Raw genomic sequence first — 144,179 nt, forward strand, 5'->3', positions numbered from 1 at the left:
TCAGGTTGGCAAAGGCTTTGTTTCAATCTGCTGTTCTTAATACAATGTGATCTCCTAGCTTCTGTTAGGAATTGTGGTGTTTGGTTTCTTTTCCTTCTTGATAGCTTTTAGATTGGTTGGGGTTTCTGTTTTAGTGGTTTTGGTTTGGTGGGGGTTTTTTTGGATAGTGGCTTAGCTGCTTCACCTGCCAGCTTCCTCAGGACTTGCTGATATCTTTCTTCAGATCCAATGGACTTGTGCACCTTCAGGTTCTTTAGATCTGAACCTGATCTTCTCGTACAGTAGGTGGTTCTTTATTCTCCCAGTCCCCGTCATTGTCTTCTGTGACTTGGGCACTGTTGCTGGAGCACTTGCTGGTGAAGAATGAGGCAAATAAGTTGTTGAGTGCCTCAGTCATCTCCATATCTCAGGTAACATTTTTGTCCGTCTGGAGAGGGCCTAAGTTTTCTCTGTTTTTTCTTGTATCTCAGCATAGCTGTAGAAACTTTTTTTGTTGCCCTTGACATCCCTGCCCAGATTATTCTATCAGGGTGTTAGTTTTCCTAACCTGATCGCTGGCTGCTCACACAGTAGTCCTGCCAGGCTACTTGTCCTCGCTTCAACCCTCTGTAAGCTTCCTTTTTGTATTTGAATTTTTCCAGGAACTTCTTTTTCATCCACAGGCCTCCTGGCATTTTTGCCTGACTTCTCTTTGTTGGGATGCATCACTTCTGAGCTTGGAGGAGGTGATCCTTGAATACTAATGAGCTTTCTTAGGCCTGTCTTCTCTTTGGGGCTGTATCCTATGGTAATCTAAGGAATAGATTCCTGAAGAGGCTACAGTCTGCTCTCCTAAAGTCCAGGATAGTGAGTTTGCTGTCCACCCTTCTTGCTGCCCTAAGGATCTCAAACTCCTCCATGGAGTCCCTGAAGCCAAGACTGTCCTTGAGCTTTACATTTTCCACCAGCTCCTCCTTGTTGGTGAGAACAAAATCCACCGTACGACCTCTTCTTCTTGGCTCCTCTGTCAATTGGAGATGGAAGTTATCATCAGTGCATTCTAGGAACCTCTTGGATTGCTTATGCCCTGCTGTGTTATCCCTCGAACAGATACCAGGGTGAGGACCAGGACTTCTGAATGTGAGGACGCTCCTGTCTGTCTGTAGAAGCCCCATCTCCACAGTCTTCCTGGTCTACCTGTAGCCGATCCCCACTAAAATGTCACCTAACCCTGCCCTCCGTTTAATCCTGTCCCATAAGCTCTTAGTCAGCTCCTCATCCATCCCCAGGTGGAGCTCTGTTCTGGTCATTGAGACTCCTTGTCTGCCTGGCCTGTTGTTCCTAAAGAGCCTATATTCTTCCATTCCAACACTGCAGTCAGAGTAGCCATCTCTCACCACGTCTCTGTGATGCCTTCCTGGAAACTGTAGTTCAAAGGCTTCTTCACCTTCTTGGCAAACCTATGCCCAAAGATGTTCTTCTCCTTTTCTAACAGATGGACCCCAGCAGACCAGGTTTCTCAAAGGGAGTCCCATGGTCTTAAGCAGCCAAACCTCTGGCTGTGGCACCAGTTATTGATTTTCCAGATTCAGCTGGCCCTTTCAAACCCTTCCCTTTAACTGGGAAGATTGATGTAAAAACTGCCTGTGCTTGAGTGCCTTACCACTGCTCCCAGGGCTTGGTGATCCTTCTTGATACTCCTCAGGCTGTTCCTGGCTGTATCACTGGAGCCCTCTTGAAATAACAGCAGCAGATAATAGTCAGTGGACTGTATCTTTTTGCATACTGTGGCGCTGAAATGATTGATAGCCATCAAGTAAGCCTTATTTTTTGTACCTTTCTTTGCATTATTTGTATGTCAATATTTATATAATAGCAAAGGACAAGATCTCAGGCTTTTTTTTTTTAGTCATTATTACATCAAAAACAGAGTAGGATAAGGTTTCTTAAGTCATTGTCCCTAAAAATCAGAACCCCAAAGCAACTTTCAGTGCAGCTGCACTGTTGGCAGAAAAAGGGAGTCTATTTCAGTGGCTGTTCTGACAGCTATTCCTGTGTGTCACAGCAATAAAATAGACATGGATCTAATTCTGACCTGGACCAGAGGGAGAGGATGCTTGTGCAGCTCCAGAGCTGCAGCACCATTACAGGACAGATTTGCTGCATGACGGAGGGCAACTGCCTCCTGAGCTGCTCTCTTGTCATTCCATCAGATGTATGGGGTGACCTGTAGGGCAAGAAGAGTATCTGGGTCCCTTCTGTAGAGATTTTAATTTCCTTAAATGCAGGAGGAAAATATCTCTCTATCCTTAGTAGCGTTCACATCTAGAAGGATTTTATTTTAATTACATTATTATTATTTATTTAATTACAATTTTATTGTAATTAAAATATAAGGAATAAATGATTCTTCCCTCAAATGATGCTGAGGAGTCTGCTGTGATAATCTGATCCTAGGGCTAGATGGACAGACTGTACCCTCCAGTTGCACCACTGTAAAGCAGAAGGTGTGGCTGTATGTCTCTCTCCTGCCTTTTTTTTAGTTTGGGTTTTTGAGGGTTTTTTCCACTCACGCTTTTTCTCCTAGCCACAGACTGCCTGAGAAATACACTGCTGTAGCTTTATTGATTTGGTACAACTCTACAACTCTTGTTGTTTTAGTTAGTCTTTTATGGTAGTCAGTATAGATAATGTGCTTATCTACCTATGTAGGATGTGTACTAAAAGAAGCAAGGGGCATGACTTAGCTTGATCTCCTGATGCTTTATAAAGGCAATTTTTTACTCTGTTTTTTGTTTCTCATCTGTTGAATAATATCTATTTTTTTCTTCTTCTCAAGCTTGAAATAGCTTTTAAAAAAATCCTATTATAATACTGGATTTAGCAGACATTGCAAGTGAGCAGTTTTCCCTCTCTGTAAACAAAAGGTGATTTTTCAGACTAAGATTCAAGGAAATTTACATATTCTTATTTTGCCTTTTCTCCTCCTCCATCTCTAGGTACAACAACAACAACAAAAAGACTAAAAGCATGGAGTGGCAAAGAAGGTAGAAGAGAATGGTTTTGCAGAGTTAAGTGCAAGAGTAGTTTATAAGAAGGTTTCTTTGCTCTTAGTGGTTCCCTTTTTCTGTAGACTTTAGTCATGGCTACATCTTTCAGTGTACACTGAAAATGACACTTTAAACGCCGTATAAGGCTTCAGTATGATTTTCTTATCTGTTTTTCAAGAAATGGTGGGTAAATTTGGATATTTCAACTGAGGTGGAACAGGTCAAATACTTCAGGAGCAGAATGAATACCTAAGGCTGTCATTCAGTTGCCCTGTCAGCTAAACTGTAGTAAGTTTAGAAGAGAAGCCAACAGATTAAGGGCAACTGAGATTTTTGTAAGATGTTTTGGTTTAGTGATAAGGACAGTCATCCTGATTGTACTCTTCTTCCCTATTTGAGCAAGGAAGTTAAATTGAATTTTCTTTCACTTGGGTTACCTGTTTTCTTCCACTTTACCCATTTGCATGCTGGCCATTCAGTTCTACTCTGTTGTGTCAGTGTAGCTCTCAAATAATTGCATAAAATTTTAATGAAGTTTATAACTAATATCAGTATTTCTTTATATCAGTGTAAATGGAAACAACTCCTTGTTCAGACCTGTATATAGCATTTGAATGTTTCTAGAGAGATGTGATCGAGTGAATTTTCCAGTCAGTGAAATATTTGAAAATAACAATTCTGGCTTGTTGTACAATTGCTGAAAATCTAGAATCGTATTTGTCATTTTTCCTAAGTACGTGAGATCATCTTCTCATATTGATGAAGAGTTTTAATGGTTTTAAGCATAATTTACCTTACTTATGCTTCCTTTAACTTTTTTTTTTAAACAACCTTTTAAAGGAATATGTTGATTTACCTTTGTGGATGTTGTTATGACACTAACCATGTTGTGACATTAACCAAGCCTCAAAGAGAAAAGTATTGTCCCTTGACAACTTGATACAACTTCACTCAACCAAAACATTACTTCAGGAAGTGTCTTTTCACTGTGCTATACTTTTATAGCTGTATCCCATGTCGCTTGGCAAGCATTGGCCAACACTGTAGTTTTTCTTGTTTCAGCTTGTGAAGTACATTGTGAGTGTGTACAAAAGGTCTATAAATTCTTCCAGAAATATTTTTATTGATCATTAACCTAAACAATTTAAATTTAGATGGGTGTTTTCTTATGTAAGGGTTTTGGGGAGCAACATTGCACACTACTGTGGCATGAAGTATGGCTTATGTAGATTGAATTCCAACTCCCAATGAAAGGTTTTTCAGCCCTGCACATTTTTTTGGGAGGGGGTGGGGGTGGTTTTTTACCCTGCACAAGATATTCTCTTTATTAATGAATTCACTTGATGTACTAGCCATAGGAATTGGAGAGAATTCCTCCACTGTTGTCTGTGGAGACCCCTGTCTCCATTTCAGGGCTGAAAGCGATGTGATCAGTGAAAGGATCAGAGAATTGTGAAAGCACCAAGGATAGTTTAATGGCTAAACATTTAGAAGCTATACTAGATCATGACTTATTTTCTTGTATTTATAGTCATATGATGGCAGAGGAGCCATCTACCCTTACACTGGAAAAGTGGTTTTAATTTTCTAGCCACTCTACATGTGTCTTTAACCTTACTTGCAAAAGAATTAGGTGTTCAGAGTTGTACCAGAAATAAATGAGACCATTTGAACACCGATAGTGTTGTGTAAAACTAGGTACTTTAAGATGAAATGCTGATGGTTTGGGAACTTAAATATTCAAGACTAGGATACTTTAGTGTTAAAATGTGCTCTCTACAGTTCCCCATTTATATAAAACCCTCTGTACAGCTACTTGTGGAGATTTTACCATAAATGTTAATGAAATTCTCATGTGGTGGTGATGAGCATGGCAGATGAAGTCAGTAGGAAGTTAATAATTCACAAAAGGTTTTTAGTGATGTGCAGTAAACAAGACACAGGCTAATCAATTGATGAAGAGAGGAAAAAAACCCCACACTGATTAACTGACTGTTAAGGTCTTTGTTTTAACCTGAGTACGATAGAGTCCTGATTAAAATATGTGGTGATGTAGTTAAAGGTTATTTTCTAATGCATGTAAGTAGGTTAGTTATGATTGCACATGGAACACTTTGTGATACTACCCCACTTCAGAATGTTTTCTAGAGTAGACAATATTGTGCTGTGTTCCACTTAGAATTTCCTAGGTTGAAATCAATTATATTTATAAATTACTTTTTAATATCAATTATATGGATACAGTAATCTTCTCAGGGTTGAAGTTACTTTCAGATTGGTCTTTTCTTCCTTTGGCAAGGATTTCTCTATTTCAGTCAAAATTAGAACTGCTGGCATGGGTATATTTTATTACATTCAATAATCAGTAAAGTAGTCATGGTAGGCACTTTTCCAGGGGGTGGTGTTTGCTGACAGCATTTCTTTGATTACCTGTTTCAACTTCAGGTCTCCTCCAGTCATTACTGGCTCCATTAATGCTGTTGATTCTGATTTCTCCCTTGTCATGGCTTACCTCTGACATTTACCTTTCTTGATTCCTCATTCCAGAGTCTGCCTAACTCCGACTCAAGTGTCTTGTCAGATGTGGTGCTGTTTTCTTCTTCTGGGTCTTCTATTCTCATGTTTGTGTTCAACAGCAGATGAATTGGGAGTGGTGGGGAAAGATGCCCTATTTTTGGGTCTGACTGGCACTATAACTTTAAAAACAGCATGCTGCAAAATTTTGTTCAACTACATCTATGTAGGCAGATATATTGAGAGAATTTACATCTGTCCTTATTGAAGTGATACACACATGGAAAGCTTTCCAAAGCCTGTTGTTTGTCTGCATTTCGATAGATTTGTGCAAGAGCAATAGTACAAGGTACACATTGATACTAAGGCCTCCTGCCACATTTCAATTACCAATTTACATACATGAGGTACTGCTAATATTTTTTAAAGGTAGCAACATAGAATATTTTACTCTAACCTTGTTATAGAAATGTTTCGGTCATTTCTTCAGAAATTTCCCCAAATATACTAGGCAATTGTATGAGAAGATAAACTAAATTTTAGCAAATATTGTAGCGGCTGGAAACAGGAACTTACAAGGGCAAATAATTGGAAACATAGGACTTCCAACTTTGTCACTGTTGTGTGTCAGCTTGATGCAGGGCTTTTTTAATGTTATTAATATTTGTTGTACAGTAATAGGATAATTGTGTACCATTAAAATAAAACTATTTTCAGCCTTTATTTGGAGGACTGCAGTGCTTAAAAGTTGGAATTTCAGACATATATTACGTTTAATTTAAATTTTAAGCGTAGGTTTTTGTTTCTCTCTAGGCCTGGATCCTCAGTATTTGCTAATAGTTTAGTTGGAACTATTTTCAGTTACAGGCAAATAAAAAAACATAAACTGTAGATTACTCAAATGTGAGATCATTAAGGACTTGTATTTACAATAACATGACTGTATCAAAACTATAATCTTGACAGTGTTTCTCTGAACATTTGAAATTGGTTACACCCATCTTTTGGCCACATAATGCAGGGCCTCAGTTCTTAGGCGTGAATTATATTTACAGGGATGATGCAGCCAATTTTCCTCTTGCTGCATCATCTGCTTCAAATGACTTATTACCCACATTCTTACACACTGGTTACTGCCTTTTGAAATCCTTAGTCCTTCACTATAAAATGCTGTTTTTTCTACAGAAAAGGAAATACTTTGCAGCTGCAATAAATGTCTCAGCAAATAAGTTCCAGGTATCTAGAATGGAGTATTGCTTTGAATGATTGAGTCTTGATGAAATATTTTCTAGTTTGCTTGAAGATTACCAGACAATACTGACATTTTAGGAAAGACTAGTAAAACAAAATGCTTCAATAAAACATTTAAAATTCGCTTTTTCCAGGGTAGAAATATTTTCGGTAAATACTTCCTCTGAAAGCTGTAGTCTGTCCTGGAGTAAGACAAGTCCATCTGGGACAGTATCCGCAGTATCCCGTTATGCGTAAACAAAGGGTAGGTAAGGAAGAGAGGTTATTTAGTGGGATGATAGTGAAACCTCACTAGAGCATATTCCCAGCCTCTCAAAATACACAGCACATGCTCTTCCTGAGCTATTAGTGGGGTCAGTGCATTTACCAGGCATAATAATAAACACTCATGGAAGAAAAAAATTGCTTTTTGAACCCTGTGTAACCTTTTAGTATCCGTAACATTTCACTGGGAGAATTATCATGACATAAATTAGCACTGTGGAAAGAGCCACTTCTTCTGATGATTTTGCATCTGTCATATAGTAATTTCATTTTGTATCTCCTAATGAGTGAAGCATCTTTCATCTTTGTGTTGTTCAGACTACTACAGCTGGAGTACTTAACACAGTAGTGTATTCAAAATGCTGTAAGCTTCCATTAAGTTTTTGGGGTGCAATGTACTTCTCCGTATACTGTCTATATTACTCATAAGTGTGCACTTTCATATCCAATTTTTAATGCACTTTTTTTGTTCTGATATTAAGCAACTGTTGCTACTGTATCCTGTTTTCAGCCAGTTTTGCTATGCAGATTTCAGCATAGCTTTGATCAAAGGCATTGGTTTATTCTAAAGTATACTTTAAAATAAAATATGTATCTGGGTTGATGGTTCATCGCAGTTGAGACAGCACTGTTTGAAAAGAACAACATTATTAAGTTCGATAGAAATGGTGATGGGCTTTTAACTACAAATGTGCTGCCAAGCTATGTGGCAATGATTGCTCTGTATAATACATTTTTTAAAATTATTTCGGATAGCTTAATTTACTCTGTTTGTTGTCAGGCTTTATCATTTGTGGGAAGTTTGGGTTTGGGGTTTTTTTCCCTAGCTCTAGTTATTGACCTACTTGTCTGTTTTATAAATAAAAATAGTTTTTCTCCTTTATAGACAGTCTACCTGTGTAAACTAAAACATAGTCTTTGACCAAGAAATTTTTCTAGTTTTCTAATTTATTTATATCTTCTTGGAGGTTTTCATATGAAATTCCAATTAGAGCAGGAAGGCTAAATGGTGCAAATGTTGTTACGATAAACAGATGGGAGATTTTAAAAGGTAGTCAAATATAAACACAGTGAGGAGCTTTGATATTGAACAGCATGCTTGCTGTCAAACATCCGTTTAATTTACTTGTTAAAAGCTGGAACCTAGGCTGGCCATTTTTGATACTTCCTTTTCCTTTCTTAAAGGAAATGGAAAAATGTCATTTGATTGACCCAGTTTATCTTCTTGTTTTAAACTAGATAAAATTAAAAATACAAATATTAATTCCTTTAAAGGTGCCGAATAAACTTTTAATTATTAAAACACTTATTTGATAACTAGATCTCTTTAAATTTTATTTCAGCAAGTTCTTATTGTAGATGTAATTTTTAATCTTTATAGTTTCAAGGAATAAAGTATTTTAGAGATGCTATATCACTTCCTTAGTTGAGTTGGATAACAATAAGTAGACATAAGTTTCACTTGAAGAATGTGTTGTGATACAGTTGTGGAAAGATAATCCTATCATAGGTATCATTATAGAAGGGAACACTATTGCAATGCGTATTTACTTTTTTATTAAGTAACTCTTTAGCACATTAAATCATTCTAAATTCTTCTATGTGAATTGCAATATTTTTTTTTAATTCTGTTGACAGCTCTGCTGGTACATTTTAGCACCTGCCATGGTGTGCTTTTGACTCACTCTTTTGTAAATATCCGCTTTGTCATTTCACATGCAGTTTTGACTTAGTCCTTTTTATAAGTTTTAGTAACTTGTGTCTCTTCTTGATTGTAGTTGGTCTAACACAACAGTGTTATCTTAGTCACTGCTTCCATGTTAGTCTCGATTTTGGGGACCTCGCTGAATTCTTGTTATTATACACATTGTGTTCAAGTCCACTACAGGCTTATGTCTACTTATGGTACATTTGTTAACCTTGCATAAATTCACTAAATGACATATAAATAAAAGAGAAGAGAAATGCCAGCTCTTTGGTACTGCAAGAAATCTAGGCTGGTTGCTTTTGATTTTCTTTAACCTCTCTTTTAATGAGTACAGAGTGGTTATGAATGAATGAAATAATTGCTTTGACTTGCATTTCCTTTAAGAGACATTTGGAATACTTCTTAAAAGTTTTTCCAACTATCAGCCATTGAAATACTCTGAAGAGAGCTTTTAATCATATTTTTGTCCAGTTTCAAGTAGGTCATACTGTGTGAAGAAGTTTTCCATGAAAGATTTTATCTGGTTTTCAATTTTTGTTTTGTTATGCATTTTATTTTACGTGTAAGTATATAGTGTGTTGAGTTTTTTAATGGAAAATTAAGGTGAAGTTCTATAGGAGTGCTTTTTTCAGATTTGTCACTTCAAGATAACTTCTGATTTCTTAATTTTCCTCTGCTTTGTTTGCAATACTAGATGTGCACTGTTAAATTTCCAAGAGTTTTATTGAGAAAATCTGAGGTTAATAAGAAGCAAAAGTTCCTTTAATTTAAACTTTCATTTGGTGCTGTACAGAGGACTTGAGTTTAAAACCAGATGAGGTTGTTCTTTTTTACAGGAAAATGTAATGACACAGATGCAAGTTAGTTGCTGTATTTTGTGAATGTTTGCCACGTTGTTTATTGATTGTGGTAGTAAAGCATTAATGTAGCAATTATCTTGATAATAAGCAGTCAAATGCTAAAAGCTTTCTGACAACTTGACATATGACTTTGGCATTAGCTAGCTGCTTGTTCCTTTTGCAGAAGGTTACCAATTAAATTTGCCTACTTGCATGAAGCAGCCTGAGAGTATGTAAATCTGAAGCCTGCCACTTCCTGTGATTGCTGGATTTGGTACATGTTACTGAGAATGCTGTATTTTCAGAGGCTTTTTGTATTCTGCTCACAGTGTTTGCTGAGCAGAATCTGTAGCTAAAAATAACTAAAATGAATTTCTCTGTCTCTCTTTCTTTCTCACTGCAGGATGACGTAACTGTGCCAGGGATTTATCAGCTAAGCAGAAAATGAGCTTAACATCCTGGTTTTTGGTGAGCAGTGGAGGCACCCGGCATAGGCTGCCACGAGAAATGATTTTTGTTGGAAGAGATGACTGTGAGCTGATGTTACAGGTAATTGCATCAGCCTTCCACGTGCAACTGCTCAAATTGTGAACTTAATGCACCAATTTCATGTATTCCTTTTGATAAATAATTTCCCCAGATGTTGTGGGAGCAGTTGTTTCTGTGATTTTTTTTCTGTCCATAGAATAAAATTTAGTTTAAATATATTGCCATCGACCACACAGTTACTGTTGAAGTGCAGAGAATCACATTTTCTTCAAGTCATCTACTCAGAATGGAAGATGAAATAAATTTCACAATATGATCAGTTCAGAAAGTACAGTGTTCCATAAAAAGTAACAATGTTAAGTGTTCTGGATGCTTTTGAAAAGAGCCCTATTTTTCTGCAACTTGTAATCTAATTTAGTCACTTGATCTGATGTAACTCTATCCCTGTGCCCTGATTGTGTTATACAAAGGAAAATGAAATTAGTGGAGACGGGTATTTCTCTATCCTAAGGAAGTTGAATGACTCAGTTTCAGTGGAATTGTAAATATACAAGTTAAAACAGCTTTATACTTTAGTAGCTTCCTCAACTTTGAGGATCACTATGCAGAACTTTAGATGTGTATAACTGTGTTGTTATGTACTGTGTTGCATGCACTTTGCCCTATCAAAGCTGTCCTCTGAGCTGCCTTTTTCTAAAATATGTTTTTAAAATGGTTAATGGTAACATTTTGGGAGTTTCTTCTTAAATTCTTTTCTTTGTTTTCTGTAGAACCCTTAAGAAGATTGAACTTCAAAACTAATATTCTCAACCCTTCCAGCCCTTCAATAAAATACTTTCTTTTGAATTTTTTGTTCCCAAAAGTTACGTATGCAGCCATTAATGGCCAAATTAGAATCTTACTTGCAAATGAAGTGCCTGGAGACCTAATTTTATGTGTATTACTCAGAATGTAATATCTCTAGTAAACTGCATTTGACACTCAGCCTCAGAAGGCATCCAGAGGTTTTATTGATGATGTTAGAAAGCAGTTGAAAATACTCTTGATTTCTCTTTAAAGACAGGCAGGATGATGTCTTGGTGATTTATGTGGGAAATATTAAAAAAACCCAAACAAATGACGAACACAAAGGGAAACCCACCAACATCCAAAATAACAACACAAGAAAAGCAACCAAAAAACCTCACCCCACTGGTTCTTGCTGAGTAGGGTATAATAAAAAAATACTTGTATTTTACTAGTAACTTGTTTTAAAGGGTTGTTGTCTCTGAATAAGGAACTGTTTTCTTTCTTCTCTCTCTGCTATGCCATCTGTAGTTGATTAGTCCTTAGAGTGAAGCATTTATTCTTTTGTGTTACAGAGCTTTACCTTCAAAGGTAGCTGCCTGTTTGATTAATATTATGAATAGATTTAAGTTATTTACAAATGTTATTTGTTGTGTATTGACTTCAGAGTTAGTAAAAAGAATCAAGGGCCTGGTGATTTCCAAGAATATTCTCTTTAGCCTGCTATTATGTTAGGTCTACATGCCAGCATGACTGTAACACCACACAGTGCTTCAGGGGGAGGAACCCACCAAAAGAGAAGCTAATAATGTGTTCTTGTTCTGTATGTATAGCTCTTTGTGTAGGACCTTCCTTTCCACTCTTGACAACTTAGTTGTTCTCATACTGCAAAACATGTGGACAATGCATGATAAAGAAAGCAAAATTTAATGCTTTTATTCATAATTGCTTTAGAGAAAACATGTTATAAAAGCCTTAATAAAAAGCATTTCAACTCCATTGCATGCTTGATAGACCTCAGATCTGTACCTAACACTGTTGTTCAAAGAGGTTTTGTTCACATCTGGGAATACAGATTTGCTTTAAATGTGTTATTTTGTAAATATGTTCAAACATAGTGAGAAGTCTTTGTGTTTAACTAACTGCTCCAGTACAGCTAGCTTGTGGATAAATAACGCATTTTCTTTCACCATTATGTTTAGAAATTTTGTATCTTGATGGGGAAATCACCTCCAAGAAATAAAAATATCTACATTATTCACAATATCGTAATTATTTGCAAAGAAGACTACATTTATTTTCTGTTTTCTGAATATTTTATTACTAGTCTGGATTGAATTGAAGAGTGTCTTAACACAGTTATTCTGTGATTTTTATCATTCTGCAGTCATATATAAATCTTTGTACTGTATCTGGCTGGGCTGTTTCTTATAGAAGCCCTTAGGCAGTACTGTGTTTTGTATTTGTGACTGTTGATAACACACCAATAGTTTAGCTATTGCTGAACAGTGTGTGCACAGTTTCAAGGCATTCTCTCTTGCTCTGTTCCTCCTAATCAGAGAATGGTTTGAGTTGGAAGGGACTTTAAAGATCATCTCATTCCAACCCCTGTACCATGGGCAGGGACACCTTCCATTAGACCAGGTTGCTCAGAGCCCCATCCAACCTGGCCTTGAGCACTTTCAGAGATCAGGTATCCACAGCTTCCCTGGGCAACCTGTTCCAGCGTCTCAGGTGTGGGGTGATGCACGAGAAGTGGAGAGGGAACACAGTGAGGACAGCTGACCTAAACTGACCCAAGGGATGTTCCGTGCCATATAATGTCGTGCTTCTCAATAAAAACTGAGGGAGAGGGGCTCTGAGGAAGGTACCCACTACTCAAATACTGTCTGGACATTGGGCTGCCTGTGGGAGGTGGTGAGTGATTGCCTTTGCATCACTTGGTTTGTTTTATTTCCTTCCTCTTCCTGTTTCTTTCGCTGCTTAAACTTGACCCATGAGCTTTTTTGCTTTTGCTGCAGGAACAAATCCAAAGGAAAAATGGCATTTAAAAGATTTGCACAGTCTTTGCACCTGTAAAGATCAGCTGCAATTAATAAAAATGTGTCCAATTATGTGCAAGTAATCTCAGCCCGAGAAGTTCTACAGAATTTCAAGTGTTTCTCTAAAAGCCACAGACTTGAGTAATTATTCTTAACATTTCAGATGATGTGACAAAGTATCATGAAGCTTTGGGGATCTTTTTTTGTCATTTCCATTTTGAAGTATTTTTAAGAGGACATAGCACATAAGGTTAAGAAAATAAATTACTATTAATGCAGTCTGTATTTGAAGAACGACACTGAAAGAAGTTCAGATTTTTTTTCAAGAGCCCAGGTAGCAACAGGGTAATTCTTGATGTATTGCTGCATCACTTTAGTGTGGAAAAGTGTAATCTTTGCTTGACATTGTAGGCTCAGGAGAACACCCACACCAGTGAATTTGGTTGTATTGAGCTAACTTGTTTTCACTTGAAAGGTTACTAAGTTAGTAGAAAATGAACTATACTGCCATATCTTCATATGCCATTAAAAACACTCAACTGATGTAGTATATTAGTGCAGCTCATATTGGCAGGGAACTTGTTCATTTGTCTGTCTCTTTCTTGATTCTCCCCTCTCCCTTGATATCCTGCTTCCCCCCCCATTGCCCCATCATACCGCTCAAGAATGCAGAGCAAATTGGCTCAAATGAAAAGTCTAAAATAGTAAGTGTAAGCAGAAGAGGACTGATTTTGTTTCTTTGAGGAGAAAGCAGAGCAGTCATAAGATGGCATGGAAAGGAAGAATGAGGAAGTAAATTGAAAACAAATAAGGAAAGTAATAGGAGGTCTGAAGATGTGGAGAAGGAATGAGGTGATAAACATGGAATTATGAGAAGGTGAAAACATTTCCTTGTGAGTACTAATTGTGTGTTCTGATGCCTTGAACTGGCTCATGCCCTGGCAACCTGGGACTCCTAGAACTGACACACCACAGGTGCTGGTACAGAAACAATTACAGAAGTCTTAGACAGAAATGTACCATTCTCTGTGCAATATTATAGAACAATGAGTTGAGTAGCAAGGATAGAAGATGCAAACCTGAAACTAGAAAGAATGCTGTTGGAAGCTATGCCATCATGTCGGGACACTGCACTAGCAGAATTACTGGCAAACAGACTGAGATCAAGTGTGTACAGCTGTAGATGATGAGCTGTGGGCTCCATTCACTTGGGAACTGTTGTAGATGTCAAGGTGCCAACAAATGCATGCGTGAAGGAAGCATACATCCAGCCCCACCTCTTCCTTGCTTGCCATCAGCAGCTGAGGCTGCCAACACTTGGCCACGAGCAAGTGCTGAATGAGGGACTTAACTGTTTCTTAGAGGAAATGGTAACAAGGATTGTTCCTCATCTGTGAGTTGATGTTTGGATGCAAAATAAAGAATTCATTAAATAAATAGATACTGAAGTGCTTAAGAAGGGATGGAGAGTCAGAACTGATGGGAATAGTAATTCAGGAACTGCTCCGATGTTTAGTGAAGAGGCTATCACTGATTGGCTCAGGAAACTGAGATCAAGGAGAAGCAATTTGAATGCTTGTACATTATAGTAATTATCCCAGATGTGTGACAGGAAATGGTGTGTTTCAGAGAGAACAGCAACACCCTAGAATCATAGTCATGTTTTGAAAGATGCATGTAGTTGAGAGAGAGAAATAAAGGTGATGATGATGATGTTAGATTAAACACTTGATGGTACTATGGTGAACTGGGAAAAAAAAATCTTTGGATAAGATATAGCTGGATCTGACTTGTATTTGGAGAACACTGAGAAAATAATTATTCTGAAATAATTTTAGGATTCTGCTGTGGGTACCCAGAGTTGGGTTGGAGAGTGACTTTTTTCATATGTGCAACTAACTTTTTATATAATTTCAATAAATGTACTATGTACAAAGAAAATAATCACACTGCTCTAAGAAATAGCCATTAATGCTATTTGCTTCATACCTTATTTTTTTATATATATATTTAGTCACGGAGTGTGGACAAGCAACATGCTGTACTTAACTATGATGCCTCTACGGATGAACACTTGGTGAAGGATTTGGGCAGCTTGAATGGGGTAAGTTAACATCAGAAATTGGTAGCTCCCTGGGTCTCCTGTATGTTTTATTTGAAATTTCTTCAAGCAATTATTAATTGTACATTAATATCTTTTTAATGCAAGATTGGAAATGGGGGAACATTCAGAAGGAAAATGTAGTCTTTGCAGGGTTTTTCCACTGCATGTTTTTTAAAGGACTGCAGTTAAGTCCATTAATAAGGGGGTCTTGGCAGTAGGAAAAAAAATGGGAACAGTAACAAAGAATATGTTATACTTATGTATTTCAGAATTGTAGAAAAAAAAATCTTGAACATATTTAAAATCTTGGATATGCTTAAAAAAACCATTTAAACAAATGGGTTTAAAAAAAAATTTAATCTCTAAAATGTCTCATTAGTATATGGGTTTTATTTCATATACTACTCCTTTTTCTTCTGTTATAATACAGAAAAGAGTATTAAACTGTACTTCATGTAGGAAAAAAATTACATATGCAATAACCATTGTATGTGTTGTATGTAAACCTATTTAACTAATTCTCTATTTAGTTTTTCAGTAATTTAGTAATTTTGGTTAAAAATATCTATGATTAATTTCTGTCAAGTGATTACAAACTAATACAGGAAAAAAAAAACTTTATGAGCAAAGTAAAGTTTCATATGGCATTTTACATTTTAAAGATTTTCTAGGAATTGTGTATACCACAGTCTAGGTAAGCATCACTTTTTATAAAAGTTTTTGATATTACAATAGATAATTAAAATATAGTAACTTTGTCATATTTTTGTAGCCTTTTAGATACTTCTTTATGAGCTGTTCATTTGCACTAGTTGTGGTTGTTAACTTTAAATGTTTTGCTGTGTCATGAATGTGTACAGAATAAAATCATGAGTTCATCTGTGATTGTTTATTCGAATGAATATTTAGAAAGTTAATGATAGCGAATAGCTTTTTCAAATACTTAAAAAAAATAGATGAAGAAATCTCAAGTTACTGCGCTTTCATCTTGAAGTGCATTTCAAAATAAAATTCCTGTCAGTCTGTCTCTATTAGCTTTTCTGTACTTTAAGGTAACTAACGCAGCCTTCCAAGGAGTCAGAGTCTCAGCTCCATGTGAAACCACTGTAATCTGAAGGGCTATATCCTTTGAACAGTTGTAGACATACAAAGGCTTCGGTCCTTAAATATTTAATATACCTCTGTGTTTTCAAAGTTGGTGCACTGTATCAAGGCAATGATGAAAAATAAATTCAGCACATAGAGATTTTTTGCTGAACCATTTGATTTTATTCCCTAATTCTCTAACTCCTGTAGTCAATAGGCATAACTTCAGATTTTTGTTGCCTTGTCACAAAACTGGAATTTAATAAATATATTTTAAAAGACCTTCATACATATTTTTTGTGATTTGCTTCGCTTGATCTGATTCATTCTCAAGTTTGAGGTGAAACTTCAGTTACTCTTTAACTGTTTACTCAGAGACATCAAAGGAACTCTTTCTTCCCACAGTTTTAGGACAAAGAATATTAAGTCTTAAGAGTTCAGTCCTTGCTCTTTGTCTTCACAGTGCTTTCCTTACTATCGCTTTCCCTCTATGCTTTTCTTACATACCTCTGCCTACCCGGTTTCAGGTTAAAAGAGAAAACACAGTAATTATTTCTGTAACTCCATAATTAACTGTGTGACAGAACAGCGTATGCAATGCCTCAATACCATGCAGTGAACTGCTAACTAGGCAGTAATTCTTTTAGTCTGTCTACTGTTTCCACTGAGGACACCACAGCCAAATGCCTCGTCTAGTGCTTCGGCAACTTCTACCTTTTCTTATTTTGTATACTTCATCAAAAGATAAGATTTTCTTAGTATACAGGACTAGTCCATTCCTGGTGTAATGCACTTTAGGCACTCAAGATAATTCAGAGTTTAAGGGGAGATGGCTGCTACCAATGCGTTTGTTTTGAGTGTTATGAGTCTTAACCAACTTCACTAGCTGGACTGTAATTGCACCTGATGCCCTAATACCTGAATATTTTTGTATGCATGGTTGATTCACAGTCAGTTCAGTGAAAAGGCTACAGCAGTCTTTATCCTGGGCTTCTAGATCTAGATATTTTTGTCCTAGACATCTAGATTTGAAAATAAAGCAAAACTAAAATTTTAATCAGATTTACTTGAAATAAAATGTTATTTCTGATAGTCTATCATGACTTATTCTAGATAATCTTATTTTTCTTCTATTGTATACAAAAACGATGAAGGAATTCCTCTTTTCTGGAGAAAATGTGTACAGTTGCTAAGATGTAATCTGCTATTTCATTAGTATCAACAGAAATCAACTGTATTTTCTCCTTTGACTTATGAACTCAAAAATTTATCAGAAGAAATAATTAACATCCATGGCCCTGTTGAATAACATTCTTTCCAGGAGTATTTACAGGATAGCAAAGTCATTTCACACTGATGTTTCAGGACTGCACTGTGAAAAGCTTGGCAAACTTTAGAAGGCCTAAAGACATTTGACTCTCATTATTTGAAGAATAAAGCTTTAGAAATCATGTGAATATATAAAGATGTGTATGGAGTGATTTAACAGGGGAAAAAGGGGGAAACAGATTCCTTATTTACATTGTAACTAGCTTTCTCAAGCTGGCTTCTGTTTTGCATCCCAAAGCATGTGGTGAGATCTTAAAGCTCCAGTGGCAAAGGAAATGAGACTTGGTTGTTGTATACCATCGACTCAGTCATGGGGGTGTCAGTGGACTGCACACACTGTCTTCAGAGTTCTCTGAGTTGAGTATACTGCATGTGCAATTTCAGAACTCTGACCAGGGAGGAAAAGTGCATACATACATATATACATGTGTGTCTGCAAGATGACCTAAGTTTTGTTGGTTCGCTAAAATTCAGGTTGCCTTGAAGATAGTCTTCACATGGGTATTTGCCCTGGGCTCTCAAAGTGTTAAAGTGAAATAAATATGCATTAAACACTACTCATGCTTGCAAACCAGTAGATAGTTGTACTTTTTCTTCTTATTCCTGTGGAAAATATTTTATATGAAGTAGGTAATTTCTTAGTAATGAAATGGGCATTATTTTCCTTTAGCAAAAGGAAATAAAATTTCCTTTTACTGTTTTGGGGAAGGACATTGTTTCTGTTTTTCCAGACTTCATTTAATACTAGATTTGCATGAGAAAGACAACCATTCAAAGATTCAGATTCTTGGCTTGTTTAATTATTTAAGCTTTTCTTGTGTGTGTGTGCATCCCTAATTTCAAAGTGCTTATAAAATGGCATATTTCAGTTGCTTCATTCTTTAGAAACATGTACATGTTGTTTTAGAATTCTTAAGTTGGGTGATCCCGTGGAGTTGCATTATTTTGAGTCCCCAAAACTGGCACAAATCAGTAGTAGACATGCCTTAGAAAGGCACTCTGGATATTTAATGTCCTATCTGTAGTATTAACATGTAGTTGTTATGAAAAGTAAAAATGAGCTGTACATTTTTTGTCAGTTATGGGAAAATATAAAACTGATAAATAATTCATAAAATAACACACAGTCTCATATCAGCCAATCCACAATTATATTTGCCTTAAATCTGCCCTAAATTAAAGCTTCATTTTATATATTAAAATAAGATGAAGGAAGTCACACCGAGGAAAAAGAAACTTTTGACATATACCTAATTATTCACATTTCTTACCAGGAAGATACTGTGTTCTTATAAGTCCAGTTGTTGCATTCTTTTCAGGTAAAAGAAGGGGGAAGATTTCAAGAAAACCAGGGGAGAATGTTGGGGAGAGTAGCTTAGAGTGTAAATTATAGCTTCTTAATGCAGATTTGAATTGAACCTTGAGGAGTAGTTTAACGAAAGTGCTGTGCAGAAGTTTTTTGTCATCTCCCACTCTATAAAGATTCTTCAAGGATCTGTATCTCCAAAAATGACTTAAATATTATACAGAGTTACATTTACTGTTTTGATTGTGGGTTTTTTTGTAGCTTGATCTCTAATTTGTTTAATTGAGAGCTTAATATTCTATTCTGCTATACAAAACTTGTCTTTACCCTTTTATATTTCTCTCTCACTGAGTGAACCCATAAGATATTGACACAATTCAGTTTTCTCTGAAGGTAACAAATTCAGTTTAAGAAACAATTCGCTTTCATAGTAGTGAATCAGCCTCATTTGGAGAGTAGTAGAAGCAGTGATATGACCTGGGATAAGCAGAAGGGTCGTTTTGAGATCTGCCTTTATGAGGTGGCAAGTTCTTGTAGAAGTCTCTAACTAAAGATTTAAGGATCCCCTCCAATGGCAAAAGCGCAAGTTGTGAGAAGAGCACACTCAGGTCCTGATGCCCACTCCTACCTTAGTGTGTCATCATCCTTAATTTCTGGTATCTGAAGTGACCACAAGCAGTTTCGAGTGTTGCTGATGTTCTCAACCTGGGTAGTTGGCCTGGTGCTGACAGCCTGCCTTCCTAAGCTGGTAAATCAGTCCTTAAAGACACGGGACAGTTCTGATGAAGGAATAAACCATTTTTCCCCCTGGTCCTTTACAAAGGCTTGTGCCTGATTCAGACTTTTATGTAGGTGACTTTCTGCAATTTTCTTTAGGGTTTGAATAATCTAATTTTAAGCCCTACTTATGTTCAGTTAATTTTTTTCCCACAGAGATGAAATTGTTTTCCGACTCTTCCGAATTGTATCTGAGATCCATTTTGACTTGAATGTGTATTATTTGTCCTTGCTGCCTCTGTAATTAGTCATTCTATATCTCAGGTGTTCTCTTGAAATCTATACCACCATAATTTTTTCAAATTCCTTGTTGTTTTTCACTGTTCTGTTTAATCTGGACCTTGAAATCACAGTGATGGATAATCTGTAGTGCCTGTAACAACCAACTGATATGACTGGTGAAATTGGGCAAACCTTCAGGTACATAAGTCCTTCTCCAAATCACTGAAAGCTTGTTTGATTTCTCCAACTATGTGATTTCAAGGAGGGGAGGATTATTTATTGTACAGTACCTGAATTTTCACTAGGTATTGTCAAGGCTATGAAATTTGCTCTGCTTTACTGCTAGCTGTTATAGTAATGTTATTTTTGCTTACAAATATTATTATATCTACTCTTTTAAGAGTTGCAATATATTGAATTCTTGTAGCTGATTTTTGGAGTTACTCAGATGCACTAACTGGGTCCATGTTTTCTTTAAGTCCTTTGACAGTGATTAGAAATAAGCTACCTCAGAACTCTCATATCCAATGCAAAATGCCATACAAATATAGTGATCAATCAATTCTGACAGCTAATTGGGGTTGGAAAAAGAGACTGCAAGAAAAATTATAAGTAGAGATGCTAATTTGAGGGAACATTAATCAACAATTTACTAAATATTGTTAACAAGATTAAACTTGGAAGAAACTTTTCAAGGGTGGTGTAGTGTCAGCAACCTGGTTAGCAGTTGGTGTTTAACCTTTCTTTTGTCATATTTTGTAAGACAGATGGCAATTTAACCTTATAATTCCCTGCCAAATCACCAGTAGAAAATTTGTGGTGCTGAAAACTTTCTTATAAAATTATTTAACTGATGTTATTTTATTATTTTGGAATTTAACAGTATTTTTTTCTCTCCTCATTTTTTTTCTGTAGACATTTGTGAATGATGTAAGGATTCCAGAACAGACATACATCACTCTGAAGTTAGAAGATAAATTGAGATTTGGATATGATATCCTTGCCATGAAATGCAGTGTCAGGACATACTTTTCTTGTTAAAACTATGGTTGTGTTAAGTGAAGGGTTCTCATGCTACTTGAGAAGGAACTTTGAAATATTTATCTCTCATAACTACAAAAATGCCTATATTAGAAAAAATCTCAGAGTCTAGAAAACTGTATCTTGGTCTGAACTGTTGATAAAGTACATTTCATTGTCTCTCACTGCAAGAAACCTCAACTTCCAATTACAGTTTAAAGTCTAATGCGTATCTTCTGTGTTGCTAAGAAATATTAATTTTCTTTGAGGCAAATAGACAAATATTTATATCATATGCAGTTGTGTATGAGCAGAGAAGGTTACTAGTAATTATTCAACAAAGTACAGAATGAAAAAATTATTTACATTATTACAACATTAAGGTATCCAGTCAGTGTTCTGTTTACAAGTAGTAAATAATTTCATCGTGCATTTACTTTGATGAGTATGATAGTGCATGATAGTCCTAACAGTGACATATTTGTAAAAGCTGTCACCATTCCAGTGGCAGAATAGTCTGCACAACTTTCTTTTCGGTAAAATCCTCTTGTGAATTCATAAATTTTTCAGTATTTTCCTTATCATTTCCTACATACTAATCTTTTTACTGTTGTCAGGGGAGAGATGAGAGTCCCTGAAGAAGCACTTAAGGTAACAATGTGCAGTTCCTGGATGTTCTTCTGTCATTGTGTAGTTATTAGTAATATAGGTGTTGTTTTCCCACTTCTTGAGGATTTGTGGGTTTTTTTCTCTATTTAACATCATGTAGCATGAAAAATTCACAAGCCAACTCCAGTTATCCCAAAAGTCTTCAGAGGCAGAAGGATCGAAGCAAAGCAGCTCCAAAAGCCCGGAGTCCAAGGTAACAGACTCCACAGCTGAAGTGCACCACAAAACTACAGAAGCACTGAAATCTGAAGAAAAATCAATGGGTAAGGTTCATTTCTTAGCTGCAGAAGCACAAAAACTTGGAAAGGATGTTAATTTGCTTTGGTAGGATGCTTGTGAAAATCTGTAGATAGTAAAATTTACACATGTGAAATTTTAAACAGACTTAAAATAAGAAGTTTTGGAATTGAATTTCTGCCTTTTTTACAGTAACATCCACATAAACTTTTAAAGAGAGATTTAATCAGCATTTATAAGATTTTTACATGTCTCTTTCCCAAAATCACAAACTTACAGGATTTGTGGCAGAAAATTGCTAATTTTTACAGTTTAACTGAAAGTATTTGTTCAGAAACAGTTTGTACTTTCTACCACCTACCATTTTGTTCAGTTGGTTGGTTTGGTTTCTTTTGTTTTTCTTTTTAAATGGATGGGAGTTTTGTGTGTTTGTTTTATAGTTAGTAGCATGCATCAGGATAGAACCTAAGCGGTCTGTTGTGGTTTAAAAATTTGTAACTGCTGTAGCTTCAGTCTTGTTTCTACTTCATCTTTCATATTTGTGTAATGTGTCATGGTGACTCTTCTGCAGGCGTCTTAATTCTGTGTGGGTTGTACTGTGTCCAGCTCAGGGGCCCCCAATATAAGAAGGACATGGACCTGTTGGAGCAAGTGCAGAGAAGAGCCACAGAAATGATCAGAGCAGACAGGTTGAGAAAGATGGAGTTGTTCAGCCTAGAGAAAAAAAGGCTTTGAAGAGACCTTATAGCAGCCTTCCATTACCTAAAGGGGACTTATAAAAAAGAGGGAGAGCAAATTTTACACAGGCAGATAGTGATAAGACAAGGGGGAATGATTTTAAACTTAGAGAGGGGAAATTTTGATTAGATGTTTGGAAGAAATATTTTACTGGGAGAGTGTTGAGCCACTGGAACAGGTTGCACAGAGAGTTTGTGGATGCCCCATCCATCTCAGTTTTCAAGGCCAGGTTGGATGAGGCTGTGAGCAACCTATCCCTGCCCATGGCAGGTCCCTTCCAACCCAAACCATTCTCTCATTCTGTGATGAACTTCAGTGTGAGGCTGGTTGAAATGTAGTGGAGATAACCACAAGAATAAGAAAGGAATCAAGTGCTGTTGTTTCTTTATTATGGAACTGTCTAGGTCTCATTTCTTATGTCAAGGCTGTGCAGTTTTTTTAGGTTTAATCTACTCTTCTAGAAGATACACTTGAAAAAATTCTCTTCCCCACACATAAGATTCTGTGGTATAACTAATTAACCTGTTTGTTTTGTTGGCTGATCTAGCATCATATTAAGGCTACATAAAGTAGCACAGTGGGTTTTTTCTCATCTTCTGTTTTTCTTTTCACTCTTCCAAAAATAACAGTCAAACTTAATGATAGTGATTTATATTTGAGTGCAATTCTCACAAGTTTTTTGGGGGTTGATTCTCTCACTGTTGCTATATATATGCATAGCTGTCTACTATTGCTAATTCAGTGCACAGGTGTAGAATCATAGAATGGTTTGGGTTGGAGGGCATCTTCAAGATCATTTAGTTGCACTCCCCTGCCATGGGTGCAGACACCTTTCACCAGATCAGGTTGCTCAAAGCCCCATCCAAACTGTCCTTGAACACTTCCAGGGATGGGTCATCCACAAAGTCTCTGGACAACCATTAAGTTCTTAAAAACAACTGAGTATTGACTAAAGTATAATGTTGTTCAAAAGCAGAAGTACCTAATGTCAATCATATTGAAACTTTTGGCATGGCTATGAAAGCATCTTTGGAATGCAAGTGTATAAAACATTGAAAAAAACCCCGAAATTCATAATAGCTAAATTAACAGACAAACTCCTAAGCAAGATTTGAAAAGATCATGGTTTTTTATATAAAGACTCTCTGAAGTATATTCAGAACATCTGTGCAATGCTAGAATAGCTAAATCTCTATAGAGTTAAATGTTCTTCCAAGAGATCAGATCAAACCTAATCCAGTCAATTTATCATCAGAGTAGAAATCTTCATTATATCAGGTTTTTTTCTTATTTAATCTTTGCATTTAAATATATTTAATCATGTGTATACATTCTATATCAGAAACAGCACTTTTAATTGTACTATAATTAACTAATACCTTTAAAAAACCCCCAACCTTTAAACCTGGTTGTGCTCAGTAATGTTTTACACACAAGGTAACTTTCAGCACTGTGTAGTAGCTGTCAGCAATTTGGAACCTTGGCAACATTGCAAAATTTGATCAGTTTTTCATGCAGTGCGTTCAGATTTCATTGAAAGGTCAGTGTGGGTAAGAATGAGAATCTTCTCACAGAAATAGTAGCAAACAGCTTTTAGGAATGTACTGCTATCCTTATGACTTCAAACTGAAAGAAGAAATAATGTTTACAGATATATCAGGGTGACAATAAGAGATGTCAGCTGCCTTTGCTGAAACATTTGTGCCAGAAGTTTTGATCAGGTCGTTAGTAAGCTTTTATATTTAGAACCCAGATCAGTTATCCAGCCTCCAAGTTTGTTTTGTATTTAGGCAAATGCATGCAACCATTTCACTTCAACTTGCAGGAGAAATGATCCAAGCAAATTACTTTCTCTTCATGTTACTTTAACCTAAATATCTCAAGTAAACAGAAGAGTAATTTCCTCTGCTTTGGGCTAATTTTATAGATCTTTCTGCCATGCCTCGTGGGACACCGTTGTATGGACAGCCAGCCTGGTGGGGTGACGATGAAGCTGATGATAAAAGTGTCTGTAAACCAGATAGCAAGCATGAAGAAAAAACGCATGAGGCAGGGGCTTCAGGTAAGTGTTGTCTTATTTTTGTGTGGATTTTTTGTCTTTATTATTTATATATACTGCATATATTCCTAAGTAGGGACCTAAACAGGTATTAATGTTCGGAAGTTTCATAGTGTGGAAGATGAAAACCTTAAAAATTTTAAGTTAGTTTTTAAGTAAATTTTAAGTTAGTTTAAAAACATTTTGTGAGAAACTGGATTTCCAGAGACCAATTTCACATATAGCGTGTCAGTTTTCTAGTATATAATAAAATTTTCTATCAGTATGTATAGCAAATAACATTGCCTGATCTAATGTCTTCTTTTTCAGTTTAATCCGTATCTGTCATTTTATATGCATAGGAATATTTTATCAAAATAGTTTCTGAGAATAAATGGTGCTGGTTTATATTTATGTTTGACTTTTAGCTATATAAGGTGATCTGTGCTAACATTATCTTCTGTAATTCAACAATGCTGTATTAGTGGGAATTGCATTTCATAATTCTTGCAGTGAAGATTTGTATAGTCTGAAGTTAAACTAGTGATGTTTATTTCCCCATAATACAGACCCCTTAATTCGTTAGCTTGTCTAGACACAGTTTGTATTGCCAAAACTTCAATCTCTGTGTCTATAATTAGGCTTTTATCTATCGTCAGGCATATAAATAAAGTGGCTGCTATTCTAATAAAGAGATCAACCTTAAAACTTACTCAAGTTAGGACAAAATTCAACTATGTTTGTGTAGCTCTTTAGACATGCATTCAGGGTCCAACAGTTTTTAAGTTTGCAGTTTTTTAAAGTACTTTAACTGAGGAGAGAATTTTTCTCTTCCTGTCATAGTAATTGCCATGGTTATCATCAATCATGTTTTGCAGAAATTGAAGCAAAGTCTAAAATCTAAAATCAAACTAAATGAATATTTCAATGTAGTGAAGTCAAGGTCTTTGGAATTAACTTTTTGTCATGACCTTTAGTGACCTTTTTCATAATATTCCAAAGCTGTCATGACTCAGACAGTAAAGTAAGTCCTTTAACATTACGACTGGTAGAAGGAAACCAGAGGAAATAATTTACATTAGTGACCATTTTTGCACAACTTAAACAATTTTTTTCACATATAAAAGAACTGCATCATAATGCAGTATAGTTATAGAACATTTTCTTATTTGGTTGTTTTTTTGAGGATAAACATCTACTGTACTCACCTTGAGTAGAGTATGCTATTGTGTGCTCCTGTGGGGGCTTTTTAACTACAGGTTTAATATCCTACATTAATAATTTATAGCTTTACAGTTCAAATCTGTCTAGAAAGTGCTCTTCAAACACTTCTGAGCATTCCTAAGGAATAGAAATTTTGTTCCTAATGGCAGTAATAATGAGAGACAATGACTGCTGGATGTTTTTCCACTTCCATTTTTGGCAACAAAAAGGAAAAGTGTGTATGCCATCATTTACAAAGAAAAAGAATTAAGTTTTTGCCTTTGAGTCATGTCATTGATACACTTGCTAGCCATGTGATTTTCCTTGCTTTCCGGAGTGCAGGGAAGCATTAACTTTTGGCTATGAAACCTTTGACTAAGTATCTTGCTGTACATGCCAAAACAGGGATGGTAAAATCTGTAGTATCTGTGGTTTTATTGCTTAGATGTCTGTAGCAAACTAATATAACAAAAGTAAGAATTCATCAAGTTTTTCTTACTCACGTGTATCTATCTACAAAAACAGGCATATTGTTTGCCCTCATTAAATATGGGATTATTAAAAAGTATTATCCCAAAGTCTGTGGTTTTGATGCAATGCCATGCCATTAAGAAGGTATGACACAAGATTCCAGCTTCTATATAGTAATGTATCTATTATTTTTATAATTTTAAATTGCTTTTTCGGAAGCAATATTTCAAATGGTTTGCATGCTCTTGTATTTATGTTATCAAGAGATTTTTCAGTAAGTGATCAGTGCTTCTGTCTTAGTTCTTGAGGTCCAAGAAAAATAAGATTCCAGCTTCCTCTCAAACTAATCACAAAGATACCATCTGTTTCAATAGTAGACAAAAATAAGTTTGTTCTAGACAGACCCTTGGGGGTATTTTTGACATGATTTGCCTTAGCTAAGTCAGCATAAGTTAAATGATGAACAGAGAAAATGGATTAATGTTTTCTAAATTATTTCAATTTGTTTATTTTCCATATATATATATGTGTATATGCTATAAAAATTAAATTTGGGCCCAAAGCCTTCTTGGTAAATACAATTTTTTTTTTAATATTGCAAATCCCTTTTATGTTTGTTTTTGTTTCATCATGAATTTATCTCCTCTGAATAGTATTGGTCTAAGTGGAGTGTAGGAATAGCTTTTGTTTTCTGAAACTGAAAGACTCATAAATCTGTAAGAATGAAATTCAGCTTGAGTAAGCACATACTAAACAAAAGCATTATGTGGAATGGTATAGGAAGACACTGCTGGGAAAAATCCAAAACCTGGTATTTTTGTAAAGCCATTTAATTTGCCAGGATGTAGAACTAAAGTCACTTGTATAGACTTAATCTCTGAGTAGACATTAGTTGTATGTTCCACTAGTCTGGTTGTTGCTGGTATAGGTATTTTTTAACAGTGTTGGCAGAGAGTCTGAGAAGGCAAACCTGATAAGAGTTGACATTTGCTTCTATGGACACACTTCCTCAATCTCAGAACAAAACGTCTGTGTAGAAGCAGGCAAAAGATTTTTTGAATGTTTTCATGCAATTTTGGAATAAAGTCATAAGCTTTTTGGGCCCCTTTGGCCTACAATTACATGCCATGAAAACTAACTTATTGTCAACAAGTTAGTATGTTTTTTCTTCATGTACTTAGGTTTTATAATGTAGATCATTGTAATGATAGGAAATCATTATAAAGAAACACTTGTACAAAAGAAAATTAGAAACTTCAGAAGACTGTCATGTTTAGTTATTTTTAAAATATAAACAAATATATATGGGCATGAATTCTAAGAGATGGGGCAAGGTTTAATGAGGAGATAGAAGTGGGAGATTTGTTTCTGCTAAGCCAACTATACGATTAATCTTTACAGTCTCAAGTTAATAAGATTATTTCAATGTTACTGTATTTCTATCCCAACAGAAACTCACTAATGAAAATTATTTGCAAACAGAACAGAATAGCCTGAAAAACTTTAAAAAGAAAAAAGTTTTTTGACATGCATGTTACTATAATTTAATGATCCATAGATCTACTAGTCCATATTAAAATGAAGTCACACCTCTACTGTGACTTTATGCTGCAGCTGTTAAATGTTCATGTTATTGGCAAGTTTGTTGGGTGAGTAATTATTATTATTGCCATGTGTTATACTCTCACTTCTTGGAAAAGCAAAAACTACATTCTGTGCTGATCTCAGTAGTAGCTGATTTCTTTATCAGAAATCTAAGAAGAGAAAAGTAAGTTTTTAAGCAGACTCCTAATAATCTGCAGTAATTTTTTCCATTTTGACATGAAGTATTCTTTTAATTTCAGTGTTACATAACAATATGTCAGATTAAACATTCCTTACATTTAAGAAATAGTGTCATTTTCAGGTAAAGCAGGCTGAGAGTTATTTTAGAAATACCAGTGTAATCAGTGTGTGTAGGAGATTACACACACTGTAATGTGTGATGTTTAATCACTAGTTTTAACAGTAAAGTTTCTAGAAGTTTGCTCTAGAATTTTGCTGAGTTTTGACATGGAGTACTTGCAAATGCTGCATATGTGCTGCATATGTAAGGCTTGCTTTGCAAAGCTCTAGCAGCAAATCTGTGTGGTATGTCATGGGGAGCTTATAGAACCTTTTAGAGCTGTCACACCAGTATATTTAAGTAAAATTAGTTCTACCTTTTTTTCACTTCAACTGCTTTAAAGCAGGTAGTTAAGTGATTTATAATGAGAGGTGGGAATTAATATACAATGCTGTTTTATATTTTTATTTTGAGAGACCGATTTTAATATTTTTTCATAAGACTGGTTATGACAACATTAAAAGACAAAGATCTTATTTAATACCATGTGAATCATTAAATGCATTTGTTTCAATCTTGTCTTTAACTAAAAAGTGAAAAATGTGATTCAACCTTAAAGCAAAAAAAAAAGAACCTGAATGGTAAGTGGGAAATAGAAAGAAAAATATGAAGAGAAAGAGAAAGGGGAAAAAAAGCAATTCTGTTAAGCACTTGAAAGCACTAACTTCAACTTCTTTTCGTTACACATATCATTGCACAGTGCCAAATAAAAAACTAACATTAAAAATATTTTGGGATTTTGTGTACATATGGTATCTTGGCTGCTTCTTATACCTATTGCAAATAAATATATTGCTCCAGGTTTACAGACATTTTTTCAATAAATGCTCTGTGAATTCCAGATCATTTTCTTTTACAAGTTTTATTCTTAAAATTGTATTTTTAAGGCAGAAAGAGCACTACTAAAAATCTGAAGACTGTGAAAAATATTTTCTGAGGTTTCCTTTTTTTGCAGATGATAATATATTCATATACACAGGCAGTTTTTTGCATATCTGATAGTTTATGTTGAATGGCACAGACACCTATGATATTTCTTGTCCAGGTTGGCAAGTAAAATTTTCAGACTCTGACTACTTGTGTGTGTAACTTGAGAAATAAGACTTAAAAAACCCCAAAAGTCCTACAGATTGTAATCAACTCTGCTAATGTCACAAAGTGACCATTGCTGATGATCATCTCTGATTAGGATAGAGTAGAATAGAATCAAATCAAATTATCAAGATTGGAGGAGACCTTCAAGATCATCCAATCCCATCATCCACCCAGCACTACCACTGTAACCCCTAAACCACTAAACCAAATCACCCAGCTCCAGATGTTTCTTGAACACCTTCAGGGGTGGTGACTCCACCATCTCCCTAGGAAACCTATTCCAATGCCTGCCCACACTGTGAAATTTTTTTTTTCTAATATCTAATATGGATCTCCCCAGTCTCAGCGTACAGCCATTTCCTCTGGTCCTCTCACTGCAGGAACAGTAGAGGAGACCAGTCCCCACCTCACTACAACCTTCCTTTTAGCTGTCTGTAGAGAGCGATGAGGTCCCCTCTGAGCCTCCTCTTCTTGAGATTAAATAAACTCAGCTCTCTCAACCTTTCCTCATAAAACATGTTCTCTAGTAAAGGATCTCCCTGAATCTCCCTTTGGTTAAGCCTATGATTTCTCAAATATTACACAGTTTCCCTCCTAGTCTCACACAAACTCATTGTTTCAATAATAGTCTGACTACACCTTTGTAGCAGCTACCAGTATTGCTTCCTTACTTGCCTTGTAGAAAGAGTTGCACAGTTGTCTTTTTAGAATGAGAGATCTCTATGAACAGATATCCTGCTACTTTTTTCTGTCTCTTTTCTTTCACTCTTACCAGTTCAGAAATCTCTTCAGTCCCTGAAGAGATTGCAGTTCACAACCTAGCTGTCCCCTCATTTTCCCAAAACACACTTCCAGTTCCATGCAATTGCTTTTTTTGCTATACGGATACTCTACTTATTCTGTTTAAAATATTATAGAGCTGTGATTACTGCTATCTTCAGTATTTGCTTAAGGGTTTTCTCTTAAAGTTGTCTGTATTTATTTAATATATAATTTCCTTCATCTTGGCAGATGACATTTTATGATAGGATTTCAAAGGTAAGGCTATTTTATAGATCACTCTCTAATATTTAGAAAGCTGTAAGGACTTGCATTTAGAATTTGGGTGAAAAATACTGAAGGGTGGTTCAGATTAGGATCTGTATTAGTTTTTTGTTTTCCTCATTGTTTTCAGTTCCTTATTCCTAATCAATTCTGATGTATTTAACTCTTCTAAAAATGCAAGTACTTCAGACTGAAAATAGGATTTTTAAGTACTTAAAATTAACTTTGCGTATTTTTCTTTAAATAATTTCTAAAAACTTTTCTGGTTTAGTAAAATTTACAATTTAGTTGTAGTTCACTTTCTCACTTCTTTTGATTAAACTGTCGTAATTTAGATTCAAACTGTATTCTAGCATCTGTTTAATTAAAAATATTGGAATCAAATGCGGTGCATGTCATCGTATAAACTGATTTCAGGTGTTAAATTTGGTGCAGGCATGTTTCACATGGAAAATTTTTTCATTAAGTTCTTCATTAATGCTGATAAACCAGTGTTAGAGATCCCCTCATTGCCATACATCCGATGCAGATGGCTAAAATCTTGTGATTTTCAAAAGATGTTTATGAACCGCTGTTTAATATTTACTGAAAAATAATGTTTTTTGTGTGGCCAGTAGGTTGCTGCTGCCTTACCCAAAAGTAGAAATATTTCTCAAAACACGCTATATTAGCAGTTATCTTTTGAAGGAGCATTGAACACTTGCTTAATTTGGAGTTGGAATTAAATTGGAGTTGTATGAAATTGTAGACTCAAAGTCTGAGTAGAACCATGGCAGGGGAAAAAATAAGATATCTATGAATCGGCTCTGTGGTGGATTAGATTACTCTCCTGTTCATTGACAGTGTTTCATATTGTAAGGATCCGGGCTCTAGATTTGATCCTGCTAGAGCTTGATCCATTCCAGCTTGTTAGCTAAATAAAACAAATGGAGAGGGATGGTACTTTACCTAAAATCTAGGAACTGCAAGGTGTGATTTTTGTTCATTTCTGTACATTTTCTGTATAAACACAGAAGCTTTTTTAATGGACTTTCCATCAATAAAATCGATTCATTCTATATTGTGTGTCTGGCAGCATAATTGTATTCAGGAAGGGTACTTAAAAGACATTCTGTTTCCCAGGGAGAGGAGTAGTGAGGTACTGTCAGTGTCTGAAAACTGCCCCACAGACATAAGGTAGCTGATAGTGCAGTGAAAAGCGTTAGCTAGGAAGTTCTAAGAATGCAACAGCACAATAGAAAAACCTGTCTGAATTATGAATATCTTTTGTGTTTCCAACAGCTGTTATTAGAAAAAATTAATTAAAAAAGCTATGTTACCTGCATCAGAGTTATTTTATCCAGTTGGTATCCAAACATGGCAATAATAAAGAATGTGTACTATTTTTGTTTCCTCTCCATAACATCATTATTTTTTTAACTTTTCCAGCTATTATTCTTTCACTTAAAAAGTATATTTCTCTACATCAAATTGCCATCCTTGTTATTTTTTTTATTTTTAACCTTTTTCTAAATCCTCACAAAATGCCTGTGTTTGTGAGGAACAGCATAAGTGCATTACAACATCCTACATCCTTTACCACTTAAACTCCTGACTTCAGTATAAAGGTTTGTGTTGCTCCCTTATTGCACAATAGTTTCATAGAAAAATATTAACTGTCTCAGCTGATATAGTGTGGCTATTTTTAGCGCCAGAAATCTATTAATTGCAGTCTTATTTCTTTACTTGGCAACCTGAAATGATTTCTTATACGTCTTAATGTGGTCCATGATAAATCACATAGGAGCTATTCAGAATTCTTTCATTGCAATCTAACCTGGATTGCTACTGACATCTCCAGCTTGTGTTGCTTTTATCACATCTCTATACTAGATATTTTGACTGGCTTACTCGTTCATGAAATGCAACCAGAAGGCGTGCTTTCTTAAAGGAACATTGGTAACTTTACTGCAACTACAGGAAGCGTTAACCTTTGTTCAGTTCAGCTATACAGTGGAACTTGGAATTACTACCCTGTGCTTTTTCCACATTCTGCTTTCTTTAGCCATTGAGAGCATGGCTTGGTAACATTATGCATGTTTCCAGCTATTGTTTCTTTTTCTGTTCATGTACAAATTTAGGAAACAAGTAAAATAAGAGCAGATGACAGCAGGATTTAGCTCTATTCTTTGGTTTTGTCCCTTGTAGAAACATAAGTGTTTGAATTCCAAAACACTTTCCCGTGCTTATCAGTGTTAAACTTTTCAAACCAAAATTAATATTTATTTTTCATCAATGAGTGAATTGTTTTTCTGAAGAATTTTACCAAACAAAATTATACTAACTATCCACTGCAGGAGATGGAAGCCAGACCAGTAGCACTTGTTTTAGGGCACCTTGATTTGATTTTTTTCTCCAGTAGTTTGGAATTGCGATAATGATAAACTCAACTATTTATCTGATGTGATTTATCTGTTTACCGTGTTCAAATAACTCATCTGACCTTTGCATCTTTTATAAATATTTGGAGTGCACTCTGACAAATTCTAGGTGAGATTTTTACCACTTTATATGCCTTACCGGTAAAGTTTGAACTGTCTTTTCCTTGAAACTTTTTATTTATAATTCTGGAATTGTTTTTCCAGAACTACCTTGCTCAGTCTTCTACACAATCTTACTGTTTATTCCAGAAATTACCCAAGTGGCCTTTACAGGAATTCAGAAAATTCTTGAAGAACCTGGAGTTCCCAAGTATTGTGAAATCTATTTTCTTATTTTTCTTAATAGGAGGCAGCACAGATGCCAAGCAAGCTGAGGAGCAGTCTGCATCTGCAAGTGAAGAACTTTATCCTTTCTGTAGGGAGCCAAGTTATTTTGAAATCCCTACCAAAGAATTCCAGCAAGCTTCACAGGTAGCAGAGAGCACTATTCATGAAATTCCAACAAAAGACACCCAAAGCTCCCATGCAGCAGCCACAGGGCATGCTTCCTTTACCATTGAATTTGACGACAACACTCCTGGAAAAGTGAAGATCAAAGATCACGTGACAAAATTCACATCGGAACAGCGTCACAAGTCAAAAAAACCTTCTTCCTCCAGTGGTCAGGACCTGCCTGGGCTTCAAACAGTGATGATGGCTGCAGAGAGCAAAGTAGCAGATTGGCTAGCGCAGAACAATCCTCCCAGAATGATATGGGAACCAACAGAGGAGGACTCCAAAAGTATTAAGAGTGACGTTCCAGTGTACTTGAAGAGGCTGAAAGGTAAAGTGAATGATTCCAGCTATGCTTGCTTCTGAAAGCAACGATTCCTCACCAGCAGCCAGTGAGAGGATCCCTGAGCCCTTGCGGAGTTCAGTTGAAATGACGAGTACTCCACATGTGCACAAGGATCTGGGCTGGGAAATTTTATTGCAGTATTAAGTCTTAAAAATAGGATAAGAAACCAAACACTAAATCCTCTTACAGTGAGTATAATAGTTGGAGATGTTCTAGTACAGCTGAAAGCATCAGCTATTTAAAACATTGATCTTGAAAATTAAAAGGAAAAAATCCAAACCTTAGTTAAATTTTATTTCAGTTTTTCCCATGCATTACTTTAAAAAGCTGAATTGCTTTTTAGAATCAAAGCTCTGAAGTTCAATTTATGCTTTTAGCAACTCTTTCAATAGCGTATGTTCTGTGAATATTCATATGCTCTAAAAAAATCATTTATGGCAAAGAATACATCATGAAGTTACTCTGCTTAAATGGATCGTATTTGATGAAGTCAAGTTTGAGTCAGAAATCTGAAATAAACCGAGAGCTTCAATTTTTATACTAAGCTTGTGGAATATTGTATTTATAAGAGTACTACTCTTGAATGCAGTTCCAAGTGATTATAAATGTTCATTTACTGCAGACAGTGACATTTCAAATAAAATTAAATCAAATGTTAAATATGATAAGTGTACTTTCTTTTGAATGCCACTTAGCGGAATAGAGAATAAAGTAGTTTCAGTGTTCAGATGAAGACTGCAGTGCCATTTGAACTTTCAAAATTAAAACTTCTGAAGAATTTTTTCAAGTCTCTTATTTTCTGTTTTCGATTTCAGTGGGTTAACCCTTCAATTCTCATTTTCCTGATTTTACAACATTATCATGTCTAGCTCTTAAACTAGCTAGGACTTGGTACAACATGCTTTCTTTTACTCATCAAAAGTCTGCTTTTTTAAGACTGACTCTTCCAAATTAACCTAAAAAAATTTCTGTAAACAGAATTATATTAATGTGCTAGCGTTAAAATAATAGTTTATTATTTCTTCCAGAGTATGTCACAGAACAGAATTCTTTGGTCTTCATGGTACTGTATTGTATTCATGAACATTCTTTAAATATTAGCCATGACACTTGGATAAATAGGAAGGAGGCTTTGTTTATAATCCTTTTCCTGGCAGAAGCTTCTCAAAGTCTGATTAATTTTCATCTGAAAGAGGTGTAAGTTATGGGGTGCATATGGCCATAGTAAATATGTGAATTTCGTAATCTTTTATGAGCTGCTTGTATTCTCACTCATTGCTTGTATTTTTCAGTAAAGAATATACCTAACTGCTCTGAAAGTTCGATTTAAAAAACAAAACAAAACAAAACTTACTGGTTTTTTGTCCTCAGCTTTTTCTTACAATATTCTGTAATAAAGTCCCAGTAGTAAAATTATGTTATATGGCTTTCACTGTGGTATTAATTTTGTTTACTATTATTATTTGGAAGTATATGAAGCATCCCATAATTTTTGTAGGCACTGTTCCAAAAAGTAGAAAACAGGAATGTAAGTTGGGATTTCAGCTGTGTTTTCAGTGCTATTATTCTCATAAGTAAGATTAGCCAATATATAATTACTATTTAACTGAATAATAACTGTGTATCTTAACTGTTTTAAGTGAGAAAACATAAAAAAGCTATCCTCTTGAGAATAAAAAAAATTTACAAATTGTACATTCTATATATGCATGAGCAAGATTTGATCCAGAAGAGTTCAAAGAACGTGAAACTGTTCCTTTCCAGGAACTAAGCTAAAGACTTAGGAGCGTAGACACTGTCATTGTACATGAAGTTGCTGTGTGTTAAATGTGACTTACAACGTTCCAGCCTTCCATGCTTACCTTTTCAGGTATCATTGCAAAGTGTATTCATAGGAGTATACATGTTTTATTAAATAATCCTTATTCATAAATCTCACAGTAGTTTGTGAAATGAATAAGTAATAACCATTTTACATGCATATGTCAGGTACTGAGTGGGGTGAATGATGGAAAAACTTATTCTTCTTGGGAAGTGTAATAAGGAATTCAGTTTTGAGTAGACATTTCTCATGATAAACTATGGTAAATGTGGGAGGAATCCAACAATATGAACTGTGGCTCTCAATGTTTTATTTCCGCTACCAGAAGGGCTATTTTAAGGTTTTCTTTTTCCTCTTGACCCTGCCTAGAATGTGTCAGTAGTCATTTGTAATCAACACACTGTGTAACAAAGTTAATATGATTTGAAAACATGCTGTTCTACAGCTGGTAAAATACTGACTTTTGTGTATCAATGATAAGCGTTCACAGATGAGAATATTGGTGAAAACGGTAATTCAAATGCGCTCCTGTTACTGGTCAGCTTCTAATGTGTTTCATTGTTAGACTTGCAGCAAACTGACTGCCTTTCCAGGAACTGTACAAAATTTGCTGAGAAATTTGTACTGAAAGCTGTTGGAGTTGAAAGAGAAGTCCAGTTTGAAATCGTTTCCTTTCTAGTTTTCTGCTTGAGTTTTTTTGTATATGTTGGGTTGGGTCTTTCTTTGTTTCATTGTGCTATATATTCTTTTGCTTTACTTGTAGGGAATAAGCATGATGATGGTACACAAAGTGATTCAGAAAATATTGGTGCACACCGGCATTACAGTAAACGGGCAGCACTTGAAGAGCACTTAAGACATCATCATACAGAGCTGAAAAAGTCACACCAGAAAGTCCATTCCACAGAAAAGCAGCAAGAGCAAGGCAGTTTGAGTCAGACTGCCTTTATGATTGAGTTTTTTGATGAAGACCATCCTCGAAAGAGACGTTCTTACTCTTTTTCTCAGAATGTAGGAGCTCTGTGCCCAGAATCTCCATCTCCAACACCTCACACACGAGCTGAAAAAGTGAAACCTACATCAGGAGAGAAAGCAGTCCCTTCATCTGTGCAAACCAGCTCATCACATCACAGAGCAGTACATGGTGTTCATGCCAAACTTCTAAAACAAAAATCAGAAGAACCCTCTGCTGCATTACCTGCCTTACAAGCTGTGTTGTTAAGGAGTTCGGGAAGTCTTGGCCATAGGCCTAATCAGAACCAGGAGATGGACAAAAAGTTGAAAAGCCAGCATATTTCTGTCGCTACTGAAAAGGACAATGAGGATGACCAGAGTGACAAAGGTACTTACACTATTGAGTTGGAAAATCCCAATTCTGAAGAAATGGAAGCCCGTAAAATGATTGACAAGGTGAGAAACCTAAAATGTATAGTGATGGTAAAGGGTTATGTGATAAGTGGGCAGCAGTCTACTACTTATTAAAGCTACTGCAATAACACAAGTTTTTAAACCAGTCGATAATGATGAAATAAAGAATGTCATAAGAGCAGCAGCATGCATTTGCTAAAAATTTTTCTTGTCTGATAGTGCTCTTCTCTTAGTTTGGTAGTTTTACTGTGTTTTTAGAAGATTTAAATACTGTAAGAATACTAGGCAACAAAATCATTTAACTGGTATTTTTATGAGGGTTATTAGGTATGAATTTGTATGTCCCTGTGGAAATACTCACTTGTTCTTAAAAGTTTATGACCTCTATATTTTTCAGTATATAAACTGGTTCTATTCAAATTATTGTATAGACATATGTTGTAAATGTTTTTTATACTTATGAAAAAGTATATTCAATAATTTAAGGAACTTAAATTTTGGTGTCCGTTATAAAGAGTAAGTATAAAAATACTCTCATTTTCCAGAAGTGTTTATATGACAGCAATGTAAATCTCCTAGTTTGGTTATTGGTAACAATAGAAATATAAGTAACAATACAAATAGTATGTGTCATTAAAATATCTGTGTTATATAACTGCGAGTAGCTCTTTCTTCAGATTCTACAGGAAGATATGCATAGGAGAAACTATCTTTGATCGTTTGCCTTCAAATGACTCTTGAGATGGATTTTTTTCAGGTTTTGTTGTGTTTTCTTAAATAATCCATTGTTGTAGAATGTCTGCATCCAATTCTAGGCTAGTTTTTTGCTAATTTAATAGGAAATTCTTCACTTACTTGTCTTAGAATTAGCTAAGGATTTGTTTTGCGTGTCTAAACTTTTTCATAGCTTAACAAATACATTAATACATTTAGAATTAACTTTGGCTAATGTTGAAAATTATTTTCTGCAAAATTTCACTGGTTTGATTTTGTAGAAAAATTGTGATGTAGTGGGGAAATGAGAAATTTTATTATAGGTGGTTTTATTTTATAATGGGTGTGTATGCAGCGTTTGGGAGGGGGTTTAAAGTAAAGGGTATTGCTTTCAATAAATTGCTAATGATTTTACCTTTTATGGATTCTGAAAAGGAAACTTTTGACTTCTTTGAGTCAGTATTCAAGAAACAACTGATAATTACAAGCATTCCAGATGAAGCAAGTGAATATTAAAGAACATCATTGCTTTGACTTAGCGACTACAAATTTCTACATATAATTCTTAAGTTATAAATCTTCAATTAAATTGCATCAGAAAATTTGTAAGTCAGGTTTTAGCTAAGCATAGTTGTTCAAAAAGTTTATTTGGAAACCAGAAAAAAATTTCCAAACCATTTGGAAATAGACAATTTATTTACTTTATAAAAGTGTTAATACTGTTTAACATTTAGTAAGATTTCAAATTATTGATGACCTTCAGTATGCATTCAGGATACCAGCAGTTTTTTGTTTGAAACAAATCTCTCCTGTTAGAGGAGAGGTTCAGGAACAGGAGGTGAATTTAAGGGTTAGGGATGGTAGTAAAGTATTGGTTAATATTCTGAGTGTTGTATAAAAAGCTTTTGGATATCATAAATGCCCCTTACTGCTAACTTAAAAAGTGTCACCACTAGGAATTAAAGATTTATTATGAAGTAAAGCAGAGATGTTTTTTCTTCGAGGTCTTCCATATCTTTTCATTTCATGTCTGTACTGAAGAATTATGAACAGTGTATTTTACACCCAGTTCAAAGAGGCTTGCTATGCAATTCATATTTGATTTGGTAATATGAAAGAAGTATGGTATTATTTTTATGAAGTGCAGAAGAACAACCAATGAAGAAAATCAAAACCAAATGGAAGCCAAAATTTCTTCCTCTTGTTGAGCTCAGCTTTATTTCCCTCCTGTTTTAAATTGCTAATGCCTTGGGTACTCTTACTTTGCCAAAGGGACATAAGTGAGTTATAAAAGAGAGACTTTTGTTAGCCTGTTGACTCCTGTGCTTCTTTATTGAGGTTTTACAAGAATTATTGATATACATTTTAAAAATAATTCCATTATAACTGCTCTTTCATTGTTGGCAAATCAGTCCTTTTTCTGAACTGTTACCATGCCTGCTCAGTTGAGTCTCATTTAAGAGTGTCTGTTTGGTTAAAAGTTCAGTTGAAATTCAAGAGTTTAGTTTGCTAGGACTGGGGTGAAAATGCAGTACAAATAACAAGGATGACTTTCCTTCATTTGCACAAATAGTGCAGTCTTGTCAGTAGCAATTTACATTAGAATTGTGCTAAGATCTGTGTCCGATTCACCTAAAGAATTTCCAATGGAATAAAGTACTTCTGGGTTTGAGTATTTTTTCCCTTTTATTGGAGGATAGGATGAGAGTGACCAAAATATCCAAAGATTACTTCCAAGTATGACTCATTCACTTGGGAAACCCTAGTCTTAGCCTTACTTCTGTAGGCAGAGTCTACTCTTTTCTCTAGAAAGGAACGTAAGAGAGAACCACTAATGCATGAGTAGTGTTAACTTGTCAAAAATGAAGGTGGGATTATTAATGCTTCTTTGAGTTAAAAATCCAAGAGAGGCATGCAGGAAATTAAAGCTAAAATTCTCTGAAAATAAATGGAAAAAACCCATATATCTATGTAATTCTAAACAAAGGGGGGAAAAACCTTCATGTTGAGCTATACCATTTCCTTCAAAAGTACTATTTTCACTTAATTAAAATAACCTTTTATTAAAGATTCTAGGAAATAGTCTCAAGAAAAATAGATGTTTGTGGGAACTGATTTTGAAAAATCAAAAACTATGCTGTCCTGCTTATTCAGCATCTTGATTTCATTTAGATTGCTATGGATCCATTTCTTCCTCTTCTATTCTTTCAGTCTCTAAGAAAAAAAGTATTGTCACTACAGCAGAAATGTAGGATAGCAAATGATACCATCTTTACTTCTCAACCACTTTAAAGCCTGACTTTTGAGAAGAGAATGTGAGAAAGAGGAATTATCAGAAAGAAAGAGGAAGACATTTCATAAGTAACAGACAAAAGCTTTTCAATTTTGTTACTCTTCCTTAACAGAGAGGAGTAATCGTATATTTGCAGTGATGACTGTCTTGGGGTGAGTGTCTGTCACTTACCTAAAATGTAAGATTCAAAAAATATTACGCTTGTGTCTTACACAACTTTCAAATTTGCAAGAATTTAAAAAAAAATTATTTTAATTAAAAAAAATAGAGTATGTATACAGGTAGTTTTCAGTTGTAAACATTAAAACAAGATGCAAGTAGACATGTATGGTTGTGTCTTAATGTTCTTTATAGATAGAGAACACTTAAAAAATAGCAATAAGCCTTGCTTCCTAAAAGTCCTTTCATTAGCCAGTGATATTTCTGCATCCAGGTCACTTAAATTCATGGAGAAGTATGAATTGGTTAGTAGGCTACGGTTTAGAAAATAAATATGTTAATAATGAGAAAAAAATAATAGATTATGTCTCTCTTTTTATACGTGCAGAGCTCTTTTTAAAATTACAGCTGAGAGCAATTTCATCAATGTGTAGAGAAGACAAGCTGCTCTTACATACCACAAAGACCACCTTGAACATACCAGGCATACAATATCCTCTACTGTATAGCTTCAGAAAGCCACAACTCTTTCTAGCAGAATAAGGGTCTTATTGTTGCAGCTAAGTGCAAAATAAAACAAATTCAGCATCTTGACTTGGTTTAGAACATGTTTTCAGTGTTACTGTTACCACATAAAATACATGAGTAAATGGGGCACAGTCAAAGGATTTATTTTTCCCCTACATCCAGCCATTTTGCTCTTTAGACAGGTGCAGTGCTTTCTTTTGTTAACACTTAGCAATTGCTCTCTATTTAGCTCTGAGCTGTAAATTTTCTATCCATTTTATGTTTTTGAAATAAATTTATTAGAAGAAAGTTGTTCTCAGCTGTCATATCATGTTAAAAAAATCTTTATGGCCCACAGAAAAGGTAAGTCTGTCAGTGGATGAAAGAATTAAGAATGGTTCTTCTGTGGTTCATCTTCCTTTTTTGTTGATATAAAGAGACCAAATTATCATGCTAATGACTTTTCTTTTTCAATAAAGCGAAGTACTTCCAGTAATAAATATTAATAAATGAATGTGCAAATAATTCTGGATGTGTTTGGAATATTAAATACTTTGAGGCTATTGAAATAAATAAAAGCCACTCAATGATTTTTTTACAAGTTCCCTGAGGATTTTCATGAAGGGGTCTTTTTTTGTTTGTTTTGTGTAAGGTTTTTTGTTGTCTTTCTTCTTCAACCAGTTTCATTTTAGGGTATTTAAAAATGAAAGTATTTTGTACAACTTACTGTAGCAGAGTTAAACTCTTCTATGCATGTGGAGGAAGGGAAGGAATTGAGGCTATATCTATGTTTCAAGTCCCATCAGCCTAGCTAACCAGGGAATCTAGAATGTTATAGCAGCTCATATGCATATGGAAACATTTGGCTTAGATGAAGTTTTCTTTGGTCCCCAAATTTTTTGCTTCAATTATATTATATTCATTTAGATTTCCTGATAGATAATTTTTTTATCAGCAAAGTAATTTTAGATCACAAATTCAACATACTGATTCCCAAGCAGAAGTAAGACTTGAAAAAATGTATCAAAATGAAACCTCAATCCATCCTTCTGCCATCTTCAAAAAGACTTACTGTGGCCATTTAATCACTTTCTTTTCAATCCAGAGTCCATATTTTAGATGTTTAAAGTCTTTGTTTATATAGATAGACCATAATAGTAATGACCTTGTTTTTAGTGTGCAGGCTATCATCTTGAATTCTATTTGATTATGTACTATGCAATGAGTATACATAAGATCTTACTTTATTGACTCAATCTGGAGAGAAATTCTTTTTTCCCCTTTAAAAATTTGGAATAATACTTTTGGAGGGAAAACTGTTGGTGTTCACTGTAGACAGCAGGTTTTCCAATTTTATTTACTCTGCCTTTCTGTTCATAATGATACTTATTTCAGTTTGATTTGACTTTTTTTTTAATTGGAGTATGAATGGAGATTATTCTGAAAGATGAATATAATAAAATGGATTCTCCTTATTCTTTTTGCTCCCATGATATATCTCTTCATACTGTATTATAGTGCTGGCTGATGTGTTTTTCAAGGAGTGTGTACTTTTGAATGATTTTTGTTGTTGTTTTAAGTGTTCATAAAGCTTCTATGCCAGATCTTGTCTCCTCTGTTAAAATTTTATCAATAATCCTGGAGATTGTTATTTTATTATAACTCCTCTTGTTATGGAGTTAACATACATGTTATGTACTCCTCTTGGCAATTTTTTTTCAGTATTGTAAATGGAAAAACTACTGAAAATAATCAATGGGCAAGGAGTAAGTTAGGAGAAAAAAAAATCTCAGCATGTTTCAATGACTGTTTAAGGAACTAAGATAGATATATCAATTTTCAGAAAATGACTTGCAAGTCTCCTGTCTTTTTACACCCTCTGGGCTTAATTGATGTTAGCATTGCTTTAGCAGTTTCATCTAGAAAGAAATGCCTTTTAGCCCCACAGAATGTCTTGTCTGCAGAGTCGGTGTGTTTTATGAATATAATGCTGAAAAGCCATAGAACAGTTGAAGTCTGTCAAATCATCTGAGCATATACATTTTGTCAAGAGTTCAGAGGATATTTATAATTTTTTTTCTTATGAGGAGTTTTGTAGTCTCTAAACTTATTGTCTCCTTTTGAATTTGGAATCGAAAAGAAAATTAATTCTTCACTGTAGCAAACAGGGACAAAATATATATGCATGTAAATATGTAACTAGTGTCTGTTAAGAGGAAGTTCTTAGACTTGGCACACTGATCCTTTTCATTTGCTTATGTAGCTTTTTTTATACCAGAGCATCTTGCATCTGATTCTATAACTTCAATATGTAGTTAAAATGGCATAAACAGCTTCTGTGAAAATCCATGGCTATTCATGAGATATGCCCTGCACAGAACACAGTCTTTTTGCCTAGGATGGCCAGGATAACTGCCAAGAACAAGTGAAAACTATTAAAATCAGACTCCTCAGAAGCAGCTTGGTTAAACACAGTTCATGCAGTAGCTAAACACAAAGTGAGCTGAGGTGCTGTACTCTTATCGCACTTTCTGAAAGATGGGAAAAAATGTTTGCCTTTTTTCTGTGTGATCAATAACTCTACTTATAACAACCAATTTGCTGTATATTATGAATGTCTGAACTACCTTCTTTGGAAGAATTATCAGGAACTCAGTCTCAACACTAAGTGCAAGATTGCCAAGATGATCTGCGATATGGATCTGAAGCCTCTTCAATTTCCTTGCTCTCTGGAATCCTCTTTTCCCGTCAATCAATCAATAATCCTCTGAGTGTGGCATATTTACAATTTCTTCTTCTTTCTTAGTACACCCAAACTGTGCTCAAAATCCTGCTTGTATTTCCAAACCCATGCTTTTAGCCCTTTTTTTTTTAAGTTTGTTTCTTACTTGTCTGACTGTATCAGTTCACACCTCAGTTTCTGAAATCTACTTTTGACTTCTCTGACAATCAAATGTACTCATCATCTTCCTTTCACCTAAAAAGTTATGAATCATAACTGCTATCATAATTCACATTTTCATTACTTTGCAATGACAAATACCTTATTTCAAATCTAGTCACTTGTTCCTTGTTTTATTTTGCCATGATCCTTTCATTAATGCACTGTGCAGTGTAGCCCCTTGTCCATTACCTGTGCTCAGCTTTGATTTATTTTTCTTTTTTAACTGTTCATCTTTGAATTCCCTTTTGTACACTTTTTGTCCTTAGGTTTTATTCTGTTCCTTTTATACAGATTGCCTGCACTGAAATTGATAGCATTAATATAATGTAAATCATATCTGTTTCAAATATATGTTTCCAGATTGTGTCTGTCCTTAGGATCTGAAAGAATAGAAAAAGAATTATTGAAATAATTTTAGTTTTCAAATAACATCATTAATAAATAGGTTCCTAGTTAAAACTCTCTGAATTGCATCTAGAATCTCATTTATTTGTTGGGTTTCTGTGATTTTATTAATATTATTAGAAATTACTGCATATCCTTCACATTAAGGCTACAGCAGTAAGACTATTGGGGAAACTTTAGTAACTCAAAATTTTAAAACTAAATAGGATTCTTCAGATACGTATTTTGAATAAAATTGGTGCTACTAGTTTGTGTTTATGCTCTTAGAAATGCTTTCTAATGTTTTGTTTAGTCAGTATGTGTGGAGAACAGTAGAATCCCCATTCTAATATACATAATTTGCTATAAAACCGAGTGAACATATCTGTTAGAAGTCTCAAAGAAGACTGTTTTTTTCCCATTGATATCAGTATCTTCAGTAATGATTTGGATGAGGAACTAGGTCTGTTTTCGTTAAGTACTGAATAATTATAAGCCATGAAATAGTTTAAACTTAAAGTAAGTATAAAGTCTAGGCATTATGAACTTTGAAAGGCATGTGAATGAGATGCAACTGGAAAAAGTTTTCTTAGTCAAGAACTTTTTAAAAGCATATAAGGAAAACATCAAGTGGGAGTTTGGGCGTGGGTTTTTTTAGCTAACCCATTGTCTTTTTGATTCAGAAAAATGGTTGCCATTATTTTTTTCTGACCAGTTTTTTTTTTAGTTTCTAGAAGGTATTCCATATATTGAGAGAGAAAAAAGCTCTCTGTAGTTTTAAAGAATCATCACTTTTGATAGCTCTAAAATCATTATATTCACCTCAAGTATAGTTCATCTATGCTACAAAAAGTATTAATTCACTGGGGGCCAGGGGAGTGAGGGAAGGGAGAGACAATCCCTATCACTAAAGCTAGCTTGTGTGAGAGCTGTGTTTCATCTATGGTGACAAGCAGGTGAGTTCTGAGTCATGATCTGTTTTCGCAGGGGAGGTGTGTATGGCCTGCCAAAACAGATTACTCTGCTTTCTACAAAACTAGCCCTTGCCAAACAGGGCAAGCCATGTGCTCAGACTTGGTCCTGTAGCTCAAGCTGTCTCCAAAAATATGCCAGTACTTTTTGCAATGATTGCATCTTGTTTGTGTTGATTTACATAGGTTTTGTTAATTCTTGTTTGCGGTTCGATAAATAATTTTTAAAATTACTGGCCTATAGAGATAAAGTTTTATTCTCAGACTATTGAAAAAACTATTGCTGACATAAAGTGATGGAATTTATGTATATCTTCATTAAGATGCAGTTATTTTGCCATCAGTTATTTTTACTTTGCCTCTGTATTTTTCAGGCCAACTTTGCATTCCAGTAACAGGATGGTGCTATAGTTTTACCACCAGGGAGTTGCTATAGTTTTAGCCTAGTGTTTTGTTCCTTTGTTTTACTGGTTGAACCACAGAATGTAAAAGGGGATCTTTGGAGGGTTTACTGTTCCCTGTTTTGAAATTGAAAAGTATCTGTTAGGAACTCCCCTTTTCCCTGCTGATTTATGATATTTGGGGCTCTCTCAGTACTGGCTCTCTGCACTAAAAGACCTGAGATGCTAAGTTATTATGTAAGATCACTGTTATTAAGGATCATAGAATCACATAAGCTGGAAAAGACTTTAGGAGATCTCTAGTTCAAACCCCTGCTCAAAGTAAAGTCACCTTTGAGTGACAGGTTGCCCAGGATTTATCCATTTGGGGCTTCACAGCCTACAGTGGCAAAGACTAGGCAACCTTGCTTGGCTGTCCTGTCTGAACCTTGCTTGTTTCAACTTATTCGAGTTATCCCATGTCTTCCTGCCATGCACCACTGTGAAGAGCCTGGCTGCCATCTTGATACACTCCTCATGGGTACGGGGGGCTGCTATTAGGGAACCCCAAAACCTTCCCTTCTCCAAACTGATTAAAGCCCAGCTTCCCCAGACTCTTCCCCACGGGTAAAGGGCTCTAGTCTTGACAATCTTGGTGGTCCCTGCTGAGCTCTTCTGGTTAGACAGTGTCTCTCAGACAGTGTCTCTCTTGTACTGAAGGAACCAAACCAATGCAGTCTGTCACCTGTTTAATCCATTTACTTAAGAGGTCAACTGGATTGCAGGTTAAACAAAATTATTTTGACTACATTTCCTAGATGGGGCTTGACTTTTTACAGCAAGTGTTGTTGTCATTCCCTTGCCATTCAAAATGTCCTGATTTGCAATGGAAATTGTTCCATGCTTCATAACAATAAAATAGTCATTTTTAAATACCACCACCACAATTTATACCATATTTCTGACTATTCTACCATTATAAATGTGGCAGGACCCTGCAGGAACCCCGTGTAATGGTGCAACTTGGTGCTGTGTCTAGATTTTTCCATCAGTCAGCTTACAGAGATTCTGTGAAAATTGTCATCCTGGTTTTTTTTGTTTTGTAACTTCATGAAACTTGAAGTATTCAGGATGAAGTAATGTAATCTTCCTGCTAAAATATAATTTCATAAAAATAAATGATTGGGCAAAGCAGGGCAGAAAACTTTTAACTTTCCAGAATGATACACATTTATCGAGTGTTTTCCCTGTCTAATAATACTGTCCTCAAATATTTTGTTTACCTTTTCTGATTAGTGGTACTATTAGGAGGTAAATCTATTATATGGGCCTTATTGCTACCCATATTATCTTTCACAGAAAAAAAAATAGGCAACATTCAGATTTGGTTTTGCTGTAATTTCAGTAATATCAGAAGAATAACCCAATTTGCTTAAACAGGAGTTCAGTATCAGAAAAAGTAAGATTGAAAGAAAGAAGCATTAGATGCTGTTACTTGTGATACAAGAAATTTGCATTAGATGCTGTTACTTGTGATACAAGTAAAGAAATTTGCAATGGTAAATCAATGTGCTGTCAGATAATAAGAAGCAATTTACAGGCAGCAATTTGCTCCTGTAGCCCTGATTAGATATGGAAGTGTGGAATTAATATTTTCCTTCAGGTGCTTATGCAATAAAAACAGAATTTCCTTTCATTTAAAAGAACATGTAAAACTTGTAATCAGTGGAACTGTGCTACACAAAGAAAGTGTCTGCAGAATAGTGATATAGTAAAAGAAAAGAGTCAGTGGATGATAATTGGTTTGCATCTTCAAAAATTGCTACAACTGTGCAAATCATATCATTAAATAAAAAAATTTTCATATCATTCTTTTTTTAAAAAAAAGTAAATAAACATTTTTTTAAGTACTCTTAAGCATTTTCTAATTAAGTGTATCCAGACATAATTTTTGTATAAATTGAAAATTGGAGAGCATGCCTGCAGTGTAAAATGGCAGAAAAGCAGGCTTTTTTTTGTGAGAGCGAAATACAAATGCATTTGAGAAAGCTTCTTCAGGTATAAATGTATAAATGCTATAGCAGAGTCTTTCTGGACAATTAAACATTTGAATGACAGGGTGCTTAATTATTATTTTTTCCTTTGTCTGCTTCTCAGAAACTAACATTATAGTTTGTGGCCATCTAGTGGTGAATCCATTTTTAAACACACTAACCTTGTAGTAGACCAGTGCTCAAACTTTCCTGTGCAAACATGAATTACAGAACACTTTTGGGGAAAAAATAATTCTGAACTTCTTTTTCTCTTTTGCCCTAGTAGTATTTTTTACAGGAGGATAACATCTGTGAAGATCATTTCCTTCTTTCCCTCTCTTTGTCTTTCTATAAGACAAAGCAATTTTCTGTGTTAACAGTTTCTTTTTAGTTTCCAGTTTTAATGTGTGTGGGAGGTTCATTTTATTCTGTAAATTTTTTTTAATGTCTAAGTCCTTGGTAGTAGAGTAGTGAATTTGTTAGGCAGAAATTTAAAAATTTTATAAATTACATGTTTCCAAGATACAAAATTCTCTGAAATATCTCTGAAGTATACATCAATTCTGAAATCATGTTCCTTAGTATCTGTGACTCACAAGAAATTTGACAGATAGTATTCTGGCTCTCCTGTTTAAGTCCTTATTACTAAATTGCCGTTGTAATAACATTTTTCTACAATATTTTTTTCCTGAACAACGGTTTTAAAATGTCATGGGAAAATTATTTTTGTCATAAGTGGAAGGGATTAATATAAGCATCATTAGGAAACAGTGTAGTAAAAGAACTGTGGCAAGTCATATATTGAATGAGATGAGTCTACATGGTTCATGAGGCCTGGTGGACTTCTAACATCTGCTAAGTCCCTAACAAATGAAAACCTGAAATTTTGTTTGTATTAGAGAAATAATTCAATAAGTATATTAGTAGCAGATGTAAGCATTTGTATTTCTTGTTTTCACTAGGTAGTAGCAAAAATTGGAAATTTTGTGGTTCCAGTATTGTTTTTTTCCTTAATTGGTAAAATGGGTTTTTTTAATGATTTTGCTTTTACCCTTTGTTTCTTTCATTAAAGTGTCATTTTTTCATATCTGACCATTCCAACTAGCAGTTCCTTGAATTTTCATGGTGTTAATATAGATTTCCACTCTTTTTTTTAATTACTGTAGATATTTCTGATATTTAATTTTTAGAATTCACCAAGATGACAGATAAGCATAATACAACAAAACCTACTTAAGTTCACTCTTCAGCATGCCACCATCCATCCATTAACATTGAACATTGTATCAGGATGGTATTGGGTTAATGAATGTAATGTTGTTTCATTTTCAGGTATTTGGAGTGGATGACAGCCAGGATTATAATAGGCCTGTTATCAACGAGAACCAGAAAGATTTAGTAAAAGATTGGGCTATAAATTCTGCTACAGTAGTGCTGGAAGAAAAAAGACCACTGAGTACAACTGGATTTCTTGACACAGAGGTAGAATTTAATTTTTGACGGTCTTCTTTTTTCTTCCAATAAGAGAGAGCACTAAGAACTGACCAGTAAGTGTTAAACAGCAAACAAAATCTTGCCTGGAAAACATTGGCTCAGATCTATAAGTATTTTATTTTTCTTTGGCCTTTATTGCATTATCAAAACTTCTCCATCAGAGAAGGCACGTTACATTGTGAAGGTGTTTTAAACTTTGCTACCTTTCCATGTGTACTAACACCAGTGTTGCAGGAGTTTCCTTGCAACATACATTGGCACAGTATATGCTACTTGTAAATTATGCAACAGAACTGAGGAAAGCTTATTATGTTTTATAGCCCAAAAAAAAGTAATTATACTAAAATTCAGAAATAAGATGTATGCATTTAATGTGTGATACAAAGTCAGCTAGGAAAAAATGGTGGATAATACTTTTCAGATTCTTTTTCTGAAGCCAGAGGGCTTCAGGTTTTTATATTCACAGTTTTTCTTCAGTGAGATGCCACTCATAACAAGTCACTTATATTAGTTGCTTTAGAAGCAGTATAATTTAATCAGTTAGTGAAAGATTAAGCAGAGAAAAATGCCTGGCTTTATATATGGCTCAGAATATGCACACAGGCTAGATATTAATGATATTTCATATTGAAATCTTGGGAGACATTCTGATATCATTGTGATGGCTAAACTGTAACTTGAAATCTGTGTGGAACAGAACAGGATCACACTGGAGCAGAATTAATCTGATAACAGTAATGAAGCACATCACACTAACTTCTGCTTCCCTTGAGAGACTGTTTCTGAAGTATGATCCTATAAATTAGCAAACTTTATAATTAAGCATTTTTTTAAAATGTATCAAGAGCTGAAAGTATGACGTAGTGTGCCTGCTGTGCAAATACACTGATTTTAGTATCTACAAATCTACTTCTCCTAGAGAAGGTGTGGTTTATCGTGGTTGTATTCTAGTTACTGTGAAGTCTTGAGACACGAAGTCTAGAGGAGTGTCTTTGACTAGTTTCCCTAAGATTATTGCTTTGTCAATTATTGTCATATAGCATCGCATATCAAGTGGAAAAATTGCCAAACTTTACCTTTCACCTTGCTACTTTACACAAATCTGCAATCACATTCTTTCTCTCCTTTTTTTATGCCTTTTGCAGCATTCAGCTCTTTTCTGCCATATCAGTTTTCAAGAGTATTGATATTTTTCGACTTTTATAATTTCATAAGCAGAAGAATATGTGATATATTTTATAAACGTAATAGGGATCTCCAGGTGTCATATTTTGCAAATAACAGGCTTTGATTTTAGAGGACTGAGACTTCTTCTGCAATCACAGGGCAGGTTGGCAACAACATACTAAAACTCACTTTAATTTAGGTTGAAATTACAAGAATTATGCCATTTTATTACTGTGGCTGCATTAAAAGGTCTTTGTATATTACAATAGAATAGGTTATTAGCATAATTTAAAATACTATTACAAGTTATGATGATGTGGGGAAAAACGAAAATTATTTAGTAAGTCAAGGAGGAAAACCAACATAAGCAATGTGGATATAGCAAGGATTAGCGTAAGAAGAGTCAAGGACAGATGAAGGTGGAAGAAAGGCTTGTGAGAGAAAGTTAAAAATAGAAGTTGGTTGATAGATAGGTAGAAGTAAAAGAAGCTAGTTCAAAAAATTAGAGTTGTGTTTTGTAGGGAAATAATGGAAAAACAATCATGAGGATAACTACTGAGAGAAGATTGTTGTATCTAAAGTCTTACTGCCAAAACTTGCTCTCAGTTTGTTTTGTCATTAGGAAAGGGAGAAGCAAATGTGTTTGATTTGTAAAGTATGTGGGTGTCATGTTCTCATATACAAACTTTTCTGCTTGTGGGTTTTGGAAGACTTATTGCATTACTGAGCTGCAGATCATAAGTTAATAAACCTAATTGAAGATCTTGACTAAACAGTCAGGTACGGTCAGGGTAGCTCAGTGTTCCAGTCTTGCGTCCACTCAGATTGTGGGTGGACCTTATTCCAGCTGCCCATCACAGTTATGCTTGTAGATTGTTTAGCAGAATGAGGTGAAGCCAGAACGTGATTGACATAGAAAAAACAAAGAATAGAAATTTAAGAAATTTCAATTAAGGAAGATGGAAAAGATGGCCAAGGTAGGGCAGGTTCACCTAGAGTCACTTTGGGGGTTGAAAATTTATTCTGAACTTAAATATCTTAACTTTACAGAGCTTGTGAAGTATCATGAATAACATGCTTGGAAAAGACCTAGAAACTGCTTTTCTTATTAAAGAAATTCTCAGCTTTTCCTTTGGTGTGACAATCTTTAGTACTTTGGAGTAGTGTTTGTCATAAGACTAAATAAAATGCAGACTGAATGTCATGACACAATTGGATTGAGACTGAATACTCTGGTTCTTGCCTTTTCGATGATTAGATATAGGCAATAAAAGTACTAAATCCATCTATTTAAAATATTTAAATGTTTTTATTTTCTATATTATAAGCTGCCACTTGCCAACCAAGGTAAGTGTGATTTAACAACAAAAATTAAATAAGGTAGAGAACAAAGAGAGTATTACTGTTGTTGTTGTTGTTATTATTATTTATTCTTACTATGTGAGCTTGATAAATTAAAATACTGTAGGCATTTGGGCTATCATTTATCCATCCAGCTTCCTTTAATTTTCAGTGGTCAGTTGTCTAACCACAGCTCTTAAATAATGGTTTATCAACATTGTCTTTGATGTGCTTCTGTTTTTTGTTTGGTTTGTGGTTTTTTTGTTTGTTTGTTTTTTTATTATTTTGTAAGACCAAAGCACAGTTAGAAATCTGGTTCTTCATCCCCAGGATCGTCAGTGCCACTGACTACAATGTTTCTGTTGCAGTTTCAAATGCCCATTTCATGTCTTTCCCACTGAAGATAAACTAAATAGTACTGCTGACATTCTGAATATTGAATAAGTTCATTCATGTAAATGTTTGCTATATTACTTCTTAGAAGTGGGATATTTAGAGACTGTATTTCCTTTTCATTTGTTGTGTCTAATTACACTAATTTCCTGTCCTTCTGTAGAGCAAACCATTCAGTTTGAAGTTTGATACTTTTTTGTTTGAACTTAGATGCTATACTGAGATGTAGGATGATGTGTCATCAATACCATATGGCTGTGAAAAGGCAAATAGGACCTTTGGATGCTTGGGAAATGTATTGTTAATACAAAAGAGCAGTATTATTGCCATGGTGAAGCTTCTTCTGTAATAATAGCACTGGAATTGTTACTATTCTTGGTTAAGAACAGTGAATACAAGTCTAGAGAAGGAACAAAGAAGTCTACTCAGATTATTAAGGGAATGGAGCTTTACCTTACAAGAACAGATGAATGCTGTTCATTTAGTCTAGCAAAGCAGAGATGGGTACAGTTGCTGGGGTTTGATATATAAATGGAGTAAATGTAACAGAAGGAAATAGAACTGTTTGAGATAGGTGTCAGTGTTGTTCCAGGAACAAATTGAAGACACTGGCTTTAAATAAAGCATGTATGGAAATTTGTAAAAAGATCATCACCCCTGGAGGAATATAGTTCTGGAGCAGGTGGAGTAGGGAGGGACTAAAAGAACTGCTTTCAAGACAGCACTTCAGTTTTTGAAAAGGTGACATAATACAATTCTTACAACTTCAACTGACTGGAGTTATGTATCTGAAAAGACATCTTTACATTTTTTTTTTTAAATTTAATTAATTTCAGCTAGTTGAAATTTATTTTTAAAAGAATATTATTCTACTTTGAAATGCCAAATATTAGAGATGCTTCCAGGTATAATGTGTGTGCTGTGGATTTTTTTCAGATGTGGAGCCTGAAACCCTAAGTCTTCAGGCTGAATAATCAGTCCACAGAAATCCGTCAGTACATTTTCTAAAGATTTATTACTCCTGTTGATTTTATGTGTGCAATAAGCATAAGGGAAAGCAGATTTAACCTGAAGTTAAAAGGATGGTGGCTGATATGTAAACTCAGCTTTTCTGAAAGCCAAGGAAATTCTTTTTGTTACTCAAGAGAAGATTTCAAGGAATGCTTACTTGAGAGCCTGTAAGGTGCAAATTAATATGGATTATAGGAAGAGCATTAGGATAACTATATGTGACTTTTTAGATGTGTGTTTTATAAACCACACTTTTTCGATGTGCTTAAACTACTATCAGAAGAAACTGATTTTCATAGCTATGTTGTTCATAGCTTTGTTGTATATGTGGGGAGTTAGCAAAGCACACATTTACATTCACTGCAATGTAGAAACCATTTTGGGCAGTGTAATTACATTCAGAGAAAACTAATTTATCATGTTGCTTTACTATAGTTAGTCTGTGAAGTCTTTAATATTTTTCCCCATTTTGAAGTAGAATTCAGATTTCTGACACATCTATCTCTGAAATTGGTTAGGTGGTACAGAAGGAACTAGTTGGAGTTTTCTATACCAAAGACAATTGGGATGTCTATCATGTTTGGATTTGGCTGTAGTTAATTGTTTTATTAAAGATGGAAGTTCACTAGTACCGACAGGAAATAGAGAAAAGAAAGTTTAGAGATAAGAAAGAAAAATCAGGTTTCAGCAGTAGTTGTCAGTGCATAAATGCTGCATGCACAGGGTTTTTCTAGTGTTCTTCCTGACACCCTTTTCCTTGCATTGTGTTCAGGAATGCCCATAAATAACAAACATTGAATTGCCTTCCTTTGCTTTTATTAGACTTGAATTTTGTAACATTTTGATTCTAAAAAATTAATTCAAAACGTGGAAATTTGTATAATAGTTCAAACAAATAACTTGGTCCATCTCTGATTTACTACATTCATAATATTGTGGAAGAGATTCATGATGTTGCACTTGTTTGCATTAATCAGGAGTAATTCAAGATCCTAAATTCAAGTTTTTCAAAAGTCTAAGTAACTTTTAATTTGAAAGAAGTTATTATACACTAGGTGACATTGTTCACCATTCCATTTTTGCTAAATAAATTTTATAAAATATATAGAGTTTGTTCCTGGTCAAAGACCCAGAGCAACCAAGGCATTAGGCAAAAATCAGCATTTTGAATAGAAGTGTGAAGATTTGAAGAGGCAGCAGAGCTCCAGCTGACCTTTGGAACAGCTCCTACAAGTGTCTTTATTAAGCAAGTTACTTGTATCTCCACAGCTTTCCCATCTCTTTTATTGCTCATTTGGCCTGCTTATGGTTATGTAACTCCTTTGGAACTATAGGCAGTGATTTCTGTCATTTGCAGTACTTTGTCTTTTGAGTACAATAAATTAGACTATGTAAATTTCTGTAAAGCCTTTGATAGTGCACAGCCCGTGTGTGTGTGTGTGTGTGTGCGTGCATGTGCAGATATATATGCATTGGCAGTTGCCAGATGTCTTTATTTGGAGATATAAGCAAGACAGACTAATATATTTGATAACACAGTAATGTTACATTATATTTAGAAAATCAGTTTTTGAAAAAAAATTATATAAGAACACAAGAAGATGGTTTAATTTTATACTTTTTTACATTTAAAAAATTTTCAAGGTTTCAAAAGGCTTACCAGCAAGAAAGTAAATTAATTTTCTTTCTAGTTTAGCTGCAAAAAAAATTATCAGATACTAATGACAGTGACTTCACTGTTAGCCAGAAGGATGGTTTAAATCTAGTCTTTGCTTCTTTTTTTTGTTTAGACCAAACAAATAATCTGAGCTTCCTTTCCTTTCCTTCATAAGTTACCTTACTCTTTCAGTCCTTAAGGCAGTCTTTCTATAATGAAGTAAATACAATATTTCATCTGGACAGAAGGGTCTTCTAAACTGGTAAAATGTCACTTTCTTGTCTTCCTGAAGCACATTTTTAATTTTTTAATGCACCCCCACACCCCATGTTTTTTTCCTGCACTTCTGAGCTGAGGACTGAAATAACCTGATCTTAGAACTAGCGAATGTTCTGATATATTTTGTATAGGTTCTGATGTTTAAAAGTTCACTGCACTAGGAACTGTTGTTTATTTGGTACTGATTCTGCAACTATATAGATTTTGTTTGTTTGTTTGCCATTCTAGAGCTGGGAACTCTAAAATTTATGGAGGTAAACTATTTTTTCAGCTTCCTCCAGGAAAATAGTGTCTGAATATTTATTCAGGAAAAACCTGGAAAGAATGGCATGCTTTTTATCAAACTGTTGTAATTTTCTTCTGGTTTTTTTTCTTCCTTAGGAATGTTCTACTAATCCTGGAGGTAAACGATGGGTATCACAGTGGGCCAGTTTGGCTGCTAATCACACACGTCATGATGAAGATGACATGAGATTGGAGTCATCTGTGCCTGCTCCATTAGAAAATGGTATTAAAAACTGTTCTTGTCATATTTCTGCTGAAGAAACCTAAGAAAGGGAGAAAAAAGTGATTATGTACACTACTTGAGCAGCTTTCTTACTCTTAATACCACATCTTCACCTGAAGTTCTTAGCAGAAACAGTGTAAAAACAAGCTCAGCGGTAGTGTTGTCTGGCATCGCAGATGAGTGCCAGGATTACACTGAATGTTACTGAAAAAGGAAAGTTAAAAACTCTTTAATATTAGAGAAACTTTCACTTGACTACAGTTGGGGTTGGTCTGCATAGTATGTTTCTTTCCTTGCATCTTTCTTGGTACTGGCCCCAAATTATACTTTAGTATAATGACTATTAAACAATTCAACATGAGAGACCAGTGTTCAGCTGAAGCGTAGTATCCTTCCTTGGAAGTAAGAAAACCTTCTGTGTTTTTTGAAAATGCCAGAAACCTTAGCAATGAACAACTTTATCTCCCTTTCTTGTAGCACCAGATGTTCAGGCTATGTATCTCCATAGTTTACCTATTCACATTTCTGATTTTTAAGCAGTTTGGTTTTTAACATCTACACTCTTGACTACAAAGGAGTTGCTTACCTTACGTTACTTCTCTGCTTTTTTTCTTCCTCCCAGTTTCACTTTAGAGGTTATGATCATCTTTGGGAGAAGTTTTGCAAAGAAGTTCTGCTTTGGATGTTGCATAATGCAAGCCTCTGTGTCAGTGCATGAAAGAATTCTCACCAGTAACTGCTGCTTGTATCGTAGCTTTTCCTCCCCTCATAACCGTTGAATTTTGCCTAGGATAGTGAAAGTCAAAGGAGATGGAAAGGAGAAAAATTAAATTATCTGATATACATAGAATAATGGAAATCAAAAGCAAATTTTGCACTGTTTGGGAGGATTGGATGTACATACAGGGCACTTAAAATCATAGCTACTGAGACTGATCCTTTGGGTGGAATAATTGGGGGCTTTGGTGGTCTTTTGTTTTCCATATTGTTTTAAACTGTCACTTTCAGATGGGACACTAACTAGGATCTTCTTTGGAGAGATGAGGGTTTCTTTTACCATTATAAGAACTTTATGACATAAAGTGAAGCAACTACTGTGTAGCACATACACATACTGCAAAAATTCTAAAATACTTAAGGAGAGATAAAGAAAGCATTCAAGCACCAAAGGTGTAACAAAAGTAAAATTTGATATGTATGTCAGAAGACCACTTCACAAAATGTCTTGTTGACTTAGATGGATGCCTGTATCTTCTTTAGAAACCTTAGTAGCCAAATAGAATGCTGAACAGCTCCACACATTTTTTTTACTAAAGGCTGTTTGAAGTTCACCAAGAGGCAAGTTACATACCTATATGTATATATAAAATATTTGATCAGATGGGTATGTCTGAGAGAAGTCAGTCTTCACAGATAGCAATCATATTGATTTTCATTGAACTTTCACTTTTTCATAATTTTCAAGAAAAAAACAGTCCAGGCATTAGAAAACCTTGCTTAGATTTCAGAAATACCTCCTTCTTCTCAAAACCAATATCCTAACATGGATTATAGAAAAAAATGTGTGAGTAATTTTGCATTTTTCATCAAAGATGTGACACTGTGCAAAGAGAAAAGATAGATTGAAGAACACAGATAGAAAGTAGCAGCTATACATACAGTGTGATTTTTGATATTCAGTTAATTGCTTGGAGAATTCTTCCAGAGAGGGAAGCCCTGTACTCCAGTTTATATTCCTTGAACATCCAATGTTGGTGGCAAGCCATGATAGGAAGATCCCAACAGGATATGCAGGGCAGTTGTTCATAGATCTCTCCTGGCAAAAAGTGAATTGACAGATGTGTGTTTATAAGTGTGTGACATTATATTGCTACAGCTGGCAAATTAACTGCAAAAAGAATTTTTTCCATCCAAGTATTCAAAGTAAGAGCAATTCATAGAGAAATTCATATTGTCTCTGATTGTTTCTGACAGCACAACTGCTGTGTTTGTTAAATGAGCAAGGAGGGCACAGTCATCTGCAGAAAAATAAAGTTTGGTTACTAAAACAGGGTTATTCAGCATCAGTGAAAGTTCTTTAGAGGTAGTATTACATTCTTTTGATACTTTTTATACATTTTCTATATATTTCTATACTAAAGTGTCTTGTTTGGGTTAAAAGCATTTTTTTTCTCTCTCAACCAGAGTAAGTTCTTTGTTCATGAGTAGGGCTTTTCAGTATTGCTGAGTATCTCCCAGCACTGTAACCTCTTGCCTGAGGGGAGGTCTCACAGGGAGAGGATGTAGTCTCTCCATGAGACAAGGCTGTGAGCTGTAGAACAGGCAAGTAGGGAGGAAGAAGATTTGAAGGTGTTTGCTAGATTTGGTCCTGAAGGTGTTTAGGAATGTAAGACTTGCTTTCTACTTCCTCTTGTAATGGTATGCTAATGTAACAGTGATTTCTTATGTACCTATTTTAACCTACTGTGAGATCATAAAAACTTAGTTTACACAGGTGGGTAAAAGAGTTTGTTAAATGTTTTTAAACCTGTGTTTGTCTAATTGATCCTGTCGTAGAACAGCAGGATAGACTGGTGACTTTTTTCAGTTCTGTTTTATGTTGGTGCATTAGTCTTACACAGTCTTAAAAATTTAATCTATTTACCTTGCTATTGAATGTCCTATCAGATTTTTTTTCTCTTTCATTTTTAGACACAGACATCAGTGAGTCTGGTATTTCTGTTAGAAGCGCTGGTTCAGCTGCTTCTATGACCAGCCAAGGTGAGCGAAAGAGGAGGACACTTCCTCAGCTTCCCAAAGAGGAGAAAGTGAATGAAAACTCAAAATCAAAAGCTACATCTCATCAGAGGTCAGAAATAGGTGAAAAGCAAGACACTGAACTTCAGGAGAAAGAAACTCCAGGTCATACCTCAGATGCAAAGTCAACCAGAACAATGAATGGTCTTTCACCCAGAGCTAATGGAGACAAAGTTTTTTCTTTTCCCAGCTCTTCCAGTAAAGAGAGAGTTGAAACTGGCAGAGAAACTTCTGTGGTGAAACAAGCTTTAGCAAAAATTCAACAACAAGAAAGAAAGGAACAAGGACACTGGACACCCACAAAATTATCCTCTACAAAATCTGCTGTAAATCAGGTTGAGAAAGGTAGGGAGGAGACTGTTACGTCACCTAAAACTTTGGATAATCAAGACAATCCTCCTGGACATGTTACAGATAAAGCAGAAATTAAGTTGGCACAGATTGAGGGCAGAAGAAGAAAAAATGAGGAAATTATTAGAGGACACAGCCCTAAAACACCTGGAGGAGAAAAAAAGGAATCTTCAAAACCGTTAGTGAGACAAGGGAGCTTTACAATAGATAAGCCTAGCACAAATATACCTATAGAACTTATTCCTCACATTAATAAGCAAAGTGGATCTGCTGCCCCTTTAGTATCTGCAAACAGGATACGTGACAGAAGTGATTCAATGGACACTGATTCCAGTCTAGATACAACACTCATTTTAAAAGACACAGAAGCTGTGATGGCTTTCCTTGAAGCTAAATTGCGTGAAGAAAATAAAACTGATGAAGGTCCTGACACTCCTAGTTATAACAGAGATAATTCCATATCACCAGAATCAGATGTCGATACAGCCAGCACAATCAGTCTCGTTACTGGTGACACTGAAAGAAAATCCACGCAGAAGCGGAAGAGCTTTACAACCTTATATAAAGATAGATGTTCCACTGGTTCCCCTTCAAAGGATGTTTTAAAATCTTCTACAGCAAGTGCCAGGGAAAAGATGGAAAAGAAAACTAAAAGTCGATCTTCAGATGGTGGGTCTAGAGCTGATGCTCGCAAAACTGTGCAGTCCAGTGGAAGAATGAGACAACCATCAGTAGATTTAACAGATGATGACCAAACATCTAGTGTACCTCATTCTGCTATTTCTGATATCTTATCATCTGACCAGGAAACCTACTCTGGCAAATCACATGGAAGAGTTCCTTTTGCCTCAGCAGATGAACTTTTACATTCCAAGATGGAAGGAAAGTCAACTAAGTCAAAAAGCTCTCCTGTTGCACTTGGTCAATCTAGTAAATCTACCACTCTTCCAAGACCTCGTCCCACAAGGACTTCTCTCTTGCGCAGAGCACGGCTTGGTGAAGTCTCAGATAGCGAGCTTGCTGATGCCGATAAGGCTTCAGTGGCTTCCGAAGTGTCCACTACAAGTTCTACGTCAAAACCTCCATCAGGGAGGAGAAATATTTCCAGAATAGACTTACTTGCTCAACCTCGCAGAAATCGACTTGGCTCTTTATCAGCACGTAGTGATTCTGAAGCAACAATAACTAGAAGCACTGCCTCATCTCGTACCCCAGAAGCTATTATCAGAAGTGGTTCAAGGTTGCTAGCAGGAGGAGATGGCGGTAAAGTTTCTGCTAGAACTCGAGCCAATAGCATTTCTCGACTTTCGGATTCAAAATCCAAATCCTTGGCTTCAGCACATAATTCTCCCTCAGGTACGTGAGATTATTTGAAATAATTTTATACAATACTAGATGCTTTTAGTATGTGGATTTAAAAAAAAAAAGATTTAAGAAAGAGTTCTTATGAAACATTTGTTGAGTTTCAGTTGATGCCCTCTTTGGAGTAAGAGGCTTCTTTTTCATGGCTTGGGGAGGTTTCTCACTGAAAATCGTAAAGACAAGAAATTGTAATCTTTTAAGTCTTTGGATATTTTTCATCTTGAAACCAGTTAATGCATTGGGGCAGTCAGATGTGTCGGTACTAATTTGCTTTACTGCAAAAACAGAGCAGAGATCTCTTTGCTCAAGTCTTAGTAGTAGATTTTCAAAAGGTCAGAAGCACTATTTACTACCTAGAAGATATAGTACTTATTTGTAAGGTAGGCTTGTAAGTATGCAGTCAGAACTACAAAAGTGAGATTTTTTTATAAGAATAATAACAATGAAGGAACTAGTTGAAAAAATTATGCACTACCTAACTAAATATCATAAAACTAAGTAATTTCTTTTGAAATGTTTGCCTTGCCTTGGATTATTTCCCATTCTGTGTTCCGAATCATGGCAGTTTATGATTTTATCATGATTTCCAAATCGTATTGGTCTTCTTTGGTGTGGTGGTTCCTTTACTATAATGTTACCTTATGTGTGGAAGGAAAAAATCTGTACAATCAATGAATTTTAACCTACTGTTCTGTTAGAAGTCAACACTCTTAAGTGGAAGCAGTGTAAAAAGCTGGTAGGTTTTTTCAGCAGCAATATTAAATCAACCAAAATTGAAATGTGTTAATTATAAATAAGTGAACTTTAACATGGAATGAATATCTAAAATAGTTGTCTACTTGCTTTTAGAATTGTCATACTACCAACTTTACTGTATTTGCAGCCAATCCACAGTCTAAGAAAGAACAGAATAAATGGAGTAGCTTCCAGTGCTGTGTGTTGATACTGAGATTTTATAGTCTCTCTTACTGCATCCCACTCAGAGTTGATATAAACAACTGTAATACTAAATTCCCACACTTCTGCTGTCCTTTTGTTGCTGGTATATCACAAATGGACCTTGTTAGGATTATTAGCAGTGTGTATTCCCCAGGCAGGTATCTTTTGGCTGTGTCATTTATTAGCTGAATAGAAATTTCTACTGAGATACAAATGAGGTGTTTGCTGAACTGTAAAGTTGAATCTGTTTGCTACGATGACAGGTGTCTAGAAAGGTACAAAAAAGAAAGGTTAAACTTCAAAGAAAAACTTGGTCTTTCCTTGTAAGATATAATTGGAAAAGTAGCGTATTTTCAATTTTAATTGAGGTTTTGAATTTATATGTGCTGCCTGAAAGGTGGCAATGTTAGGTCAGGGAAGAGTGTCAGTTAAGACTTCTGTATGTTTACTTTAATACTTAATACTTGTTCACATTGTGATTTTGCTGATTTTTGAAAAGGTAAAACCTGGATGTTGTCAATTCACTGCTTCTTTTGTTTTTCACAAAACTGTATATAGATTTTGAGTTTTGTGTCCATGTGAAGTCTTGCCAGCTTCCTAAACTTTTTAAAGGTTGCTGCATTGAAGTGGTTTACTGCTTCTTTTAAGGGGAGTGGGTGTATCTTCCTCTTCCCAGTCTACTAGTCTATCACAGTCATCTTTGCTTAATGTTCATTTCATTTACTTGCATTACACACTCAAAGTTTACTGCAGCTTGTACACAATACTCTGTTTTCAAGAAAGAAAAGATGCCATCTTCTCATGAGCTACCCCAACATAATAAGCTAGGTATTTTAAAAAAACTGTGCTTAGAAAATCTACAGTAGGAATAACTTCTATCGTAAAAAAATTTTTCAGTTAATATATATTAAGATCAGGGAGAAGCTTATCAATGTAAAGGCCAAAATCAGAAAGCCATTAATAAAGCAGTCAGATACTTTCGAAAGAAAATCATAGCTTAACAAATCAATCAAGTCTTGTTACTATGTAAGTAAAAACTATTATTACTACTGTTTAGGATTAAGAGTTTTGGATTTTGTCTGTATCAGTAACCTTACTGTGTAATTTTTTTTACTGGTTTATTTAGATTATACTTTAGGAAAATCTGAATTGCTTTGAATGTGGTGTAATCTTCTAGTGTATAGAGGAGTGTATATATATACGTCACCTATGATATATTGACCACTACTTAGTATGTCTGCATTTTCCCCTTAGCTATATGATGCTAATAACTACCAACGCATCAAGTTATTGATGATATTATTTATAATTTTATCCTTAGATTAATGTATTCAAATCATCTTTGGGTAGAATGTGTTACTTTTGTGCAATATGTAAAAGTAGAACGCAGCAGAACCTTTTTGATCCAAATTATTTAATTCCTGAATTTAATTTTATTTTTAGAAAAGTCAAGAATTCACTTAATTTTAGCAGTTTTGGAAAGTACCAATGAAGTGCTTGACAAAAGTAACTCAACTGTTTAAATGTGTTTTACTTGAGGCACATTTAATCAAGGCATAACAGAGATATATTTTCTTCTCTCCCTGGACATAGAAAGACTGGAAAATGAATGATTGTTACTAATATAAGCTTTAGAGTTTTGTTTCTTTTACCAGAAGCCTGGTTGCTATCAAGGTGTTAAGTATATTTCTTCTGGGTTATCTCATCAGAGGTCAGCTAACATTATTACCACATTGCAGATCACTGAACACTGATGCCTTCTTAAATCCAGCCTAAAAAGAGAAAGTTATTTCTGCACTTCCCAAGTCAATGTTCAGACATACATGCCTGTAAATAGAGGGCAAGAAAAACATATATTCACTGGGCGTTTTTTTATTGTCTTGTACTTCATATGGATGAATTGCAACATAATAGCATTAAAATTGTCAGAACTGTCAGCAAGTCTGTAATTTCAAAAATCTGATTTGATGCAGTGAAGTATTGATTACTTTTATATGAAAGGACAAACAAGTAAATGGAACATCTTGGATGAGAATTGCCAGCATTAAAGTAATTACCAGGGTGTTTCTGTGGTGGGAGGCTTGATAACTAACAATACTGGGAAGACACGTGAAGCAGAATTAGTAATTTTATACCACAAGCAATGAAAGGTCTGATCAAACAGTAGAGTTTGATCAATAAAACCAGAGAAGACCAAAGACCTATTTTCACAACTAAGGAAAATTGAAGATGGTGTTACAGAAGGAGCTAAGTACTAGGATAACAAACAGCAGGATCAGACCTAGTGCAAAAGTGATAAGCTGCACTGTCAAATTAAACATCAAGTAAGAGCAGAGACACCTTGAGCAACTAGTTGTGTTTAGCAGCTCTGCTGGCTTACTGACCTGACTGTGATTGCAGATGGCTGGCAGATAGGTTGATCAAAGCTATTGAGATAACTGGGGGGGGGGGGGGGGTTGGTAATGGAGAGAAAACAACACTTATTAAGCACATTTTAGTATTATTGCACTTCTGAGCACCAAATTTCAGGATCTTTGAAACGGATAAACCTTGAGAAGGCAGTGTGCCAATGAGAGTAGAATATTTTTTTAAGGAACATATTCAATCAAGTTTATCCTCAGATCTTAAAAGTGAGAGTATGGTGTCCAAATCACCAAACTTGCCAGCTTAATGTGTTGTCAGGACATTATGCCCCTCACAGAGTAGTCATTAAATTATGTTTGTATGCTGATTATTTTAGCCAGGGTTTTGAAGGATTTTCTAGTTAGTGATACTGATATTCACTGTCTTTGGTGTCTGAGATATGCAATTGCACAATAGCTTTCAGAATCTGCATAAACTACAATGACCTTTCAGGGCTGCATAATTTATAGATAGTGTTAAAAGCTGCATAATTTATAGATAGTGTTAAAAGCATATATTTGCAAATGTATAGCTACCTTACTGGGAAAAGTGCTTGGATATTGCTTGTTATGAATTATAAAACCTTGAAATTCTTACTGCTAGGCCTACAATAACGTTTTCTTCATAATAAGGAGAAACCCGTTGATAATACCCATTGATGATTTGAAAACCAACATTTTAAGGCCTTAAAATTTATTGGTCTTAAAAAATGGAGAGGGTTTTTATGATACTATGTACACAATTGTTATGGATGCCATTTCAGTTAGTATCTCTGAAATGTTTAAGCCTTTACAAAATTCTTTATTTTTTATTGAATGTATAATCTTTTCCTAAAAAAGTGTGGGTGGAAAAGAGGACCTAAGACTAATCTCATCAATATATTTTATTTAAGCAAATGCTTCTAAACTGAATGTTTTAAAACTAATTAACATGATAAAACACTATTTTGTACACAGAGAAATCCAAGCTTCTCCCAGACCCAGATCCTGATGTTGAAACTTACAGTGGTAGAGTACTAGAAATCAAATCTGTTTCTGATATTTCACTTCTCATTCAATTTTTTAGTTTTTAAATATATTATTACATATGCTCATTGTACAGTGCTGAGTTGCTGGACTAGCTCACTTGAGAGATTTTAAGATAAATTTTATATTTATTTTGATATATATAATTTGAACCAGGACAAAAAATTTAAACAAAAATGGATGATAAAATGTGGGCCCAACTCATAGAGTTCTTTGGACTTTGGTCACACATTGCTTGCATGCTATTGGTGGGGAAATGTGCTTTTTCTGCTTATATTTACTTCCCTAAGATCAAACAACTTTGAAACCTCTAAAAAGAGATCAGTAAATGATTGGAGAGACATTTTTACTTGCTTCAATAAAATTAGAATATTTTTTTAAAAAGTACAACTGGACATGATTTGAAGCCCACATTTAAACCTAAAAAAAAATTACACAAGCACATTTTTATTTCCAGCAATTAAAAATGCATTCTTTATATGAGGGAAGGGATGTAAGCTTATACACCGATGTTATATTCTACATACTGTAATCTGCATTACACAGATCTTTTCTCAAGTAAAAATTACTTTCATTATTTGTTACTTAAATTCATATTCATGTATACTTCCTTTATAATATTTTTTTTAGATGTTTCAGGAGAAATCAGTATTATTTCTTGTATTTTGTAATAGTAAAAACAATATATGTCATTTGCATGTATTATTTTTAAATTACCAAGAGGTGATCAGGCATTTTTTTAATTTTCTACAGTATTTCTAGAGCCTCATGAATGTCAATGAGTTTGGGGGACTAAATCCTCTGCAATAATTTAGAAGATTGTGATGATGAGGATTCCTTTGCACTTAATGGTATCTCATCCTGCAGGGAATGTTTGAGGACAGCATATCTGAAATGCATTTTCTTAGCTTCAGTAATTCATAGGGGGACGAAAGCTTCCAACTTAATTTCAGTTCTCCTGTACTTCAGGCTGTCTTCAGCAGCACAACTGTATAATGCTTTTATGTGCTACATGTAGAAGTCTTTAAGCTGTTGCTTAAAAAGGGAATAATTGTCAGATTGGAAAAGAAAAAAAAAAACCAAACACAAAAACTCTTGAAAAATAATTATAGGATGTGACTTGCAGAATAGGTATTTTCATACCTATGAACTTTTCAATAAAGGAAGCTTTTTGCTCTGAGTCTTCCTTTTTTATAGATGTGCAGCTGATTTTTTTAACACAATATTAATTTTACATATTTTATTTTCATACTAAAGACATAATCATAGAATCATTAAGGTTGGAAAAGACCTTATCACCATCTATGAGTTTTATGCTTTCCTTATGTAAGCATACATCCCAGTCTTGGTGCCAGCTCCATCCTTCCTTCATGTCTCTTCATTTTTTTTTTTTGTGTATCACATACACCTGGAATGAAATTTGGGAAAAAATCTGCAGAAAAAGTGCAATTTGACTATATACTTTAATGTTAATGAATTGGGCCCTTGTTTTGTAATAGTTTGCTTGAGCTCATATACAGTTACTGACTTTTACATCTTACTTTACTCATCATTATACAAAGAGCATCAGTTTTGTGTTTTTATTAATCAGTATTTATTATTTAACACAAATTTTGTAGCTTTCTTTTTAAGATGTAGTAAATAAACCTTTTGTGAGGTATTTGGGGATTGATAACGAATAGTTGTATATTTTTGTGATGTTACTGAAATAATCTTGTTTTTTCTTATTTAAGATGCAATAATATTTCTTTTTTAACAATTAAACTAATTTAGTAAGTGCAAGATGGAGGCGCTTTCCTACAGATTATGCTTCCACCTCAGAAGATGAATTCGGATCAAACCGTAATTCCCCTAAACATACCCGTCTACGTACCTCTCCAGCCCTGAAAACCACACGACTGCAGAGCTCTGGGACAGCAGCTCAAAGTAGCAATACATTCAAGCACAGAATAAAGGAACAGGAAGACTACATTCGTGACTGGACAGCTCACCGAGAAGAGATAGCAAGGTTGGTTTTAAAGGCATGCCTCTAAAATAACGAAGAATTGTGCCCAACCAGTTATGCAGATGCATATAAAGGAGAGCTGAGCTAATGAATTTTCTATTCTATATCACTCTACTTACTGCTTTCACTCACTAACCGAATGAGTAATTTAAAATTCTTCTTATGAGAGACTGGCAGACAGAACACTCATGTTACCAGCACATTTCTTTTTAATGGAAAATTATAGTAATTTCTGACTTAGGATAGCCCAGTCCCAGAAGATGAACTTTCAGTTGCATTAGTTGGACTTGCAGAGGTACTTAGTGTGTTTCCTGAAGCTGAAGTATATGTGATTTTGTACTACCTTTACATTCATATTGAGGTAAAATTTTAGATCAATGCACAAGTGACAGAGAGAGAAAAAAAGTGATTTTGGCAATGTAAAAGACCATTTTCTCATTTTAATTTTTGATTTATCTAAATATTATTTCATGTTAGATACTCTCTGATACAAGTCGTGGATTCATCAAAAAGTAATTTTTTTTTGTTGCCAGCATCTGAGATTAGTATATTAATTCCTCTGTTATTGCTAATATCAACTCTGCTTCAATTGAACCAAGGAACAGGTAGTTCTGCATTCTTGTAACCAGTTATTCCCATATCATGCAACACTCATGCAGTGAAAACTTCTGATGACTTGCACAAAATAAATAAAACTAAATAAGTATGTAAATATTATTTAATACTTCGATGTCAGTGTTCAGGTTACGAAACTTTTCAAAAAACTTAATTTGGAAACCTAAACAGGAAAAGTGTTTTCCTTTTAAGATTATTCTTAATACTGTGGAGTATTTGCTTAATGCCATGGAGGTGTTTTACTTGGTGTGATTAATTATTTTTTGTTTCCTCTTCTTGGTATATTTTTCAACATTTGTTTTTCTAGTGTGATCTGTGCAAAGGGAAGACATAGAGGCCCAGAGAGGCACACAAAAGATACCTAAGGAAGTTTCATAGTATCTAGATAAATCATGAAATAAACATCTTCAAAATCATCTTCCTAAAACATCTCTTTCTTTTTAGTAATCTAAAGTTAGATGTGTGTATGTGGGGAAAAACAACTGATAGCCATAGCGTATTACTTCCTCCTTATAAGAAGTACTGATGAACCTCTACTTCAGTGAAACTTCTTGGTACGTTTTGCTTATCTGGGAGAGATTGACACTGGAAGTAGTTGATGATTCGGTCTAAACTCACTTGATGGTTAGGTTTGCAGGGCTTTTTTTTCCCTTGGGATTCTTACCATTTTCTGCATTGATATACTGGTTTTAAATTTGTTTTGAAGGCTGTGTACCTTTTGTTACCCTACCTCTTCAGCTTTATTTTCAGTGGAAGTAGTGAGAGACTCGAATGAGTATTGCCAAGTTTATATAGAAATTTCACACAAACTGCTTTAAATAAGCTTATTTAATGTTAAGAAAACTAGCAATCAGCATTTGAGAAATTCCAGATTACTGTCAGCTATCATCACTGATTCCAATACCAGTTTTCTTGGTTAGCCTCTGCTGAGCCCCACTGCTGTAGGTCACTAGTTGATCTTTTCTGTGCCTCCATATATCTTTGTAATGATTCATGTTATTGCTCCTCTGACTTTAATTTTAACTTCTGTCCTTTATAAGATTTTTTGTCTCCGCTCCTTTTGCCTTGCTAACCATATTCTCTGTTGTTGTCTACCGTGGAGATTTTTTCCATCCCAGCCCTCAGATCAGCCTCTGTGATCAGAATCCCTTCAACTCTATTTAAAGTTTTCAAAAAATGAATAGATGATTACATGCTCTCATTTAAGTTGTTTGATTTATTTTTTTGTTGTTGAATAACTGATTCTATTAGGCAGGTGTAAGGGTAAGCATTTCATAAAATACATGTGCAGCAGAAAGTACTGTAGAGACTGTATGACAAACATTTCATTGCATCCATGTTACCATCATATTGTGTTTTAACTGGTCTTCTTTGACTGACCAATTTGCACTTTTCACAGACTTCCAAATTTACAGATGTTAATAAAATTGAAAAATTGAGAGAGATGTTTAGAAAAACTTAATGGAATAAGTAAATTTGATTTAAAGCCACTTTGACATGGAGGGAGTATACACCTTCGGAATAACAGGAGCTTCACATATATTTTATTTAAGGATGTTAAAGTATTGTTACAAAATCAACTGACTCAGTATAGGAAGTGTAACATAGTAGACTAAGCATAAAAATGTTCTTGGTAATCCAGCAGTTCAGCACTATTACAGATATCTTAGAAGTATTCCTGTTTCTTTTTTCTGATATTGGGTATTCTTTCCCTACAGTTAAATAAGAACTAGAGTTCCAGGCTTTTGAAAAGGTAGTCATGCTCTCCCCATCCCAAGCTCCATGTTCTCACCTTTTCCAGTGCGTTGAAAACTGAGTCTGTTCCCTATGTAGCTGTGTAGCTGCGTGAGTCTGCTGACTGAGTGAATCTAATAGCAATATTTAGTGGAGCACGTTGAGAGGGTTAGGGAATTTGAGGTTTATTTTAGTTTTGCCTCTGCGAATAAATTGATTTGCCTTTTGTGATTGCTAGGTGTGATGCAGGAAGCAGTAAAAATCTGCAAGGCAACCTACAGTTGCAGCAGAGTAAAAGCATGTACCTAAAGCCTAAATCTCTTGTCCCTGATTACACAAAGCATACTCCTTAACCAATACTTTCTGTTTCTAAAAGTTAATGTAGAATTACTTGAACACTTCATTTTTGAAAAGTCAGACTATTCACAACTGGTTTCTAGTTTTCTTTTTCACAGTGGTTTTTGTTTAGTGCCCTGTATTGTTTCTATGCAGACACTTAATTGAGTACTGACTATAGTTTACTGTCACATTGAAAATAATTCCAGATTTTGTTCACTGCACTGATGTTTGACTATGATAATTGTCTACCAAGTTACTTGCCATCCATGTTAGAGTTGTTTATTCTGATACTCTCAGGATTCATTTTAAATTCATTTTTATATAAATATCTGACATTTTATGTAATATTCATTGCTTGGGAAGAACTCAAATGAAGTGGTTGTGGCATGTTGAAGCATTGCTGATTTCTGTGAAGAGTTAAGTCTTGATTGATACTACTTTTTATTATGGTGTTTAATAACATTTCTCTTCAGGAGGATTTGGTAATAATTGAAATCTCCTGGGTTTTATTTTCTTTACAACTATTCATTAAATACCAGAATTTGTCCCAGAAATTCAAATGTGATTATTAGCAATTTCTGTCTTTAAGGAGATAGTTAGATGATTGTGTGAAACAAAGGAATTAGGTGTTTTAGTATCTCTGCTACTTAGAATATTGGATTTTTAATGGCATGTATATCTAAGAACATGAAATATAAATTAAAATTGACCCAAAAGATGTAGTAATTAGGTTAAATTAATTAGTAATAGGTTCTTATCATATTTTAATTTATTTAAATGAACAATTGACTTGTTTTATGCTTTACTGTTTCAGTCTTTGATAGTTTAAAATCAGAAATACTATCTTGAGTTGTCATGGGTAATTGCCAGATAATCTTCTACAGCCGTATCTCAACTATATATGTACCTAAGCTACACAAAGTTTCACTTCATTGCATATTGCTGATGTTTAGCCACAAAATACAGTGTAGGAATTTGACTGGAAATTTCTCTAGTTATGTTTGCCTTTGAAGTTGAAATTCTGCTCACTTAGTCTTAAACTATCTCTAGGTCAGTGGTGTCCGTTCTTTTTGACTTGAAGACAAAGTGAAAATAAAGAGCAGAAGGAAGCTCCCCTTGAACAATCCATCTCTGTCCAGCCTGATGTGTGTCACTGTTACATGGCTGTGCTGCTCCTTCTGCTTGAGTGGTGGGTGGTGCAATTCACCTCGTGGCGATGCAGAAGTAGCACTGTCGACTCCTGTGCCTTCAGTCCTCTCAGCCAGAAGTGTCAAAGGGGATCACTTGGCAGTCTGCTCTGAATTCTAGGTCTTCTGAACTGTGTGATCCAAGCTGGAGATTCAGGGTGCCATAGTTAGTAAGGGTTTTTAGCTTTTGCTTTGTGAGAGTTTTTTTCTTGTTCCCTCCTCCTTTTGGGGTGTCCTGTGGAGGAGTAGCACAAGTTGAGCTAGCCAAGCTTCTTCCCTGTGCTGAGCAGAATACTCAGCAAAGCTATTTTTTTTAAAGTGGTGAATCAGAAGAAAGGAAAAGGAATCTTTGACTGAGAATTCAGATGTATTTTTGTAGTGCCAAGGTTTTTACGAATATGTTCTGTTTTTCCCACTGGAAAACTTGTCTTGATAAAATTTGAGGACTTAGGGTGTTGGTCTGGAATTTCAGACACATGAGCAAGCTGCAGGGCTGCTAGATAATCAGCGGTCTTGAAAATATGTTTTTGCAAGCAGGTAAACTAAGGTATAAACTAAACACTGTCTGAATGTTTCAGATTTACTGCATGTATGCAGGTCTGTGCAATATTTACAGTGCATCCACTGCCTTAGATATACTGTGTACACGTCTGCCTGTGAATCCTAGAAAGAAAACAAAGATGATCTGTCTTTTGAGATTGCCTTCTACCTTCTTCCTCTAGAGAGGCATGCTGTTACAAGCTTCAGTTAAAATTTTCTTGTGTGGTTCTACAAATAAACTTTCACATTTTCATAGCACAGTTGTAAGGAACTGGAACTCAAAACCTAAAAGGCTACCAAGGTTGGGCTCTACTGGCCCAAAAGTATTTGTAGGGGAGAATGTAACACTCTCTTTATTACTAGGATCAGTCAAGATCTGGCTCTCATCGCACGGGAAATCAACGATGTAGCAGGAGAGATAGATTCAGTGACTTCATCAGGCACTGCCCCCAGTACCACAGTAAGCACTGCTGCCACCACCCCTGGCTCTGCCATAGACACTAGAGAAGAGGTAGGAGATCTTCATGGAGAAATGCATAAGGTTCTTCCTTTTCTTTATTTCTTTTGCTTTTAGCATTTTTGCATAGCTTTTTAGTTATTTCCACTCAACCCGTGTGCATGATCTCTACATTTTTTTTTTATTTAAAGTTCCTTTGTTTCAACAAACAACCCAGAAGGTATTCTATGAACACAACTTGTCAAAAGGATGCATACTATCTGTCTGTCTCTTTTTTTCCACAAAACATAGGAACAAGGTAGTTATGCTTCTTACTTGTCTGTAGCCTTAGATACCATTGTATAGTATCTAAGTGCATTTAAAGATACTAGTGTATATGTTCAAATATATATAAATGTCTATATTTAATTCTTTGCATAGCTATTAAAAACAAAAAAGTCACTCTTTTCACAGGTGACATAAAACTTTCATCTTCTGAACACTGAAATACTTAGGTATCATCTTCTTTCTTAATAACATTGTCAAAAACTACCCTGAAGTAAGTTTGCATTATGCTTCTAATAAGTCTTATATTCTTTGACTATCTCTGCTGTGCTGTTCTATGAATATATTGACTAACTTGTTCTAGTAACCATCACAGGTCTAATGCTGGTACACATGTTAATCTGAATTTAAATCATCACTTTCTACTATGTTACAATTCACCATAGTAATGTGTTGTAAATGTTTACTGCATTTTTTCTTCATAGTATTCCTTTCAAAATGTGTTTTATTCATTTTCGTGTGCATAAAGTTTGGTTAATACATTAGTTTACTGTAGTTAGTTTAATACTGTCTTTTTCTGTGGAAAAAAAGATATAAACAGTAATGAGAAATCCGTGAGTCAGGTGGTCAGAAAAATCATAAATATACTCACATAGATTTTGGTTTTAATTCTCGTGGACTATGGCTAAACTTTGAGGAAACAAAGTGCTCATTTTATCAGAACCAGTTAGATCACTTCCATTTTTATATTACTAAATAACTATTCTCCTCTTTAATAAATATGGTACATTGTGTACATACTGCAGATGGCAGTATCTCCTTCAGGTAGTATAGGTCTTTCTGTAACACTAGGACTAATCTGCAGAAAAACCCTACATTTCAGAGAACTCTACTTAATTCCACAGATATATCCATTGATCAAAGGAATAAATTATTTAGTAGCAGTTTATAGGCAACTATTATGTTACCTACCTATAAGCAAAGTCTCTGTGAGTAGTCTAAATGTGCCTTGTATGTCTCATATTTAAAAAAAACAAACTAAAAATTCATTTTTACGAGATATTCTTACATAAGAGATGCGTCATTTTGTACTGTACCAGACAACAGTATGATTTTTATTTGATAGGCAGCTTGTAAACTGTTGCAGGAGGAGAAAATAGTAATCTGATTTTTGCAGGTACCCAGCAGATTTCATAAAATGCGTTTTTCTTTTATCCCCCAGTTGGTGGACCGCGTATTTGATGAAAGTCTCAATTTCAGAAAAATCCCTCCAGTAGTGCATTCGAAACCACCAGAGGGGAATGGTCGGCCTAGTGATGCTAGACCTCAGCTAACAGATGCCCTCGATCCCCCGACAATTACCCGGAGAAGGACTTGGAGCAGAGATGAAGTGAGTACACAACAGGATTCTCTCCAGTAATGTGTCTATTTTAAGCTTTGACAATTATCCCCCTACTTAATATTCTAGACACTATTCTTTCTTTCCTACCAGTAGCAGGTGGCATTAATATTGGAAAATACTGTATATTATTTTATTTGCAAAATGTTCAAATATGATTGTATATGATACTAATTAAAACACAAGTATGGGTTTTTAATGTTAAAGATACCAAAATATATGGAATTGTTTGTATTTAATTCCCATTAAACTAATAATATCCTTTTTTATTAAAATCTTATTGCAGGTTATGGGGGACAGTTTGCTGTTGTCCTCAGTCTTCCAGTTTTCTCGCAAGATAAGACAATCCATAGACAAAACAGCTGGCAAAATCAGGTGGGTTTTTAAAAATTATTGTTATTGCTGAAAATATCTACTCTCTTTAATATTCCCACTAGTAAAAGAGTAATGTATAATAGAGCAAATACACTTAGTAGCAACTTGTCTTTTAAAAAAGCAATGTTACCTGTGGCTTTTTTAGCATTCAGAAAGATTTGGAATTAATTCTTTTTCCATTATTCCTTTTGTTTATTTCACATTATATGATGAGAAATATCAGCAAAGTTTGCATGGACAGAACAACATCCATCATACTTCCAGCAGAGGAGCTGTTCCAGTATATGCAGATGCCATGCAAAAATTACATGGCCTCTATGCAAGTCTTGTAAAACTTCCTTCCTTAAAAGATACGGTTAAAATGTTGCTGAACTGTAAAATTGATCCCTGTGTGTTTGCCAAGTTCTTGTAGGGACTCCGCATTTTAGGAAGAAAGAACAAATGGGGCAGTTTCAGTAAATCGTTCTGAAAAACAACTTGAAATCGTTCTTGAAAACCAACGATGTAGTCACTATCGACTTCTAAATCTAAAGCAACAGATGTAGCCACCTGTCATTTTTAATTGAAAATTCCTGCTTAGATAGTTAGATTCCTTCATATGATTTCATAGTAGCTAAGAGAAAGTGTAGACATGTCAAAAACGGTAACATATTGCTCTATCAACAGTTCAATTTAACTTAAATGTGTGAGCGTACAACAACTTGGTGACCACTTTGGTTGGCAAGAATAAAAGAAAATTCTAAATACAAAGTCATTTGGCTGATCTTCATGCATAATTTTCTGAATGTGGGAAAATGCTAGGTCTGTAATTAATCAGTTTTTCAAGGAAGTGTCAGATATTGAAATATTACATGAGTGACAGATTAAACATCAAATCACAAGCTTATTTCAGCATAGGGCAATGCTAATAGTAAAAGCAGCAAAATAACAACATATCTGAAGATTGTATTCTCATGTGAATACTAAAGAAGACCTGACCATAGAAATCAAGAAGAAAAAAATTTATTATATAAATTGGTAAAAACTGTAGCTTATCTGCCATTTCTAGTCCTACTATTTCTAGTAGGAAGAATATCACTGAGTGAAGAATCAATTCTTTAAAAACCTGTAACCCATTCTTATTATTTCTGTTCTATATTTATTATTTCTGTTCTATAAATAATATTTCTGTGTGTTGTTTTTTACTGATGGCTAACTGGTAACATTAAATTCAAGTCTAACACATTTCTGATGTAATTTTCTGAGCTTAAAAGATAAGTCAGCCACATTGTAATGAATGTAATAATGGTGTGGTCATGTATGATGTTATAAATATAAGCATACCTACAAATATTTTATGTATATTTGAAAACAGTGGAATGGTTTATTTCTATAAAAATGCAGTAAACTTTCATTAATAAGGAATTATTTAGTATATTCCTCAGGGCTGTGTTCAAAACTTCCTTTTTCTGATACTCAGAATGATTTTGAATAACATCATGTTATTCATAATTTCATTAGTATTTTGAATTAGATAAACAGTATTAGTTTTAGAATTGTTTTTTAGGGAGCATATAAGGCAGCTGGTACCTATTACAGATTTTCACCTTAGTTTTGTTTTGGTGTTCATGAGTTCAGCCAACTGGTGTGCTTCTTTTGTTTTTACTGGAGTTAAGCCAGTTAACATATCTGCTCAGAATAGTTACAATGAGAATCATCAGGATTTACCAGGCTAGCAGTTGTGGCTTTTTCCAGAATATTTGAACCTGAAAGGAGAGGAGAAAGTTTTAGAGGCACCAGTAAGAGTAAGCCAGCAAGCCTGACTGTGTTTTACAAGTCCTTTCTCAAATTTTCTTGTTACCAATGTAAACCTATCAGCGGAGAGCACAGATAATATAAAGCAATTGTAGTCCTTACAGATTGCATCACATATATTGAAAAATTGCATCCTTTCTGTCTGGGCCAAATGGAGAAAGACATGCATCCTGTGAGAGTGAACACTCTTCTTTCTGTCATATTTTAGTTGCAAAAGTTAGCTCTGTTGAAAGACCAATTTCACTTTGGCTAAAGTATTAAGAACATAAATATTGTCAGTGATTCTTGACAAGCAGATCTATCAGAAATTAAAATGAGCTAAAGTCAGTCATGAAAATAAATGAGTAGGAGGACAAAATGAAATATATCTTTTTGCTTGACTAGTTTCTTCCCTGCTTCCCCACTGCCATTGCTGTTTCTAATTTATAGGTAATGCTCTAAGTTCCACTGAGTTCTGTCATCGTTCCTACCTTGTATTAAGAAATGAGTTTGAGAGAAACTTTGGACACTGTATTCCTCAGCTAGATCCTCCCATTGCTGGCCAAACTGTTTTTTTTTTCCCAAGTACTAGCATGGGGTACAGACTGAACCAGATTCAAGTGCCCGGTTCTTTCCTTTCACCAATTTCTCTGCATATTTGTAATTTTCTTCAGGATAAGGTCATAGGTTGGATATTGCTAAGTTACCTTTCTGTAATTTTTTTTCAACCTGTATAATCAGGTTCTTACTTCCTAGTATACCCAAAACTGCATTATATTTTAAAATTCTGCAGCATTCTTGCCATGTATCCTATAACCCCTTCTTTGCTAACAGATTACTGTGGAGGATTCTCAGGAAGCAGATAAGCAGTTTGTTTGCTTTTCTGCCTTTTCATACGATCACAGAATGGTTTGGGTTGGAAGGGACCTTGAAGGTCATTTAGGTCAAACCCCTCTGCTGTGGTCAAGGACACTTGCCATCAGATGAGGTTGCTCAAAGGCCCATCTAACCTGGCCTTGAACACTTCCAGGGATGAGGCATCCACAAGTTCTCTGGGCAAACCTGTTCCAGTACCTCACCACCCTCATAGTAAAGAATTTCTTCCTAATATCTAGTCTAATCCAGTCCTACTCGCTTTCAGTTTGAAACCATTCTCCATTGTCGTATCACTACATGAACTTATAAAAAGTCCCTACCCAGCTCTCTAGCAGGCTCCCCTTAGGTACTAGGAGGCTGCTCCAAGGTCTCCCCGGAGTCTTCTCCAGGCTGAACAATCCCAACTCTCTCAGGCTGTCTTTCATAAGAGAGGTGCTCCAGCTCTCTGAGCATCTTGGTGGCTCTGCTCTGGGCTTGCTCCAAAAGGTCAATGTCCTTCCTGTGATGGGGACCCCAGAGCTGGATGCAGCACTGCAGGTGGGTTCTCACCAGAGCGGAGTAGGAGGGGGAATCCCCTTCCTCGACCTGCTGGCCATGCTGCTTTTGATTCAGCCAAGGACACATTTGGCCTTCTGGGCTGAGAGTGCACATTGCTGGGTCATGTCCAGCATCTCATCCACCAGCACCCGAAGCCCTTCTCCTTAGGGCTACTATCAATCCATTCTCTACCTAGCCTGTATTTGTGCTTTTATATGTTACAATGAGTTTGCAGAAAATTTGCAAAGATTATGAAGGGAAGAGGTAAGTAGGTTTCTCAGTGAGAAGACCTGCATGGTTTTATCAGTGCTCTGCAATGTGAATGCAGCATTACTGGCGTGTAGCAGGCAAGTGCCTCTTTAGTCAGGCAAAATCTAGGCAAAGCATTCAGGTCAGTGAAGGTACTACTTGGTCTCTGCAGTTTGCTGTGCATCCTGCGAAGTGCTGTGAAAGAAAAATGAGGATTGAGCACAGTCAAGTAAGACTTGCCTCAGAAGGTAGGGGAAAGCAAGAGCAGAAGGCAGCAGGCATTTATAAATATGTTCTTTTAACTTGAAGAATACTGTTAGAAAGAGAGCGGTCAAAGCAGACAAGAGATTAAGATCCCCCAGGAAGTTAAAATGAACTAAATGAAGAATTCAGAAAGATGAAGTAAAAAGCAAATAGGCTTCCTAAATTTATAGTAAAAACAAATTGGCCTTCCCACTTTGTAGTCAAAGTAATAACAGTTTCAGAATTTTTAATTACTGCTTTCATTTTTTTCCTCTTTTTTTTAATAAAGTGACCTATGAAATGAAAGGTTTTCAAATTGTAAAAGAGGAGTAAGAACATTATCTCTAAAAGAGTAAGACTGAGAACACCACATACACAAGCAAAGGCACTAATCACAATGAATCAAGACAGAATTATTTTAAAATAACATGGCAAGAAGGTAAATGAAAAATCAGACAATGTCACAATAGCTTATATTGGTTTTTTTCTAGTGTTGTTTACTGCTAAATAAAGCCTTATTTTCTATGTTCCTGCTAATTTCCAGTGTGTGTTGATGCCTTTTTTTTCTTTAACGTGTTTATTTGAACTTCTCAGTGACAGGAAAATCCTAAATTTTCCCTTGTAATTGGACTTTCTGGTATCCAGGTTTGCAGTTGTACATCTTTGCAAGGTTTTGCACTCCCTTCAGGAACATAAGAAAATTTTGCCAGACCTCTGATGATGAACTTTTATAAAAGATGATGACTCTATTTGAGACCGTAAAGGGTTTCATGTTTTCTTCACTGCAGTTTTGATTACTTATAATTTTATTTTTTTCCTTCCCCCTAAAAAAGCACGTATTAATGTTTACCCTTGAATGAACTGACTTACTTGAATACACCCAAGTCACTTGGCAGAAGTGGTCATTTGCCTTAATCCCATGACACTGTGTCATCAAAGTAGCACTTCCTCTCAGCGAAACCTCCGACATAAACCCGTTCTGAAGCAGCAGTGAGCGAAGACCTCAGAGAGAGAAGAAGAGTTAAAGCACCTTCTGGATAGGCTGTCTCTGGACATCTGTGTACTGATAAAATAAGGCAGGGTAGTAAATATTTTGCAAAATTAGACTTTCTTGACAGGATAATAATAGAGAGTAGAATTTTCCATAGGGTATGAATAACTGAAGAAAGGTGAACAGAAATGCAGTACCAAGTCTTCCAGCTTTCTTTCAAAGTCTTTATGAGATTCAATATTTCATGAACTTCCACCTTAAAAATTTTTTCTTCAGAGACATACTTACACAGATAATTTCTTTAAAATGTACTACTTTTTGGTCATGATTTGAAATTGGTTGTTTTGTTTGCTTAGCAGTTTTACTGCAGCTATTTGTTTGAAATACCAATTTGAGAAGATGTGGATTTGGACTCCTCTATGTCATCATGGTGTCACTTACCAGACCTTAAATATCTGTTTTATTTTGGTTTTTTTTTTCCAATTGCACCAGTGTAGACAGTTTAAATTATATTTGTGATATGACAATGCAAACAAAAACTATTTATCAAGCAGGGAAGCAAAACATTAAAGAAGGAAATCTCACAGTATGCTTTGAGGTTTTACAAATATAAAATACTTCTTTAAACATGTAATACAAGTGATACTCATACTACTAAAAAAAATATATATATGTATATATATATATATATATATAAAATTTATGTATTGAGACTTTTCAATAAAAACTTCTTCTGTGAAATGTATTTTTTTTAATTTCCTGAAGTGGTTTTATTTTGTATTAAATTATTATAAAATAGAAATGTAAAAGATGCATTTATTTACCTTATGTTTTGCAGTTGTTATAAAATGCAGTATTAAAGGGGAATTATCTGACTACAGTAATATAGTTGCATTTTTTAAGAAATGTCTCCGTGCTGGAGGAAAGAAACATCTATGTCTTTTCAACTCCATAAGCAAGTGTTTAGCTACAGAACTGCCATTTTAATGTCAATAAGAATGATTTTGCTGAAACCCTATATGCTTCCCTGAAAATTTAAACTGTATGATTGGATTCTGTCAGGTTTCAATATTTCAGATTTTACTTTTATTCAGTGCTCCCTATGCCACTTTCTCGTATTGTATTATCTAATCTTTCAGTTTTAATTTGTGGGTGTGTTTTGGTTTTTTTAAACAGTGTTCTTAAATTTCTTTCTTCTAGAATATTATTTAAAGACAAAGATAGAAATTGGGAAGAAATTGAAAACAAGTTGCGAGCTGAAAGTGAAGTTCCTATTGTGAAAACATCAAGCATGGTATGAATAGTTCTTTTCTAGGACTGATTATGCTGCTTATCTAACATCTAAATAATCAGTAGAGGAATGTGTTGTTTTCAGTGACATAAGGACAAAAATTTTAAAAGGTTTTATTTAGACACCACATATATTTCAAGAATAAACCTAATCTGCTTTAATAATTACTAAGATTTACTGTCTTATAAAGAAACAAGGAATTGTTCAGGGGAAATTCTCAGATAAAGAATGCAGTCAAAGGGATTCAGACTGTATAGACCATCAGTACATTTGTTTAACAAAAGGTAACAACCATTAGTTTTAATGTTAGATTGCTTTCAAATTAACTTGTTTTACAGTCTAAAAACTACTTTACCTACTTATCATTAATACTTAATACTATTAACACTGATTGTTAATATTTAGAGAAATTGTTGTGTTTTGCTACATGTGATGAAAATAATCCATAGACGCATGGCAATAAAAGGACTCCTCAATGAAAAATAATCCTCTTGATTTTGTCTGGAAGCGATAACCATAGGGCACCCACTACAGCTCCAGCTGATTCATATACTCTTCCACCCTGCCTAATTCAGGCCATTTCATGACCAGACTGTGTGACAGTGTGAGGGGATGGAGCACGTGTTATTTCTTAGTATACTTCTCCTTTACTTCTGAACACAGAGTGTAGCATTTGAAAAACATCCTTGAATGTGAGAGCAGGCAGCGAGTCTAGTTACATTATCCATCTGCAGTACCATGCTGTTAAGAATGTCAGCTTACAGAAGCAGGTTTTTTTTCTGAGGGAAAGGTGGGAGAGGAAACTACTCACATACTTTGTACTGGACTGCGCAGAAGTGAAATGCTTATACATTTCCTCTGGCATTGAACAGGCTAGCGCTTTTCTGTTAGCTCATCGTGAGTTATTAAACTCCTCCAGATTGATTTTTCCTGGAAGTATGGAAAGCTTGGCCTGTAATTCTGCAGAATGGTACATTTATTAAGAGCAATCATTAGTAATGCAGTGTTATAATTTAATAGATTCACTGATAGGGTTTTTTAAATTTTTTTAAAGTTTAATTAAGCAGGTTCCTCATGGAAGTTTCTAATTCTAGAAATATTATAATATAAGGAGTTTCTCTTATCCTTGTCCAGCATAAGATCCGAATTTAGTCTTTTGTCCTGAATATGGGGGTTCAGTTGATTCTTTAAAAAAGAAAAAATGTTTGTTGTATATTTATTCCTAAGTTCATCATTCTACAAATTTTTTTCAATTTATTAAAGCATCTCACATTGTTTGAAAGTGAATGGGTTCTTCGGGGTGTTTTTTTGTTTATGATTTTCAAGTTTCTACTCAGTTTTCAGAGCAATATATTGTTCAAATGCAGTGCTTATTTCTACCACAGATGATTATTAAATTTTAAGGGAGGACAGTTATAACTGATGTTTGTTTTATCCTTGGAACATTGATGTCCAGCCCAGATGTGGAATCTTCTTAAACATAATGACTGTGTAAAATTCAAGATAATCAATCTCTTTGCCACACACAAAAATCACAGTACTTAGTACAAAATGGCTTCCTGAGATGGGTTAAATGGTTTTCTGAAATCAGTGCCTTTGAAAATTCTCAGCTTTAGAATACCACTGACAGCTCTCCTCAGTAGTTGGATTAACACTATTCTTCAGTGTAGGATCCTTCAGTTGTAGGATTTACATGGCACAGGGAAGTGGTCATGGCACCAAACCTGTCAGATTTCAAGTGTTCAGACAATACTCTCAGGCACAGGGTATGATTCTTGGGGTGCTCTGTGCAGGGCCAGGAGTTGGACTCGATGATCCTGATGGGTCCCTTCCAACTCAGGATATTCTGTGATTCTGTAGTTTAAGGTACAGTACATTTGCTTTGTTTCTGAGTTCATTGCTGTGGCTACATCTGTGTTAACAAGTAGTGCAGCACAGTGGAGAAAAGTCTCTAAGGCAAATGAGTGCTGAGGCCCCAACACTGATGTGCTGTACAGGGTCTTGTGGGCAAAGGGGACAGATAGAATGTTGCAGACAGAATCCTGATGCAGTCATCTCACTTTCTGACTCTCATCTGAGCAAGGTTATAAGTCACTCGATTCCATTTAATACTGGGTTTATCCTGTGACTTTCCTTTAAAAGTTTGCTGTTGCTGTGCCCAATTGCTACAGAACCATGGTATCTGTAAGTCTGTGCTTGAGCAGAGGTGGCACAGCCAGATGAGCAAGGGACAGGGTGGGGTTTTATGGACCATAGCAGGCATCCAGGGTGGAGGAGCTCTAGATTCTGAGTGAGACATGGCTCTCCAGCTTCAAGGGCTGCCACCCAGGACCTGTGGGGGACTTGACTGGGTCACCACCAGTAAGGGTGTTCTTGATGCCAGGAGGGTCAACCCAAATAGCGTATTGCAATTGCAAAGCTTGAGGAGTGGCATTGTTCACTACTGATAGTCTCTTTTTCCATAATGAAACATGATCGTTTCTCCTCTAGGAAATATCATCAATCTTACAGGAACTGAAACGAGTCGAGAAACAGCTGCAAGGTACAAATCTTTTTTCTCTTCTGTGGTTCCTTGGTTCAAATTTGTTTAATATATATGTGTATATCTATACCATGAAATAAAGTTACTGCGATATATTAAAATATGTTCACAGTATCAGTTACATACATTAATATCATATAATTGCTGGCACATTTGGTAAACAAACATCACTGGTTTTTTTATCGTATCTTTTTATATGATGAGAAAAGGCTCGACTAAGAATTGCGTAGTCTTAAGAATCCCAAAGTAATTATTTGTGAAACATTCTTAATAGAAATATTTCTGTAAATATTGAAGAGTAGGTGATAGAGAATCCTGAGATTAGGCTTCATGAAATAGACTCTGCACATCGGTAATACCCCCATGTGTAGCACAATTCAGTATAAGGCATGCACTGAGACCGTAATCTGTAGGAAATCTCAAAAAACCCCACAACTGTCTCCATTATGATGAAATGAAAATTTAGAATTGGCTCTTGGCATCTTCCCTTCACACTGCAAAATCCAATTGTTGTAACTATGGAACCCGCAGACTACAAAATCGAAAAGTTATTTCGCTTTTCACATATAAGGTCTTATCTATATGTAAAGTAGAAAGAAGTATGTTTTGCTTAAAAGGTCTGCTAATTAGACATATATTCCATTTATCAAAATCAACTTAAAAACTGAGTATTTTTTAAAAAGAGGTTGCAGTCTTGTTTATATTTAGAGGTTGTGTATTGTTTATACTTAGTTTATTTTTTAGTAACAGTGGTGGACAAATGGATTAGTGGTCCATGCTTATCATTATTATGTTAGTTGTAAATTTCCTATATTTGTTTTTTGTAGTATTCAGATTTAATCTTTTGTAAAACATGTTTTAAAAAAGAATGTTTCAGGAGGAATCATTAACCACCTTTAGAAACAAATTAGTTTTTGTTTCATGCTCAACTATAATTAAAAAATGTCAGTTCATTAGAAATTATATTGTGTTTAGAGAACATAAATAAATGAGGCCAGATTGTTTCCTTGTGTATGCAGTGGTGTTCAAATAGATGTTAGTACAATTTTGGAAACAAAAAAGAGAAGTTCTGTTAAATGTGACAAATATGTTAGTAGTATAATAAAATTAAATGGTACTAGATTGTTTCAGTTTGCTCCCACTATGGATAGATGACTGCTCTTTTATACAAATTTCATCCATTCATGGAATTAACAACTATGGCTATTTCCAGGGGGTGGCTTGGAACAAAGAATAATATAATGGTAACATCAGGAGAAAAAGCCATATAAACTGACTAAATAGATACTAACTGACTGCTTAGTTTATATCTATGTTGGATATGCCCCTGCTTTGTCCTGGACAGCACACATAAAAACTAATGTCTGCCATCATAAAAAGAAAAGTGTGAGAAAAGGATTTCGGTATTTGTATAGTAACAGAAAATCATATTTTTTATGGTTTCTTCCCTATCCTTTTCATTTTTTCTTGTTGCTTAGCAATTAATGCTATGATTGACCCTGATGGTACCCTGGATGCTTTGAGCAACTTGGGATTCAGCAGCCCCATCTTACCAGCTCAGCCGAAGCCGAAGTCCAGTCCTGTTTCCCAAGGTACCCGCGCTCAAGCGCAGCCAAACTGCCAGCCCGAAGCTCGGGCTGTTCGACCTGCCACCGTCCCTGTTGCACCTGAATTTGAAAATGCTGAATCTGAGGCAGATTTCAGCATACATTTCAATAGGTTTAACCCAGACGGGGAAGAGGAAGATGCCACCCTGCGTGAGTGACATCTCGGTGTTTGATACAAAAACCTTTCATGTGGAATGTTTAGAAATCAAGGAAAAATTATAATATTGGTTTTTATAATTAAAAAAAAAGGCTTGGTCAAACAGCAGTTGTTTTATTAAACCAGTTTTCTTTAATTGTGATGCTTTGATTGTCACACAAATCCTTTTCAAATCATAAAGTTATGCATAGATACCAGTGTAGGAAAGCAGATTGTGGCAGGTTTGCCCTTTGTGGTTGTGTGCTTTGCAAAAGAATTACTATATCAGCAGTTTTCCCTTAATAGATTTATTTCTTTTTAAAAGCCATGCAAGTGGTCTAACATTTAATGTTATGGAAACCCCAAATCTCTTTGCCAAGCTGCTCTAATGAATGGACTTCCTCCATTAAAACTTATACAGAACTGTTGAACAGTTACATTTGATTCTGAATTGGATGATTTATATAGGAAACATTATCTTTGACTACAGTGACACATTACTGCAAAAGTAAGACAGACTTCAGAAAGCATTCATTCTCATATACTGGAAAATCTCAAACAGTTCTGTGATTTATATAACCTTGTTGCTGCGTAAATTGTCTTGGGGTTTACAAATGAGTTCACATATTATGTTTGCACTAAGATTTGCTGGGAGTGGTAGGTGAACATATCAATATCATTAAACAGCAAGCAGTGTTTTGGTGTACATAGAAAACTGATAATACTGTCCTTGTATTATCATTACAGTGTTTTAATCCACTTTCTGAAAGGACTATTTGGCACTTTTTGATCTTCAAATGTCTTTTTGATGTTAATGACAGTAGAAGTATTTCGTATCTCATTTCTGTCCAAATATTTGTTGAAACTAGGAAATAAATTTAAACACTCAGCAATGTGGGACACGTTAAAGTATGTTGAGGCAAATGGGCTCTCACCAATCCAAATGCAGCGTAAGCTTACAGAAGAAATTACTGTTTATTTGGAATGATCATGAGGTGTAAAATTTTCTTTAGGGGACTTGGAAATAAGAGTTGTCATGATTTGCTTAATCAATAGATACACTCCCAAGCAAATGATTTTATTTGCTTCTGTATATTTTCCTGTAGTTTTGCTAGTAAAGCTGTCCCTGTCTTACATATTTAAAAGGATTCTGGAAGACGACTGCTAACATGGACATTTTGCTTATACCGCTGAAAAGCAAGTCTATTTAAAGTTTCCTATATAAGCCTATTTTCCTTATCAGTTGTCCCAGTAACTTAACATTCGGAAATAATAGTAAGAATAAAAGTAAATTACTTTGTATTTCCAGAACACTGTAATTTGGAGGAATGTTTTTTCTGTTAAATGTAACTAATAGACTGGAATTTTCTTATGTTTGCATCAGTCTCTATATATTAAGGTTAAAGATACAGTTTTGCAGCTTTTATGAAATGGTCTTTAATATTTCAGCAATAATCCTATATGACATTTGTTTTTAAAAAAACCTACTTTCTGTACACTTTTAAATTGTACAGGCTTTCGGAAATCAGTAAAAGTTGGACCAGTTAATAAAAATGCAAAAACTTTTTTTGTAGAGTTGTAAAAACAAAACCACTAATCTGTTGTATAATGGATTTCGTATTTTCTTTAAAAAAAAAATAAAAGCAAACAGTCTTCATGTATGACTCAATATGCTCTACTCCAGCTAACTGGGAGCCTGAATGACACTGGTTTACAGAGGCTACGGGAAAACTTTTTGAAGGTGCTGAAGGGCAAAAATAAATGGAAATTAGAGCTAAGTGTTGAAAACCGATTGTACCAAACCATCACCATATTTCCTTCTTTTTTTAATGCTTGGGAACATAATTTTTCTGCAAATTCAAGTGGAAAGCAGGGGATGGCTAGGAAGGATTAAAGGTGCAGGCTCTTCATACGAGATTCTGTTTGTGTTCTTTCAGGCATTTATACCTTTGTGTTCTGTAATAAGCATTTTGCATTACTCTGTTCTTATTTTGTATGAACATGTTCTCCTTATTTATTTTTGTTACATTTATTATGTATGTTATTTTGTTATATGCATTTACAACTCCATTTTTAAATAAAGTGTTTCTGGAACTTTACAAATGTGTGAATATGTAATTGAGAGCTGGGAAGTTCACATGATCTTTCTGCAGTCTAACTTGCCTTTACTGAAATAGGAAATTACTTTTTTCATAAATAGCTTTTCTCTGGAAAAAGTTCTGTTATTGCTGCTGCTGCTGCATCAGTTATTCTGTGCTGACAGTATTGGCTCACTTTCCTGTACTCAGATTCATTTCCACACTTGAATTGATTTTTGTGTGCAAAGCTAGAGGCAAAAATAATCCACTATGGCAGTCACCAAACTGTGGCTCTGTTTCTCTTTGTAGAATGAAAGTAAATGAGTTTTAATCCATCTGCCAGGTGCAATGGTAGATGGTTATCAGACTGCTTTCCCTTTGCTTCATATATTGTAAAACTTTATTGAACATTATCATTTGGCTCCAGACTAGTGCCTTTTTTTGTTCTGTCCCAGCTTTGACTCTATGCATACTTTTCCCACAAGATGCCAAATTGCCTCTTTATAGCTAGCTTCATGCAGGAACAAAACCATGAGTTTAGTATAAAGCTCCAAGAATTTCTTCCTGGGTTACGCATTTCAGTGTTGCTGAGCTTTGCTATGGCTTGGCAGCAGCCAGCTCAGATCTTGCTTCTGTGCCCCTGTTTTTCCTTTGTATCCCTAGTCTGATGGCATTAAGACTGCACTAGTGGCACACAGTAACATTCAGTAACACTCAGCTCTGGAGGGGCAGGAGATTTTTACTGATGTTCAGAGATGCCAGTTTAGTATAGTCAAAGTCATGAAAAAGTTACAAGGGCTTTTCACTTGCACAGAATTTTTTCATATTCCCCAGCTTCGTTGTCTGCCATTGTTTCCTCAGTTGTTGCCTCTGTCTTTGCAGAGGATAGGGGAATGCACAGCAGACTAACATTTCTGTAAGCAATAGTGTAGCCCTTCCCATACAATATCTGACTACTCTGCTTGGAGCCAAGCTTAAGCAGAGTTGTTATACAGAAGTCTTTACGAAGTCCAGCCAAATTGCATCAGTCCTCCGCTTCCTTTAGTTGCCAGCAAGTGATGCTGGCCTGCTGGGACACAGAGAAAGCAGAGTTCAACCTTTTCTACTCAGCACTCTTGGTTCTTCCCTTAGCCACATGCACTGCTCTAATTCTACCCCTAACAACTACTGCTCATGACACTCACATCTGGCTGTAGCATAGAGAAATAAAGGGTGTAATCTGGGTGCCTGACCTGAAAACACCACGATGGTGTTTCACAATCATGTACATTATACCTAACCAGCTGATACTTCGGTCTCAGAAGAGAATGCTGCTTCATACCAAAAACTGAATTTCAGCCAGTGACCTTTGGAAGACCTTTGTAATTTGAACTGGAAAGATTCTAAGCATGAAAAAGGTGAATAATTACTGCTTTGACATGAAGTCATGAAAAGAAAGGGTTTGCAGGAATGCGCGAAGTAGTCAGTGAAATGGTGTGCACAGTAAAAGGAGAACACTTGCTATGTGCCAAGATTTTATACCACCGTGTCTTTTGTATCTGAAGTGAATTACAAGGAAGAAACTTAGCCGCTCACCATACAAGTTGCTTAGCTTTGTCTTGATGAATAACCAGACTTTTTAAAGTCCAAGAATGTCACCTTTGACTTCAAATACAGCACATCTTAAATGCTGACAGGGTTGCAGTCCTTCACTAGTAGTTCAGCCATGCTTGCCGAATATTAAATACATCCAACAGTATCTGTTTTGGCAATATTGCCCAAGAACAGCCTAATGCTGAAGAGCATTTCCAGCTGCAATAGCTCAGTAATCTTGTAAAAACAATTTTTGTTTTCAACTTGCTAAGCCTTAGCCAGTGCTGTTCCTGCAAGTGACAGCCAACAGAGCACTGGTGGGAAGCAAGGCATTTCCTTTTCAAATTCTTTTCTCAGTATTCATATATATCTGGAGGAAAGGATGCATTTAGCAAACAAATGGGATAATGCAGCCCTGGAAATACTTTAAAACAGGATAAGAAAACTGGAAGCCTGCTGTTCCAACAAGACCAGGGTAAATAGCGGAAAACTAAACCCAATGCTCACTTTATCTTGCTGACAGCTTCACAAGCAGTTACTGTTTTTAGGGAAGCTATATTAAAATTGGTGCTTTTAGGTGATAAATAACCTCATGGCAGCATAGGGCAACATTTTCAAGTAATACTTGAAAAAATTATTCAAACACTGAGGCCTTAGTGGTGGAGTGAGGGGACAGAGATTTGTTCATTTCAGGGATAATCCCTACATTTTCATTTACCAGTTAATGTATTCTTACTAAGTTCTGTTGCTCTAGTCATATCAGTTCCTTAGGGCTAGCATTTTAAACTTGTTTTAAAAACTAATACACGTGTTTATAAGATGTTCTGCTACTATAGAGTAGCTAAAAGTACTATCAGGAATCTGGAGATCTTTATATTAAAAATATATTTTTATAAATATTTTTTATAAAAAATAACAATTTAGCAGCATAACTTATCTTTCAATCAAACTGTGATCCTAACAGAAAAAGATGAATTAATAACAAGGACTTTTTTTAAAAAATGGGTAACGTGAGTTTTCTGTGTTCTATATGTCTATCCATGCACACATGCACCTGTATGAAGCCAGGCATAAAGAATAAGGTTTATATATAAACTTAAAAAAAGTTACCAGGTGACTTCGCATTTCATTCACAGCATGACTTCTGAGGTGACTTATAAGTTGAGAAAAATTCCTTGAGGAAGTAATACAGACATGGATGGGAGTTATGCTTCAAGTTATCCATGACTGATTTTATTAAGAGATGAGGGAAATGACTCCAGATAAAACTCAGGAGGTTTTAAAAGTATTAAGAAATTAAATACCTTAATAAAGATATTGGAGAAAATGTCATAAATGGTTTTTCCTGGTATGACATAAATGAGCAGGCAGAATACTATATTCTCAACAGACATTCTTAGATTAGGAGGCTCAGTGAAGTGCAAAAAGCTAAGCAAACATTTTGAAAATCTTCAGAAAGAAAGCAAATGACAGATGAACAGAAGTCAAGGGGAGTGGGAAGGGAACACTGTGTCCCCAGCCAGGGCAGTAGGTGTTACTGAACCATGCAGTTAAGTCAACTTTAGTGTTAAGGAGAGTTGGAAGATGCAGGTGGCACACAAGAATTTGACCACGAGAATGGTGTTTTTGGAGCTGTTGGGAAGCTGTGCAGGAAAACACGCTGCCTGCTCCAAGGTATGCCTCAGGTGTGAGAGACTACAGCCACCCTGCTGCTTGGCCGGGGATGGCAGCTGGAAATAAGGGGGAGTTATTGCATGTGCTGATAATCACTCTGCAGAGTAGCTGGAGTTTCTCAAATAAACTGACTGAAACAATAGACAGTGTTTTCCATACAGTGGAATGAAAACCCCCAAACAATTTCATATCCTCCAGTGCAGTTTATTTTATGCTGTTTTCCTAAAATCATTTTTGCACCTCACAGATGAAATTTAGGTAACTGACTAAAGATGCAGGTGTGCAGTATTGTAATCTTATTACCAGCACACTTGGGAACTCAAGTGCTAATGAAAATTTGCTGCATAGCCATGTTCATTCTTTGTTTCCAAATATGCAAGGTTATACACAAACCAGGCTCCTCATGTCATTGCTGCTACCAGTATGATGGACAGCTGATAAAATGGTAGTTTATAAAAATCAGCTTTTTAAAATGCAACTTGCGCAATATTCTTAACACCTTACTAGTTGCTTTCTTCCCATCTCAAGTCTGAGGTAAGTGTTGCTTTAATGATTCTTTGAGTTGATTTTCCAAATGTACAACCTCCTCAAATATAGCTCCTCTCCAACACCTTTACACGTTTAAAAATGCTGGCTTATACTGAAAATCACATCTATGCTTTACCGAAGGTATTGCTCTGAGGGCAGCAGAAGTTCAGATACCAAATTTGAAACACAATGCAATGCCTTATCTCAGCCCTAGCGTTACCACCGGGAATATAGACCTTAGGTGCTACGTTTCAAGCTGCATGAGCAGGGTTTACTCTTTGGTGCAAGCAGCATTTGTTACTTGGAATTTTGAGAATGTGTTTTTAGGCTTCCAAGGTGTTTGAGTATCTAAATTCCTAACTTCGGCCATATCATAGAATAGAATCATAGAATTACAGAATGGTTTGGGTTGGAAGGGACCTTAAAGATCATTTAGGTCCAACCATGGGACACCAGGGACACCTTCCCCTAGACCAGGTTGCTCCAAGCCCCATCCAGCCTGGCCTTGAACACTCCCAGGGATGAGGCATCCACAGCTACTCTGAGCAGCCTCAGCTTCCAGGGCCTCACCACCCTCACAGTGAAGAATTTCTTCCCAACATTTAATCTAAATCTACTATCTTAAATTTAAAGCCATTCCCCCTTGTCCTATCACTACACGTCCTTGTAAAAAGTCTCTCTCCATCTTTCTTGTAGACTCCCTTCAGGCACCAAAAGGCTGCAATTTAGGTTACCCTGGAGCCTTCTCTTCTCCAGGCTGAACAATCCCAATTATCTTAGCCTTTTCTCATAAGAGAGGAAAAAATTTTTCACAGTTAGAAGTGACATGAATAAAGAAAGACATCACTTCCTTTTTAATGATGAAGTGATTTGCTTTGGGAAATATGTGGATTTTATGTCACTAGAAGAAAACTGCTCAATAAAATTAGGCATTTGTTCCTTAGCACTCCAGCACTGAATTACAAGTTAAGCAGAGCTGATCTCCTTGAAGTCAATGGGAAGGTTCATGTAGCTGAAGTGATGTACTTGCTTGGCTGAGTGCAAACCCAGGTCACTACATTTTGATTTCCACTTATATGCAGTTATGTAAAATTCAGAAAAGCTGCCCCCAGCACAAGTATTTTAAAATTAGTTGATTATAAGCTTTAGCCTGACATTGCAAAGGCAATGATTTTAAAATTAATAGGAAAAAATTAATCCTGGCTGACATCAATGATTTCTTTTAATTGATATTTAAATTTCTCCAGATGAGGAAACATGCGAGAACTTGTCTTGCTGCTTAAAATGCAGTGAGTCAAAAAATGGCAAGCATGGGATAGTAGGAAAAAAAAATCCATAAAGCAATAGGTATGATTAAAAAGCATATCTAAAGGAAATTTCTAATTAAGGATTTTCTCCAGGGAGACACAGTAAAAAGCTTGACACTAAATGAGTTTTGGAGAATCACTGCAAATGCATGAACTGGTCTTGCCACTTGCCAGAGCCTCCTAGGCAGCAGTGCTGAGGGTTGGCCCAGATAATTTTACAAACATCAATATTGCTTGCAGGCTTTCACTGCAATATTGAAGCCAAAGAAACAGTTACAAGATTTTACCTTCCAGTGGTGCTTTTCTTCTGAAATCCATCAAGCACTTCACAAATATTCATGCTGTTATGAAATTTCTATGAGCAAATGCTTCATTCTGGTCTTATAGATGGGAAAACAGACTTAGAAAAATCTTGTTTCCTCTCTATGAAGTGCTGAGGCAAGTCTTTACCATGACTGAAATCTCAGTAAGTGGCACAGCCTGATGGCACTAATAGTGCACCATTTGATCTGACAGTGCCCATTTTTTAATATCAAAGTTATCCCCAACTCCCAAGTGACTGTGACAGAGCCAGAGACCTGTGTCTTTCCAGCCAGATCAGTTTTGCTCAGTTCTCCTTCTGTTTCCTCAGAGCACCTTCCTGACATGTTTGGAGCTGGTGAGCTGTGGGTACCTATCCCAGAGAGCTGTATTAGCTAGCTGGTCTTGGCAGCGTCCCCAGCAGTCAGTTGGAGCAGGAGGCTATCTCAGCATTGTGGGATTGTTTCTTCTTTCTGTTAACCATGAAATTGTCACATACATAACCCTTAGTGCTGTACACATTTCTGAATTTCCATGTCTCCTGAAAATTCTTTTTTCAGGTTTGGCCCTATTTCTATACACCACTGGATACAGTGATGTGTATCAGTTTGTGGCAGTTTGAAACTCCCAAGAATCTAATTTCTGAGTTCAAGCCCCCCCTCCCACAGTTTGCCCCTGTGAGAGGGTTTAGTGATGGTATGGACTTGATATCTTTTTCACCCCATGTGGAGAGTTTTCAGACAAAACACAACCATTCGTTATTGGGGGAAAGGGAAAATATTTTCAAAGGTTTATTTACACCCACATATATATTTACATTAAATTAAATTTCTCCTCTTCTTCAGTAAAAGTCCAAGAAGAAAAAAGACTTTCTGTCACTTCTCAGGCCACAGTTCCTTCATTTCAGTTTTTTGTGGCACTGGTTAGTGTCCTTCATTTTCCTGAGGCAGCAGATTTACGTATGGCAGTCAGGATTTTTGTTCTTACTTTGTGGAAATTTCAACCCCGAGCCCGAGCCTTCGGGGGATTTCCTTGTAGATCTTCACTCCTCTTGGGTTAGAACATTGAAGGCAGCTTTCAGTTCAGTCTTACCAACGCTCTTTTGCTCTGTCTCAGCTCGACAGCTTGATAGAAACAGCAACAGCAGCAGCAGAGGGCACAGCCACCTCCTCCACATTCCGTCCGGGCTCAGCTCTCAGGACAAACTCCGGGTTTTCAGCTCCTTTCTCCCTCTCTCTAGCTGCTGCTGCATTTCAGGACTCCCTAAGGGTTTGGAAGTCCACCCCTCCTCTTCAGAGAGTCTCTGGTTTTGGGAAAATAATACAGTCTTACCCCAAACCAGCTCTGTTGAGTTTGCCTGTGTTTTGTTGCCAGCTCTCCCTCCTGCAGGAACATCTCTGCATCTTTCAGCCAGCTTCACGTTATCTCACTGCTACTGGCTACCTTTTGGCTTTTAGCCATCACTGCCTCTGTTCAGGACTGCTCCGCTGCCGCTTTCAGTGTCTTCTGCTGCTGCTGACAGTAAGGAAACTTTTCTAGCTCTTGATTACAGGACCCGGTCCAGCTTTGACACTATACCGGGTCTCCCGTAGCCTCAGCTGGGGCCCTTGGCCCCCAGAGGGGCTCACTGGCCCCCTGCCTCCTCCTGACTCAGATCATGGCTACCCTTCTTCTACACTATCTTCACCACCTTCTCTTCCGTTTCTGTGGGCATGTAATTTCCACAGGGCGCACGTGGACTATTGATTGGTCCAGTATTACCAGTGGGGCAAACCACCACACAGTTTTATTTGAATTTGTATGGTCTACCTGTGCTTGAATGGCTCTAATTCTCCATGCAAATTATTTTGATTTATGTGCATATATTCAAAAGTGTCCAATTTTTTTAATCTTAAGATTTAATGGACTAACAGAGATCATATCAATAGACGTTTTCAGCCACTGGTACTTGGGGCTTTAGATTTCCTGCTAGTTTTGGAGCACTGCAGAAGCACTGATGTAGCCATTTGTTTTAGTTTTCTAGTGTACAGATTCCTTTTCTATATGTTTGTGTAAGCCCAGAGTGAAAGGCATCTACTCAAGTGTATTTTGTTCACTTGTCCAAAAACTATCAGCAGTATATGAAAGATAGTCACAAAGCAGTTTTCCTGTAGGACAGTACACAGCTGTAAACCCCAGGTGTTTCTAGAGGGTTCTGTAGAAACACTCTGGTCTAGAGCCTCAGTTACTGATTCTATGTGTTTTGTTCATATATGTTAAATGTCCACAGGATCATGACAGCAAAAATGATTCTGGCATTTAGAGTACCTACTGTTCAGAAAAGATTTAAAGCAATTCACCTGCCTGTCAGCATTTCAGAAAAAAAGAAAAATATGATGATGGACCTTGTTGAGCACATGAATGCATCTGAAAGAAAAAAAATAATCTGAAGCCTCTAAAGTTTTCTAGTTAAGCTGCCATTTTACCAAGAATTCAAGTGTTAGTTGTTATCCTGAGAAAGGCCACAGGGTCCATTAAATCTGCCTTCCTTTGGAAAGTGGACAAGTTTCCTAATTTCTTTGTCACAGCTGCCACTGAATTATATAAAGTTAATGATAAAAGGATTGCAAGCTTTTGTTTTACTTAAGAGTCCTGAAGGACAGAGCTAAGTGGATAATCTCACATTCTGTACAAGTTTTTTTAACATTCCTATCAAAGAAGAAACCAAAGGCAGGAGAGACAGTGGTCATTTCAAGATAATCAAGTTCTCCCTCCCCTTACTGTGAGATTATTTCACCATGGGATATACTAGATTTGTCTCACTGATATAGTCTCTGATAGAAACCAGTGCACCGAAGTCTGATGAGTGGATAATAAAGCAGTGATGCTGTGCATAGCAGCAGAACTTCTAAGGAAAGCTGGTAGTCCTGCTGAACCAAGGTACAGCAAATAATGCACTGTCTCACTGGAATCAAAGCTTTTCAAAGTGCATTACCATCAGTACTAGAAATTCCTCAAATAAATAAAAGGGGGGAATGGGTTTGAATAAAATTCCCCTAAATGTTTTTTTAAAGAATTTAGGTTTCCCAAAAGAATGGAGGGAAATAAAGCTTTGATTATTTTGATTATTTAGAGGACCAACCTCTATCAAATTTTCAGACAAACCTGCAAATCCAGCTACAACTTTCCCAATCTGGATTTCTACTAATATGTCATGGTGCAAAGAAATTCAGTTTCAGAGATTTCTGCAGAAGTTGATTGCCTGGATGGTAAATCAGGATGTCCAGAGGAGACTTTCTCCTCACCTAGGAGGACTCAGGTAAGATGACATTGTCCTGGTTTTGGCTGGGCTTTCCTAACTCATTAATTTTCTAACTCAGGAACAGTGAGGACTGCAGGAGACAGCAGTTGACCAAGCAACTCCTGCAGTTCATCAGACCTTGGGCACAGGGACAATGAAGGCAGCCAGAGGGGCTTTGGGCTTGTTGCTTATGGGACACAGGCAGTCCTTCCAGCCTTTCCAGGAGACACAGAAGAAGAGGGAAGTAGCAGCAAGGGCTCTGGAAAGCAAGACTTCCTCTACATCTAATTTATAGGGTAAAAAGAAGGTGCTGATCTTGCTCATTACATTTTGAACACTTCTGAAAGTTTGAGTAAATGCTTACATCTGTTTCCTAGGATAGGGGAAGCTAACATAGGGTTGCTTGAAGCAACTAAAAAAAATGATTCAGGGGGCTTTATGCAATCCCTTGAATGGGTTCAAAAACAAGAGGAGGAAAGGGTCATCACTACAATGAGATACCAGAATCAGTCAGGTGTTGCTAAAGCTGGAATGTTAAGTGAATAGATCCACAGAATCAAGAAGCGCAGGGGGTTTGGCTCAAACACATTTTTTTCCCTACAAGTAAAGCCAACAAAGGGAGGAGCCAAGATGCAATCACTTGGAGTCAAACAGGGAAAATAGCTGGGAAATTGATTTAAAAATCGGAAATCTGGACTCTGAACTTTGAGCAAGAAGGTTTATTAACTGAGCTGTTTGAGTGCTAACAACCAGTCAGAATTTAATTACAGGAAGTAATTGGAGAAAAATTAATGGAAAGGTATCTTGAGTATTCCCTGCATGGAGATAGCCCTTTCTATGTAGCCTGGCAAAAATAATTTTATTCCCCAAATATAAAATCCTTCTGCCCTTCAAATTTTCTATTTTTTTTTTAAGTAAAGTTCTCATGTCAGAACTGTCAAGAGGCAGATATTCAGTAGGAAGGAATATCAAGCAGCTGCTCTCTAGTGCTGAAGCACAATAGCTGCAGGATGAGTGCACAATAAAACACTATTTCACAGTATGCCAGCAAATCTTCCCATCTCTGTCACAATGTGGTTGAGTTTGACCAGATTTTCACTGAATCTGTATCTTCCTCAACATACTGTATTTTTACCTGGGTCTACAATAATTAATGATTCTTGTGTTTTGTAATGGATGGAACTTATGACTAAAAGCCAAACCTGTCTTAAACATTCCTGTCTTAACATTCGGGAGAACTTTCCTTGGCTGGTTTTCTTTCGTTTAAGCCATAGTTTAGCAAAACAGAAATTAGTTATTTTTCTTTTATTATCAAGCAGCTTTCCGAAGAGCAAAGCAGGATCATGTCTTTCCATTTGGGTTTTTAAAGAGTTGTTTCTAAAAGCAGAGTCCAAGATAAATCAATGCTTATCCACAGAATAGAGGTGCATGTAACTTAATTCTGCAGTCCTCAAATTCTGGATATGTCTGCCAACTGCGTGGTGGTCCCTGAACCTTTCCACAGAGTCAGAAAAGTAGCTTCTCTTGTCAGGAATAAACATTTTGGAATTGTTTAACAAACCAAGAATTCCTCTGTCCTATACAATGAATCCTTTAAGTTCACTGCCTCTCCAATTTTGTTAAAATATTGACAGCTCAGAGCAGGTTTGCCAGGCTGGCCTCTACGTTTAAAATGAAATTGAATGAATTAGTTATTGTTTTGCTCCTAAACTAAATAAATAAATGACCGAGACATCTCAAGAAGCTGTACGACCCACTGGTTTTGATTCCATTCACATAGGAAAAGAGCAGAAGCCACGAAGGTGTGCAGTGGCACAGACAGCTTCTGGGACATGGCACTTTCTCTCTGAAGAAGGTCAGGTTTGAGTGCTATGTTACACTCCCTTCTGCATCTTCTATCACTTGACATGCCCAAAAATATCTGACTTTTTACTATTTTGTTATGAGTCTGAGATCAATCATGAGCATCTAGGGCTTTCCTCACTTTGTCATCTGCTGTATAAAGCGAATCTTCTTATGGAGTTGACCACAATGAGCCTCACTTATTTGACACATTTCATCTGTTTGAAAGTTGTTTTTATGTGATACATTTGCCAGCAGTTCAGGCTCTGTGTTTTCTTGCAACTTAAATCCTTATTTCTCATTGCCTCTCTGGTTACTGGCAGCTTCTCTGGTCAGTCACTTCTAAGAAAGCCCAAACAGAGCTTTCTCAGGATAAGTGCTTCTCTTGTTCAAACCATTTCTTCTCTCACTGCATCCATTACATAAGTACAGTCAGAGAGACTTCGTCCCACTGACACCACACAAGAAGCAAAAGAAATATTTTAACTTGATGTTTTTGTGCCGGTACTTATTCCCTAATTCTCTATGTTTTCCAGGGGACCATCAATAAGAATTAATTAATAAATGTCAGCTGTGCTGAGCAGTGTAATTAAATGCTTATACTGAGAAGCTAACCCTTTGCTGCAAAATGCTACTTGGTACTTATCTTGGGTTCCAGATTTGTCATGGTCTCAGCAACATGCATTATTATTTACATCAAAGGGCAAATCACTGAGCTATAACTGAGCTTTCAAAAATTATGTAAATGAAAAGGTTAGACTACCACATTTGACTGCTGCCAGGACTGTGAGTTACCTGAGCAGTGATGAAAAATAGCTATTAGATGAGGAATGACCAAGCAGAATTAATTTAAATTAGCTCAGATAGCTTTAATAACTTACTATAAATAAGCAATTTGTGCTATGTAATCTCAGCAGTGGAATGCAGGAAGAGATTGTGCGTTAAGTACTTAAATAATGACATTATTATTATTATTGCTACAGCCAGATGCTTACAAGGACTGAACAACAACTTGTCTTGGTTTCAGTGCAGCTGTGGAGAGCCAGCTCCTGTAAACTACCAGCTAGTGAGGACTAAAGCAAATCTGTCTCAGGGAAAAATAGCTGTAGCAAAGGTCAGGCTTTGCTGTGGGCAGGAGGAAGGCTGGCAGTCACCAGCAAGGTCACATAACAAAACTCCCAGTACTGCAGGTTGTCGTGGTTTTGTGCACTTCAGAGAGGTGGAGGAGGGAGGAATTTGAACTGGAAAGTCTTGAAAGAAGTCTGCTGCAGGCAGGATACTTACTGTCCATGAAATGAAAAGGTAAAGCATGTAAAACAACATCATCTCTAGCCTTCTAAAGGAACACCAGCAATTAATACTGATTTTGTCTCTGCCTCAACCATTTTGTTTTTAGACTCAATTGAACCATAAGCTCTGGTATTTCTTTCACATTTCAGCCCATCTATAATGGTTCTAGATAGACGGTGGCTTGTCAGCAGGACTATCTGCTCTTAGCATTCTGCAAATGAGGGATATCATTTTATATGAGAAGATGAGAGTACTGTGTCACACTCCTAGTCTGGCTTCCCTTCACCTTGTAGGGGAACCTTTGCTATCAGAGCAGTAAAACTGAGACAGTTGCCTCTTTCTCCTATTTGATACTTACTGTTATAATCTTGATATTAGTGGCCTTTGATTTCTGCTATTCACATTTACACTTCAGAACAATGTGACACAAGGAAGCTCACTATCTGACTTTGAGTGCTGTGCTCTCATCACCTACAGGGTACTTTTTTTGTTGTCTCATCTTCTCATGACACTTTCCTGAGCTTGAAGAAAAGAATGTGATAAGTGGTTTGTAAGAGAGCTGCGGGTTTTTTTCATTGTAACTCCTTAGACATTTTCCATCAGACAACCAAAGGACTGAATCTACCATTGTAACATTTACATTTCCCATGCACTCTTGAGGAATGGCAGACAGAATATAACCTGCTAGTTGATCACTAGGGAATTAAGCTTGAGGCCATGAGAAACAGCCCTTAGGATTTCAGCATTAGTCATAGAATACAGTTAATGATATCAAATTAAAGTTCAAACTACAACATGGTTTTTCTCCAGTGGCATTAAAACTACCTCCTGATTCACAGTGCATCTGCAATAGCTCCTGCTAAATTTCAACTCTCTTATCTCAACTGCACAACCAAATATAGCAGTTCAGACATAGGTAATTAATGGTGAGGCTATGTAAATGGCTGACATAAAAAATAACTCGTGTCTGTTGCTGCTTATTTTGGGCATGCAAGGTGAATTGACAAAACAATAACTTACTCTGGTTTGTATTTAGTTCTGCTTTCCATATACACGGAATTTCTGCCAGTTTCTTCAGATTGTGCAAATAAGGATTGATCTCTTGAGGAATAGGGGACTTCTCCCTTCTTTCTTATTGCTTCCTTTTTACGTTGCATATAGCTATTTGCTTTATCTTGATGAATTCTTTTCATTAATAGGAGGAATTTGAAGTGAAAAAAACACTTATAACAACCAGTAACATTTTGGAAGCAACGTTTTTATAAGCAATTCACTCCAGCTTTGCCAATGAGCTTTGATGATAATTTGGAATGTGAGATAGGATTGCAAACCATACATACATATATACTTTGGTATTAAGGAAGGAACCAAGACTTCTTGTAGCTGTGAAAAGAAAGTGAACATATCAAACTCATTTCACACGTGACTGACGTCTGGGGGTGAAATGCATTCACCACACTTTAAATGGTAACACTTTAGTGATTTCAAGCTTCTGATTTTTATTACATAGACATGTGAAATATGGCATATGTGGTTAAGAGAAAACATGTGAGATCATGTCTAAAAGCATTATTTCAGATACGATATGAAATCATCATTTCAGATCCAAAGAAATTGCAATTTTTCAGCTTCCTTCACTTTTTGTTTCCCTGTAACTCCTGCTCATCTCCAGAGACTATGTTGAGGCTCTGTCAGAGACTGAAATGGTTAATGATTTGTGCATTCTAGGAGACTTTTGCAGGCTTTTGACTTGCATGATACCTCTGATGAGCAGTGGGGCCCCTCCCTCCCTCCAGTGCTGAAGGTGTGAAGTCCTGGAAAGATAAGAGCTGAGCTTGCAGGCTTTTGGCTGTTGATACATCTGATGAACAATCAGGCCCCTCCCTCCTTCTGCTAATCTTGAAAGGGCAGGAACCAGGCCAGACACAGCAGCTCTTGCGCAGGGCCCAGGGAGAGGTTGGAGGCTGGAGGCATGGCCCGTGACACTGACCATGGATATGATAATTCATAACTTCTTGGAGTGTGGGGGCTTCCCTCCTTCACCCCCAGCAGATCAAGGCCACCACTTCAACCGACAGACATGGAAGCTGCAACTATCAAGTTTCATCGCTGGACCCTGTGGGCGGTGACTATGGACATCTGTCCACTCTCAGCTTTTCTTTCCCTTACTCTCCCTTGCTCTTATCCTGCCTTTCTCTCCCCTATGCATTTTTCTCCTCCCCAGAAAGGTTATGACAGCACCCAAAAATGTTAACTTACCTATTGATTCAAAATTGTTAAAATAAATCTTATCAATATATGTTTTCATACACCGATTATTTAGTGTCGCTTCGCTTTAATCCACCCCAAAGGAATTTTTGATAAAACCTGGGTTACCCCCTCCCCCCTCTTTTCCTGGGGTGGGTCGTAACAGGCTCACAGCTGAAGTACAAAGTGATTAGGAAGATTTGGATTATATTGATTTACCTTCCAGTACTTAAACCAAGGGTTCACATTGCCACGTTTTCCTGTTTGCCCTTCACTGCCACTCCATTACAAGGCATATGGGTAATTAGAACTGCTGAAAATCCACTCAGTTATTCTAGACTGAGTGCCTGCACTACACTCTATCAACTGCAAATGTTACCTGTGTCAGCCCACATCCATACTGAGCTTTTTCTAAACATTTGTAATGTTATCCTGGCTATTTACCATGTACAGACTCTGAGACGATGGTTGTTGGGATTCCTGGAACAGACATTTTTCTGTCTCTTGCTTCTTGATCATTCCCAGTCCAGAAAGAGAAGAAGCCTTAGAAAAGAAGTGCAGATGCTCAGATTTTTTTGTTTCTATGCCATCTATTACCACTGCTCAGAAGCTATTTCTTCTAGAAAGTTTTCTCTCCCAATTCCAGCAAGTAACTCTTTTGCTCGCCCCCTACACATCACCAGGTGGCCAAATAAGGTGCTGTTGTCTTGGGAAAGAATAAATAGACAGACAGAATTCTTTAATACTTGTATATTTATCCAACTGTTTCTACACTTTTTTCCCTTGCAACACAAACATATCTAGAACTCAAACACTCATTGTAACTGAAATGAGGGAGTCAGCAGTCTGTGGCAGTAGCTGACAGGTGTCTGTCCCCTCCATTATGGGCATTTCACCAACACAAGCTCTCATTTCTCACCAAAGAGCTCAGAAAAGCCAGCACCCAAGTCTTACACACATGAGATGCACTAGCTCTGCTGCTGAATGAGCACCTGGGAGGTGTTGAAATCACACATTGTTGAGAAGAATAGAAAAGTAAACATTAACTAGAAAAGAATGTGGAGATTTTAGACCTCCACAATAATGCTTCTTCCCTGCTCCCCATCTCTCTCTTTTGCTCCTTCTTTCTTTCACAAAAACGACACCTGTCAGCCTTCAAATCAGCCAGTGTGTGACACAAGCCATCGAGCTATGTGGCAGATGGCCTGACTGTGCTTTGTCCTATATACATTCACACATAATTATTTATAAAAATCAAGCCTGATACAGTGAGAGATTCAGCCTGGTTTAGCAATTGGCAACTGGATAGTTCTGGGCTTTTAAAGACTATAAAATTGTTTTGCTTGACTTAAATAGACATCAAAATACTTAAAAAGAGGTCTTGCATATAAGAGCCATTAAAGTTACTGTTTGTGTAGCAACATGCACTAAAACTCAAATGTCATCAAGTCAGGGATACTCCAATCCTGTGTGCATTGGTGGAGTTAGGCTCCTCCACTATGTGACTTTCCCTCATCCTTACTGATGCACTTGCCCTGGCTCAGTCTGTAGCCATTATCATTATCTTTCTCTGTGCTAGCAGGGAGCTACCCAAAATGCATAAGACATACAAATGACTCCAACCTTTTCCATTAGTGTTCGGGTGAACTCAGTGGGATCTCTGCTCTTTCTTCTGTACAGCATCGGTAGTTTCATAGGTTTAGCTAAGAGAAATCATGTGGGGTAACCTGAGCGGGATCTCACCAACCTCATACAGGTTGCCCTCAGCGTCTTAGGATGCTTCTTAGAGTGCATTACTTCAGCTTGTGGAGCATTGTAAACTGAAGAACTACAAATCGAGCCACAGCTTTACTGGAAATGCAGATATTACAATCATATTAAAACAAAAGAGTGCTGTTATTACCTGGACGTCTGCTATAGAAAAAGATGTTACCCAAAGGAAAACAAAGATAATAGAGGCAAATCTCTGTTGTCTATCTGCATAAAGATACATAGCAGGTTGAACAACTCTTTCACTGTTTGCTCTTTTCTGCAGTAATGTCTGAAATTCCCCTGCAGCTGTACATTTTCACAGATCTAATTCCTTCCTAGGAGAGATACCAGCTATGATGAGTTATACCACTGCATACTGCTTGCATCAAGTTTAGTAACTTGCTGTTATCACTCGGTTCCATCCTATTACACCTTGAGAGAAAGTGAATCAGGTCCGAGGAAGGGACTGGTCTGTCACTGTGTCCAAGTCCCAGCAAAAGACCTGGCTGAGCCCATAGCTCTGGCTAACTGCTAGCTCTAGACTGTCACAGAGCAGGAAGAGAGGATTTCATGCTGACCTGGACCTTCACAGCCCTATAAGAAGCCATGGTGTACTGCACACTTGATAAACACTGTGTTATCATGACCACTTCTGCCTATTTTTCTTCTTGTGGCTCTGGAATAAATGAATTTCTGTGGACCTGTCTGTAAAGCTGTGCATTCTGTGACTGAAGTAGGTGATCCGAAGTATTCAGACTAGAGACTGAGTCAATACAGTGCCCTTTTAGTGCTCCAAATCATCCTTGGAAGGGAAAACTGTACCTCTGTAGACTATAAATATCTTTGTGTATCTTCACTGCTAAACATCCTCTGTGTAGAAACTTCAACTCAGAAGATGAAACAATATTTCTTTATGAATTTTGTACCCATGAAAGCTTGTGAGAGAACAGTTTTGCTTCTGATCTATTGCTTATCTAACTGCAGACTTGAAACTGGCATTGCTTGTCATTCCAAACAGCACTCTACACCTTTTTTTATTTGAAGTTTGATAGTATCAACTGAGAAATGATAGCAAAAAGCAGACAAATCAGGCCAGTCTGGCCCATGAAGTTTGTTATAGAGATCCATCAGTTCATCAGGTCCATTTTTAAAGCTACTATTTATTATCATTTTAGAATTACTTGTGAATTTACAAATTCTCTTGCTGGTTGTATTGGACACATGACTTAAAGGACAATGTATATAAAAAGAGAGGATTTTTTAGTGTATTCAAAGCTAAATTTAGGTTGTAGGAAAACTTGCATATTAAATGGAACTGATCAGTACACTGCCCTCCGTAACAATAATAATAATTTAAAAAAAAGTAGCTATATAGATCCATGGTGAATTTTCAAAAATGGCAAGGCCAAAGTACATTCAGGTATCAGTTGGGCCTGCACATCCTGTAAACTAGAGTGTTTGTATTCCAAAATTAGAGGTAACCAAACTCACTAATCACCTCAAAACCTTTGTGTCGGCAGAAACAGTTGTAATGGTCACTACTGTACACGTCTTGCCTCTAGAACATGACTTTGACCTTAACTGAGATGAATGAATTTATTCTTTAGGCAAAACAGCATCTAGAATGACAACTGTGTTGCTGTAATAGTGATAGTGACCACTTTGATTACCAGAACTGACTGGTTATTGCTTCTCTGGTAATTGTTTCTCTTATTAACTATCTGTTTCTCTTTTGAGCTTCCCAGGTACCTCTTACCTTGGCTCAGCTCTTCTGATCCTGCTCTATTTTGTAGCATTTTCATTTTTCAATTAAAAAAAAAGTTTTAGTAGGAATTATCTTCAGCTTACAAGACAACTGAGAACAGTTGATTCCGTTTTTCCAGTGTTGTATCATCCCAGTTTTGACCCACATCAGCTGTCTTGTACTGGTATGCACCTTGAACTACTATGTTCTGACTCTCACTCTTGCCTTCATCACTAGAAACCTCCACTCAAGAATTCATGTGAGTCATTCATCTTTATTTAGACGGTCATTTGTCAGGTGTTTATTTTTAAATGAACACACACACACACATATATATGATCTATATATGTATATAAGTTTAACATATATATAACTCATATATATAACTATGTTGATAAATGTTTTATTTAAAACAAAGTTCCATGTGAGTCATAAAAATGCAAAATTAAACTCATGGACTTGTGTCAGCTTCCTGGTATCTTTTCACTGTCTTTCAGATATGGCTGCAGTGCAGATGATGATATTGCTCTGCTGAATGATCACCTCTTGCTAATATTTAAATTAAGGACATTTTTCAGAATACAGTATTAATCTCTCTTTCCTCATCTGCTTTTTCTGCACCAACTTCCTGGCAACAGGACATTTTCAAATATAAATGAACACCATTATAAACGAATCAAGCTGTTCTAACTGCAGACAGGAAAAAGAGGAGAAAAGGAAAGGACTCTAATATAGAATCATAGAGTCAGAGAACCATAGAATGACTTGAGTTGGAAGGGACCTTAAAGATCATCTAGTTCCAACCCCCTTGCCATGGGACACTGGGGATACCTTCCACTAGACTGGGTTGCTCAGAGCTCCATCCAACTTGACCTTGAACACTTCCAGGGATGGAGCATCAACAACTTCTCTGGGCAACCTGTTCCAGTGCCTCACCACTCTCATGGTAAAAAATTTCATTCTAATATCTAATCTAAACCTACTCTCCTTTATCTTAAGACCATCCCCTACTCATCCTATCACTACATGCCCATGCAAAAAGTCCTTCTCCAGCTCTCTTTTAGGACCCCTTTAGGTACTGGAAGGCTGTTATAAGGTCTCCCCGAAGCTTTCTCTTCTTCAGGTTGAACAATCCCAATTCTCTTAGCCTTTCTGCATAAAGGAGATACTCCATTCCTCTAATCATCTTGGTGATCCTCCTCTGGACTCATTTCAACAGGTCAGTATCTGTCCTGTGCAGGGGACCCCAGAACTGGATACAGCACTCCAGGTAGGGGGTCACCAGAAGAGAGTAGAGGGGGAGAATAACCTCCCTCTACCTGCTGCCCACACTGCTTTTGCTGCAGCCCAGCTGGCTTTCTGGACTGCAAGTGCACAGCTTTCAGGGCTGCACATCTGACATACCCTCATAAATACCTGTGAGATTCTTGCACCACTATAAAGCAGGATTTTCTAAGAATGTGGGTGTTAAACATAACTTGAGATGATGGAAAAAGCAGCTACAGAGTTGTCCATTGCCAAACAAGTGCTCTCTCAAAATAGACAGGTTTGTATGGAAATTCAGGACTTAAGAGTCCACAGCTTCTCCTGCACACCAAGTAAAAACCTGAAAACATAAGTCTCCTGTGGCAAGAGTCAGCAATTTCTACTTTAGATAAAATGGCAGAATCTGAGTTTGGTTTTCAGGATAATCTGCAATGTCACTAGATGGCACATTGCTCTAAAGTTTCAGAACCATCACTGTGGTGTTGCTCATAGTTAAAACAACTGCATGGACAAACAGCAAGTTATAGATGGGAACCAGCTAGCAATCATGTATGTCATTGCTCTGTGTCTGCTTGTGTGCATATACACATGCCAGGCTATACAAGTATCAGGTATGTTATAAACGAATACAGTTGTTTAGATGCTTTTTCTGAGACTTTTGCTCTGTGTATAATACAGTTACATTAGATCCAGACACTTGTTTAGGTAGTGGTATCCAAGACAGGGATGGGGAAAGAAAAAACATCAAGATGTCTGTCTAACTGTTACTTGTACATACTTTTCTGTTTTGCACTTGAAGTAGGTGAAGGTCAGGTCAGACTGCACACTTCAGTGCCTCCTTGCAGCAGTTTTTCTTATCTAGGACCTCATATTTAAAAGAACATGCAATGGACCTTAGGAACACTACTCGTAAATGACTAATATAAGTGGTCTGTGGAGAACAGATAACAAGGATTTTTATATTAGTTTGCAGATAGACAGGGTTAGGCTCCCTCCAGTATCTCAATAAGGTGCTTTCAGATGTTATTTTAGATGTCTGTTCCTGAAATTTGAAAAAGGGCAATGAGTCAGATCCCAGCACACCATGTTTTGTGTTGTCTTTATTTTAAGCCAAGAATAAGTGCCTCATATTCTTAACTACTGCCCTTTGCCCCTGCCCCCCCATACTCCTGTCATTCTTTATGAAGAAACCATTTGCCAACTTTGAGAAGCCCACTGCAGCTTAGTGAAATGGGTAACTTGCACATGAACTTCTGCAATGCACTGTTACTAGCAACAGATCTCGGGCATTTGATTTCTCATTTCTGGAAATCACCTTCTTTTTCAACAATTTCCAACATGGTCTTCTTCTTTTCCAATATTTTTATGTCTTCTTGAGAAAGATACATGCAGAGATTACCTTGCATGCTGCCTTTTGCTCATGATAATTTTTCTCTTTTTGTATTATGTATTTTTGTCCTGAGATGTGGGACATTCCATATATTAAATGGAAATTCAGATTCAGCTAAAATCCAGGGGCAAAGGTTATTAATTCAACAACTGTTCTTTTTGTTTCCCATTATATAAATGGATTTTGGTAAAAGACCTTTACAATTGTTGCAGTTTGAAAATTAGAGATGCATCTTAACAGTTGAATTAATTCTTCTCAATCCTGAAATATGATTTGATTTTACCAAATCTGGGAAAGTCCTGAATTTTTAATCTTCGGGAATTAGCTAACAGTTGTGCTGTGACCTTTGGATAGGAATTAAAAGGACTGTCCCAGTTCCTGAAGCAGGGAAAAGCTTAGGGACAGCCACCATTGGTAGTGTCTTTTTGCCAGAGACTTTTTTAAGGTGGGCTGTATCTTGCTGAAGGTGATTCTCTCAGTTGATGAGAGAATCATAAGAGAATTCATGAGAATTCATAAGAAAAGGAAAAAAGATGGAGGTGACCATATTGTACAGATTGGACTAAACAGAGAAATATGTAAATAACCTTTTTTTAGACCAGTGGAGAGTTTACCCTTTGTCCTGTGGAAGCGGAACCAAAGATGAGTCTTGCTTGTCATCTGTATCTGAGTGTGGGAAGGAGTCAAGATTTGTGGTTTGTGTTTTACAGACTGATGAAAAACTTGTATGTATTGGATAAGTGGGACTTTTTGTTCTGTTTGGTGGGACAAAACTAGCAGCCAGAAAGAAAAGTCGTCATGAGTAAACCACTAGGAGCCCTGACAACACAGAGATAATGTCTTTTTAGGGCTGTTCATCCATTTTTTTCTTATAGTCCTCAAACTCTCTGAAATCAGTGGAAGATTTGGACAAGCAATTCAGGATCAGGTCTTGGATCTCTTCTAAGAGACAATAATCTGATCCCTTTTTAGGAATCTGAGAAATGGCACATTTACTGTTTTGCTCTGATTACATGTAGATAATAGATATTTTCATGTTGGTTCACACATAATCAAAATCTACACATTTACCAGTCAAAGAAAATCATAAAAGATAAAAAGAACACCCAGTCAGATGGGAATCACAATGAAGAAAGACTTAGAAACTAGTATGGCTGAATATCACTAAAGGTTAAGGGACTTGTTTTGCTTTGTAACTTCTACAGGCAACTTAAAATATTGGAAACTTTAAACCTTCTCATAGATGATAAATAATGTCAGCCAAAATCCTTTCCAAAACTATTATTTGGGAATTAGCTTTCAAATATATCAATAGTTTCACTCCGGTACCTTTCATTACTGCAAAGTTAATGGAAAAATTATTGATCGGTAGTTCAAGCCGCACAAATTAACTTTGTGCAACAGTAGCATACAGAGTTTAACTACCCGTGAGGAAGCGCTTCACTGGTGGTATAGACCTTCCTGTTTCAGGTAACACAGCCACAGCAATATCTTTCACACTATGTGTCCAACCACACTGTAGGCCTTGTTGACAGCATGCCTTATTTAATTTGCAGCCCATGGAATGATGGTACTGTTATGGACTATTTTATTATGAGGAAAACATTTACTATTTCTGTGCTTGTGGAAATAATTCTGAAACTGTAACCCAATACCTCTAAGAAGGTGCTAACTGGAGGGCGTAACATGGCTTATTCTGAATGTCAGTCTTGCTCCATATAACACTTTTCTTCGTACTTTTCACTGTCAGCACCGCAAGGAAGCTCAGTGTGGCTGAAGTAATAGTTTGTAACAAGGTGCTGCTGGAACTCATTCCTAGGCAGTAGCCCAGCTTAGTAGCTTTCCTGTCATGTGAGCCTGCATGTGATTTATTATGTTTATTCCTTGATGGTGGCATTCATATAAATTATGAGCTCTGGAAACAAATGTACATTTCTTAGATTTTGAAGATGATTTTCTAGAATCTTAGTCACATAACCCAAAGTTCTGGCAGATATCCATTTGTACCGAAGAAAATTACCCTCTGTATTTTGTTTCCAACAAAAAGGAACTCAACTATGTTAGTTGAGGTTTAGAGAAGGAAGAAAGTGAACTAATGTCAACTGCAGAGTTTTAGAAATCTTGCACGTTCTTCAGTTGCATCAGCTGCTTTCTCCCTAGTCTGATTCTCGGGGAAACTGTGAAATCAGGTGAAATTTACTTTTCTGCTCCCTGTTTACTTAGAAAAAAAAAAACCAAAAACATGGCAGTATTCTGTATCATCATGCTTATCTCAATTAAACTGTCATATAAGCAATGAGGACTTTGCATCCTGGGTTTCTTTTTGTCTTTCAGGAATGCCCAGTGTCTGAACTGTCATCCATAGAAAAAAGAAAACACTTCAGCTTAGGTTCACCAGCAGACCTGCTACTTGTCAGCATAAGAAAGAAATCCTCATAGGTGAAGGCCAGTTCCAGTTTAACAGTATAGTGTACTTATCCCTGAATCCTCTTTTGAGCAAAACATCTCCTTCATAATATCACATGGATTATGTGACAATTTCAGTGACAATTGATTTAGAAACACAGCTGCTCAGACAAATTTTTTTTTCTGATATTTGGCTACAACATTAATTTTGTCTATGTTTTGAGCTGTTTATTACAAGTTGGTCATTAATCACAGATAATGATTGATACCCTGAAGGTTAATGCTTGAATGCTTTCTTCTAAAATTGAAAAATATTTCTGTGTTCAAGCATATTCCACTGCCATGCAAGATAGAATTAAACAAATGTTGCAATTCTGATATAAGAGTACTGCTGATATATGTCTAATTAACATACTTCAGATGTCAGCGTTATTAAAACCTGTCAATCATCTGCATAATGGGCAATTTGTTACAATCAGCAAAATACCCGGTTTTCAGATAGCAATTTTTTTAAAAAAACAAAACAGTTATATTTCCATCCCACAGCATAATGAATACCAGCAGAAGAGTCATACTGTCAGTAAGATTCATTTCACTGGGGAAAGTTAGCGTTGTTCCATTTATTTACATCAAGAAATACCTGATTTATGTTTCAACACTACAAACCCTGACATTAACTCTCCCCTTGCTACTCCAAATCTTCCAAACATTCATTTTTAACAAATATCACCACCCATAAAATATTCATGCTTCATAGCAGCAATAATTGATTACTCCTCACCAAACAAATGCAGTTAAAACATCAGCTGAAGGCTTTCTTACCTCCAGTGACTAGTAATATAAGCTTTATTAAGATTGTCTTGGTATATATGCAGTGCTGTTTGGTGATATCATGACTGTATTTCAAACTTCTAACAAGGCAATTCACATCAGGAGAGTGCAGTGGAGGGATTGTCAAGCTGCCTTATGCAGCACTTACAGACCATCACGGTGTAGCCCATGTGAGGACTCTGCATGCTCTGAGACACAGCGGTGCTCCGTCTGCTTTCTGCTGACAGTACTACAACTTCCAGAGCTTCTAGAAGAATCTGGCTGATTACCTCTCAGCCATGAGAATATAAAAATACAGTGAAAATCAGCTTTCAGATCTGTTCTCATTCCATAGACTTGAAAAACAAAATTAAATTAGCATAGTAGGTCAAAACTTGTCACACACAGTGAGGGGTAAACAAGGAACTTCAAAGATAAGCAAGAAGAATATTTTTAAATAGCTGAAAGGTGGATGCAATAAACAACTGCTGATTAAACATCTAGATCATTAATAAAAGAAGGTTCTTGAATTAGTCATCCTCTTTCTGTCTGTGAGATATTAAAACAGTTGCAATACCATGCTAAATACAGAGCCTGAGGGTCATGTCTGATTTGAGGCTCTCTAAATGGTGTGAAACACAGAGCAATACCTGTACTGATTTTGCTCATACTCACAGGAGTTTTGTAGTGATGCAATCCTAAATAAGTTTTACCATTCTTTGGTTCCAAACCATCAAGTTACTCTCACAAATACAAATTAGGGATCTGAGGCTCTTCCTGTATACAGTTTACTCCTGACAGCAGACTGGGCTGCAGGATGGAGAGATTCCTTTCTCTTATATAAAGTGAATTGATTCCAGCTGTAATTCCCAGAACTGTGGATAAAATAATGTTAACCACATCAGAAGGGAATTCAAATTATCTAACACAAAGAGAGTAATAAATATTTACATATCAAAAGGGTTAGTGTTCAGGTTAAAAAAATAACTTTTGACTGCATGCATCTCTTCACCCCTTCAAGCTCAGGAGGCCAAAGTCCTGGGACTTGCTAGAGTTACCTCTTTAAAGAATTTATCTGCAAGGTTTTGTGTGCTTCTTTTCCTCTTCAAAGTCACCTCTCACAGGAATAGCCTGGATTCCACTTAAAATATGCCAATAATGTAGCAATGATGTTTCAGGCTCTGTCCTGGGCTTTTTCCTCAAGTCTCAAGTACATGCCACTCTCTTACTTTCACTTCTGTACATGTTCAGATTGCAATAAGATTGTCATTAAGATGAAAGTGATGGCCTCAAGGACGGACAACCCCAGCCTTTATCATCCCTGCAGTTCCTAGATTCTGTGTCTTCTGACCTATGTCCATCTACTTACTGGAAGAAGGATGGCATTTTAGAAAGCCCTATTCAGCATTAAAGCCCCATTTTTTCCTACACAGTACCAGCAAGAACCTGCCGATTACTGATGGCCAGTTAACACCAGTTATAGGAAGCTAAGGATGCATTCCTGCACAGATAATTGCGCAGAAAGGGAATCTTATACTTTGGTGAGCAGAAGAAGAGAATAAGCCAAGCACCATAATTTTGGCTTCAGTAACAGAACAATTCGTAATGCAATCTCACTAAGCCGAGCATTCAGAGGTTTGGGTAACAGTGCCAAATGGACAATCGTGAAGGACAAAACCTTAAACCAGCAATCCAACAAAGCCTCATATTTGTGCAATTTGAAGATGTGATTGACAGTACTCCCAGCATCTGATCGTGGACAACAATTCCCAAATGGCCTACGATGCATTAAGGATGTTACTTTTAGGAAGTGGCAGTACATTTAGTACTTGGATTGTGCTTTTTCCAGTTTATTTTTTTGTGAAGAGTGATCACCTTGGGATGGGTGTTGCTGGAAATCCAGTGTTGGGAAAGAGGTGAAGAATAATTAAGTCAAACACACCCGGCAAAACAGAAAATTTCCATTTCTACTGAATTCGGTACTGATCTACCGGGAAATCATTCTCTCTCTCTATGAAAGATAAATTCATATTCATTTTTGAATTACAAGTTGAACCTCATTTAGTGATTGAAGTACATTTACTTGTCATCACGATTTTCCTAAGTTACCATGTTTAAGCACATGTTCTCAGTGCTTTAAATGGAAGGAAGAGGAAGCCACTACTCTGCAAAAGGTTTTTATTAAAATATGCACAGACACACAAAAGCTCACGTAATTTACATGACCAGTTAAATGGCACACCATGCCCCTAATGAGCAAGCTCAGAGATACAATTAACTGATATTTTATTTGCTAAATGAATTGACCTTTACCAATCTAACACAATCTATAAAATTAATTTAGCATACGGTAACCCTTGCAGATTGGCAGTCCTTTCACCCCAGGAGTCTAAAAAATAAGCACAACAGGCATTTCAGTACCCTGTAACATATCATTAAAACATGTCCCAAGGCATTTCACAATCCATAAACAGTACAAGCATTAGCAATCGATTACTCATTATAACCATCACATATGGCTTAGATGTTTCTTGTTCAGCATCTTAATTTTCCTTGACCTTAGCTCCATACTGCTCAGGAAAGACCCCTTCTGTGAACTGGTGAAAGAGAGCTTCAACAACAGTGAACTTTAGCATGCAAAATACTTTTCTTTAGTTTTGTAGACATGATATCCTGGGGTGAACTTGTAGTTCTGTCCAAGGTTTGTAATATCTGCATTTTATCTTCTGAATTGAGTGCCATTTTTCTTTCAGCCTCTCAAACACGTGTTCCAGCACCAAATGCTGAAAGCATATTTGAATTTCTTTGTAGTCACATGGTTTGTATACCGGGTTTTGCCCTCAGCTGGGAAAGAAAAGAGAGAGTCACAAAACAAAGGTGGTCAAAAGCATCCTCGTGTTTGCTTCATTGTTGGCAAAATCAAAGAGTAAGAACGCTGGAAGTTCTCAGAATCCTGTGCTGCAACTTGGCCTTACTTTGCAGTGATGTTCATGTGTTTTCCCAAACATGACACAATATTTCTCTTGATTAACATGTCTCTTGGCTTTTGTCTAAGCACAAACTATATGCATCGGAGTTATGCTACAGTTGGAAATCTACTTTATCTGGAAACCATACTTAGTTTCAGGTACTTTCTTGAAATAAGACTTGCCAGTTGGCAACAACAATATAAGTCTTCATCACTAGCAACAAAACAGCTGCTTTCCAATGGTTCGTTAGCCGTGCAGCTGCAGCAGTCTGGGAAAACTGTATCTTAGATAGCATTAGAAGCCCACATTTGTTTCCTCTGCTGCAGAAGGTCTTCTTCAGAGCCTGTGGCTTTGTCTATGGTGGAAAGCAGATCTGGGTTAAGACATGAGATTGAGTAAGGTGTCATTAATCCTTCATTCTCCTTAGCTCCTGACATTGTTTTGGTTTGTGCCAACCAGCACTCTCTGAGATTATGCCCAGGAACAGTCCAGGAAAGAGCATGTGCCAGAGTCTGTTTCCAATATGCTGTGTGAACAGTGCTGCTTTAGGTTTACTTTCTTCAGCCCTTCATTATCCTTGAGCACTGTCCAGCAAGCTTTGTACACTCAGATGCTGCTACCTCAGAGAGGCAAAAGAGACACATTTTGTCTCATGCTACAAAAACACCTGAATTGTGGCAGCACAGTCTCTAAGAACTGAAAATCAAACTCCACGTAGAAGCCAGAGGAGAATATGAGTCAGATGCTAGTCAGTGGGAATATAGCCCATGCTGCTAGGATTCAGAGCCAGTAAACCAATCACTGGCTTTTTTTTTTATTTACAAGAACAGAAGACAGCCTGCCTATATATATTCATGGAAGAAGGAACTTACTTTTAACCAGGTTGTGTCTGCAATTGAGCATGATTCTCTATGCTGCAGTTCTTCAGTGAAAATACAGATTGTCAGGACAGGGAGTAGTACTTATATTTTTTACCTGTTTCGTGAAGTATTTTAACAACCTCTCTGTCCATTTTATTTATTATTTTGTAATTATTTGTTTGTCATTTTGTAATATTATAGAATCATGGAGGTTAAGCCACCACAGACATAATTATCTGTCTGTGTCTGTCCATCTCTTAGAAATCTTTTAGTTTTGAATCCTGACACCATTCAGAGAAGACCCACAAGCACAGAATGGAATGGGTGCACGTGGCTTGGTTACACTAGACAAAACAGTGAGGATGAAAAGACAGCGATTTGCCTTCTCCGAGTTTGTGGACCACACACCTGAGTATGCAGATACTCATCCCTAAAGGTTGTGGTTCCATTTGGTGTCTGAGTTCAGGAATATCTAACTGGAAAAAAATATCTAGTCACAATTAGTGAAAAAAATGCAAATGTAACAAGGTCATTTAGAGAGAGATATGGCAAACTTATAATTTACTGTCTGGAAGAACTAAACTCTACAGAGAACAGTCAACAACCTCTACGAACTCCTATTAAGCATGATAGCTACAACAATGCCAGTGAATGGAATTTTTATTACATATCCTGTGGCTGTTTTCCAGGTTGGACAGGCATTATGCTTTGAAAAAATACCCATATCTCAGTAAAGGACAGTCAGAGCTATTCTATACTTACCAATATTGGCTTGTGGAATTGAAAATGATGAATTGCTTGAATTTTGTTCCATTCATTCTTAAACATACTTAATAGTGCTTTTAATCAAATAGGCTTGTTATAGGAACTATGTAAATTCAAGACAAAAAAAAACCCTTAGAAAGTAGGAAAATTATTTATTAAATAAAATTCTGGGCGTAGTGTCAAAATCTATTAAGCTGATCAATATCATTTTGGGGGAAGTAACTGGGGATATAATTCTGTCATCCATACAAATTTTGGGAAGGCTGTCATGTTGATGACAGTAGAAAACATGAAATTATATAAGTACTAGAACTTTTCAGGTCTCCAGACTGAAGTCATCAAAGTTACTCTGACTTATACTTCAAAAATTATATTGGAATTTGACCTAATTCTACAAGTAAAGTATATGCAGAGAAGATATTTCATTTTCAGAGATACCAAATACTTCAGACTGTAGAGTTAAATTATTTTCCCCAGACTGAGGGACTCTTGTCCACTGTACAGCCAACCAATATTTAGAAAATAGTCTCTAGCTCCACATGATAAACAAGCATTAAATATTACCAAATTATGACAAGATTTCAAAATGCAAAATATTCAGCTTCCTTCTATTTCCTTTTTGTTTTTTCAAAACTGTATAGCTCGTTGAATGACTAAAATGAATCATTTTAGAACAGTACCTTAACTTAGAGTAAAATAAGACAGCACTTATTTCCCAGGTTTCCAGATAAATGCTATTAATACCAAGTTTCCAAGACAGATGTTTTCTAATGCTAATAAGTATCTTCCTTTACATGCCTCTATACAAACAGTTAAGAACATGAAGAAAAAGTGAGGATGACAGCAAGTAACTGAGTAATGGTCCACACAAAACACCATGAATATACTAAGCCGAACAAAACCAAGCCAGACTTTGATTTAGCTTTTATTTTCACCACTGATCAGATTCACAGGGAGGGCTTTGAAGAAAGGTAATCATGTAGTTTTGCCTATTGTCTGGTACAAAAATTTAACAGATGGCTCGGGGCCATTAGCATAGGTCTGTATTTCAGTGGTGGAAATGAGCTGCATGGGGATAAGCCCTTCTCCTACGTAAAAGGGAATTGAGTCCTTTAATATGATAAAGGAGGAAGAAACAGCAGTGAGACAAAGAACTGAACTTCACTCAGCATTCTGAATGCACAAGAGTGGAGTAAAATATATTTGTGAAAGGCACAAAAGAGGAGACCGTAGTGGGTAAAACAGAAGGCGGTCTGGGTGAATAGTACAGAAGTGGAATTAGATATATTATGAAACAAAATTTATTAAAGCTTTAGATGAGGAAGGACAACAGAAAACAAGCTCTGAGTTCAGTGGTTGTTATCCTATGGAAAGGGAAAAATACATTTCTCTTCCAGGAGAGTGTTTCTAATTAAGATTTTAATATCTGTATGGAAAAATCTAAAAATGCAATGGACATGAAGGACTGACAATAAGTTGTTGATCCTTATGAGCTTAGAAATCATCTGTGATATTCTGCAGTGGTAAGAAGAAATCAGACGCATTCACAGCTTGAGACATGCAAATGACATATTTCCCTCTTTGACATGATAGCAAACAAACGTATTTTAAATAAGAATAATTCATTCTCTATAGTAATTGATTTTACCAATAAAGCTACAAAATTTATATAAGCCTACCTTCTCATATCTATGATAGGCAACTTTTAAAAGTGCTATTCAATCAGAACATTGTAATCTACTTCACTTTGCACTGAGATAGATAAGTATAACTTATTTAAGATCATGGAATCATTTAGGTTCAAAAAGATCTTTAATATCATTGAGTTGGACTGTAAACCTAACACTGCCAGATTTATCACTAAATCGTGTCCCTAAGTGCCACATCTACATATCTTTTAAATGCCTCCAGAGACGGTGGCTCTACCACTTCCCTGGTGATGTGTTAAGTTTGTGGATTTATCACAAGCCTATTTGTCAGAATCAGCCAGTCATGGTAGATGCTGAAGGAAGTAAATGAGATGACAAAATAGCAGGAATTTGGAGGATCTGTTGCAACAGTAACTGGTTCTGTTAAAAACCAGTTAAATTTTTTTGTTTACTGACCATGGATTCAAACACTTGGACTGTCCCTTTTGTGTGGTTATAGTTTCAGGATATCTTGACTAAATAACTTGTTTTAAAAAAATCTTCCTCAACATCATTAAATGATGACTCTGTTTACACTGAGTTTTTGAGATATAGTGTTGACCTTTTACCTTTCTCTCTGGCTTTACTCAGACATATAGACAAAGGCTATATCAGGAATCTAATTCTTACTAAGACTCTCGATATTGGGTGGATTTAGCTGCACAATTTTAATCTAAGTGATAGTTGCTCCATTCATCTTAAAAAACTTTAGTTAATTGTTTAATCTCAATGGTTCTTTCTTCTGTTGATTTCAGAGGTATAATGCTGGATTACAATAGCATTGCTAATGGGGTTGTTCACTGCTTTCCACACAGAAAAACTTGTTACTGTTCTCTTCTGTCATTTACAGTTTGAATGCCTAATGTTTCAAGGAACTTTGCAAAAAACATAAACTAGCATGGTTCTGCTGCAATACCATTCCTTATTATCTGTGTGTCCTTCCACATTTGTTATACTACAGAAATTTACTGTCTATGCGATCATCTTATTAGCATTCAGCAAATCCTCATGAATATTTTCTGTCTGAAGTCATGACCTGAGCACTGCTACAACAATTGAAAGAGCAACACAGAAAAATACAGGTAAGTAGCAGTTTGAGACAAATTCATGAGAGGTTGCTGAAGTTTAAAGTTATAAACTATTTAAAGAGAATAAATGTCAGGATTTTACTGTATAATAAGAAATATTTTCATTCTGAAGGGGAAAAAAAGTTGTAATTCAAAGCATACAGTTTCAAATATGTGCATTAAATTAGTAAAATGAGCCAAAGGGGCTCTCTGAGGTAACTGAAAAAGCTATCTGCACATATTATGTTTCTGCTGCACAAAGTTCTTTTACTGTGTGAGTCATCGGCCACTGGGAGGTCTTAAGAAGCAGTTTTATTCTTGAAAGGATGGGCAAGAGAATTAGAGAAACATAAAACCTAATTAAATGTAGTTGATGCTATACTTAAGCATGTTCCAGCATTCAGTTAGACTTTACTAGATTAAAGATACTGTTATCTCAAAGATATGATAACATTTTCACTCCTATCTAAAGCAGAGAGATTTATGCTCACTTTATATGTTTGTCTGGTTTTTGACAGCAGTTGAAAGTCCTCCACTGTAAGGAACATTTTCCACATCTTAGATGTCCTTGTGATTTATTTTCTCTAAATATCTGTAATTTCTTTCCTGCTGTTCTTGAGTATTCTGTTAGAACTAGACATATGATTCTAGTGGCACTAACATCGATACAAAAAGTAGTCATGTTTTAAGCTATGTAGTCTTGACCTCCAAGCTGTACAGGGATTGTTTCCTTATTGTTTTTGGACACAGTTTCACAAATGGAGTGCTCAGATTGATCTGACCATACAGTGCAGGATACAGTCTTCTTAAGCTATACAATCTCCTGTCTCAGATAAAATGTCTCATACTCTCTTGGTGAGTATGGGTTGTTTATTTGGTTGCTTACTTTTTTTTCCCCCACTCTTGGACAGTTTTCCCACTGACCTGGTTTGACTTTTGTCAGTAATCTGTCTTTTTAATTACTTTCCAGCTCTCCAATCTCACCTGTAAATTTTATTATTAATTTTATATATTATTTTAATTTCAGAGTGAGGGATGAAAACCTGAAGAAATTAATTATAAATGTAACTGCTATATCCTGGCTTAAACATAAAGATTTTATAACTGTAATTTAAATTCTGTCAAAGTCAGGTTTGGGGGTTTTTTATTATTATTATTAGAATGTCACAAACCAATTTATTAGTTCAACATTTTCTCTTTTTTCAGGGAGTGGGTGTGTATTTACATGCCAAAATGTAATGCCGTTAAACAATCAAATTAATGAAAATATCCTTTGTTTGTACCCATGGCTCCCCTAGCCATTCTAGTCTTTGGCCAAGACTGATATTTTCTAATAGGTGTTTTTAATATTGTCCTGGCATAAATATACTTCTTTTATCTAGAATTTTGCCAGTGTTCCAAGAATTACCAAATACTAACATTAATGATTCAGAACACTCATAGTAAGATCACAAAATCACAGAACGGCTGAGGTTAGAGGGGACCTCTGGAGGTCATCTTGTCCAACCACCCTGCTCAAGCAGAGACACCTAGAGGAGGCTGTTCAGGACAATGTCCAGATAGCTTTTAAGTATCTCCAAGGATGGAGTCTACACCACTTCTCTGGACAACCTGTGCCAGTACTCAGTCAACTGCACAATAAAAAAGTGTTTCTTGATGTTCAGACAGAATGCCATTCAGTTTGTGCCCATTGCCTCTTGGCCTGTCACTGGACACCACTGAGAAGAGCCTGGCTCCGTATTCCCTACACCTTCCCTTCAGATATTTGCACACTCTGATGAGCTTGGTCCTGAATATTCTCTTCCCAAGCTGAACAGTCCCAGCACTCTCAGCCTTCCCTCATAGGAGAAATGTTCCAGTCTCTTAACCATCTTCATGTCCCTCTGCTTGATTTTTTCTAGTAGCTGCATATTTCTGTTGTACTGGGGAGTGCAGACCTGAGCACAGCACTCCAGCTGTGGCCTCACCAGTGCAGAGCAAAGGATCACCTCCATCAACCTGCTGGCAGTGCTCCTTCTAAAGTAGCCCAGGATACTGTTGGCCTTCTTTGCCACAAGGGCATATCGCTGGTTTGTGTTCCACTTTGCGTTCACCAGATCTGCAAGTCTTTTTCTATAAAGCAGTTTCTCTCTACTAACTCAGCTGGAAATCACAGAATTCTTAGCTGGGATATTAACCAGATAAGGGAGAAAAACCCCACCCTAACTTTAGTACCTACAGTTAACTATTTTTCTGGGTTACTTACTGATGAAGTTTAAAGTATTTCACAATGGTTTGAAAGATAGTTATATTTAAGTCTAAGTCTCACTGAACCATGTCCCTAAGTACCATATTTACATATCTACTAAGTAGTTTCAGAGATGGTGACTCAACCACTCCCCTGGGCAGCCAATTCCAATGCTTGACAAGCGTTTCAGTGAAGAAATCTTTCTTAATATCCAATCTAAAACTCCCCTGGCACAAGTTGCGGCCATTTCCTCTCATCCTGTCACTTTTTACCCAGGAAAAGGGATCAACACCCACCTTGCTATTATCTCCTTTCGCGCAGTTGTAGAGACCAATAAGATCCCCCCTGAGCCTCCTTCTCTCCAGGCTGAACAACCCTTGCTACCTGAACAACCTCTCACAAGATTTATGCTCTAGACCATTCACCAATCCTGTTATTCTATGATACACTTAGTAATAGCAATAAATAAAATATATGGTGCCCATAGGTGATTTGAATCTTTCCTCAATGGACACATCTGAAGAATATTAATGAGAAAGTGCTTTTTTACTAACAGATATTTTTGTTATGAAACGTCACAAGGATCATTTGTCTACTAGTCCTAGGCATCTACATGCTTTCAGCAGATGAAATAGGTAATATAATCTTGAACATCATCAACAAACAAATGTTTCCCTGCTGTGATTCCTCCTTTAAACAGACTGCCATTAGTGGGATGCCTGAAAAAGGTCTGTCTTTATAGTATAAATTGCAAATACTTTATTGCAAATCCAAGCAAAAGAGAGGTAATAATGAAGCTTGTAGGAATCCATTTGGGAGAAGCTGCAATGTAATCTGCTTTGGTTAAAGGTTTACACCCACGCTTAAACATTTTTTTTTTACTTATGAGAGTCCCAGCAAGCACCCAGAACACTGAGTAGTGGTGAGTAACACTTCCTAGGAATTCGTGTGGGCTGGGAGACTTACCTCTGAGATTGCCCTGAGGTAATAACCTGGCTTCAGTTATTCATGTCTTTGGTACACCTTCTGAGGTATAATGAGATTATAAACGAGTAAGAAACCTCAGGTAGTATGGAAAATTTATCTGTTGCAACATAATGTACTAATTCTCTTTACTAGCACACTTACCACATCACAAACTCTTCAGATCTGTTGTTCATTACGCAGACTTCTCTCCAAGGGGAAAAACCAAGGTCAAATTCTTTTCTCAAAGTGCTTGCTACCAAGAGTCCAGGAAATCTGAAAGGTCAAGTAACAATGACAAAACTAAGACTAAGAAGTTTACTCCTCTGATGCAATGAAGCTGTCTTCAAAAAAATAAAGTATATTCTTCTCGTGCTGTGTGAGGAGTTTTTAAAAGGACATTGTAATATGCCAGGCAAGTCTAGGGGGAGGAGTAGCAGCTGATAGCTAATGGCTGGAACTGCCATATCTCACCTGGACTGAGTTTTCAGCTTTCACTCATACCTCTATCAGCCTTACTGGAAACTTTCAATTGTGTGAAAGGACAATTAGGTGCATTGATATTCAAATCTCTTTCAAACCTTTTGACATAATTGTCAAAGTGAAAATTGTGAGTCTCCACTTAAGAGTAATTGCTACAACAGATCCAATTATGTTTTGCAAGGCAGAACTTGTCTTACAAAAATCCTAAACTTGCCATCTGGCTTCAGTTTGGTGTCAATAGCAAGAATCAAAACTATACCATGTATGACTACTCTGTTACCTTTAACAGCTAATTGGTGTCAAATCCAAGCAGTCCAGTTTCTTTGTTTTATTATGCTGTCATGTACAATCACTTATGTTATCTTATTTTCGCTGAATGTGCTCATATTTATTCACCATACCTAGAGAGTTTATTTTAAGCCCTGACATTGTTGCACTGTGTGCTGTACAAATACACAGTAAAAGCCCTTGTCTCCCAGGGACCGCTATCAAACTACATGCAATAGGCACAGTGTCTTTAAGGGAAGGAAAGGTTGGTGGTGGGATTTTTCTAAAGTCATACAGGAGATTTGTAGGAGAGCTTGGAACAGAATTCTGGTTTGCAATGCTCCTGTTTCGTTCTCTGTCTTCTGGATCTATTTGCCTCTCAACACAGATCAAAACCTGGGAGGAGATTTGGGTTTTTCTTCCGCCATGACCTCAGTGGATGTTGCTTTGTATCAAACACATGAATTTTACAGAATTTCATCTGCCCAACAGAGATAGGCTATCCCTTATTCTTTTTCTTTCAACTTAATAGTGGAAATGGACTAGAAATCTTCAGTAGGATCAGGGTCTTTTTAAAGCCTCAAATCTAAATTAACCGGAAGAATGCTGGTTGCTTAGAATATTATTGTTTTGTGTCACCCTGTAAATTGGTTTTATCCCTTATACATTAATTGTGACATGTTCATTATCAATTTGATAGAACATGTTTTGACTGAGCACAATTTTTGAAGACAATCTTCTAGATTCACAAATGGTGTGGTTTATATTAGCCCCTTCTGGCTTGCACATCTGAATATTTTTTTTTTTGTCAAATGCAATATTCTAAAAGCTGGACAGACTGATTCTTCATCCTTTCAATCCTGAAATAAAAGAAACCAGATTTAAGTCACTTATTCTGCTAATGGAAGAGTAGTATAAACAGATCTAATAAGTTGCTTCTTTCTTTGCAAGATGTTAAGCTGTAATGGACAGATTTTTACTGTCTGGTGCTGAGAAACTATTTTTATATTCATTACCCACATTACATCAACCACTGATAAGAAACCTATGATCTCTTTATTTTATGATGTTGTTCCTTTTTCCATGTACCCACTTAAAATATATCTTCACATTCCTTTGATTAAAAACTCTTTATGATCATTATATCGTCTCCTATCAAAAAAGGCAAAGTTCTGTGCAAATATTGCATGTCATTTCAGTAGATTAACTTCAACTGCTTATTCTCATAAATGAAAAAAACCCAGATCCATGTAAAATCAAAGTCTCTGTATTCATTTTCTGGAAAACTCTTATTGAGAGAGATGTATTTATGTTCACTCAAAGTTTAGACTAGATATTTTTAACCTGCTGTCAGGAGTACCATAATATTTTTTGCTTTTCAATGTCTGGATTAGCAACATAGAACTTGCAATAATTATTTCAGCTATTTCATTGCTAAGACTGAAAAGCCTGTTTTCCTCAGTTAAATTCTAATCTGCCTTATGTATTTTCCTTTTCTTTGCGGGGGAAGAAAGAGAAGTATGAAAATAAATGGCTTTCCCTGATTTTGTATAGCAGTCAATTTTTCCCCATTGGTGTCTTAAACAGTACAGGAACTACTCAGACATTGTCTTCAATATGACTAATGTGCATAAACCTAAACTTCTCAATTAAAAAATAGAGATCATAAATCTGGAAAATATTTGCATATGGTACCTGCTTTTAGCATAAGATTCAAACCTATTGACTTCAACTGGAATTAAAGAGCAGGCTCTAAAGTCTGGCACAATCTCTGGTCTAATCTTGTTTACTTGCAGAAAGTCATGTTTCTCTAAACACAGTGTGCAGCTGCTTTATTTCAAAATCGACACATCCCTTGTAGCCTGCCTTCTACAGCTTGTGTCAGTGCTCTCAATTAGTCATGCTTGCAATTGCTGCTGCTGGCTTTCTCCTTCAAGCTGCACAGGCTGCAATCTGTGACACAGAATCTTTGCAAAGGCAATCACCCACCACTGATATCAGAGGTTCTTTTGCACGCTAGTCATGCAGCCTAGTATTTGCCTGTAGACCCCATTTGTTTTTCTTACTAGGGAATGGGACTGGATTGCTCCAGCTGAGCCATAAAGTGCTAATGGTATCCACTCGGCCTCAGTGAGGTAATTCACTGTGCATCCTAAACCACACCTGTCCTCCTCCCCCATCCTTTTGCAGGATAACTTACAGGCATCAGCCTGTTTGAGCAATTCTACATGATGCATTTCATTGAAAATCCACCAATATTTTTGAGAAATAGTACTATCAATGCTATTAGTAAAGAAAGATATGCAGTAGCTTCTTTTAAGAGTAGGAGGAAGTGTTTTGCTCATGTCTCTCTAACCTCATACTTTTCTTGATGAGGGGAAGATATGAGTCCTGGCATTTGTCCCAGCAGCTTACATATGAAAAAGCTGCAAGATGAACTGCATGAACAGTCTTGAAAGAAGGGACTGGAGCTTTGGTCTCCCTCCTTCGATCAATTCTTCTAATCCTAAAACCTCATTAGCATAACCATATGTGCTGTGTTTTCCAACTTGTTCTTCATTTACTTTTAAAAACTAAAACAGTTTCACTAGTGGATCTTGGTGGTCTCCACTACAGAAATCCACATATCTTGATGTGTGCTTTGAAGATGATTTGCCAGACCGGCAGAAAAAAAATTAGCCTCTTCTACTAAGCTACTATAAAATCTGAGTGTTATTGCTGACTTATTTCGCTGCTGTGTTCAGGAGACCCATTTCTACATAGATGATCTGACAGTACTTAAGTCTGGATGTGAGATAATGACTTCACGGTCATTATCTGGCAGGTACCTTAGATTTAGGTCCCCAAATAATGTAGAAATAATTTTTTCATGGTCTGAAGCTGCTGGCTATAAGAATGCCAATATAAGTTCACCGAGATCTAATATTTCTGCATGATATTTCCTTGAACTCCCCTGTACATGATATAAGTATATTCTAGTTAGATGCTGTAGTATTCAGGATGAAAGTACTTCACTCAGATGACAGCATTTTGTTTTAAACTAAATTCTAGCTGTAAGGCAACCTAAAGAGCACATGGTTCCTACAGCATGAGCTGAACAAGTAATTGAAGAGTAAATGTTCTTTGAAAGGATAGTGGTTCTCCAGCAGTGGTAATTCTGTGTCTGCACAGGAAAAGCATATGGTAGGTTATGTCTAAGGCTGAGGGTTGGCAGTTAGAACAGTGGGCACTGAAGAATTTATGATTATGGCTGAATACTGCAAGGCATAGAGATGCTGAAGCCAGGAGCACAGTTGCTTCTTGATAAGTTCTGAGGATAAGGTTAAGGCTGGTCATTAAATCCTGTAAGATAGATAGGAAAACAATGAGAAATGGTACTGTAATTTCATGGGAAAAATCTTTCTGGTGTGAGGTAGCACTATGTCTAAGACAGAACAAAATGAAATAGGATGCATTAAGACTGTACACTGGAGAACTTACCAGATCCTCCAGGGCAAAAGTATGGTACTGAAAAATTAGTGGGTAATTATTGATCAGATAGATGTGGAAGTCCATGTTCCTTGTACAGCCCAGGATGTGCTTAACATAACAGGTAAGAATTGTTTCAGGTTTCTTCAAGGCACAACGACCTAGATTGTCAGCTGTGGCCAGCAATGTACCAGTTCCCTGTGACAACTGCCTATTCCTGAATTTTTATTAGGGAAAGATTTTGCCTGGACTTTGTCCTAAGACTTGCATTTTGCTCCAGGTTCCAATAAGACCTAGATGGATAAGTTTGCGATCAGTGACATAATGGGTAAATCCCCTACTGATAGCATGGCAACGTACAAACCAAATCCGAGAACCACGTTTACTGTTGGGTCTTGTATTAAGGATCCAGTTATGGATGGAAGTAGGAATGAATGAAGTTTTAAATTGATTGACAGGTCAAGCTGCCAGATAATCCCCATCAGTCAGATAAGGATTAGCAACAAATGGCCAGCAGTTTTTCTGTTTAGTTGCAGACTGGATCATCATACAGGCTTAGCTGTGATGTAGGGTTTAAGTTGATATTCATAACAGTAGGGACCAAAAAGCTTGCTCTTCTGATGGAATCTGAAAAACACCCAAGTGCTGCAATGAGGGCAGGTAGGTTGTATAGTAAGTAAATAATGGTCCTCTCAGTGGATCCATGAATATATACATCCATGAAAACTGGGGCCTAAATGAACCCAGTCCTAACTTTAACAAATTTCGAGCCACATCACTGTACTTCTGCAGTCTACAACTTATTTCAGAAATATTTCAAGATGCAACAACAGTTCTGCTCTTCGTTGCCTGTTACTCCAATTATAGCTACTAACCTACAATCCAGCTTAACCTAGCATCCTTTATCTTTTCCAGAAATACCCATGAAAAGTTGCCCAGGTGGTATCAGCCCTCATCTTTGTTGCCTTTGTTCACCTAATCATAAACTGAATCTTTACCATCTTTCTACTACTCTCAAGTTACACTAAACTTGACTTGAATGGCAGCTCAGCAGTACTTCAGAAATAGCAACAAGTTACTTGGTTGTACAGGTTGCCATGTTCATTGAGCCATTTTTAGGATGATGGTGTTAGGCATGGCAAAAAGAGCCCTTGTTTTTTCAGGGCATCCTGTGAAATGAAGACTAGCTATGAATTACTGCTGCTAGCATATGCCAGTGCTAGTACCATTCCCCAAGCTAGCCTTCTGTTGCAGGATCCAAATTCTAAAATTGCCCACTGAGAACTTTCTAACTATTTGGAAACCAGGCTTAATTCTTTTGACAACAGACACTATCCTGTTATTTAAGGCCTTTCAGGCACCAGAACTAAAGCAAGCTCCTTGATGTTTCGAGTCCTTCTGCTAATCTTATCAGTTGCAGTTCTATGCCTAGGTGTGAATTTGGCCAACATGCAGTGAACTGTGACAGCCTGCAGGTAATCAGAATCTATTTGTTCATGTCACGTTATTTTTCCTCCTATTCCTGAAGGAGGAAAAAACCAAACTCTGAATCCTGCTTAGTTTTGAACCTTTGCACCACCTCAGGCTTAATTCAGCAGCTGGCATCAGTGCAATTGCTACTTATAAACTGTGTGCCAAAGCTATTACCAACTAGTAGCCTAGGCTGTGGATCTCTCATAATCCAGTAATTCAATTTACCAGTGTGGGTGATAGTACTGTAAAGGTAGGACAGATTGTCCTAGATTCTGCTGAGATAAATCCAGACACAGGAATCGGAAAACACTGAATAACATCTTCCATCATCTATCTAATATGGGAATATATAAAGAAATATCAATCTTGGTATTTTTTGGGTCCAAATTCACTGCTTATATAATAGAATTGGAAGAAAATATTTGGCTTAAAGTGGCTATCATTCTAAAAGTTTAACTGTCTTGTTTTCTGTAACTGACTCTACTAAAAAGGAAAGCTGCTGCAAAATGGTTTGCCCATACTAAAATTTAAGAGAACAAGGAACATGGCAGCTGAAAAGGCTGTAATGAAAAATGTGCGATAAAGTAGAGACGTCTGGGCCAAATATATTATGAATTTATTACAAATGAAGAAGGAATACAATCTAAAATGTGAAAATTCTGAGTACCTGATTCATGGAAACTCATGTAATTGTAAGAAAATATACTTATATCCAACTGATTAAATATTTAAATAAAACCAATGTAAATTCTGGTTATAATCACAGAAAAGTGATGTTTACTTATGTCAGAACAAATCTAATCAACCAAATGCAGCTTGCAGGAAGCTGGAAATCCACATTTCTTTTGGAGTTTGTTGTTTGTTTTATTTAGGTTTTTCATTGGTCAGCTCATGAACAGTTCATTTCCCAAACATAAGACTTGTTGTTGAGACTTAGCTCTTGTAATGTTTTTCACACATGCTCCAGCTTGACGAAGATGGGGAATCTAGGACAGAGGTGTTTTATTTGCATTTAAATAAAATAAAAATCTGTAGATTTTTGCTTTAATTTTTATACTCTACCGATAATGAGTTTGTGCAGTTATAAAAAAAAAATCCAGATACTCCAAGTGTAAGTCCAGCATTTGCTGTTGCATAAGTGAAGTCTCACTTTTTTTACATTAAATACATACAAGGCATATTTTTTTCCCTGTAATTTCAAATAAAATAGCTTTGTTAGGTAATCAGCATCAGCCAGGACACTGTAGATCCCTTTAGTATCAGGAAGAACAATTAGCCTGTACAAAGCATCTCAGTGATGGGTTAACTACATTTGCAACATAAAACCTTAATCAGCACTTCAAAAGTAAGAGAATACTGTACCACCATTTTCATTGCCATTGCTATAAATTGTGTTTAGTTCAACTTAGGTATCTAGGTTTCAGAACTGTTGTTACCTTAATTTGTTTGCAGTTGCTAGAACTAGTCGGTAGGCCTATAAGATAAAATCCAATGGAAATTAATACTAATTGTTTCAGAATTTTCTAATTGTGTATATAAAGTGATGGGTTCTGAGCTAACCTCTGCTCTGAATGAAATCTAGGAATTATGATAGAGGGTTCCAAAACAATGTCTGATCAGTGCTCTTATGAGTTGAAAGAGCAAATCAAACACTAGGAATATTTAGTAATGTATCTCTGACACTGTATACATCCATGGTATGCTTGCATTCCTAATCCTGTAAGATATTCTCCTCTTTCCCCCATCTCAGAAGGGATGCAATAGCAGAGATTTGAAGAACAGCATCAGGAAAGAACATATGGAAGAGCTACATATTGGAAATTACTAAACAATACGAAAATTGTAAAATCATGAGCAGCCTGTCAACATTTTGTATACAAAAACTAAGGACATGGAAAGAAACATACAGGAGTAATCTGTTTCCAGACACAAGAGGTGACCCTTTGTGCTATGGGTATCTGAGCTGTTGAGCTAGAATTTATTTTGGGGTCAACAGTCTATGTGGATTTATAGGAGGATTGGCCAAGTTCGTGGATAAGAGATCTCTTAATGGTCACTACAAAGATAAATATAGTCCCTGTGCAGACAGTGTCTGGAGGGTGTAGAAGCACTGTTGAGAAGTAATATTTTGGCTTGCCTTGTTCTACTGCTTCTGTGACACCTGCTCTTGGTCCTCTGCTGGAGTTAGTCCTGAGTTTGGTCTGACTTTATGTAGTTATGCTATTCATCCTCAGTACCAACTCAGAAAATACCTCCCAGTAGTACTCATATCTAAGTATATTTTTTTAGCAAGTTCATGGAGCTCTGGAATTAATGATTTTATTAAATGTATTTAGAAAATATCACAGAAGTGGTTAACTGGACCAAATACAGGATGATTTCCCAGGACCATATAAATGGAATGTCAATTGCTTCCACTTTCTGAGGAAAATCATGTAAACAGTGAGGCTAGTCCATAGAAATATGCCTTAATTGCTACCTGAAGTAATTTGAAGGTATCATAAGCTTGTGGCAGATGGTGAGTTAGGGAGAAGGAATGTTCTTATTTATTTTTGTTCACTAGTAGGCTTTTCTATAGCTCTATCAATTTAGTAACAGCGTGACTCATACCAAAACTAATGAACATAACCTGTCAACAACCTTCTGAGACGAGTGAGTATCATCATGTGATATCTGCAGATCTCCAAGGTACAGCCTTACCCTGCATTGCCTCCAGCTACAGGCGTAAATTCACAACTAGAAGCATGGATTAATTTTTGTGTTCCCAGAGAAAAAGAGCATAGATCATAATATGGGGGTTTTTGTGGACCTTGCGTGTCAAGTCATCTTCCCTCAGCTGCACGTACCTGAAACTGCAAAAAAATTGATTCCAGCTTTGAGGTGATCTGAGCTGCTCCTTTAGACTCACAACCTAGCACATGAAGTTGCAATGCACAGGGCTGTAGTCAGAGAAATATTTTTATTTTTATTCTATTTTATTAGTTATATTTTTCATCACTACCCTGTTACTGGCTGCTACTCAGTCTTACTCTAGAGACCCTTTCTCATGGGAAGATAATAATTTTTAACCCCCTTACAGAGACGCAATGGTGCCCCCACATCCCTTCATCCCCTACCACCTGCCCGCTCTTTTGGGCTCGTCCTTGGCTTTCCAGCCACTCGTTCACTTGTACTGTTTGCTTGTTTGGGACTGAAGGCCCAGCGAGTGAGGTCAAGGGGGACTAATGACTCCACAGAAGTGTTTCATGAGGTAAACAGGCAGCTGAAGGAGGGTTGAGCTCACTTTCACTGCTGATACACATCAGAACTGTTTCCAGGAGAAGGACAAGACACGGTTGCCTTTGTACTGCTCATCAAGCATCTGTCTAGTCAGGAGCCTAGTATCTGATAGGCTGAAAATGTAAATGGTGTGTTAATGCCTGCCTAGTCCAGAGGGGAAGTTTTGTGGCTGGATACACAAGCTGTTCCTAAAGGCGAAAACTCGGTTCAGTTTTGTTTTGGCTTCCTGTGAACTGCCTAGGGAAGGGAAAGCACATGTCAAAAACACTGACAAGTCTTGGTTAAAATATGTAAAAGACTAATACATTTGACACAAATTGCTTTCGAAAAGCAGAATCTCAGTATATTTTAGATAAATCACCACCACCTTTGTTTAAATCTTCTTTCTCTAAAACAGCGTAAGAATGACCTCAGCATATAAAGAAAAATAGTAACCATAATGCCAGTCTGCAGCCTTTGTATGAATAGAAACACTATCAAGAGTATTGGAATATGTAAGTAGATTCTTATATAAGACCTCACCTCTAATTTAATGCTCAAATATAAAAAGGCATGCCTGCCAATAACATTTTCGTGACAGGAAAGTTCCTTATAAAGCAACAGCAAACCTGGAGCTAATTTAAATGGAATTATTATCTCATGTGTTAAAGTGTCCATATATACAGTGTTCCCAGGATCCAAAGAGAACATAAAAACAGCAAAATGGCTGGTAAGTATGAACCATTAAGTATTAAAATATTTTGGTCTATATATCCAGATTGTCTGAAAAGTACAAAATCAAACAACTAAATAAAAGTTTAGAAGCAAAATGTTTTAGTAAGTTTAGACATGATTGATATGAAAATGCAGACTTCCACCAGATCATTTTAAATATTTTCTCCTGTCAGGGTGAGAAACAGATATAATGTGTGTTTATAGAAGACATGAATTATTATATATAGAGTTAGTGTTCACTGAGTGTACAAAAGCCATTTTTTAATTCACTCATTATGTTTTTTTGCTGGTACAAGCAAAGTATAAATCAATACTGATGTAAAAAAACAGAGGTGCATTCATTGAAGGACCCCTTTTTTATTTACCTGAAAAGAAAAAAGAACGGAAAAGAACAATGTCAACAGAGGGAGATAAAGTCACTACAAGTAAGTTCAGTCCTACACAGTATATTTAAATATGTTGGCAAATTAAGCTGGTTAAAATTTGAAGGAGACTTGTTCTTCAAGAATTTACTAGTCAGAGATTTCTTTCTGATGCAAGTGACTGCTCATGTTTGTTACAGAGAGAGGACCTCAATGTTAAAGAAAAATAATTACAATTATTTTTCCCAACGTCTCCTTTAAAAATGTTAATAATTAATCAATAAAGTGTGGGACTGCTTTTATATTGCTGTTCTCTTAAAACTTTTTCTCCTGGGTGAGCTAGGTATTTGGTAGAGCCAGGTCAAGAACTGAATGGGAATAGGTTTTTATTTACCCATTGACCCTTCAGGCTTATCACCTTCATTAAGTGCAGGGCATTATAGAAGAGTTTTTCTTTCAATCATGTATTTCTTTCCATCATGTGTGCTGTATTTTTATGCTAATGTGCATGGGGTTGTTTTTATTTTTTGCAAGAGGCACTCTCCACTCTCATCCAGGAGGCCTGGATGATTGGAACATCTGTTGAAGAAGGGTGTGACACCCTTCCTGGCTGCACATCTAGACTTTTGTTTTTTATTGGCAGTAAAGATGTGTAAGGGGAAAAGGAGGTAGTTGAATGATGCATTCTTTGATCTTAATCTGGTAAGGAGTCTGTATTTGCGATGGACAGAAGCTGTGACTTTCAGCAGTCTAAGGATACAGAAGTGCTCTGGTGTTGCAGATGAGGCACAGTGCCAGATTACTGGAAGGATACCATCTGAGTATCAGATACTTGGAGAGCACATGCAAATAAATTTATCTGTCATGACACATTATTTTGATGTGGAAATAGTCTGTCAGCTTATATTTGTTTTTCTACCCTTTTTTTTTTCTCATTTCTCTTCTTTTGCTGCTTCACCTATTTCTGCCTTCTATTTTCTGTCCTATTTTGTCTTTTTTCTCTGTATGTCTGTTTTCCTGCATCACCCTGTGCTCAGCATCTGAGGAAGGAGAATGACTTCTGCACAGAGTTAACACTTTTCCTTACTTTATTTTAGATAATCATTGCTATTGCTCGTATTTCATCTAGATCCCTGTCGTTGTTAAAGTCGGAAGGGCCAAAACAACACAGATATCAGACGTAGTCCAGGTGTAAGGTGATCAGGAAGCCGTTTATTGCTCTCAAGTGTTTCTTTTATACTCTTTGTACACTATCGTGCCACAACACAATTGGTTAAAAGTCTCTAGCATAAGGCGCTGTACATATTCTCATTGGAGGAACAGAAGACACTGTGGTTATTGTCATTGGTAACCTGAGGACACTGTGCACACTTGCCATTGGTGATATTATGCACATTTTGATTGGTGACCTTTGGTCTGGGCTGCATTACGTTTGTTCCGTCTGGCATTACAGCAAATATTTCCTTAAAGTTGTTTACATTCCTCATCACTAATTGCCAGGCTGCTGACAGATTCTCCGTCAACCCCGACAGATCCCCTTACATTAACTGTGGGGTTTCATTAGCTGTTGGAGAAACTGTTCTCCCTGTAATGTTGTTAAATAAATTCCATTCTCTGGTTCCCAAGAAGTCTTCATAATTGCTTCTACCACTTCTGATATGACAGCCATATATACCTGCAAGGAAACCAAAACCTTATGTATTGTATGTGGACTTTTAATTTTAAATATATACGCTTTGTTAAGAGATTCTGTAGGAGAAATATGAGTGGGATTTACATGTTTTTTGGGAGGCTATTCCAGGTGTTACTATGTGATCTAAGGAGTAATGTAACCAAGAATGGGTGAAAAACACAAAAACAACAGCCTGAAGGGGAGAGGACAGAAAACAAGATTAGCTGGGAAATTATTAAAAAGATCCTTTGCCTAAGGAGGAAATCAGAGAAGGAATAATTTCCTGCTTTGTGTGTTCAACATTTAGGTGCCTAACCCGATCGTCTATAAATAAGCTTGATGCCCAGACAGTTAGACCGCCTCTTAATGTGTAATTCCTTTCAAGGGTTTGAAGTTGGATGGCCAAGAAACTCAGACAAAAAAACAATAAGTGAATACTGAAACTGTGAAAAGCAGTACTAGTAGTCCATGGTGATGAACAATACTGGCCATGTATTTAATTTTTCTCCAACTTAATCCATGATGTATCTCTATTAAAAAATAGTCACAGATTTAAAACAAGGCAAGGCTTGTATTTTTGTCATTGCTTTCAATCAAACCATATAGATACAGATAGGCATTCTAATGAATTGAGCACTAGCATGTTCTTTGTGCTAGAGTAAATAAGCTTTGCTCCCTTAGACTTAAAATAAGTAGATAAGCGATGGCACTAAGAAATTGTGATTTCTGTCTCATATCTCTATAACCTTCTCCCCCTAACACCTACAATAATGTCAGGTTGTACAAATACTCCTACCACCTTTTGTGTGCATATTTATTTGCCTTGTAAGAAAGAACGTGTACAGAGACTCCGTCAAAATTAGATATGTGGCTAAAAGGCAAGTATCACACAGGGAACGAGAGCAGCTTTCTGCTACCAGGAGTCAAAAAAAAGCTAATTTATCTACATCTTTCATTCAGAAAAGTGCTTTCTAATAATTCATTTTTTCTTCAATCAATTACCAATTTTTCTAGAATGTCTCTTGAACTTTCCTTCTGAAAACCTTGTCCTTCTGTTGAAAATTTAGCCCATGGGTTAAAACATTACTGATGAGGAAAACCACCACTGTGTCCTATAAACCTCATTTAATAAAGGACTAGACTAAAACTAGATTCAGCATCATATTTTAGGGGGATAAAAAAAAAGAAAAAAATTACCTTTTTTTTGTAAATACTGACATCAGTAAGTTAGTCTTTAGTTGAAGCAGTGTTTTATAATACCCATGTGTACATAAAGATCCATAAAAATTAAAACATTTCAAAATACCTCTGTGATTCCCAGGAGACCTGTACTTCTACAAAAAGAAGGGTATTAAAGGGTAGCAAGTGACACTGTGTTCTGCTACTGAGAAGACTCAGTAAATTAAAAATGGTGAATGTATTATCAAAGATTTAATTTTACAGTGATAGCTTTCTTCCTCAGAATATTAAAATACCCAAAGAGGAAAATCCATTGATGACCTCAACACAAAACATGGTAAGACTGTCCTCTTTTTTTTTTATGCTGATCTTTCCTGAATTCTCTCAAAATTTCTTTTATTTCTTCTTTTATTAAGAAGACATACAATATTGAGTGTTGTGTTAATGTTTTCATTACATGCTCCATGAAAATAATACCATATCATATTAATTTTGGGCAGTATCAGCAGTGTCTGCACATGTGTGGTACCTCGTAGCTTCTAAAGAAATCAATCACATAGCCAGCCTTGTACTGCCTGAGGTGGGATGCTAGGCATAAGGCTTAGTTAGTGCTTTAGCTGTTTTGTTTTTCTCTCCTTTTACCCACAGTCATACAAGTGTGGTTTAAAATGAAATTGAAAAAAAGCAGCTCTTTAGTTTCTTACACAATTTTTTTGAAGAGCTTAATAAGATACTAATGAGGTGTTAATGAAGTGTAGTTTAAAGAGTACTCTATAACAACTACAGTATAATGCTCAGAGAGCTAAGAGATATGCATATTGCTTATCAATAAGTAGTTTCAACTTAGTCATTAAGCCTCCAAATTTGTGCCGGTTTTTCTAATAGAATATTTAAAAATAGCAGTTCAGTAAGACACCTCTTCAGCCTAGAGAATCCCCAGTCTGCTTCATGCTTTTGAACATATTTCTCTCCACCCTGCTTTTATGGCACAGTAAAAAAAGGTACCTCTGCTAAAATCACTTTCAGGATCAGCAGCATAATTTAGGCTGCTGTGAGATTGCTTAAGTTACACTGGTGAAAAACTCAGCATGAACCTATTTGAGAGAGAGTAGTTATGGATACTTCCCTTTTGCTATATCTTTGCTTGTGCCTAGTGCTCATGGGGTGAAGGAATTAAACACTCTGTCAGCTTCATCGACCTACAATCCTGTTTTATTTCCATGTTTCTACTGCAAAGGCTAATCTAGTCTGAGCAGTACGTGGAAGACAAAAGTAGAGAGGTCAGAAAAAGAGGTCATTGATTGTTATCCTGTTTCCTTTAGACTCAACTCTGAATCGGATCCATCTTCTTAAGTACAATTAGATAGCAATATAAAAATAACATGATTGGTATGATACAAGTATGAAATGTGCATTACCTGAATTAAAAAAAAAAAGTTAATTGCATCACTGGAAAACTGGACATTTTAAACTGTCCAGAAGGTTAGGAAATTCAGGAAAGAGTGAGGAAGTCTCTAATTGTATGACAAAGTAGTGCACTAATAGATGAAAGCCTTCCTCAAGAGCAGTTCATTATTAATGTCATTTGGTTAGAGATGAAAATGAATGATGGTTGAAAAATCAATTGGGACATTAATTTTTCACCATTAAAAAACTCTGGAAAGTAGGAATATTGAATGAGATCACCACTTAAAGAATCATTTGATTCTGCTTTTTTCTTAAGAGCGTGCGGTTTTGTAGTGTAGTTTGGGCCCTCCTTCCTTGGCTCAGTGAGAGAAGGATTTTATTTCTTTTCTCTGCAGAGGACCTCTATAGGTGAAACCCTTCAGCATGTGCTCTAACAAATGTCGGTTTTTAAGCATGCAACTTGCTGATTCCGAGATGTGCTCCAAATTAAGCATATGTTTCCAGTACTTCATTCATTTGTATCCTAAATATTTATTCCCCATTGGGAACACATTTTAGGTATTTAAATATAGTAGCTGAGCATTTGGTACAGGAAGATTGGGATGACATCTGAGTTCTCCTGCCTCTGTTGCTGATGATGATTTCAGTTCTGTAGTGACACTCCTGATGTAGGAATGTTGAAATGAGGGTAGTCTTATTAGCTATCACAAGTCTCAATAATTTTTATTTCGTATGAAAGGAGAGGATTCTAATCAGATATTAAATGAGAAAATGAGGCATATTGGATTAGTTTACTAGAAGGCAGAGAGAGTTAGAAGTATAGGCCTCAGATATCCTGCATCTCCTTAAGTTTCTGAATCTTAACCAAAATATATATACACCTGGCCTTATTCATTCACCATATATCTTTCTTAGAACTGAAAAAATCTACCTATCGTTATATTCTCTGATAGGCATATCAATAAGCATGTTAGTATTGGAGATCTCTGCAAATTCTTATCAGGTCTTGAGCAAAACCTTTGAAATGCTTATTTGTTATTTTTTTCCCAGTCAGTGTATTTTAGAGCACTTTTGTTTATTTGTTGGCGATGAAAGCTGACATGAATTTCTAATGGAACCTTAGTTTTCTTATCTACAACAGAAAGATTTTTGAAATGGAAAACTCCTAACAAGTTATTGAAGCGCCCTGTGGTGCTTCATAAAGCTATTTTAGTTTTATAGTCTAAGTCTGAATGCTGAACTGGAGTTCAGTGAAGTTCAGTGAAGTTCATCTGTATATCCTTAAGAAAGAAATGAACTCTGCTCTGTGTATTAGTAAAACTTAACTCTAAAACCCACTGGTATTAAGATTTCAGTGGCATGCAGGATCTAAGCAATTTAAACAATTAATAGCTGTGAAACCTTGATACTGAGATATAATTTAGCTGTAATTATACTGAGTAGTAGTAGATACGAGTATAACTATTACCATAAGAAAGAAAGCAAACATTTTTGAAAAACCAGAGCAACTTTTGGCTTAATGTCACACAGGTCATGGAACAGTTAAACTGACAAGATTTGAATTGTATCTCTGAGAATTTATTTCTCTATTCTGAATGAATGCAATTTTAATTCTGCAAGATCCTTTCTTAAAAAAAGCACACATCTTTCCATGCTTTTAGTTAGACCTATCATTTATTAATATCTTTATACATACAGAATGAAGAGAGACGGTGATAGATAGACATTTTTGTGACTCCAATAAGTAGTTATAAATGCGTGTACTTACACGTCTTTGATATAAATTTATCTCATGAGCAATTTAACAAGGACAAAACCCTCCATTTAATAGGCTTACATTTTCTTGTAATAGACATGGAGCTTAGTATCTCTGCCTGTTTTAATGACAACAAATGTATGGCATCAGCTTTACTCCATATGCAGCTCTTTTCTGTTCTTGTTATTACTATTTGCAATGTACGACAAAAGAAAAAATATATGTACAAAGGAAAAAACGTGTATACACACAATCTTTTCAGAACCACTGTCTTTGCAGCCACATTTCTCAGCTTTTTTTTTTTTTTTTACTTTTTTATGGTACTAGAAAAAAGTTATAATCCTTGTTTGGTTATTTTTCACTTGGAAAAAAAATAATATTTCATGCTATCTACTTCCATAAATTTTTTCGTAAATTTTTTGTAAATTTTTATCCACAAAAATGAGGAAAAGAAGACAAATAACTTTCAGGCACAAATATCTATAAGAAATTGCATAGAAGATCTAGTAGTAGATTACAAGCAAAACAGCAGGTGAGAGCAGAATATGTGAAACAAAGAGCTCTGTCTGAGAAGAATGCTTTGTGCATCGCTGAGGCTTAGGAGTGGCACTACAGAGGCTTTAACATCAGAGCATGCACTTATTGTACATGTCATATTAAAGGGAATGAAAATTGTATTGCAGCTACATGACCCTGAAGAGTATATTACTGTTTATTTTACATTTAAGCAATTGAGCCACAGTTTGTGTGACACATGAAATATACAATTAAATGGGGGTTTCAACCATAATCTAGGGAGGAGGGAAAAAAGAGGTATTGTGCAGCTATAGTGTTTCAAAGAGATCTCATAATACAAGAGCATGTGCTGTACCAGGCAGGGATTATGAGAGCGAAACAAACACCTGTCCCTTCTGGTATATTCATGCTTAGACTATATTCCCTGCAAAATAGCATAGAGAATACAGATGGCAAATGATGGAATTTATGTGCAATGAGCTAGGCACAACACTGTTGGATCTATAGATAGGTGGAGCCTGATTTATGTAATGTGCCAATGCAGCACTGGTGTGTTTGGAGAGCATTTCTCAGCATGAGACAGCAACCAAACAGCTGTGTAGGAGCAGTGCAGCTGAATAGGTGGAATTTTTTAAGAGACCAAATGGAAGCGATGGTGCTGCAGATTACTCTGATAGACACATGGCATACCCTGTGGAAGTATGGCTGTGTGTAACACGGTGTCATTGGACATGTTTTCAGGGTAAAAAGATTACTCTTGAAGGAGCTCATTCTGTGACTCATTCTCCTCATTCTGTGACTGCTGAGAGATCAATATTCTACTACCGTCAGCTGCAGCGCGTTATCCCTGAGCTGGTGCAGACACTAAGCAATACCCAAAAGTCTGCATTATGCCACAGATAAATTTGAGATGTAAGGGAATATTTAATTGCTTTTAGACCTGGTTTGATTTTTCTCATACCCAGATATGATTGTGTTTCTTAGTCTTAACTGTTCAAAGGCATATAGACATCATTTACTTCTCTTTCTCTGTGTTAGTTTCCTCCCTCCATTTAGGGCAACACTTGCAGTACTGTTTAATTGCTTGCACAAATGGAAGGTTACACTTTGACTTTACTAACACTTTCCAGATGACTAATTTGACCATGTCTAAATCAGACCTTGTGAACTGATCAGAATATTTTGAGACTCAGAACTCACACAGTAGTCCTCTACCTTGCTGCTGGGTTGGTGCACTGTTAGGTACCAGCTGTGGGGTTAGATCTGTTATGCTCTAAACAGGAAGCCCAAGTTGTTACAGCAGCTGCTACTTGACAAAGAGAAAATATGAACAATGCACTATCTTTTATAAAAGTGTCCTAGTTGCAGGGGCCAGGACTAGTTTATTACTATGTGGGTATAACCAAAACTGTGTAGTCCACACACTCTATGTCATTTTTGATGGACTGTTAATAATGGATCATTTGCAGCAGCTGCCCAGGGCACACCTGATGGATAAATCACCCATTGTGAAACTCCCTGCCATGGGGGAGCTACTGAACATTCCCACCTGAACCTGAGGATATATAATCTTGGGGTTTGGGGACTTCTGACACCACTCGTTGGATCCAGAGGAGGACCAGAACTCCAACAGGACTGTGACTGCCACTCTTGACAAGACTGTGATCATTACTCCAACAGGACTGCCACCATCACCTGGACCAACAGGTTTTCCTTCCCTTCTACTCTGCACCCAAGGGGGCCACTTAGTGCTCAGCACAGGGGCCAATGAACACTGTTCTGTTCGTGTCCCAGGGGCTGGGTTATACATCTGGTTTTGTGAGTTAAAATCAGTTTTTTCTCTGTATTATTGCATCCATTGCAATTTATTTTTAGCAAATTGTAATTCTGATTTATAGTCTCTCTAGAGCTGGGTTCATTTCTCCTGCTGGTTTACTTTTAAACCAGCACAAAAAGAAATAGAGTTCTTTGAATTTTTTTTTTTTTTATAGACTACCTAATGTAAAGAAGATAATTTTGGGAAATATTTTCCTTTGTGAGTCTTTAATCCTGTTCCACTAGGTTTTTCCAAGCTTTACAATCATGCTTGGTATTTCTGAAATATCCTTTATTCTACAAAAAAAAAGGGTGCTCAGGATTACCAGTTAAACTCAGAACAATAGTTTGAGAACCTGTATCTTAACTGACTTTATTTCCTTCTATCATATACTGTAATGCCTTATTCAATTTTTTCTGTGAACTGTTGTGTGGTGTGTAATCACTGCCATAATTACATCCAGAGATTGCATTGTAAGTGTTTTTTCATTGCCTTAGGGATATCTGGAAATGGAAAAATGTGATATGGAACATATTGTCTTCTCTTTGATTCTTTTCTTTAAAAATTTTTTAAAGGACTTTGGCAACGAAGGACTGATAGCTAGAGCTTCACTACTTTGAGCAAAATGGTTGGCTAACTCATTAAAAAAGGTAGTGTATGTAAAATCAATTTAGTGAGACTACAGAGTAAAGAAAGAAAGGTCAGCTGCTTGGGAATCCAAGTGAATTAGCAGTCACAGCTGAAAGCTATTCTAAACACCAAAGAAAGATGCATGTCCTAATATAGATTTTTCTCTTCTCAGTGCAGATCACCACTCAATTACTTCTTCACTTACCTATTGCAAAGCTGCTGAAGGTATAATCTACGGGGGTTTAAATGGTATATGGGAATTGGAAATAATAATTTTAAAATAGTCAATAATGTGTCAATGATGCCTTAACGTGCTATGCAATAGTATAAGTAATTTTGACAGTTTCAAAAGGAGGAGATCTGATTTATGTTTTCCTAAAATGACACCATGAGCTTATATCCCCAGAAATCTGCTCCAGGAGCTCATCCATTGCTAATAGGACAGATGAGTAATAAAAGAGCTGAAACATGCTGTTCCCTCTCTCATTAACACCCCAGAATGGGGTGTGTAGGCATGACAGAGGGGCAGCCATGCAACTTCTCTGTCCTGCTTGTAACTGCTTTTGCTGGACCTACTAGCATGCTGTGTTAGTAAGATTTACTATTTTCATACTGAATGTATGACAGCAGCTATGCGACTTCTGGTGAGCAACTTTCATTTTCAAAGCAAATTGACAGAGAAATAAGAGAAAACCTTTGTTACCTGGATGCTGTAACAATCCAGTATCTCTCCAAACTCTTGTCCTTAATATAGAGACAGTTTTTACTCCAGAAGATTATTTTTTCCAGTCAATAGAAAAAGGTTGTACATCCATATTCTGGGGAATTTAGGGTGTTTGATACTATTCTGTACCAGGACTCCTGATTTATCTTCAGGAAACAGTCAAATAATTCAGCAACTGGGAAAGTTTTTGTCCTTTCTCTTAGAGCAGACAAATATACAACTCAAGTTTCCAGCTATTTCTTCATAAGCAAGTGCTGCTGTGAAGTAGGAGTAGATCTGTAGTCATATGGTTGATGTTGAGGACTTGGTATTCGGAGTGTCTTTCAGGGGTTTATTAGGGCTAACTCTGCTTTGGTCCTGTGAATTGAATGCCCAATAGAATATCTTCCACTTCAGTGGAAATCCTACTTTCAGTGGGATCAGAAGGATCAGGAAAGGTATATATTTAATTTGAAAAACTATACATTCCACTGTTTCTATTATAAAGTTCCATTCAGTCATACTAGAATTATTTTGTAAACAAATAATCATCTTTTTAAGATAGTCTTGTTCAATTGTACGTAATTAATTTCCTACTATTGGGACTCCTTATCCCCTAAAACACAGAGTAGAAAAATGCTGTATTTTAATGCATGTGTTGGTTATTGAACTTTGAAATAGTTACAAAGTCTGCTGTTGACTTTTCTAACAACTTTCTGATTTCCTGCAAGTGCATTTACTGCAACTTCTGCCCATTCCAGTGTTTCCCCAACTGTTACAGAAGATCATGCCTGTATGAAAATTGAACTACTTGTCTTTGATGGTGATAAAACACTTCAAGAACATACTTGCAAGTTGCTGTCATTAGGACAAATTAATATTAATATCATACAAGTACCTTTTTTGTATGTGTTGGTAGAGTGAGGTAAACAACTTGCAAATGTGATAAAATTGGATTTTCTAGTGTTACACATCTATATCAATGCCCCAAGAGCACTGCTTGATGTCTTGACAAAGTTGGTCTTTGCTCCTAAGATAGTCCTACACCTCCTCTGTCACTCCCATCTGTCTGCTCCTGCAATTTCTTTGTTACTTACAATGGTTCTTTCTTGATCTTGTGATGAGTTAGTTCATGTAGTTAAAATCATCTGGAAACAAATCATTACTTTGCTGGCTGCATATTTCCTTGAACTAAGTTAATTTAGCTGTAACATTAAGCTAAACTGAAGTCTTCAAGTTTGCTTCTGGGTGCATACAACCCGAAGCGCTTCAATTATGTTAGTTTTCTTCTAGAATTTACTTTTATATGATAAGTGGATTTTAAACATGTTGAAATACTGTTCTCTTCCTCATCCATTTCAGAATTATATTATTTGCATATTAGGTCTTAACATTCCTGTTACTTGTCCTTTTCTTCATTTTTTTAATCTCTGTGTTGGTTTTTATTGGGGTGGAGTTAATTTTCTTCACAGTAGCTAGTGTGGGGCTATGTTTTTGATTTGTGCTAAAAGCAGGGTTCAAAATATAGAGATGTTTTTGTTATTGCTGAGCAGTACTTACACTGTGGTTCCTTGAAATACTATTCTAAAAATGACAATGCAATATATTGCATACACATAGCCATTTTATACAGACCGTATAGGAAGAGAATGTGGAAAAAGAATGAAAGAGAGATTGAGCTAGGAAATTCAGAGTTCTGTTCCACAGTTCTACTCTGAGCCACTGGTATTGCTTTATGTGAAGACATTTGAATCAAAATCAGATTTTTATTGATATTTTCCCGTGTGGATTTACCCTTCATTTCCACCTGGCAGAACCTTCGAAGCCAGGCAGCTATAATCCAGATGGAATCTCTGGTTTTTCTTCTCAGCCTGCTGCCTTTCAGCTGTGCTATCTCGGCATTTCTGCAAAGTATCTCAACATCAGAATGGAGATCTGTTCTAATACAAGGAGAACATAAAAAGGCAACTCCATCAAGTGGTTGATCTGCTTTCTCCATACAGCCTCCATATATGAGACTCTTTTCTCACCAGTTTTAGTGTTCTGCAAGGCAAATAGACTGTTTACTTCTCACATTCCAACTTAGTAACTGAATCACTCTTTCAAGGTACATAACTCTTTCCATTGTGGCCTAAATCTTTGATAAAGTATTTAGAGTCCTGCAGTTTAGTTGTTTTGAATATACCTTAGGTGCATATGACAAGAAGACAGAGATAGGAATGTGTATTAGCTCCTTTTGCCCACCTCTGCTGGCCTGCTCCAGTATTTGAAAGCTTTTGATGCAGTTTGTATATTATCACCTTTAGACATCAAATTATATTTCTGTACTTCAGAGTATAATTCTAGAGTGAGTTATTATCACAGGTTTCCTAGATATCTGAAGTATCTGAAGATTCATGCTAAAATATTAGTTTATAGTGGGACTTTGGTATGCTGAGTGATTATTTTCCTAGTGCATATTAGGTCTTGCTTAATTTTCTAACATTGTTTCTGCATGTCCTTGAAATAGACTTTTCCTGCAGTGAGACCAGGTGTTTCTTAAAACATTTTATACCCTCTCCCATGAAGGCTGGTTTAGAGTCTACAACCACACTTCATTGTTTCCTGCATCATGGAGTGATGGCATGTATTATTTAATATATTGCTCACTTTTTCTCATCTCTGTCAGTATCTCTCACATCTATCTCAGTGCTTAATAAAGCAATGAGATGAGGCAATTGCCATAACACACAAATGGAACACAGAAGACCTCAGAAATAATAGAAAGTTATTCAGTCAAATTCCTTGTATGAAATGAAATTCACGTCATAACCCATCTAAATCAAAACCTCAGATGGCTCTTTATTAAGCAGTTTATTAGTAATTCCATGAATACCATATGAGTATGTTGGAGTGAAAAATATCAGAAACCAAAATTATCTTTGAGGCAAAGTCAAAACCATTTAACGAACAAAAATCTTTGCTGAAGTAAGTTGTTAACATCATGTCTTCCTTGCTGCATAAGCCAAGTTGATTCAGAAAGTGAATTTAAAAGGTCCTTTAACAATGGAATGGGACCACACTCCCTGAAGTCAAATATGTTAAGTTTTGGAGAAGCAAAAGTGCTAGTAATCATGAAAAAGCAGGAGCATAGAAACATAGTGTACAATTGTCCTCTTTGTTGTAGAGAGGCCACTCTTAACACCCATCCAGATTGAAATGAGTTAAATATACTCAAATAGCAAGTAGAAATATCTGCTCTTAATTTTAAAATATTTTTACTGAACTATCTTCTGTGCAAGAAATAGGGTTGGCAGTACTACACACAACTTCCATTACATGTACAAATAAAATTTGAGTGAGTGAATTTAGTATGACTAAAGCAGCTGCAAACTGATCACTTTTTATTAGCCATTCCCTTCTGTTACTGGTAGTTCCAGTGGGGTTTTTGTCTGTTGTGTGGTGAAAAACAAAGCAAGAGTATTAAAATGTGTATTCTTAATTTTCATCACTGTCTCTCTTTTTTCCTGCTTTAAACATCTAAGGGTTTGTGGCATTTTTCAACCTATTCCAGTCAGTTTTGAAATCTATGCACCTGTGTTGTTTCCATGATTTGTGAATGAACAAAAATTTGAAAAGATCTTTGTACAAGGATGTCACCTTCAAACTGATCTCACAGTTAGGATTTTTTTAAGATTTTGTTGATGTTGCTTTTAACTAGATAGCCTCTCCTGAATAGAAACTTGTCTCAATTTATTCTTAAGTGATAGAGCAATCTTGATGTAGTACAATCTTTAAGGTTGTCATAGACCTTTATAAGGTTTTTGTAGAAGGATTAGATTCTACACTATGTTTGCCTTAGGAAGTGTTGGATTAACTTGCAGGCCTACAGTGTATGAAAAAACAAATTCTGTCTAGTGGCAAGCTGATTAAATTTCTCACAAAATGTGCTAGACCTCTGTTTAAGTGGTGTTTGAAATCAGGTGCTGGTTCTGGGCATAGTGTGTACAAATGGGCATGTGCTGTAAAGAGCTTGAGATCTAGGCCAGTTTCTTCTTCCAAGCTGCCACACACTGATTTTTTTATTGTTACAAAGCTGTGTAGTGGACTATCAGTACCAGTACTGCTTGGGCATTTGGAGGATTTAACTTAGAAAGAGTCACAGAGGAAGCAGTGAACAGATGCAACTGTATTCTAGAGCTTGTATTTAGAGCCAAAATCCTGTTATGTCATTGTACCCCATTCTAGTCTTGGATTTTTTTTGTAGTGGTATTGCATACTATTGCATTTGGTTTTCAATATTACAGTATCTTCTGGATGATGAAGTAACTTAAGGTATTGCTGAAATCACCTAAAACATTTACTATGCTGGAAGGTGCTGCCAAAATTGTAAAAAATTTTTACATTAAGAACAATGATTTTTAATTGTGCTAAATCATTTTATTACAAGTGCCTGAAAATAGCTATAAGTAACTGTTTTCACTTAAAAAATTGAAAGCTGAATGTATGCAGAATAAAGCCAAATTCAGAATGCCATTATTCTTCTGAAATATGACGAATTTGTTTTTGTGTTATTCTTAACTGTAGGGTAGGTTTTAAATCTCCTTTATTAGAACCTCCTTTGCCATTAACTGTAGCCATTTTAATCTGCAGCAAGAGGACACTGAGAGAAATGGTAGTTTTTCTTGTGGCTCTGAATCACTGTGAACTCAAACTCTTTGTCCCCATTTTTTCCGGCCATTAACAAGGTTGGTAGTACTATTTGTCGAGGCTGTACACCTTGAGGACTTGTTGGGTAATATGTGTCCTACATCTATACTACTACAACAGACATCTTTATGTGTACAGAGTCATAATAACATGCAAAAATCCTGTGAAGGAAGTGTAAGGGGTAGACTGGAACTTACTGCCAGAAAAGCTTGGATGTAATTGTCCTCCCTTATGATAGACAAGCAAAGGAAAGCTGAGGATTGGCAGAAGCTAGAAATCATGAAAGCTGCTGTGGGCAGGATTGTTTCCCCAGATTACAGCAGACTACTTGGCTGAAGTTTAATGGCAGTTTGTTGGAAGCCAGGAACTGGAGCACATTACGCAAGAAGTATTTTTCCATGAGACATTATAAAAAAAACCCATCTTGTTCCAGTAAACTTTCATTTGAGTTCCCACATTTGGCCTCTTGGAATCTGAGTGTTTTGTAAAGCAGAGAATAGGTGGGGGTTCCTGTTCCAAAGGAGATACCATCTGCTTAGACTAAAAGGCACAGGGGAGCATAAGCAGAATGGATAAAATGAGCAGAAAATTGTTTCCACAGCTTTGTGGATGGAAGGATGGAGAGACTGAGGTTCATGTGGAACTAAGGTGAGGATTGTTGGGGAACAAATATGATGGACATAATGTCAAGAAATGAAGTACAAACCAGAACTGGATCAGTGAAAACTAAGGGCAGCCATACCTAGTCTGAAGATCCTTCTTCAGAAGATCCTTCTTCAGACTGGTACTATAGGATCTCTGGTTGACCTGCTTTTCACTTGAACAGTTTCCTTCATTTCCTAAGATGTGTTATGGTTTGATTCAGATTATTTAGG

General features: G+C 36.3%; 1 protein-coding gene across 9 annotated transcripts; it reads left to right on the plus strand.

Moving 5' to 3' along the window:
• The first annotated feature begins 3,010 nt into the window (after positions 1-3,010).
• Positions 3,011-82,968, plus strand: CEP170 (centrosomal protein 170). 9 transcript variants are annotated; one of them, XM_018085162.3, is made up of 18 exons: positions 10,009-10,154; positions 14,937-15,026; positions 20,662-20,740; positions 21,359-21,417; positions 21,536-21,698; positions 24,338-24,472; positions 32,913-33,389; positions 35,990-36,636; positions 48,312-48,461; positions 54,703-54,829; positions 57,521-59,332; positions 65,479-65,713; positions 70,489-70,636; positions 72,069-72,236; positions 72,532-72,620; positions 78,490-78,583; positions 81,071-81,122; positions 82,601-82,968. In XM_018085162.3, exons 1-18 carry the CDS (start codon positions 10,050-10,052, stop codon positions 82,885-82,887), a joined length of 4,917 nt encoding a protein of 1,638 aa, XP_017940651.3. In that variant the 5' UTR covers positions 10,009-10,049; the 3' UTR covers positions 82,888-82,968. The 9 variants fall into 9 exon arrangements, with proteins under 9 accessions (XP_017940650.3, XP_017940651.3, XP_017940643.3 ...); XM_018085154.3 differs by lacking the exon at positions 48,312-48,461 and adding an exon at positions 63,637-63,687 and having other exon boundaries at positions 70,489-70,666; XM_018085155.3 differs by lacking the exon at positions 48,312-48,461 and adding an exon at positions 63,637-63,687.
• Positions 82,969-144,179: the final 61,211 nt, after the last annotated feature.

This window comes from Manacus vitellinus, unplaced genomic scaffold (assembly GCF_001715985.3).
Source record: "Manacus vitellinus isolate BGI_N305 unplaced genomic scaffold, ASM171598v3 scaffold_8_pilon, whole genome shotgun sequence".
NCBI lineage: Eukaryota > Metazoa > Chordata > Aves > Passeriformes > Pipridae > Manacus > Manacus vitellinus.

Bases quoted from the DNA above. Each gene is read 5' to 3' on its own strand.
- CEP170 (XM_018085162.3), top strand. From the start codon at position 10,050: ATGAGCTTAACATCCTGGTTTTTGGTGAGCAGTGGAGGCACCCGGCAT. The intron at 15,027-20,661 runs GTAAGTTAACAT...TTTTTTCTGTAG, and splicing joins ATTTGGGCAGCTTGAATGGG to ACATTTGTGAATGATGTAAG. The intron at 48,462-54,702 runs GTAGAATTTAAT...TTTCTTCCTTAG, and splicing joins CTGGATTTCTTGACACAGAG to GAATGTTCTACTAATCCTGG.